The sequence below is a fragment of the Schistocerca serialis genome, chromosome 3 (assembly GCF_023864345.2).
Source record: "Schistocerca serialis cubense isolate TAMUIC-IGC-003099 chromosome 3, iqSchSeri2.2, whole genome shotgun sequence".
NCBI classification, from domain to species: Eukaryota; Metazoa; Arthropoda; class Insecta; order Orthoptera; family Acrididae; genus Schistocerca; species Schistocerca serialis.
This window is the reverse complement of record NC_064640.1, coordinates 687,112,222-687,256,400: the sequence shown is the minus strand read 5'-3', so window position 1 is coordinate 687,256,400 and position 144,179 is coordinate 687,112,222.

Sequence of the window (144,179 nt, the reverse complement as noted above, 5' to 3'; positions counted from 1 at the left end):
ACTCACGAATACCGATGTCAGTGATGTAACAGATTCCAAATCATTCTTATAATTAACGAAGTCAACTAAGGTGTTTCTCATGTCTAGAGAACCAGCAAACGTGTCTTCCACACGTCTTTCACTTGCTAAATGCACATGCCACAATCAACGTCCCCTCAACCAAATAAAGGCACAAAATGTGTATAGGCAGTGAACTGGGCAATTTACATGGAGGGAATAATGGTCCAGTGCAAACACATGTCCATATTGAATCTTCTCAAATTTGAAAGTGATCATGAAAGCAATCCAACACATACTAAGTATTAGTCCACTGTTCGGCTGTCTAGAGGACGCCATGGTTAAGACAGCTATATTTATGCATCCCAAGAGGCCTCTCCATTCGGACAGTTCCTACCATTAGTCGGAAATGTGAATCATTCCCACCACAGGCCACCGCTGCCCCATGCACCAAGCACACACAGACAGAATCGTCCTAGCAAACTCAGCGTATGCATATATGATCGCTATAATTAAAATTAAATATTACGATCGCGGCCTCAATTGGACGACATTTAACAATGAGTGAAGTATCAGAAATACACCCTGCTGACGGCTGTGGCTCTGGAAATAGAAATATCTGTACCATTCGTATGACTTGACATACTCTCCCCTTTGCTGTCACAGTATTCCACGTCAAATCCATATCTTTCTTACGACTGGACATATTTCCTTCGCACACATCAGAACACATACACACACACACACACACACACACACACACACACACACACATACTCTTTATAAACCTAATGCTCAAGGCAAACCTATCACGCATCCCCTACTCATAAGTATAATACTTGGCCTATAACTGATTGCTGGTGATACGAAATAATACTGACAAAAAATATGCAACGGGTGGACGTATCTCATACGTTTTTCTTGTGAGTGATACCACTGTGTCACAGAAAGAGAGGCGTAATCGTCTTACAAACTGCCATACGTAATAAAAAAAAATTACACGATCGCAACGACCATATTACTGTCACAAGAGGTCTTGGTTCTACAGGTACACACAAGTATCCATGTTTAAAGAAAGCTATACCAGCTTTATAAATCGATGTATGGCACTACCTCTGAATGAGGTGCTTTTTCCAGACAAATACCGTGACACTAAATATAGATGGTGATCGCCGGAGTGTATATTATCAGACTAACAGTGCAGTTAGACTTAGTCAACGACGCAACCTCGTGATAAAATCACTGAATTTAGAAGGTGATTCGGCGGCATTTGCATCTCCCTCATGCTGCCGCTAGATCTTTCTCCAGTATTTGTAACACATTCTATCTCAATGCTACATCAGAGGTTCTGCAATATATCCAATGGGTTACAAGTGATGGTTGATTGAGAATGATCACGTACAGTAGATGGTGTGTTGATTGAGGTTGTAAGAAATGTACACTGGCTTTTCAGATCTCTGGTGTTACGCTTTTTGGCAGGAATGTTGTCTGCGATTTGGAATCAAGTCTTTCCATTCAAACACATACATACATACATGTGTCAGCACCAAAAGAAGCCTGCTCCTGCAACACGAGGTAGTATAAAATACAGTATGAACAGTTTCAGTGGTATTTCTCATCAGGAAAATTAGGAAGTCTCAACATCATACAGGCACTGCAGTCCAAAGCAGATTCACGTCCCTCAGGGTCCATTCACATCTTTCACCCAAACATTCTATCATCGTTATTCTGTACCATCCAACACAGAAAGATTCCGAACTTTAAAAGCTTTGCTAACTTCATCCAACAGATTTTTACCGCCTCTCTCTTTTCTGATGTCTCGAATACAAATGCCATCTGTATGCTGGCATCGAGCATATGCGGCAATCCTATTAAATATACAGGTATTGATCCATTCGAGCAGGAAGCCAGTGATTGACGTCACTTGCACAGACCAGTGTAGAATTTTATCGCCTGTACTGTACGAGGACCATCTCCCACAGATCATCAGCTGCAAGGGAGGGTGCCTGTTTTATTGTTTGATACACCGCTTTTTCTGCTGTAACATGCTGTGTACATTGCCATACATTTTGTTTTTTCCGCCATGACTTCGAGGTCTTTATCATTGGCTCTCACAGAAAACTAGACGTCGCACGGTTAAATCATGTTGTTGCTGCTGCTTCCACAAAACTTATACACACACACAGACCCACACACACACACACACACACACACACACACACACACACACAGAATGATTGAAATAAAAGATAGCAACAACGTAAGGAAACTGTAATAAGAGTTTTGAGGCATTGTGGAGCGTTTACGCACTGCTGTCCGAAGGTGACTGACGACCTCTATATTTAAACTCATCATTCACAGTGACGGGATAGCTGATAGTGCTTTGTTCCATTTGACTCATTCCTCATATTTCTGCCATGTACGCGATCACTGTTTTGGTGTTAGCCATCCCCGGAAGGTGTTGCCCCCTCCACCAAAACTCCTTCTCCATCTCAGCAAGTGATGTCAATCGATCACTATGTGGTAATCAACAGCATACCACTGCACAGATGGGATGGAAATGACACCGTCGATATACAGTAATAATAAGTATTGCAGTTGATAGTGCGATTAATTTTAGCAATTTTGTTGTAATTTCAGCACCAACTAATGATGTGGCAGCATCTTCGCAGTTTCTGTATCATCACTAAACAGCCCCTCCACTACTTTGCGAGTACCATGGCGAATTTAAATAGGTGACTGTCCAGTATGTTCATTCATTGTTAATTCTCTTCATATACACCAAAGTATACCAGGCAGCGACCTACATATCTCTAGCACTTCGATCATAGTAAGTAATTTACGATCTTTCTCTATGTGGATGGGGGTCACAGGGTATTGTCGCATTCTTAGGATAAAGTTAGAGCTGAAAGATCACCTCGCATTGTCTTTAACCAACGCTCCCTGCAGCACTGGCACCGATTTAATCTGCACCTGACCAGAAGTATACAGCCACGTTCCACGTCTCGTGAAGGAATAGTGCGAATCGAGGGTGTAACTGCTGCCCCACTCACATCCAAGAGTACGAGAGTTCTCTAGATGTGCGAACGTCGAGGAGGTTAGCATCCCTTATCGATGTATAGTGGGTATGGAACTGTTGTGCCGATATAACAGACGGTTAAGAACAAGAAACTGGTGGTTTTTATGCATGATGGAGCTCCAACACAGCATTTTACGTAAATCAATTCTAAAGAATTGTTTTAGTGTCTAGGGTCATCACCATGAAGTTATTGGTAAGAAAAAAACATAAACACATGCATTCCTAGGCCTACAAGTTTATGAACTTAAAAAACGCTATAATGTTAGATCATTGCGGTTTCCGACCTATTAGTCATATGGAATGCAATGCTGTTACTACCCCAATGTAAGAAATATATTTCCAGCGCATGACATACATTCTCCTTGTAGGTTTCTCTACGATAAACTGTGGTGACAAAGTGTGAAATGAAAAACTACTTCCTTAAAACATGGATTCTTTGCGATACATGTACAATATGGCTTTGCAGAGGTGTATACCCCCACTGTTCACATCCAATCACGGTTCAGAAATTATACTACGCTCACATCAGTCCTATATAAAATGATCTTTAGTAACGGAGAATGCCTCTTACAAAGAAAGAGACAAACGCATAGCAGCGGTGCTTGACATGTGAAATTAAATGCCATGCCCCCACTACCTCCGTAAACAGAACATCTGTCAAGCAGGCGTATACATGGAGATAACTTAGAATCACCGTAGCTATGAAACTGAAGACTTGATTTTAAGCCAAAGATGCTGCAGGGGAATGGAGTACGTGACATAAATCTTCGTTCGTCTGGAGGAATGTGTCGAAACATGATGGAAGTCCACTAATGACCGAGATGTTTGCTGTTAACGATCGCAAGTAGACGGTGCTCGAAGTCACACAGAGAACATACAATTGTATGCGAGTCGAACTCAGGTTATGTCACACAACTGATGCATCCCGACAGAACAACGGGAAGAATGGTCAAATCACCTGTAGCAGCCGGCCGGAGTGGCCGAGCGGTTCTAGGCGCTTCAGTCTGGAACCGCGCGACCGCTACGGTAGCAGGTTCGAATCCCGCCTCGGGCATGGATTTGTGTGATGTCCTTAGGTTAGTTAGGTTTAAGTAGTTCTAAGTTCTAGGGGACTGATGACCTCAGATGTTACGTCCCATGGTGCTCAGAGCCATTTGAACCACCTGCAGCAACGTGTTCCTCTCTCTCTAGAATGCATCATCAGTCTACCATTAAATCCTTCCTCATTACAACTCCATCTCAACCGACCACTCCATTCACTCCCTGTCGTCCTTTAACGAATGTGCAAGTAAGTTTAGAGTCGGTGGTTCTCATTTTTTTCCAAGAAAGCATTGAAGACAGCAGTCAACTCAAGTGTATCACTATTACCTCAATTGACATACAGTAGAATGTTGCCGCGACGAAAAATAAAGGACTGTTTCCCCAGTTCCCGGAGCTTCCATCTCAGCATTTTCTCTTATGCCTCTTGCTGTTGTATACTCGTTCCTATGTACAAGAACTGTTCTGCACCAATCAGAATACGTGCAAATACTCTCTCAATTTCACAAAATTTCGGCGTATTTTCCCTCAATTTATACACATTTCCCGTCATTTTTCCTAGTTTTATCGATTTTATGTCACTTCTATCCATACGATCATGATATCGCTATATGTTCCATGCTTTGTTTTTTACACTGCTTGTGAAGGAACAACACAGGAGCCTTCACGTATGATTAATAATTTGCTGGGTATTGTCTTCCTCCTGTACAGATAACAAAATTTTATGCAGATCTGTGCAAAGGACATCGTTCTCTGGACTCCAGCTCCAATGGAGCGATACGGTATATGTAAATGACAACACGCAGACGTCAACAGTTTTTCGATTTACCGGGGGAGAGATGCGGTAAGGTCTTATACGAAGTACTATTACAAGGAGTGCTGTAACTGGTTAAAGTTTGGAAGCAGATAGTTCTTTCAAAACTACACCGGTTTTGCCCATAAAACTAATAGGAATCGGCTGTCTCTATTGTCGTGGAGTCACGGCTGTTTTTTTGTTGTTACTGTCACGAATGTATGTTTAAATAATAGGTATTATTGCTTACTTCATAACCTCTAATTATAAAGCGGACACCACTTGAACTATAGCTTGATGTGGATCCAGAAATCGAGTTTTTTTTCCGACATTGCATGAAACAGGTTGTAATGATGAAATTGCTTACAAAACTAGAGCGCAAGAACCTGCTGCTGTATGACAGAAACTTTACAGACATTTCGGAAGAGGTGGGTTATGCATCAAAAATGTCAAATGTAAGCATGCAGATGGTAACTGGTTTCGATGCAACAGAAGAGACGTGCAGTAAAATCTTAGAGGAGTTTCTATTACAAGCCAGACTCTCACGATTCGTTTCATTAAAGCCTGTATGATATAGCACCGCAGTGGTAAAACGACACCTGCCATAGTGTACAAAATAGCTACGTCTTCTTGAACTATAGCTTCTTGTTGTCAAACGTAAAATGATTATGTTTTTTGCAACATGTGAGCTACTGGCGTGAAAAATTATATTCTTTTACGTTATTTCACGTGTCTGAAATGTTTGCAATACACACGTGATCATCTGTGATCAGTAGCGGCGCACTTCGCTGGATGACGCAAAACAACGAGATGCGAATTCTATCCTGCAGTTGAACATAAAAACTATACCGATTTTGCTCATAAACCTAACTTATTTCTGTGGAAAGAGGACATTTATTATATCGCTATTGTGTTTCCCTTTTTTAATAGTTGCTTTATTATAGGAGTCTCGTTGATGTTAAACATAAGTGTTAGAGACCAGTGCTCGGAATGGAGTGGTGGCCAAGTTCCCTAAGGAGTCACGGCTGTCCCTTTAGACAAACAACCCACAGTCGCGATAGCCCTCATGTATCACAGTTTTGTTCTGAGGGGTGACAGCACCCCTCGATGTATTACGTGTAGCTGCAGTGTGAGGCTGCGGTCGCTTTTGGCGGTAACGGGCACCACCTCAACGCAGGCAGCATCCCGTGAGTGACCGCGGAGGGTAGCAGAGGGCCTGGTGAGACCAGTGACCACAGAGGGGTGGCAGTGGAGCCGCAGAAAAACAGCGAAGTGCTTTGCGGAGCAGCTAGCCGTTTGAAAAAGCGATCTGGAGCGTTCTCCAGAATTTCGTTGTTGTTCCACAGGGATCCACTCTGTCTGAGAAATACGTTTAACAGATCGCAAGAAAGAGTTATGTTGATGTTAAATAAAAGTGTTCTCTATCGCAGAGTGACATGCGTGTTGGAAGCATTGGGAGCGTGCCTAGTCTCTGCGTGGACTGCCCCGGACTTGGGGGCTGCGTATGGCGGGGCAGGGGGGGGCGGGGGCGAGGGGGGCTGTGTCACTATATTTTAGACGAGCGCTTGGGGCGGCTGTCCCTTTATCTCCTATTATTTAGTTGTCTATACTTGCTTTTGTGTTGGCGAAGGATCGTTGCCGCAAGGCGGTTAGCGACCACGCGAAGCACGGAGGGGCAGACGGCTGTGTGAAAAATCCCCGTAGGTGGGTGGAGGGAGGGAGGGAAGGCATGAGGAAGAGGGCCTCGAATTCCGGTAGTTTGTGGATGCCTATCGATGAGAACGCATGTTCAATCATCATCCCTCTGCAGTCTTTTAGGACAGCGATTTCCCCCAGTACGTGCGTTGCATTATGATCCATTCATTACGAGTGCTGATTTTTTCATGACAATTTCGAAGTGTAATTAGAACTGCAATGAAATTTTTCCATCAGGTGTGGTAGTGTGTATTGGCTTAGGTTACCTGGGCTGTTTTTTGAGCAGACATCTGTTGCGAACTCCGACGCCAAACAACGATAGATACTGTCCTCAGGTAATACAGTTTTTAAACTCCTCTCTGTCCAACATCTCATCACTTGAACGTATTGCCAGCCAAAAAGAATAAAGATATTACCTTACACTCCTGCCTTTTTCCCACGAGCTTGTGGGTGAAAGGTGGAGTTTGAGTGTGTCTGTCACTAGTTTCGAGTGGTTTGGAAAAATTGTTTTCAGCATGATAACACCTGTTGTATGGTATAGTCAGTTTCTGAGCTGTATTGAGATTTTAGGCTGTCCTTGTGTAACGCTACGCATATAGTCGTGTAAATAGGTCTTATCTTTATGATCAATTACGTAATTAGGACCTATCTTTACTTCATTTTCCCGACCAAAATAAATAAAGTACACTAACCTAACCTCCCTCTCCTGCATCTGGACAGTTTCCATGTTTTGATGGGAGCACTTGGGCTTTCCATCCAGTAGAACCAGGGCTTGAGTCCTGGAAAGGGCACCGCCATTTTTAAGTTCCCACCAATTCCTGGGTGGGATGTCAGCACAGTTCTGAGACAAAGAAATTCCCGCCAAAATTCGAAATTCCCGGCGATATGGAAGGTGGGGGGGATGGGGACAGGGGTGGGGAAATGTGGAGAGGGGGTAAGGGGGCTGGGGCCCACGTGCAGGGTGAGAAAAATACTTGACATCATCTGCGGGTAGTGATGGGCATAGTAGAGGACGAGAGACAGCGTGTTCAGTGGCTGGTGGTGTTCTGAATTAATTGATCAATTTAATTAATTTGCATATCAATTTGATATGAAAATTACACCTAGAACGCCATCTTCCTACTACTAGCATCTCACACAAATGTTCTAAGTCATCCCTACGACCTGCATGAATTCCAGACCGTGAAGATGGGTGACATTGAGGGCCTCGACCACACCACACCAGAGGAGGCTACAGGCCATAACTCAGAGTCAAGCGTGGCAGTTACCAGTCCTTGGGAAACATAGACATGATCTAGACGACCCGCCGAATTGCTGGTCCAAATTTTCGGTGAGCTTCAGTTCGTGCAATTGCAGCATGAGTTCCAGGGATGTGGTAAAATGAGGATGTTGGTCCTTTTGAGATAACACATGATTATAGTCATCAGCAAGATTAACATCGTCATAATAGCCTACAAACAAATGTGTGACCTCTTCTGAACAGAATCGCGACCGTTCCCGTCACTTGGCCATGCCCAAGGGAAGGTAAACACTGATGATGATTCAGACACCATGGAAGGTCACAGCAAGACCCCTAGCCAATGGTAGGTAATCGACTTCGTCTGCCCCAATGCCTTCTTTTGTTAGTATAGCTGTCCCACTACCACTGTCAGCACACAGTGTTAGATAAGAAACATAGCTACAGATGGTCGGAAACGACTCTAGGCGATCTTCCAGCAAGAGGGCAACTTCGACGTCTAACGCCCTCAACAGTTTGTGGAGCAATTGTAGCTTGACAGGTATGCCAATGTTGTTAACACTGATTGAACCACTTGTGTAAGCTTGTCGCAGAATTCTGACTACTGGGACACCCATTGAGTCAGGAAGAGCAGCAGCTTACAGGAGTGTCATCCCAGCGAGTGGCACATACCCATCCAGTACCTCTATCGATTAAAAGTAGTGGGTTGGAGCAGCAGCATTCATTTCTGTCACAAGAATGGGTGTTTCGTCCTATACACCATCAGACCACACAGAACTGCATGGACAGTATGTGTCCAATGGAGTGCATATTGATAGTGAAGGCGTTGTTTTGTCTGTGACGGAAGAGTGGCACTGGCTCAACAGCTGTCCAACATCCACAGGCACAGCACCTGGTACATATGAGGGACGTTTTACCTCCAACAGGAGGCACGCTTGTGGTTCCGCCATGGAACCGTCCATCTGAAGGTGTTCTGGGTATGTGTGATCTTTATGGTCTTGAGATTGTGTCCTGCAAGTGTCACACGGCGCGATCCGCCGTGTCTGACGTCTCCTCAGCGACCGTTGCTTGCGCATGCGGTCTTCAGTGTCCAAAGACTCCTGGGGATCCTAATACTCAGGCTGCTCACCACCACATAAGACAAGTGGAGTAGGAAGGGGAAAGGGAGTAGGCTATGTTCCGTCTGCAGCACCCTGAGGTCCTACTAGTTAAAGTGATGGTTAAGTAGTAGAAGTCGTCGGCGCAGACCATCGTCAGAGGTCGTTTTGGAGAATCTCGACATACGTCAGCAGGAGCATCATTGGAGTAGTCATGACCCGCTCGCCTCCAGGGTGGCAACTGTGTCATTGTGCGTAGCATACGGTTGGAATAGAGATGTCCTTCTTAGACACATCCCGAGCACAAATTCGGCTGGCCATCATAAATTATAAAGGCATGGCGTCCGCCAGTATATAAGTAGAACATGCACTTCTGTCGTACACTGTTGAGAACGGGATATGTGGTTAACTGAACCAATTTTCCAGCTGTTTGCCTAATCATCTTCCCATACGGCAGAACGTAGATACCATCACCTCTGAAGGGACCTCAAAATGGAGTGCAAATACACAGATCGTCCGCAATCCTGTTCCACAGTTACCACACCGATGTGTCCATCAGAGTAACGGAATTTAAGACCACTTCTAACTGCACGTATGATTCATGCTTCTTCATTAATCAGTTTATGTACACCACACTGCTCAAATGGTTATTGCTGAGGTGTTATAATACAACATCAAATGCTTGCTGATATTTACGTCACAGTATGGAAACAACAACAACAAAAAAACGGTTCAAATGGCTCTGAGCACTATGGGAATTAACATCCGAGGTCATCAGTCCCCTAGAACTTAGAACTACTTAAACCTAATTAACCTAAGGACATCACATACATCCATGCCCAAGGCAGGATTCGAACCTGCGACCGTAGCAGTCGCTCGGTTCCGGACTGACGCGCTTAGAACCGCTCGGCCACCGCGGCCGGCCCACACCGCTCATTAAACAGGTAGATGCCAATCATTCACTTCATCTCTGATAAACTGTTCGATTTAAAGTGCCTTCGGTAGAGCATATTCAGTCGAAAAGCTGATCTTCAGTGTTGATTTTCTGAGGGCATATACCATTCTCTTTCTAAGGAAACAAAGCGCGCTAAGGCGGCAGAATCGTGTAAATAACCCCTTGCGCGAGCTGCGCGTCGAGGACATAAACAACAGGTCAGTGCCGCTTGTCTGCCGAAGGTGGACTTAACACTTTGGCCATCAGTGTGTGACTCACGGCCAGCCACAAACTTCCATATACCGTTGTTTCTCCACCATAACCAGTACTCTTTATGTGCTTCCCGTAAAGGGGAAAACATATTTTCATTGAAAATTGCTGCCCGGTATCGGCGGGTAAATACGATATTGCAGTGCCTGTGTTGTTAAGACGAACGATGCAATAATCCTTCGGACAAGCACGCATGTCTGAAGGAACAGGAACTGCGGCGATTACAGCCATTACGAAATACATAAAATGTACTCAGTCAGAAGCAACACTGCATCATTCTTCTTAACGACATAGGCACAGCAATATCGTATTTATCCGCCGATCCCGGACACCGACTTTCAATTAAAATGTCCTTCCTTGTACAGGAATTACATAATTTGAGTACGAGTAGAGGCTGTGACGCACGAACGACAACACATGAAAGTTTGGGTCTGGCCATGAGAAGTCCACGGACAGCCAAAACGGTTAAGGCGGCTACTCATGTAAAGCGGGAAATCCGCGTTCCAGTCCCGGTCCGGCACAAATTTTCATTGTCGTCATTCCCTTATACAGCTGATGGTTATCTGTATTGCTATCTGCAAATACACTTAATGCATGTCATAATGGCTGCAATCACTGCAGTGCCTGTTCCTTCGATACGCATGCATGTCCGAAGGAACATAGCATCTTTCTTCTTAAAAACATGGGCAGACCGAACTAAATAGTTGTAATGTGTGATCAAATGACTCGCTGTTATAATTTCAATTTTTACGTAGTCAGCATAGATTATTTGTATGTGTGCAGGATATTTTTTGATAACACGTATGGCGCCATCAGTTGCTTTTAATTTTACACGAGTCTACTTGATCAAGGTGATTTTCAGACAAGCGTACCTCCACTTGTGAGGAAATAATCTCATAAACAAAGCTAGGCACTACAAGCGGGCATACACACTGGAAAAGTTTCAAAAAGATGCGCTTCGTTTAGAGCCCCTTAGACTATTTTCTACCAATATCTGTAACGAACAAGGACAGCAATGTTTAAAACGGAAATTTATCTGCTACTGACTCTACGAATTTAAAGGCGAGGTTTCCTAGAAATTCTGGAGAGTAAACAATAACTATTGCTATTCGTTCTATCACTATTATTTTTTCATAATGGAACGACTGAGAAATATCTTTTCTGAAGACGCAATACCAGAAGCAGTATGTGAACACACTTTGAACAGAATGAGGCATCTTAATAGTTTAGACACTTGCTCAGTTTCCGCACAGATATGGTATTCAAATATCCAACACGATATTCTTTTTCGACATTCTCATGGTTTCCATAAATCACTTGTCGAGAATGTCGATTGGTTCTTGGTAAGAAGTGCACGCCCGAATGCTTTCCCCACCTCTTCCAAAGAGCAATAAATTTCGCTCCAGTGATCCTCTATTTAGAGTTATTAATTACATTTCAAATTACCGTCGGCTGCCGCGAAAATACCATTAAAAAGTTTTATAATATCGTGGCGTTCAGTTAAGGAGGGAGACTCGTTTGGTTTCCAGCTATAATCTCGAAGTAACAAAGAGCAGTCGATATGCAGTATGCTACCCAGAGGACTGCCTCACTTATTTATATCAACAGCACGTGAGGGAAAGTATGTATCCCAACAGATTTATCTGTGGACGGGTAAACTGATTAAGTATTCAGTCTCATAACTGATTTCCTATTATTTATTTGTATTTTCTGCTACCAGTCACTTTTATTTGTTTTATGTTTCATTTAAGATATTGCAAAGCATTTCGAGCATGTTCTGCCCATCTTCAGGCGTTTATGCATGCAGAATATTGCTACTTAAAAATAAATTATCTTAAACTAAATTATAGTAGAACTTTTTGTTTACTGTTCGCTGCTGGATTGGCAGTTGTGGTATTTGGAGGGAGGAAGGGGGGAAGCTGTGGTTGGCCACAAACTCATGTACATTGATGTCTTATTTTGGTGTGGAGCTATGTTTTGTTGTTTATTATGTTTCACACCAGAGCCTTTATGCGATGCACTTAGTTTTGTATCAATTATTATGTTGCAAAAATCGTATGACACACTTTTTTATATGACTTGCAGTTACGATTTTGACGTCCCAAAGCTGCTCTTTCGTTAATACACTATGGCGACCTTGCAGTGTGTGGAGAAGTATCTACTCTTGCATTTCAAAGCGATATTCACGATACTGACGGTTTGGTAGTCATTTGTTTCACGTTGGCACATCGTAAATCTGTTGCATTAGAACTGGTTTCAAACAACTGAAGATGCTTGAGCTTTTGAACTCGGCTCTCTCATTCAATATATTATGGCTGTATTTTGTATTATGAATGGAAATTGCCATTTCTTCCATGATATCGATTTTTTTACTTTTTCGTATTTTGTGCAAAATTTTAAGATTGTCTTCGATTTTCATAGGGTGGCCTGTGTCTGTAATGTGTGTTGTTACTGCTGTTTTGTTACATTTATCCAGTCTGTAGCAAACTATATGATCTTTAAATCGAGTTCTCAAATTTTTTCGGTAATTTTGTAAATGCCATATGAATCAGGACCTGTACCTGGCGGCATTGTATTGTGAATAAGCTTCATACTCGGGTGGTTGTTGATCCGGATAATGATTTTTGCAACTGTGTTTTTTTAATAGCGTTGCTAATTTGTCAGACATTATACTAATTATACCAAGGTATAGTATTTTTACGTATTTAACTGCCGGGGTGCAGTCAGTTGTCAGTGTAGTTTGATGTCGTTTGTTCAGTTTATTTTCTATTTTTTGTGGCATCGTATTAATAAGTGACGGATCATATACACTGTTTATTGCGGCACATCATATTGTTGCTATTTCTTGTTGGATTACTGTAACTTGAAGTGGAAATTAGCACAAACTAACAGCTCTTCTGCAGTAAGAATTAATGATTTGCAGGATTTAGTAACGTTCCAGTGAATAAAATCCACTTATATTATTCATTAAAATATTAATACTCAAATTTTTAGTGAAATGTGTTGGAACGACTATGAGTGATGAAAAAGTGGGGTAGATAAGCATGAATTTTCTTGGTTTTCCTGTAAGTTTGTTGGTGGGGTAGCCAGGAGGGAGACGACTAACAACCGAACGTCGTGCGACAGTCACTTACAGCCAGGCGAGGCAAATCATCGATACTGTCTTCTTTAAAAGGCAAAGGAATGATGGTAAGTAAATATTTATTACAAAATGTATTCCAGTTTACTCATTTTTATCAATAAATGTAGTAAAACACGTACTTATAAAAACCTATCTACTGTTCTTTAGACTGATTACGATTTAGTACCATGCCTGTTACGTTCTATACATATTATTTGTCCTTGGTTCTTCTTTACAAGAAGGTTTACAAAAAACGAGCAGTTTACCCGCCACGTAAACTACCAGTTTACCTGCCAAGGCTTCACCCACGTTACCCAGTAAAAGAAAACTACGCAATGTGAATTTTTGAGGGTATTCTTGCAAAGTGCTGTAACTGGTTTCCAGCCTTCTCCATGCACTTTAAAATACGAAATACATTGTGTTTTCTGGCGGACTATTTTCACTTTCTTAAATTAGTTTCAATAATCAGACTAACCCAGTATATTAAAATTGAGATGTCGTCGTTTATTGCTGTTTCACTCAATCGACTGAGTCAAAAGTTTGCGAGGAAGAAGCTTTTATTTCTGGAAAGACCTTAGGAATATTCTTGTTTCGAAATATTTCACCATTTCATGATAATAGCCGATTCAATCATTTGCACTGTCGTTAACTGTATGTGAGAGTCTGAGCCATTGTTTCCATTGAGAAGAACGCGAAAATATACACTAAAGAGGGAAGATGTAAATATTCCACTCAAGTTGAATCACTGATGACCAGGCCTTCACAAACTCTTCCACAAAATCACAAACAAATTAAAAAATAGAAACGTCACACGGTTAAATTATCGTAGTGTACCTTGAGTAAAGTTGTGAAATGTAAAAAATATTCTTTTTAGCTGCACGAAGAAAGGGTAACCAACTAATAGACCATAACAATACAGAATATTTCCTATCATTTTGAAACATCTTTTTTAAGGGCTACAACAAATTTTTGACTTCATTTAGAATTCTGACACCAGTCCCATAAGCTACGTGTTCATTTTCTGGGAATTCGGAAGAGTATGCTCGTGAACTTTCATCTGAAGGTTCTTCCATTTCCATGTTCATCAACAACAAAGATACCGAACTCGTCGCTGCAGCTGCGAAAGAGTTGGTAACGCCTGACGCTAGCTTTGTATGATGCCCCTCTCCACATCAACTTGCAATCCTACCAGATGGTTTCTTCATGCAACATCTTCCAGTCTGAGTATTTAGCTTCCAGAATAGTCGGTATAAGGGATTTCCTTGACTTCACATAGTTGGACCCACACGAGAAGAGTGGTGCTCGTTCTCAGGCTGTTTTGAGCCACATTCAATTAAAAGCACTTGCTGAGGTGAAACTACCTCAACTGAAATTTGCGCAACGAAAAATGGCTGCAGAATCATTATCATTATTAGTACTTTCAAATATCTTTCGATAGAAGGAATGGCAATTAGAGGGCACAGAAATTTTGAAGAAAACTTAATGGAACTGTTGAAACTCCTCAGTAACAGCAAACCATCTATGAAATTGTAGCTTCAAAGCGAACAAAGTTAAGATACAAAATAAACTAATAGAAATCCTTGTAGAAGAACTTGTTAACAGAATATTTTTTATCACTGAATTCTTCAATTTATTCAGTGATTTTTGGTGTCACAAGGGATATTTCTGGTGATGAACAAATTAGTTCTTCAATAAGATGGTGTGATGACAATTTAGATCCCCACGGAAGTTTTTTGAGGTTCTATAAAACTCGTTGTGTATGTGGAGTAGATATAGCTGCAATCATTCGTGATCTTCCTCTTAGTCTGCATCTACTTAGAAGTAAGTTTTGTAGAGTTGGAAACATGAGTTCGTTTCATAAAGTGATTCAATTATTTATAACTGACAAGCACCCTTCAGCAGAATTTATACACTGGGGCGCTCATTGCTGTAATATGGATATGTAAGAAAGCTGTGAAATTTCAAGAACTATCAAAATCTCCATGGAAAGAGCTCATCAGTTAGGAGTACTATTTTCAAACACAAAAGCAAAACACAAATTTATACGTATTATTGAATAATATGCAGTTAGCATGTTGCCAAGATCAAGTCTTTATGTTCTCGTGGATGGCTTTTCCAGCGGTCACAAATAAATGAAATTTTGAAAAAGTATCCTTTCGTTCACAAGACACTGAATGATCTAAGAGAACAATGATATGAAAGATCCATTGAACTAATTAGTGCTTTTGAGGCTGGCAAAACTTTCCTTAGTTTCATAATAGAGTAATAAGTAATCGAGCTTATAGAAACCTTGAACAAGAGTTTCCAAGTAGAAAACAGAACAGGCTCAGGACTTTATTCATTAGTTGAATTTATAATTGAGGGCCTTAATAAATTCAGGACTAATAAAAGTTTTATTCCTAATACAAAAAATGTACTGTTAAGATATTGGAGCTTATCTTAGAACAGCTGCAACCTCCAAGGAAAAAAGGAGTTCCTAAGCAGTTGTCCAAGGGCATGGATCCACGTCAGTTTCTATCCCTTCAAGAACTTTACAGGCAGGAATATTTTGAAATCATTGATATGGCTCTCCAAGGGCTTAACTATCGAATACTTGACCTGTCTGGCATGAAGAAACAAGTTTCCTCGTAGACAGTGTTGTTGGAGGAGCAAGGACATGATGTGGTAGCTCCATACCCAAAAACCGATGTCCAAACTTTGAAGACAAACTCGACTTCTTTCACCTACGATACAACGTAAAATGCCTGAAAGACAGAAAAGATATTTTGATTTCTACACACATCAAAACATGTTTTGCATCACTTCGGTTCCGAAAGTTCCGGAACCCATACAGAAAAATCGAATAGAGATCAACATAAACATCATTTCCGCCCTTTTTATTGCTCATGAAAACCACACATTGCATGTTGTACCACCATACAGCGAAACTTTCAGAGGTGGTGGTCCAGATTGCTGTAACACCGGTACCCAGTAGCACGTCCTCTTGCGTTCATGCATGCCTGTATTCGTCATGGCATACTGTCAATAAGTTCATCAAGGAACTGTAGGCCCAGATTTTCCCACTCCGAAACAGCGAATCGGCGTAGATCCTTCAGAGTGGTTGGTGGGTCACGTCGTCCATAAACAGCACTTTTCAATCTATCCCAGGCATATTCGATAGGGTTCATGTCTGGAGAACATGCACTCTAGTCGAGCGATGTCGTTATCCTGAAGGAAGTCATTCACAAGATGTGCACGATTGGGGAGTGAATTGTCGTCCATGAAGACGAATGCCTCGCCAATATGCTGCCGATATGGTTTCACTATCGGTCGGAGGCTGGCATTCACATATCGTACAGCTATTACGACACCTTCCATGACCACCAGCGGCGTACGTCGCCCCCACATAATGCCACCCCAAAACAGCAGGGAACCTCCACCTTGCTGCGCTCTCTGGACAGTGTATCAAAGGCGTTCAACCTGACAGGGTTGCCTCCAGACACGTCTCCGACGATTGTCTGGTTGAAGGCATATGTGACACTCATCGGTGAAGAGGACGTGATGCCAATCCTGAAAGGTCCCTTCGATATGTTGTTGGGTCCACCTGTACTGCGCTGCATGGTGTCGTGGTTGCAAAGATGGACCTCGCTATGGACGTCGGGAGTGAAGTTGGCCAACATGCAGCCTACTCCGCACAGTTTGATTCGTAACAAAACGTCCTGTGGCTGCACAAGAAGTATTATTCAACAAAGTGGCGTTGCTGTCAGTGTTCCTCCGAGCCATAATCCGTGGGTAGCGGTCATCCACTGCAGTAGTAGCCCTTGTGCCACCTCAGCGAGGCATGTCATCGACTGTTCCTGTCTCTCTGTATCTTCTCCATATCCGAACAAGATCGCTTTGGTTGACTCCGAGACGCCTGTACACTTCCCTTGTTGAGAGCCCTTCCCTGAACAAAGTGACAATACCGACGCAATCGAATCGCGGTATTGACCGTCTAGGCATTGTTGAACAACAGACAACACGAGCTGTGACCTCCTTCTTGGTCAGATGACTGGAACTGATAAGCTGTCAGACCCCTCTGTCTAATAGGCGCTGCTCATGCATCGTTGTTTACATCTTTGAGCGCGTTTAGTGACATCTCTGAACAGTCAAAGGGATTGTGTCTGTGATACAATATCCACAGTCAACGTCTATTTTCAGGAGTTCTGGGAACTGGGGTGATCCAAAACTTTTTTTGATGTATGTATAAAAAAACAGTCCGAGAATTATTTGCGAATGTTGAAACATTGCCAAGACTTATGCCTGTATGCGGAGCTCAAAGTTGGGAAGTAGAACGCAGTTTTACTGCTCTACGACGACAGAAGAACTATCTGCGTTCAACAATGACACAGCAAAGACTCAGTCGTGTAGCAGCTTGCAGTGTGCAAACTTCCTGTTGTATAAAACAGGGCCATGAAATATTTATATCCAATTCTGTCAAAAATAGAAACGTATCTGGATCGCTACAGGATGAACTTTGTAAGCTTATGTTACCTTGTACTCTTGTCGCCGTATTTAATTGTCGCTTCTGACTTTTTAATTTCTTACTTTCTGAATTCTACTTGTCATAATTCTCCATTTGTGTTTATAAAAATATTTTTAATGTTTGAAAAATAATATTGCAGACTGGAAAAACACTGTGTAAGCAACATCTTCCCAAGGGAAACCCCATTATGTTCTTCTGTAAGAAACACATCTGAAAACATATTTAGTTTGTCCAGATTTCAGAAGACTAATACATTGTAAATAATCAGATAACGACTACAGTTTACATGTCTTCAGGAATATTACTATATCTACTATAAGTACACTCCTGGAAATTGAAATAAGAACACCGTGAATTCATTGTCCCAGGAAGGGGAAACTTTATTGACACATTCCTGGGGTCAGATGCATCACATGATCACACTGACAGAACCACAGGCACATAGACACAGGCAACAGAGCATGCACAATGTCGGCACTAGTACAGTGTATATCCACCTTTCGCAGCAATGCAGGCTGCTATTCTCCCATGGAGACGATCGTAGAGATGCTGGATGTGGTCCTGTGGAACGGCTTGCCATGCCATTTCCACCTGGCGCCTCAGTTGGACCAGCATTCGTGCTGGGCGTGCAGACCGCGTGAGACGACGCTTCATCCAGTCCCAAACATGCTCAATGGGGGACAGATCCGGAGATCTTGCTGGCCAGGGTAGTTGACTTACACCTTCTAGAGCACGTTGGGTGGCACGGGATACAAGCGGACGTGCGTTGTCCTGTTGGAACAGCAAGTTCCCTTGCCGGTCTAGGAATGGTAGAACGATGGGTTCGATGACGGTTTGGATGTACCGTGCACTATTCAGTGTCCCCTCGACGATCACCAGTGGTGTATGGCCAGTGTAGGAGATCGCTCCCCACACCATGATGCCGGGTGTTGGCCCTGTGTGCCTCGGTCGTATGCAGTCCTGATTGTGGCGCTCACCTGCACGGCGCCAAACACGCATACGACCATCATTGGCACCAAGGCAGAAGCGACTCTCATCGCTGAAGACGACACGTCTCCATTCGTCCCTCCATTCACGCCTGTCGTGACACCACTGGAGGCGGGCTGCACGATGTTGGGGCGTGAGAGGAAGACGGCCTAACGGTGTGCGGGACCGTAGCCCAGCTTCATGGAGACGGTTGCGAATGGTCCTCGCCGATACCCCAGGAGCAATAGTGTCCCTAATTTGCTGGGAAGTGGCGGTGCGGTCCCCTACGGCACTGCGTAGGATCCTACGGTCTTGGCGTGCATCCGTGCGTCGCTGCGGTCCGGTCCCAGGTCGATGGGCACGTGCACCTTCCGCCGACCACTGGCGACAACATCGATGAACTGTGGAGACCTCACGCCCCACGTGTTGAGCAATTCGGCGGTACGTCCACCCGGCCTCCCGCATGCCTACTATACGCCCTCGCTCAAAGTCCGTCAACTGCACATACGGTTCACGTCCACGCTGTCGCGGCATGCTACCAGTGTTAAAGACTGCGATGGAGCTCCGTATGCCACGGCAAACTGGCTGACACTGACGGCGGCGGTGCACAAATGCCGCGCAGCTAGCGCCATTCGACGGCCGCGGTTCCTGGTGTGTCCGCTGTGCCGTGCGTGTGATCATTGCTTGTACAGCCCTCTCGCAGTGTCCGGAGCAAGTATGGTGGGTCTGACACACCGGTGTCAATGTGTTCTTTTTTCCATTTCCAGGAGTGTATTTATAAAATTTAATGGCTTTAAGATTAATTATTTTAAAAATATATTTAAATAATTCCGCCTTGTGATTGTCTTTCGCTGGGTATTTTCTGTTTTTGGATGTCTTTAACGCAGCCTTTAGTTCTTGCATTACTATAACATCAACTTGCTCATCACTAACTGCAGTTTTCGCATTTATCTCATTACCTGTCGATACTAAAATCTTAAATATAATAGGCTATTCATTTACGTTTCCAATAAAAATCAAACATAATGTAGTGTGAAAAACTATTCAGTTTGAAATAGTTTCCATAGTTGTGTAGGTCATAATGCGTAATAAACATACATACACTGTTGATAAAATGTTAATATTATATAACTTTTTTGTACTGCGTAATCGCAAAGTGCATTTTAATCCAGGCATAAGTTTGCACGGTTTAGGAATTTTAAATGCCACTGAAATATATGGCCTGAGGCGTCCACAGTGCTCCAAGTAGTGTTCCTAGGTTTTAATTTTTTCAGTTTTTTTCACCGGTGTTTCTTATTCAGACCCCTCTGTCGTCTACACTCTGTCAGTTGAGTTGTCAAATACTGTAGCAGATAGCTTAAACTAATCTTATCTAGCGCCAGGAAAATTTTTAAAAATTACAAATTCTTGAAACTTCTCTGCAATTTAAAACCATGTGGTAGTTCGTCACATAGTTTTAATCTTATGATCATGAGTTTTACTGATAGCATTCCCTACAAACATATATCCCCCAGGGTGAAAACTTTCTAACACTGCACGTGTTATTTATCAATGGCACTCCAGCCTGTTCAGCACAATCAGCGTAAAGGGCAATAACAACAGACAAATCCCAGTCCTATCAACGTTACTGCGAACAAGGTTGCTGATCAGCACCATAAACCAGAGCATTGTCATACTCCTATCTACGTTACTCGAATTCACATCGATCCAAATACCTCTTTTAAGCGGAATAAATACGATGGCTTTCTGGACATAATGCCCAATAGCTCATAAATATTTTTGAAAATACTTCTCATTCAAAACATCACCGAAACAGACAGTAATTTCAAGACAGTTGTCATGCTGCATCAGTCTTCAACTCTCCGAATTATCACAAAGGAATACATTTGCATTAGCAGAAATAAACACAGTAGAACTACACAGATAACGGAGAGTTCAGCTAGAGAAAAGGTGTTATTCTGAGAAAAGTCGGACTATGGAAAATGCAAATGCCATGAAACCTATCCTAAACTACAACAAAAGTAGTTGCATTTCAGCTGGTGGAGTTTCGAATGACATTCCTTTGCAAATATTGAAAAACATGTTTTACTAATAAAATAATCGCTGATGAGTAGGTACCAATAGTTAAGGAGATGTTACTATTACTATTACATATAGACTTCATTTCTTCCTACAACTGTGTCCATAAAGGAAGGTCCTTCGATTTTTTTATTTTCTTTTTTACTAGAGGAAGAAACCAGCATGTGCCCAGGAGGTTGCACTGTGTCGCCCATGTGACATTCCACGTGAGAATTATACCATAACTATGTGTAGGCTGATCTGAAATTATGTATCTGAAACGCAGGAGAACGAAAAAATGTCCCAAGAGTCTTCTTTTTGTGTGACACCACAGCAGCTCTGAATTTCTTAAAGGTAATCATTTTCCTGCATAAGCTGTTCTTTTATTTTGAAACCAACGCTATACTGCATTTTCATAATCATCAAAATTTGCAGGTTTGGTTTGGACATCGTCAGCTGTTCCAATTTCAAGTAGATTGCACAGATCTTCTCATCTCTTCTTAGGACGCCTAATATTTCTTTTGTACTATATGTACTCTAGGTATTCGTTCGTTTGACATCTTCTGAATGTGTTCATGCCATTCCTTTCTGCACTCCTCTATATTCTGAAGTAAGTTTTTAACCACCAGTTCATTTAAAATTTCACTGTTCTTCTTCTTTTCTATGAGTTTATAACCAGATAGTGATCTGAGGAGTCTCATGTCTGCTGATTCAGTCCTCCTCCATTGACTGACGATTACACTCCAAGTCTCTGACTGCTACTTTCATCATGTTATAAAATTTTAGTACTCTCTCATTCGTAGCTTTTTTGAGGAGAGTGCGATTTGCAGTACCTACCAAATGTTGAAATTTTTGCAATTTGATTTCTTGATGATTGGATGTAATATATGAATTCCCATATTCCTGGTATTTAAAATTATTTATTTCTTCAAGCGATTTATCATCATTTATTATTTTTGCTCTTAAGTTGTCCTTACCATGGAACGCCATTATCTTAGCGTAATCGTCAGGTATTGTCGTATTACAATAATTTGCTGCCTTGTGGAAGGACCAAGTTGCTCTCTGTAATTTATTTTCCTCGTTAGTGTTTTTGAGGCCAGCAAAATGTACCTGGGTTTCATAATGGGGTAATAAATTATTGAGCTTATAGAAATCTTGGACAAGAGTTTCCAAGGAGAAAACAGATCAGGCTCAGGACTATTCATCAGCTGAATTTATAATTAAACGCCTTAACAAAACTAGGAATAGTGAAAAATTTTGTTCCGAATACAAAAAATGGGGGTTAAGATATCCAAGCTGGACTTAGAGCAGCCTCAACTTCCAGAGAAAAAAAGGAGTTGCTAAGTGGTTGTCCGAGGGCACGTTGTAAGTAGGCTGTTTAGGTTTTCTTATTGGTAACGCCACGTAGCGCTCTGTATGAAAATCATTGGCTGTGCTGTGTGCAGTCTGTGGCTAGTTTGCATTGTTGTCTGCCATTGTAGTGTTGGGCTGCTGGATGTTGACAGCGCATAGCGTTGCGCAGTTGGTGGTGAGCCGCCAGCAGTGGTGGATGTGGGGAGAGAAATGGCGGAGTTTTGAAAACGGATGATCTGGACGTGTGTCCGTCAGAAACAGTACATTTGTAGGAATGGATGTCATGAACTGCTATATATATTATGACTTTTGAACACTATTAAGGTAAATACATTGTTTGTTCTTTAAAAAAATCTTTCATTTGCTAACTATGCCTATCAGTAGTTAGTGCCTTCAGTAGTTTGAATATTTTATTTAGCTGGCAGTATTGGCGCTCGCTGTATTGCAGTAGTTTGAGGAACGAAGATTTTTGTGAGGTAAGTGATTCATGAAAGGTATAGGTTATTGTTAGTCAGGGGCACTCTTTTGTAGGCATTATTGAAAGCCAGATTGCGTTGCGCTAAAAATATTGTGTGTCAATTTAGTGATGATCAGAATAAGTAAAGTGAGAAATGTCTGAGTACGTTCAGTTCTGCTCAGCTGTTTGAAAATCAAATAATGTAAGAAGTTTATCAGCACAGTAATTCAATAATTTTTCTAAGGGGACGTTACAACGTATCCACGTCAGTTTCTATCCCTTCAAGAACGTCAAAGGCAGGAATATTTTGAGATCATTGATACTGCTGTCCAAGAACTTAGTTGTAGAATACTTGACCAGTCTGGCATGAAGAAACAAGTTCCCTTTAAAAAGTGTTGTTGGAGGAGAAAGGACATGATGTGGTAGCTCCATACCTAAAAAGCGATGTTGAAACTATGAAAACAAAACTTGAATTCTTTCACCTACGATATAACGTAAAATGCCTGGAAGACAAAAAAGATGTTTTGGATTCTATTAAAAAAACAGTTCGCCGATTATTTGCTAATGCTGAAGTACTGACAAGACTTACGCTTGTGTGGCCAGTGTAAACCTGGGAAGAGGAAAACAAAGTTTTAATGCTCTACGATGACAGAACTATCTGTGTTCAACAGTGACACAGCAGAGATTCATTCACTTAGCAGCTTACAGTGTGAAAACTTGCTTTTGGATCAAACACGCTTATAAAATATTTATATCCAATTCTGTCAACAGGAGAAATGTATTAAGATCGCCATAGAGTCAAGTTTGTCAGATTATTTCACCTTATACTCTTGTCACCGTATTTAAACATCTCTTCTGACATTTTAATTGCTACATTTTCATTCCTAGTTTTCATAGTTCTCCATTTCCGTTTTTAAATATATTATTAATGTTTGAAAAATAATTTGGCGGACTGGAAAAATATTGTCCAAGTAAGGTCTTCCCATTAAAAATCCAATGTGTTCTTCTGTAAGGAATGTTTCTGAAAACATTTTTAGTCTATCTTGTATCCAAAGTTCAAAAGACTAATACCTCGATAACTGTTACTGCGGGCAGTCTCCTTTCTTAAATAATTGGATAACAACTGCAGTTTGCCAATCTTCGGGTATGTTACTTCCTTTCCAACAAGTATTTACAGAATTAAATAGCCTTCAGAGTAATTATTTTGAAACATATTTAAATAATTCCGCATTTTGATTTTCTTCCCGTGGCTATTTTCTATTGTTGCATGTCTTTAATGCAGCCTTTAGTTTTTGCGTTGGTACAAGACCACCAGCCTCGTTACCAACTGCAGTTGTCCATAAACTTTGGAAGCAGTCCAGCGACTCGTTTTCTGAAATGGTGTGAACTTGAATCCCATCTCTTATATCCGTATTAAGTGGTTTCAGCATCTTAACTGTTTTAGTTTGTTGCCCATGTGGGCTCATATCATGCTCCAGTTGACCCAGAAAATACGAGATTCTCTGCTTTGTTGTTTTACTTTAGTTCATTATTTAGTGATTAGCTAATGTCGCCTCCTTGAGCATTATAAAGCTACATCACAACAAAACCTGTTATCTGGATTATATGGCTTGTTATAGTCTACACATCAGCATGCGGAAAATAGGTCATCTAGGATGGTTATTAGGAAAGCCATCACATATTGCTTTTCCCGCACGCTAATGGGTGCTGAACGCACAACTGTATTCGTTGTGATGGAGCTTCACAATGCCCAAGGGGGTGAAATCAGCTGATTGCTAAACAATGAAATAAAGTTTTTATTTCCAAATAAATGAGAAGTCTTCGCTGGAAAATTATTTCCTTTAAGAATGAGATAATTTGTTTCTGTAATTTTGGCACCCATAAATTTTTCCTTTTCTTGTCAAAAAACAAAATTGTATAATAATTATAAAGGTAATTTTCCATAACATCACACAGTTATCCGTTTACTTGCTTGTCAATATCGAATGTTACGCTCTGCAGTAGTAATGCAATTTATTATAGACACTGAAAGTTGGTGGAGGAGGGTACGCTGATTCCACCCCGACTCCCACGTCATTGTGGTGCGTCTACTTAAGAGCGACCTTTCCCTGCAGAGAGCTGTGTGTAGACACAAGTGAGTCATGCACGCAGTCAACAACAGCAGATCGAAAGGAGGAGCTGTCGACAGATTCTTATCCGTAATGCGATACGGGAGCTGCGTCAGCTCCTGTCCTGTTCTTCTCTCTCGAAATCCTAACGTCCACATTTACAGATCCAAGTAACGCTGTCCATCTCTTGTTGTATATTTAAGTAAACAAAATTACAACAATTTCATTTTTTATTTCCTTGATTCTGATATACTGTTCAATAACTAAAGAAATCATTATTATTCTTCACTATGTTCTATATATGTGCATGTTTTCTTGAAAGTCCGTAAGGATAAATTATTTTATTGCGATATTACACAGCGAGACAGCTGAAATGAAAATAAGTTGCAATATGTTACGGGGCACAACATACGGCGAACCAGTGGGAGCAACACTGCCGTTGCACGCGATTGCCAATGTCCGTTTAAGTTTATGTTTGGAACTGGCCTGACATTGTCCGTTTTGAGCGGCAAAACTCGTCACCAAATGGGGTATATTCTTCAGTATACAAAAGAATTTAAGTGCTCGCAGGAGTCAGTACAGAGCAGTTTTCTGTGTGTCCCGTGATGAGCTTGGCTTGTCGTATAAAATTGTTTGCCATTTTTCGTGAGTTTGTAGAACAGATTAACGTATATGTAACTCGCATCACTTTAGGCGCTTAATTCATGGACATGTTGTTGCTTTCAAGTGTTTTTACACACGTTAGTGCCAAACAACGTGAGTTGGATCCCCATTATCTATTCAGTAGCTCCGTGACCATAATGGCAACGAAACTGAAATGAAGAGAGAGAAGGCCGAAACATTGAATTTAGTATTCCGAAACTGTTTCACCGCGGAAGACCGTAATACTGTTGCTCTTTTCAGATCATCGCACTAACGCCGGAGTGGCAGGTATTGAGATAAGTAATCCAGCAATAAAAAACACAAAAAAACTAAAACCGCCCAATACTGGGAAGGCTTCTGGACCGGATATCTGTTTGTTCAGGGATTATGTGAAGGAACTTGTTTCCAACAAAGAACTAGCTCCCAGTCTAGCAGTAGCTCATCGTAGTGTACCAAACGCCTGGAGAAAAACACGGGTCATTCTTGTTTTGAAGAAGGGCCCATAACAGATACTTATAAGCCTATATTGCCTTCCAAGTATGAATATGAAGGATGTGAACGAAGGACGGAACGAAGGTTGGGCTTTTACGTCCAATCGACAACTGGGTCATCAGAGACAGAATAAAAGCTCTGACTGTTTCAAAGTTGGTGAAGGAAATCGGCCATGCCCTTCCAAAAGATCCATCCTGGCATTTGCCTGGAGCGCTTTAGGGAAATCACAAAAAAACCTGTCAGACCTAGATCCGGATTTCAACCTTCGTCCTCCAGAATTTGAGTCCTGTATGCTAACCACTACGCCGCCTCGGTCGTTGGGTGTAAACTGTAACTGTTTACAACTTACCACAGTGGCATATAGGAAGTCGAGGTGAACAATTTGATATAGGATACTTGTGGTCTGTCAATCTCGGAAGCAACCTCAAATTGGCCTATTAATGCCACCTAATCAGCAAGTGGTGTTCAATAAGTAATGCTACACATTTTTTTTTCTAAAAACAGGTTGGTTTTATTCAGGATACCAATACACCATATTATTACCCAGACTATTCGCTACAAAACCCCATTTTCCAACATAATCTCTATTCACTGCGATAGCCTTACGCCACCTTACTGGGAAAGCGTGTATGCCCACATGGCACCAGTCTACTGGTCGACGTCAGATCCAACGTCTTGCTGCATCGATAACTTCCGTATCATCCAAGTGCTGTTTCCCATGGAGTGCATTCTCCTTGGCTCAAACACATGGAAGCCGGAAGGCGTGACATCCAGGCTGCAAGGTAGATAAGGAAAAGCAGTCAAACGAAGTTTCGTTAGCTTCCCTTGAGTGTGCAGACTGTTGTGAGTTCTTCCATTGTCATGGAGAAGAAGAAGTTCGTTTGCATTTTTGTGGCGCCAAACTAGCTGAAGTCGTTTCTTCAACTTCCTGAGGGCAGCACAGGACACTTCCGAGTTGATGGTTGCACCATGAGGGAGGTAATCAAACGGAATAACCCTTTTAGAGTTCCAGAAGACCGTCGCCATGATCTCACCAGCTGAGGGTGCAGCTTTGAACTTTACTTTTGGAGAGAGAAGATGCAGCACCACTCCAGGGATTGCCGTTTTGTTTCCGGTTAGAGGTAATGAACCCATGTTTCATAGCCTGTGACGATGTTCGACAAAAAATAGCCCCGATCAACCTCATAACGAGCAAGCAATTCCACGCAAATGCTTCTTCGTTGCTCTTTATGGTAACCTCTCAGGCAGCAAGGAACCCAGTGGGCACACAACTTTGAGTACCTCAATTGGTGGACGAGTGTGTTAGCACTACCAGTAGAGACATCCAGTTGAGAAGTGAGATGTCTGATTGTGCTGAATCAATCACCTTGTATGAGTGGCTGCACGTTCCAGTGCTACAGAAGTCACAGCTTCGTGCTGCAGGCTGGCATGCGGGTGACTGGATAGGTTTCCCCAATCTTCTTATGACGATGAAAGATGCCTCACCCAACAACTCATAGTGGTAGTAGAGCAACGGCGGTTGTACGCCACATTGTTAGTATGGGTTGCTACATTCAGGGCAAACATGATTGATTTAGGACCATCTCCCCCTATCCTTAAACTGTTGTTTTTTAATTGATTTATGACCCACTGCAGGTTGATTTATTACACCTGTGGATAATCTGTCCTTCTGGGAAACACCCCACCCCTCCCTCTCCACCTCCCTACCCCTCTATAGACCAAATCTCCTCCACTCCCCTCAGCAATACAAGCACACTTTCATACCTGAGTTATTCGAACAGATCCTCTTACTCTATCAATTTGGTTGACTAATTATTTAAATCAATAAATGAGTTAACCCCCTCTGGTAAATACCCCAGTCCCCTCCCCTCCCCGACCAGGAAATTGAATGGGAAAAGAATCAGCCTATGCTGAAGAGGAAGAATCTCACGACTAGAAATTCAAATCAGTGTCAATTACATAGCAATGGATATAATGTTTATTTACACAGAGTGGCGCACATAAAACCAGCCCCTGCACTGAAAGGAATATTAATGAAGAAAATCAACAAACATCATCATTTTCTTACATTTTCATTGTACAGTTTAATTGTTAACTATGTAATTAACAGTTTAAGTAACAGATTTACTTTTATTAGTTTAATAAGCATACTTTAGAAAGGAAAATAAAGTCTGCGTTCAAAATGTTCTCTGCCAACATCCAAGCAAAGCTGTATACATCAAAGCATATTGAGGAAAACACTTTTCAGTGCTCTTTGAGGAATGTTAGAAATTTCTTCACGCATGTTGTCTTTTAATGTGTCAAGTGTCCTGGGATTTTTGCAGTAGACTCTAGCCTTTAGAAATCCCCAGAGGTAAAAGTCATTTGGTGACAAGTCGAGATAGTCGGGTGGCCACAACCCCCTTACTAATGGTCCTCTCTTCTGTAAAATCAGTATGTATACGAGCTAAGGACAGATCCGACATATGAGAAGTTGCCCCATCTTGCTGGAAAGATGCACAACATTTTTCCTTTGGAGATAACAGATCTCTCTTTTAACTGGTGGGAAAAACTCATCACTGTCTGCTCTTTTTGGAAGATGCAGCTCTTGTAAAATACATCAAAAAGAAGTAATTAAAAATATCATTGTTTTTTTACATTTGTGTAAGGAAAACCATCATAAAATGTATGTCAGTAGTGGGGCTACACAGGCATGAGGAGGATTAGTTAGTGTGGGTTGCATAAATTCAGGGGCAAACTTCACTGATTTATAACCCCTCCCCTTAATGACCCCTGGGGATAGTACAACATTTTGAGAAATCCCCCACCTTCCCCCTCATCCTATCGATCAAATAACTAAGCGTTCCCCCTCTGGGAAATCCCCAAACTCCTCCCCCCCCTCAACCCCACACACCCTTCTGGAAATTGGGGGTCTGTTCAGGAGAGTGTCCACAGCTCGTGGTCGTGCGGTAGCGTTCTCGCTTCCTGCGCCCGGGTTCCCGGGTTCGATTCCCGGCGGGGTCAGGGATTTTCTCTGCCTCGTGATGACTGGGTGTTGTGTGATGTCCTTAGGTTAGTTAGGTTTAAGTAGTTCTAAGTTTTAGGGGACTGATGACCATAGCTGTTAAGTCCCATAGTGCTCAGAGCCATTTGAGCCATTTTTTCAGGAGAGGAGGGACCTCATGACAGGATATTCAATTACATAGCAAAGGATATCCTGTTCATTTATAAAATTCAGTTTGCAGAGGTTCGATCTGTCTTTCTCATCGTTCTCTGCTGTTTGGAAAGATGAAGGTCTTGTAAATTCCACCAAAAACAAGCAGTTAAATCAGTCACTTTAGTTTATTCCGATCACATAAGGAATATGATTAACATAACTCACCACAAGTAACTACCCTGTTAAAAATCTTTCACACTGTCCAGAGGGCATTGCGCACCAATGCCTCGTCCGTGTTGCCGGGCCAGCCGTTTTGTGCATTCCAGTATGTGCAGGCAGTATCCACAGTCAACGTCTGTCTTATGGAGTTCTGGGAACCGGGGTGATGTAAAACTTTTTTGATGTGTGTAGGTTGGTGTCGTTTGCGCAAAGGACTAACTGCTGAAGCACTTACTCGCCGGATTTCGTGGTTCCGGGGCAGAACATTGCTCGTCTGGAAACGCTATCGCTGGTTCCTGACCATCTTCGGGCATGGGGGTCGGAGTGGGCATTAAATGTAGCATTACATTGTATGTATAGGGGCTTTAATTCACCTGCCGTACTACACACTTGTAGAGGACTGAAACAGTCGGAAAAGCTTGCAAGGATGTTGTAGAGCAGTTTATACTGAGAATAATTGTTAAGAAAAAATTTCATACGTTGCGCCGTTTCCAACCGTTGCATTCGCCGATTCAACTGGTCCGCCAGAGACGGTGTCGTGAAACGCGTTCTTCGTTTGGTGTCCTAAAACCGAACAAGAGAGCGAAGCAAAAGTTGACATTAGACGATAGTAAGGATGGAACCATAGCCAGAGGCTGAGCAGTCTCTTGCGCTATCATCTACGCTATGTGACCGCATCCGGAAGGTGGGAGCAAGGACACACACTAAAAAAGAACCCGGAAGGGATCAAAATACTATTACGTCCGCGTCGTTGTTCCTGGATAAAAATAAAAGTAGTTTTTAAATTATCAGTACACAAATCAATGAATTGTTCCAAATGATTTCTACTTCAGCGACATCTGTGAAAGAAATTACATCATTAACCTGGATAAGATAATTTATTATGTTCCCAGGAATCAAGGTTTCTTGCTGTAAGAAGCCAGTTTCGCAATACAGGTTTCGGAATAACTGTCATTCTAACCTCCTGTGTCCTTAAGACGATTTGTATTTCTTGTGTTATTATCATTTTTCAACGGTTTTAACCCATTTTGATTTTTAGCGGTTACCGCTGCAATTATCACGCAACGAAAAATAGTCAAATAAAAAAGTTACGTATTTTTCCCAGACAATCCGACTCCGCAGTGGGTGTTATGAACGAAAATACAGGCAATACTGATGTAATACTCTACAATATATTTATTTCACAAACCGGTTTTAGACTGTTACGCCATCAACAGGTATAAAGATAAATATGTGGTGCTGTGACATTTTGTTGGATCAAAGATTTGAAACTAGTGCATCTACACAGTATCTCCATTTCCAGAGATATAATGTCAATGTTAGATTTAGGAATTAAACGAAATGAATTATTTCAGTGTAATTGCTATGTAAGATTATTTGACTAAGGTAAAATATCTTACGCATTAACTAATGAACTATATATAAATTGCAACAATTGTTTGTAGAAGAAAATGAATTTAGCAATAAACTTCGGTGACATGTTCCAAGGGTGTGGCTCAGCCAAACAATCTTGTCTTTAAGAGGTCCTAAATTACAAAGAGATAAGATACACAAGTGAGATTAAGCAGATAAGAGAAGCAGCTATAATTGTACAAAGTAATTTTTTAATATAACAAGCAAAATTATAGTACATGAAATAAAGGGAAACTGGGGCTTGTATATAACAGGAAAAATTTATAACCAGGTCTGGATGGGACTACCAGTAGTATCTGCATGGGACTATCAGTAGTATCTGCAGTTAGAAGTGGCGAGTAAAGTAACTGCGCCTGGTCATTCAATACTAACTTTGGGCAGATGGACATATGTTTATTTATTTCCGTTATTTCAAAAAAGTGCACCTTCCCTCCCGTATGGATGTGATTTAATACTTCATGTTGCACCTTGTAATTATGGCCTTCTTTAAGAATGTGTTCTGCAAAACTAGGATCTCCTTTGGGAACTTAGTATTTTCTAAGTTTCCAAACTCTGTGCTGCCCTAAAGTGGGTGCATATTGCCCCGCCAGAGTGTCCTATATAGAATTTGTCATATTTACGAGTAATTTTATATATTCCACTCTTTCCCAAAGCTGGAGAGCTGTTTTTGCCTTTGGGCAAAGAGTATACAACAGGATTGCGCACATAAAACGACGTTTTTAAGTTCCTCGATTTAAGCTTCCTGGCTACATCCATGCAGTAATACGGGTTTCTATTTAAGACTTCAAAGCTGTCCCACCCCTCCCGCCACCTGGGTCGTGTTTGGTGTCATTGACTGTCCCACTTCGAGACGAACAACGTTTATTACGACATTCTTTAATCCCATTTGTAGTTTTCCAGATATTTCCAAAAACAGTTTTAAACGCCTCATCTTAAATAACGGGAGTACTCAAAGTGTTCAAGGCACAGGAAATTTCAGTTAATGGTTGCTGATGTCCGAATCAAAAATCATCAGATTCAAAATCATGATATTAATTTCTGCGCTACTCAGGACTGACGCAGCAGATTGTGCCTATCTACATCCACAGCTATATTCGACAAGTCACGGTACGTCGTTTGGCCGAGTGTACGTACTGCATAATGTGTCCGATATCTGACCTTTCCGTCTATTTACCCGCATTACGCTTCATTTATGGACTTGTTGCCAGCCACATAACTTCCATTCGTGGAAGGTAAACGGAAAGAAAGATTGTCGGTAGCGTTCTGCACTAGCCCGAATTTCTCTAATTTTAGCGCCGTGGTCATTACAAGAGATGTACGAACTGCTTTCAAGAAGTTACGGGAATTTTGTATTTTCGTGTGTTTTATTAGTCCGATTAGAGTGATTTTTTTCTCAATATGGCTACTCTGCAATCCACTCACAAGTGCTTGGCAGAGGGTTCATCGAACTACTTTCATACTATTTCCCGACCGTTTCACTCTCGAACCGCGCTTGGGAAAAACGAACGCTTATATATTTCTGTGGGGGTCCTGATTTCTCTTATTTTATTACGGTGGTCATTCCTCCCATAACGCGCAGCAATATTGTAAAAGAGAACGGAGCAGTTCCAAATTAAGTTGTTCGTCATTGTAGTCCCTAGGTATTTAGTTGAACTGACAACCTTCAAATCTGTGTGATTTATCGTGTAATTGAAATTCCTTGTAGTACTCGTGTGGATGACCTCACACTTTTTTTTGTTTAGAGTCAACTGCCACTTTTTCCACAATATAGATACCTTCTCTAAATCCTTTGCGATTGGTTTTGATCTTCTAATGACTTTACTAGACGGTAAACGACAGCACCATTTGTAAACAATCTAAGAGGCTACTCAGATTGTCTCCTAAATCGTTTATATAGATTAGGAACAGCACAGAACCTGTAACATTTCTGTGGGAAATGACAGGTATCTCTTCCGTTTTACTTCGTGACGTTCCTCATTTCCTACGAACTCTGTTACTTTATGACGTTCCTCATTTCCTACGAACTCTGACCTTCCTGACAGGATATTGCGAGACCAGTTGCACAAGTGCGACGATAATCCATAGACATGCAATTTAGAAGCCGCTTGCGAAGAACGGTACGATAAGCCTTCTGGAAATCTAGAAATATGGAGTCGATTTGAGATCACCTGCCGAAGCACTCATTATTCGTGTGAATAGAGAACCAGCATAAGCCAGCTGTATTTCCAAAGAACGATATTTTCTGAACCCGTGCTATGTGTCAATAGATCGTTTTCTTCCAGATATTTCATGATGTTGGAACACAGTATTTGTTCCAAAATCCTACTGTAAACCAACGTCAGTGACAGGGGTTTGTAATTCAGCTGACTTCTTCTATTTCCTTTCTTGTGGATTGCTGTGTTCTGTGCAGCCTTCCAGTCACTATGTATGGATCTTTCGCCGAGCCAGCGGTTGTATATGACTGCTAAATACGGAGCTATTACATCAACATACTCCGGAAGTAACATAATTGGTAACTGGTATATAATCTGGGCCGGAAGACTTTATTAAATTACTTAAGCTAGCTGGCTGCATCGAGGCTATCTACTTCTGAGTTATTTCTGTTGGCAGCTGTTTTTGATTCGAATACTGGAAGATTTACTACGTCTTCTTTGGTGAAGAGATTTTAGAAAATTGTGTTTAGTAACTCCGATTAAGTGGAACTATTATCGATGCTAAACGTGCCTGAAAAATATCTGTTCAGTGCTGGCCGTACTGAATATTTAGTCTGTTATTAGCTGTGTTTTGTTAGTTCAAATGGTTCAAATGGCTCTGAGCACTATGGGACTTAACAGCTGTGGTCATCAGTCCCCTAGAACTTAGAACTACTTAAACCTAACTAACCTAAGGACATCACACACATCCATGCCCGAGGCAGGATTCGAACCTGCGACCGTAGCAGTCGCACGGTTCCCGACTGCGCGCCTAGAACCGCGAGACCACCGCGGCCGGCCTGTTTTGTTAGTATCGGTGATTATTTACACTGTGTGATCAAAAGTATCCGGACACCCCAAAAATATACGTTTTTCGTATTAGGTGCATTGTGCTGCCACATACTGCCAAGTACTCCATATCAGCGACCTCAGTAGCCATTAGACATCCTGAGAGAGCAGAATCGGACGCCCCGTGAAACTCACGGACTTCGAACGTGATCAGGTGATTGGGTGTAGCTTATGTCATACGTCCGTACGCGAGATTTTCACACTCCTAAACATCCCTAGGTCCACTGTTTCAGATGTGGTAGTGAAGTGGAAACCTGAAGGGACACGTACAGCACAAAAGCGTACAGGCCGACTTCGTTTGTCGACTGACAGAGACCGCCGACAGTTGGAGAGTGTCGCAAAGTGTAATAGGCAGACATCTACCCAGAACATCACACAGAAATTCCAAACTGCGTCAGGATCCAATGCAAGTACTATGACAGTTAGACGCGAGGTGAGAAAACTTGGATTTCACGGCCGAGCGGCTGCTCATAAGCCACACATCACGCCGGTAAATGCCAAAGGACGCCTCGCTTGGTGTAAGGAGCGTAGGCATTGGACGATTGAACAGTGCGAAAACGTTGTGTGGAATGACGAATCACGGAACACAATGTGGCCATCCGATGGCAGGGTTTGGGTATGGCGAATGCCCGGTGTACGTCGTCTGCCAGCGTGTATAGTGCCAACAGTAAAATTCGGACTGGTGGTGTTATAGTATGGTCGTGTTTCTCATGGAGGGGGCTTGCACTCCTTACTGTTTTGCGTGGCACTATCGCAGCACAAGTATACATTGATGTTTTAAGCACCTTCTTGCTCCTCACTGTTGAAGAGCAATTCGGGGGTGTCGATTGCATCTTTCAACACGATGAAGCACCTGTGCATAATGCACGGCCTGTGGCGGAGTGGTTACACGACATCCCTGTAATGGACTGGCCGGCACAGAGTCCTGACCTGAATGCTATAGAACACCTTTGAGATGTTTTGGAACGCCGACTTCGTGTCAGGCCTCACCGACCGACATCGATACCCCTCCCCAGTGCAGCACTCCTGGAAAAATGGGCTGCCATTCCCCAAGAAACCTTCCAGCACCTGATTGAACGTATGCCTGAGGGAGTGGAAGCTGCCATCAAAGGTAAGGGTGGGCCAACACCGTATTGAATTCCAGTATTACCGATGCAGGACGCCACGAACTTTTAAGTCATTTTCAGTCAGGTGGCCGGATACTTTTGATCACATAGTGTATGTGTGCAATTTATAAATCAAATTTGCCAGCCGCTTTTTTTCTGTCTGTCGTGAAGGCTGATCGCAGGAGCTACCGTAGTTATTTTGTTAGTTTTCACTAATAGACAGACTGATTCATGAGGAAATTTTGTCTGTATAATTTATTACTGTAACGCTAGATACGTCGTCCGGCTGTAAATACTTAGTACGACCCGTCCGTCGCTAGTTTTGCATAAAAGAGGTGAGATGACTTATAATTAAATTTTGCTATATGAACGGAATTAAGTATAGCAAAGCTTTAGAAATGTTTGGTGAGTGTGTTGTTAGTAAAAGAAGTGTTGACGAGTTGTGCAATCGTTTCGAAGATTGCCGTGAAGCCGAACGTCTTGGACACCACGGCACATCACCAACACATGAAATCCTGAAAAAGTGAAAGAACTGATTATGAACGATCGCCGAATCAGAATCGGAGAAGTCGATAATTGTGTTGGTATATCGACTGGCTTATGGCATGAAACTTTTTTGACTGTTTTAGGCATGAAACTCATGAGAGCAAAACTTGTTCCAAAATGGAATTTCGAAAAAAAAAAAACAACGCTCAACAGTGCCTAGATCAGTTCAATAACGGTACAGGACTAATGAAACGTGTCGTAACAGGTAATGAAATGTGAGTTTAAGTATATTACAGCGAAACTAAGCCTCAATCGTCCCACTGGAAGTATTCTGGATCGCAAAGACAAAAAAATCTCGACTAGTGCGGTCTAATGTGGTGGTTATGCTCACTGTGTTCTTCGATCTTAACTGCACAGTGCATCATGAATTTTTGTCACAAGGTCGAACGATCAGTAACGAGTAATATATACAAGTTAAACGATGTTTGCTTGTAGCAATCCGAAAAAGATACGCCCGGATTGGTGGCGAAACAATTGATGGTTTTGCATCACGATAACGCATCTGCTCAAACTTCGCTCTTGCTCGTGAATTTTGGACCAAAAACAATAATATGCTTAAAACTCCACATTCACCAAAAATGGCACAATACCTCTTTTTCCTGTTCCACTAAATAAACAAAAACTTAAACTGTCGTCGTTTTACAAGCATAGATGGGATTCAAAAAGCTGCGCACTAAGAGCTTAAAAACTATCCCAAAGATCTAGTTTCAAAAACGTTTCGGGGTTCAGAAAAAGACCTAGTAAAAGTGTTTAATGAAAACAAAAATTTCCTATGGCATTGTTGGCTGGAATATCCCGCGGGGTGGGTTCAGCTGGCAGGCGGAAGGGTGTTCTTTCTCCGCGCATGTTGACCTCTCTCCTTGCGGTTCAAAATGGTTCAAATGGCTCTGAGCACTATGGGACTTAACAGCTGAGGTCACCAGTCTCCTAGAACTTAGAACTACTTAAACCTAACTAACCTAAGGACATCACACACATCCATGCCCGAGGCAGGATTCGAACCTGCGACCGTAGCGGTCGTGCGGTTCCAGACTGAAGCGCCTAGAACCGCTCAGCCACCACGGCCGGCTCTCCTTGCGGATATGTGAGAGTTGTGTAGGATGTGTGTTTGCAGATCGTAGGTGGGTTTAATGGATAATTGTGTACTGTAGTACTATGTTTGTGGTATATGATGACAGTGAAAGAAAGGAGATGGTGAAACCCGGTCCCGGCACATAGCCTACGTTTCTCAAATTGCAACGAGGGGGACGCTGTGCGTTAACGTCCCTATCCTTCACGAGACACCGTGGAAAGGTTTGGAATTTAATGCAGGACAGAGGCTCAAAGATTGGCTGTCAAGAAATTTCGATATTCCCTCACCTCCCCTTGCCGGTAAAATACGGGCAGTGAAAGTTTCATCCACCATCAGGCTTCGAACTGTCTTACCTCCGAGCCGAGCCCCACTGCATAAGTGTAATAGTCCAGTCAAATAGCAGATATACCTTGCCAAAGGTGCGGTAGAAGAGTGTAATTTTTCAACTCGTTCATATGATTGGAAAGATTAGAAAACCGAGTTTTGCCAACAAAATTTCGCTTGGGAAAACTTTCTGCAGTCAAAAAACTTGGAAAATTTCGGACTTTTTTCAGTTTTTTCAAAATATCTCAGTTTTTTGCTCCTATCGCTTCAACGTCTAGTCCAATACCTATGGCGCTACAGCGCCTCAAAAAATACCAATTTTTCAAATTTTGAGCATAGTGGCAAGATACCTTATTTTTTAACACGATTTTTTCAGTTTCTGTTTGTTTAGTATAAATACATTGTACATCATGTTATATGTTGGAATTTACCACCTCACTTTCAGGCATTCAATTTCTCTCTATGCAACATGAGAATTGCTGGGCACCCAACTATTGTGATTCTTACATCACTACCTGAAGTTCACTATGGGCCACCTCAGCCCTGGTATTTGTAAAACTATAAATATTAAAAATACATCATTAAGAGACATACACACACACACACACACACACACACACACACACACACACACACACACACACACACACACACACACATGCACACTCACACATACACAGGCACACAAAATAAATTGTCTCAGGAGACTGAACTATTATTAGCTGCAATAGGCAACCTAATTAGGTAGGTAATTATTCTTGTGTATGAAAGCCACACATTTGACATTAAAAATAAGTAGCTTTATTACAATTAAAATGCATTGTCAGTTACTAAAAAATGTTGATAGTTCTGGGTGTTTAATACTTGTAATATCGCACTTTAGCGCACTTGAGACAGATATGAGCATCACTTCCAACGTTTTGATGGGCCAGGTTCCTCAGTGTCACCAGAAATACCTTGAGGTACGGATTCAGGGTCTGTACATAGAGTTGATCCCAGATTGACCTCTTCTTTAAACAGCGAGTCAGCCTCAGCAAGTTCGTTGATTTCGTCAGCAGTTTCCTCAACATCCTCCATAATATCTTCTTCACTGTCTTCATATAAAAATTTTGGCACGTTTTCACAGTTGACCCCAATACATTTCTTGCAAATTGAATAACATTTCAAACACGCTTTTCTGCAGGAGCGCGCTCCGCCACAGTTCAGCTTGCACGAGCATGAAACAATGTGAAGAAGTGCTTCAGGTGCTGGATCTTGGCTCAACATAACGGGTATTGGACCGTGATCACTGTGATTTCAGCCCCATTTCTCAGGAGGTTTCCAGTTTCCCATCCAACTTTGGACTTGTTGGTAAGTCCGCAACGAATGATGTTGTGCAGTATCTTGTGTAGGTGGCAACCGTGCAAGATTCAGTTTGATTTTTGTGGCAGACTTGGCGAATAGCTGATACCGCATATGGTCTAGTGTGTGGGAACTGCTGACACCTCCATTATACAATATGATAGTAACCTGTTCTCCTGCTGTTGTTATTTCTTCGCGGGTAGCATGTGGTTTACTGAACGTGCAAAGCGCTGAGGTTAGGTGCTCATTTTTCGCAACAATATTTCAGCACTTAATTTTTCCTTGACCAAAAAAAGCGGATGTTGTATCACATCCGCTAAAGGCGTGAGTGAACAGAATATATTCACTGTCAAACTTGTAAGATGCAGTGGAAAACCACTTGTATTATGCATTTCCTCTTCCTGGTTTTAAGAAAAATAAGTTTTCAATGCCTTGCCCCAAACCGGTCATGAGCACAAGCAGGTCAACATCTTCTCCTACAATGACAACACTTCCAAAATCTTTGGTTCTTGAAATGGCAGATGTTACAATCATAACGTCACCAACTTCTTGTGCCTGGTGCACTTCAATGCTACACTCCAGAAATTCCTTTTTAAGAAGTGTGATCAAACGCATCTCGTTTCGTTCGTTGTACAAGAACTTGTCCTGAGGGACTTGGTTCACCATCTCTGATTCAACCACAACGTCAACCGAAGAATGTTTTTTGGACCTACGAATCCTCTCAGCACTCTTTGTGCTACATTTGTCTCCCTCACATGGATACCCATCAAATACAATAGCAAATTCAGATCCAAAATGACGTTGTAGGTAAGAAACATAGCTTTGGGCTATTGACTTGAAGCAAACATTTCGAGTCCAAGTCACTTTGTGGATAAGGTACCCTCCATAAAGGACAAAAAATTTACTCGGTCCACCTGACTTCACATCTTCCACTGGAACGAAGGCATTGTAGAATGAAGATTTTGTTCCTTTTCGCATGCCTTTTTCTGAGAATAGGGACACTGGGTAAGGAGGAAGTTCATATTTCAGAAAGGCTTTTAACTCTTGCAAGTTCATATTTCAGAAAGGCTTTTAACTCTTCTTCATGTTGTTTCATTAAACAAATCCTTTGGAAAAGAGTTAAAGGATCAACAGGAGTAATTTTAGTGCTCCCAGCTTTTACAGAATTGAACGCAGAAAGGAAAGTCACAACTTTATCTTTTCTACGGAACTTTACATCGTGGAAATTGTCACCAACTATTCTTTTCATGCCTTTCCCCCCCTCTTCGTGACACATATGACAATTAACATCCTCCGTTCCGACGACACCACTGCTGATAGACATTATAAAATCACTTTCAGGGAAGAGAGGGTGCACTGAAAACCAATCAATCAGGTTACACAAGTCTATGCCATCTCGTTCGACGCGACAACTTCTTGCACCTACATGCTGTTCTGATGTTACTGCGCTCACTTCGCAATGCGACTCAATTTCTTCACAAATGTTCTGCATGTGAATCATATCCAATGTCCGTCTGGTTAATACACTATCCGTAATTCCTCGGCCAGAAGTAAGTCCTCCAGAACTCTTCATGGTTCTCATCAATGTTTGTTCTATAGTCATGGTAGAAGGAACCCCTGACCAATACTTTTCTGATCGCCGGATTGTAAAATGTCCTTTCGTTGTGAACTTCTCATATTCTGATAAATCCATTTTTCCTCGAGTCTCAACATATCCTGTAAGTAGAGGTGGCCACTTTTAGCGTACATAAAATGTCCAGCTGAATGGAAGTAGGGAAGCATTTTTCGCACGCTCTCAAGATGAAGTTTACAATTGCCTGATCGATCTGCTTCAATACATTGTTTCATGAGAGTGACCATCTTGTAGTACTGAACCCATAATTTTGCTGTTGGTCCCTTACTTTCAATCGTTTTCAGGGCAGTTACAAATTTTTTTATGACTTGTTCCCTGAGAACACTGGTATCCTGGCCACCTGACAGTTCTGACTCACCACAAGGAGAAGACAAGTCATTCAGTGTCCCACGTTCATCTTCTGTTAGCTCAATGTGATCCACACTTGACAGGCCAAAGCAAGGTGACACAATAAATGCGCTCGCACAGCCCTGGAATATGCATGTCCTGACAAAATCTTTCCAACGCTGTTTTCAGCAAATATTACACCATATAAGTCCTTTAATCCACTTCCACCCATGATCATACCGATACATCCCATGAACGACATAAGGAAATGGAAACCACCAAGTCGGACCTCCACATTATGAAATTCAGGAAGGTCAATCTCCACAATATCCCTTGCCTTCCAATACAGAGGCTGATCAAATGTGACAAAGCATGTAGTCTGATTATGTCTTTTACATGCATCTCTAGCTATCATCAGAGCAGTATATATGGTGTCAAAATGGGTTGGTGATGAATTAAGAAATGGAAGACACTTTATTTCAGAACGGTCATATTCTTTGCCTGCCGTCAAGCGTTCCATGTAACCATTCCATCCTGAAACAACTGCATTCTGAGACCATTTACAATATAACCACGTAATTTCCGCTGTTGAGATGACGATCTCACCTTTTGCCGGAGCAATTATGTCCAAATCTTCAATTTTTATAGCCTTCAGCCCTCCAACTTGTGTTCTGTGGAATGTCTGTATGTCATTTTTTCCGGCTTCACTAACAAGTTGAGCTGAGGGACGATGATTCAACTTTTTAATATTTTTCTGAGGAAGCAATGCATCATGAGGAGTAACACACATTATACCTCCCATTGCATGAAAAGTACCAGTTCCATCTAGGGTATTGACATTGAAATCTGCATTATCAAACACAAATTGGCCAAATGCGTCACTTCGTTGTCTTTCGTTGTCAAGCTGAAGGATTGAAGACACTTCCAATAGGGCAGCTTCCGTATAAGATGCTGCAAAGCCAAGGGAAGACAAAACCTGGATGAGATGTTTTGAGCCAAACTTCCGGTACAAGTATGCACTAATAGCAGTCAAAAGTGATGAAATAAATGACCGTGGCGTCGCAGCACTTATGAGTGCATGAGCAAGAGAAACACATACTTTACCCCATTTTCTGGGAGACCGCTTGTGTTTCAAAATTATAGTTTCAAAGAGCAATCTTACAGATTCTGGTATGACAGACTCTACATCACACGAAAAATTATCAGAGGGAGGGTACTGTTTTACATCGTACACTACTGATCTTATGTCGTCTAATATGATACTTGCAGCTGCTTTGACTATTCATAGTCTTTCTTGCTGAGGATCTGAATTTCTTTTGGTGTATCAATTTTCACTGAGTAGTTGGTGCCCAACATTCTTGAAACATGCGACTGCTGGCATTGAAGCTGTTTCAGCTATCACCACATCGTCACCATACTTCTGGAAAAGACGAGCCTTGACAGTTCGAATATCAGGACGAGGTGATGTGGGTATTTGCTCTAACAGATCGTCCATAGAAAACTGACATTCTTCCGTATTGGTTTCCAGGTAGGCAAATATAGCCCTCGTTTCTGTCCAGTAGCTGAAACACGGTGAAAGAACTTTCTGTAGCAAAATCTGTGGTACCACCCATCTGCAGCAAACAAACCATTTACATTTTGAATCCGCTCTATCACTTGTTGACCAAATTCATCATCACGTCGTTTAGCCTGTTCTACTACTGTCGATTGCAATTCCAATTTCATTACTTTGTAAACAAAATTTCGTTTGGCATATGGCAATCTTAACTGCTTGTTTAAAAAGTCATCAGAATTCCCTTTTGCGCATAAGAAGCATTTCTCTTTGAAATTGAACTGACCTTATTCCTGTGACCGACGTAGCACGCCTGTTAGCTCCTGAGGATGTCGGAGGCTAGCTGCTGTCGTTCTCTCATTACTGTACTTATTGTAGCATGCTTCATGCACCATCACTTCACTGAGCGTTTTCAAAAAACGGGTGTGAGCAGACTCCCTGCGTTTAACACTAGAATCGATAAGTGTGCTCAGTCCTTTCTTTTTCACATTGCGTCCACCACTCACCACAGTTTTTTCGCAAATGAAACACAAATTGATGTCAGACATACTCATTTTCAGCACCACAACGTATACTGAATGGAAGCGACTCCAAACAGTAGGACCGTTATTGTTGTGTGCTAATAGCTGTCAACGCGCTGTGAACAATCACCAGAGATAATCTCCTTCCGGCCGCCAAAGAATAAATACGCTTTTGTCCGCTAAAGAACAATTCCTACATACTTTTTCTTATAACTGATCATTAACGTCAATCAACTGTAGAAAATGTACGGCACCTGCATGCAATCGTATCACATATTGTAACACAAATAAACTTCACGCAGTCCGACGTGAATGCGTTCGTAGTTACTGAATATGATGCTGTTTGTCCTGGCCCTGCAGCAGATTGAGATGGTAAATTCCAATGAATAACATGATGAGTAATATGTTTATACTACACAAATAGAAACTGAAATAACAGCGTTCAAAAATTAGGTAATTTGCCACTTTGCCCGAAATTTGAAAAATTGGTATTTTTTGACGCGCTGTAGCGCCTTAGATACTGGGAGTAGAAAAAAATGGTAATAATCAAATTTGTAGAGAATTTTGTGCTCTTTAAAAAAGAAAATAGACGTCAAAGCGATAGGAGCAAATGAAACTGAGATATTTTGAAAAAACTAAAAGAAGTCCGAAATTTTCCAAGTTTTTTGACTGCAGAAAGTTTTCCCAAGAGAAATTTTGTTGGCTAAACTTGGTTTTCTAACCTTTCCAACAATATGAACGAGTTAAAAAAATAAAATCTTCTACCCACCTTTTGCAAGGTACAGGTTTTTTTTCTGACAGTTTCACTGGACTATAAGTTAAGGACCTCGCCAAGAGAGGCGCGTTAGCGTATAATATCTAATAGCGACTATTTTGAAGAGGTTGACAGATATGTAGAAGTATAAATAACGCTATTTCCAAGTAGCAGAAATTCCCGTCATTTTCAACACCCCTCGTACCTTAAAGAAAGTGTATGTTTGTATGTTTCTTGATTCTTTTCAAACGTGGACTCTCGGAATCCATTTGTGTATGGAACGCGTGAAAAATGATTGCTTAAATGTCTCTCCGGAAACTATAATTAATCTTTTCTTCGCGATCCCTGCAACAACTCTACTTATTCCGGGATAGCTTAGCTAATATTGGTACTTGAAACTTCGTGAGTAGTCTGTCGCGAGATAGCTTGCCCCTATCCTCAAGCATCTGCCAGCTCACGTTTTTCTGTAAATTCGTGACGCTCTCCTGCAGATTAAACGAACATGTTCCCGCGCGGTCTAACGCACGGCTTTCGGGATTGGGAAGGAGCGCCTAGTCCCCGCCACGAATCCACCCGGCGGACTTGTGTCGTGGTCCGGTGAGCTGGCCAGTCTGTGGATGGTTTTTAGATGGTTTTTCATCTGCCTCGGCGAATGCGGGCTGGTTCCCCCTATTCCGCCTCAGCTACACTATGTCGACTGTTGCTGCGCAAACAAGTTCTCCACGCACGCGTACACCACCATTACTCTACCACGCAAACATAGGGGTACACTCGTCTGGTGTGAGACGTTCCCCGGGGGTGTCCACCGGGGGCCGAACCGCACAATAACCTTGAAACAGTGGTTCGATGTGGGGCGGCAGAGGGGTGAAGTGGACTGCGGTAGTCGTCGTGGGGTTGTGGATCACTGTGGCTGCGGCGGGGACGGAGCGTCTCCGTCGTTTCTAGGCCCCTGGTTAACATACAATACAAAACAATACAAAAAACATGTGAACACTAGTGATGCCTTTGTCTGTATACATTCAGTATCCCACACACTTGAGCAACATTCTAAAGTGGGCCGCACGAGTGTTTTATAAGCAATCTTCTTTGTGGGCTGACGGAATTTTTCCGGTATTCTACCATGAAATGACCACATCCCGACAGCAATGTTTGTTGTGAGCCTAAGAGACAATTTCAAAAGTGAGACTGCAAGTGCTGATTGTAAGCAGGCGCTTACTCATCAGTTTTTGGACGCTACACTATTTTGGGCTAAGAACATAGAGATCATCACAACTACTTCATGATGGATAGTATTCAGGGTAGTCTCATACTCACGGAATAAGCGTACGAACGCAGTTGCAGGAATCCTGCATCACCGTTCTAGGGAATATTCTAGTGTAGGTCGTTTGCCATTGCCTTCTTCCCACCAGTTACGTGGTGACGTGTGTATCTGTGTCGTGTGCAGGACTTTAATGAATGCCGTGCAGTGCAGTTAGGTTTGTGACGTTATGGATGAAGAGAAGGAAGAGGGTGAAACCCAGTGCTGACACATAGCCCATTCCCCTCGAATAGCGCCCAAGACTCCACCGAGCTTAACGTGCCCACCAAACGGAGAAATCACCATCAACAGTGTCGAATTCCCTCACTTCATGAGACACTTGGAGAGGTTTAGGATTTGATCAAGGACATCGGCACAGAATCTCGTAAAAAGCAGCTTTTCGTCACCACCCCTCCTTCCTTTGCCGGTGAAAATTTCATCCACCACCACAATTCGAACGGGCGTATCACTGAGTCGAACGCCACTGCACAAGTGCGCGTTGGCGACCTCGGCTCCGTAGACGGGTTGGATACAACAATTTTTGGAAATTATTTCCCATTTTTGACCTAATTTATCGTTTTCTGTTTTTCCATAAACACTAGGACAGAAATCTACAAGTGAAAAATGTTCTACATGAAGTACACGTGGATAAAAACTGACGAAATATTACTGCCCAGTGAGTAGGCCTAAAAATCGCTCTTCTACATAAATTGCATTAATAATGTTGCAGCCTGTATTTTTTATGTTTATTACAAACTAGACACAGTCCGATCAGGCCTATGAAGGCCCAATGGTACTGACCGACCACCGTGACATCCTCAACCGATAGGCTCCACTGGATGGGAATATGAAGGGGCATGTCGTCAGCACACCGCTCACACGGCAGTTGGCAGTTTTCGTGACAAAAGCCACTTCTCCTCGGTCAAGAAGCTTCTGAATTGGTCGCGCAAGTGCTGAGTGCACCCCGCTTGCTATTAGCGCTCGGCGGACCAAGACGGTCACCCATCCAAGTGGTAGCCAAGCCTGACAGCACTTAACTGCTGTGATCTGAGGCGAACCGGTGTTACGACTGCAGCAGGGCCAATGGCATGTTTGTATATTACTGGCTCAATAATTTTTAAAATAATCAGAGAAAATGTTTTGCGACATTCTTAATTCTCTGCAAAAGGGCTCCGGACAATTTTTCAGCTGTTTATAAAAGTGGTGAAAGTATCTGCGGTGTGCTGCAACGCACTCTTCCAATAAGTCTGAATATGATATCTACTTCCTCCATGGCGAGATTTAAGTAGGTAGTGGTTCCATTTTTAATCACTCTGGACAGATACTCCTCTAATCTTGAAGGTTGTGATTGATGCCACTGACGAACTGAGTAGCATAGTCAAATGCTACGGGACCTTTTCGTCTATTCATGCGCTTTACATTATATTTGTGGACATGGTACCAACAGTGTGCTCAGTAACTTCCATTAACATAGTTGTTGCGGTATTTGAAGGATTTATTACATAATGTAAAACTGTACAAGTATTTACCATGTTTTTGGAGCTAAAATGGAAAAAAAACCTTCCAAGTGTCATGTTCTCTTTACTTTCAGAAATAAACAGTCAACCAAATCTTGCAAAAAAATTTACCTTCACTCGGTCACATGGATGTGAGTCGACCTCTTCCCAAAACTCAGTAGGTGGCCGTGGCAGTTTCCATTTTTTTGCAATGGTGGGAGAAATAGACTGACTGACAAAAAAAGTGAAGCACAGAAAATAATTGATCGGGTGTCACTGTAACTTCGTAGAAGTGGTAAGGTACACTACTGGCCATTAAAACTGCTACGCCACGAAGATGACGTGCTACAGACGCGAAATTTAACCGATAGGAAGAAGATGCTGTCATATGCAAATGATTAGCTTTTCAGAGCATTCACACAAGATTGGCGCCTGTGGCGACACCTACAACGTGCTGACATTAGGAAAGTTTCCAACCGATTTCTCATACACAAACAGCAGTTGACCACCGTTGCCTGGTGAAACGTTGTTGTGATGCCTCGTATAAGGAGGAGAAATGCGTACCATCCCGTTTCCGACTTTGATAAAGGTCGGATTGTAGCCTATCGCGATTGCGGTTTATCGTATCGCGACATTGCTGCTCGCGTTGGTCGAGATCCAATGACTGTTAGCAGAATATGGAATCGGTGGGTTCAGGAGCGTAATACGGAACGCCCTACTGGATCCCAACGGCCTGGTATCAATAGCAGTAGAGATAACAGGCATCTTATTCGCATAGCTGTAACGGATCGTGCACCCACGTCTCGATCCCTGAGTCAACGGATGAGGACGTTTGCAAGACAACAACCACCTGCACGAACAGTTCGACGACGTTTGCAGCAGCATGGACTATCAGCTCGGAGACCATGGCTGTGGTTATCCTTGACGCTGCATCACAGACAGGAGCGTCTGCGATGGTGTACTCAACGACAAACCTAGATGCACGAATGGCAAAACGTCATTTTTTCGGATGAATCCAGGTTCTGTTTACAGCATCATGACGGTCGCATCCGTGTTTGGCGACATCGCGGTGAACACACATTGGAAGCGTGTATTCGTCATCGTCTTGCTGGCGTATCACCCGGCGTAATGGTATGGGGTGCCATTGGCTACACGTCTCGGTCACCTCTTGTTCGCATTGACGGCACTTTGAACAGTGGATGTTACATTTCAGATGTGTTACGACCCGTGGCTCTACCCTTCATTCGATACCTGCGAAACCCTACATTTCAGCAGGATAATGCACGACCGCATGTTGCACGTCCTGTACGGGCCTTTCTGGATACAGAAAATGTTCGACTGCTGCCCTGGCCAGCACATTCTCCAGATCTCTCACCAGTTGAAAACGTGTGGTCGATGGTGGCCGAGCAACTGGCTCGTCACAATACGCCAGTCACTACTCTTGATGAAATGTGGTATCGTGTTGAAGCTGCATGGGCAGCTGTACGCGTACACGCCATCCAAGCTCTGTTTGACTCAATGCCTAGGCGTAACAAGGCCGTTATTACGGCCAGAGGTGGTTGTTCTGGGCACTGTTTTCTCAGGATTTATGCACCCAAATTGCGTGAAAATGTAGTCACATGTCAGTTCTAGTGTAATATATTTGTCCAATGAATACCCGTTTATCATCTGCATTTCGTCTTGGTGTAGCAATTTTAATGTCCAGTAGTGTATATATAGATCGTGAAAAGTGTTCGATGAGTGATCACTGTGAAGGACACAGAGATGTCATGCAGTCGTGTGAGACAGCATTATCAGCACGTGACCAAGTTAGAAAGGGACATCATTGTGGGTGGTTGACTCATGCAGTACGCAGATTTGTGGGACAATCATATGTTACAGTGGCCTGATGTTGGAGTCCATGGGAACGTGAGGGCAGGCATACTTGTCAAGGTTCCAGTTCACCAAGTCTGACCACAAGGGAGGATCGCTCTAAGCACACTGTAGCCCCTTCAGATCTACACCTGTCATCTGAGAACAAATAAGGGACTCCCTGCGAAATTGTGTGTCATACCGCAGCACTGGTCGGAGACTAGTAGGAGCCAGACATGGGAAGTACCGTCCCATGTGTAGAATGCTGTTAACTCTGCAACAAAAACGGCTGTGTTTGAAGTGATGCAGTGCCAGGAAGCATGAACTGGTGATTAATAGTGTCGCATGGAGTTCAGCGATGAATCGCAGTTCTGCACTACCCTTTATGTCCATCAACGGCGGGTATGGCGACATATGGGGAGAGGTCTCATTCTTACAAAGATTTTGAAAGGTACAGCAGAGTTATTCCTGGTGTCATGGTGTGGGGAGACGTCAGATATGATTTCAGATCATGGCTGGTACTGACTGAGGGAACTCTGACATCCTCATATGTTACATCTCATACAACAGTATCTTGGTGCCATTTTTCACAGGACAATGGTAGTCCACACATTATACGAGTCTCTTTCAGCTGTTTAAGTGATGTGGAGGTACTCCCAGCAATAAAATGATGCGAGATCCCCAGATAAGTCCTTAACAGAAAATGTGTGGGACTAATTCACACATTAACTCCGTCCCTGTACCAGTATATCAAGGACGAGTTACAACAGCTGTGGGCCCATTGTGCCTCAAGATAGGATACAACTACTTTATAATGCTCTTCTCAACCGAATCAGTGCATGCATCCAGGCCAGAGCTCATAAAACTCCGTACTGATAAGTGAGGCCATACTACCAAGTTCTTGGTAAATTTGAGTCGATATTGTAATCACTGCAACAACATCACTTTCCCTCTGAACCCGTGAAGCTTCACTTCGTTTCTTTCTCTACTTCTGGGTGCTTCATTTTTTTGTCCCATAGTGTACATAAGCAGAGTAGAGATGACTGGACAGTCATTCTAGCGATGTTATGGACCGCAAATGGGAAAGTCCAGCGAAGTAAACTACTTCAACATAAGGCAGACTGATATGGCCCGGCGACTGGGAAAGAGCAGCTTATAAACGGCGAAACAGGATGGGTGTTCATGTGCTACTGTCATGAGGATCTATGGAAAGTGGCTGAAGAACAGTGAAACCACGGGTAGGGGGGCCAGGTGTCATCACAGAACGCTCAGATCAGATATGACGACAGAGTAAAATGCCGGTGCAGGCTGAAGTATTTCAAAAATGGTTCAAATGGCTCTGAGCACTATGGGACTTAACATCTGTGGTCATCAGTCCCCTAGAACTTAGAATTACTTAAACCTAACTAACCTAAGGACATCACACACATCCATGCCCGAGACAGGATTCGAACCTGCGACCGTAGCGGTCACGCGGTTCCAGACTGGAGCGCCTAGAACCGCACGGCCACACCGGCCGGCTAAAGTATTTCAGAGCACACGATTATGCACACAGTTATTATAAAATCTATAACAATTTTACTTCCAGGCATATGCCCCCTTTGTGAATGACCACATTACAGAATAGGTATATAAGTCGTCATGGAATATTTCCATTGTGTCACGAAAACAAAGCAAAATAATAAAAATTATAGACCAAGAAGATGCAAAGGCATGATACTCACTACTATAACATAAACGTGTGCCTTACAAATACGTTAACTTCTGATAGTAGCAGACGATGGCACCATTCGCTGATCTTTATCTCTACGCCCACATGAGCCGTTGGCTATGAGGACAGAATTTTGGCACAGACGACGAACTGCATACCAGTGCAGGAAATTGGCAAAAATTACAGGCGGCTGGTTTCTACGACGAGGATATTGGAAAGTTGGCACCACTCTACGACAAATGTTTAAGTCGGAGCGGTGACTATATAGAGCAGTAGCTGGAAAGTGTAGCTAAATGGCGTAAATAAAACTTTATTTTTAAATTTTTACCATAGTTTCCATTTCGTGACCGGTCTGAAATTGAAAAAACAATCCTCATTATAAAGAACCGATCGAGGTGTTTTGTTAGCCAGTTCTTTCGTGGATGAATTACATTCCCTTAAGAATCTTCCTATGAGTCTCAGCCTGGCACCTGTTTTCTTATAATTTTTTTCTGTAGTCACCCACTTTAGGTCGCTCCAGACGGTTACTCCAAGGTTTTTGCGGTTGTTACTGTTCCAGTGACTTTTCACCAATATCGTAATCGAACAGTAATGGATCTCATTTCTTATATACGGCATATTACATTTCTTTATGTTGAGGACTTACAAGGGAACATCCCCATCGCACCCCCTTCAGATTTAGTTATGAGTTGGCACAGTGGATAGGCCTTGAAAAACTGAACACAGATCAATCGAGAAAACAGGAAGAAGTTATGCGGAAGTATGAAAAAAATAAGCAAAATATACAAACTGAGTAGTCCATGCGAAGATAGGCAACATCTCGGAACACATGCGCTCATGAGAGCCGTGGTCCTGTGGTTAGCGTGAGCAACTGCAGTAGGAGAGGTCTTTGGATCAAGTCTTCCCTCGAGTGAAAATTTTAATTTTTTATTTTCAGACAATTATTATCTGTCCGTTCGTTCATTGACGTCTCTGTTCACTGTAATAAGTTTCGTGTCTGTGTTTTGCGACCGCACCGCAAAACCGTGCGGTTAGTAGACGAAAGGACGTGCCTCTCCAATGGGAACCGAAAACGTTTGATAGCAAGGTCATAGGTCAACCGATTCCTCCACAGGAAAACACGTCTGATATATTCTATACTACACTGGTGACGGCATGTGCGACACATGACAGGAATATGTTGTCGACCCACCTAACTTGTACACTTGGCGAATGGGTAAAAAGATTCTTCTACCTTGCCCGATTTAGGTTTTCTTGTGGATGTGATAATCACTCCCAAAAAAGTGATCGCATCGGACGGACGGATAATAATTATCTGAAAATAAAAAATAAAAATTTTCACTCGAGAGGAGATTTGAACCAAGGACCTTTCGTACTACAGCTGCTCACGCTAACAACGGGACCACGGCGCTCGTGAGCTTAAACCGTCCTTGATGTTGCATATCATATGCATAGACTATTCAGTTTGTATATTTTGCTTATTTTTTTTCATACTTCCACAAAACGTCTTCCTGTTTTCTCGATTGATCTGTGTTCAGTTCTTCAAGGCCTATCCACTGTGCCAACTTATAACTAAATCTGAGGAGGGTGCGATGGGGAGGTTCCCTTATTAGCTGCCAGTTCGTGCTCTAATCATTTACCCTCCTCAGGCCTTTCTGATTTCTCTAGTATTCTGGTGTTACAACCTTCCTATTGACAAAACGCCATACAGAGCTTTCGACATCAACTAATGGATCATGTACGTACTGGGTGAACCAGAACTCCACTAACAAACATCCGGAGGTGATGGTATGGACCAAAACAAGAAATAGGTCTGTCAAATATGTGCTCTATAATGCATACATCAAGAGCTATGAGAACTTGTTCAGCCCGAGAGATGTGTTCACAGAAGCGAAGATGAACAATTGGTCATAGTTCTTAACAACATATGCATTGTAGAACCCATGTTTACTAGACGGTTTTTTCTTATTAAGGTCCGTACTACCACCTCGGACAGTTTGACGGTGGATTTCTGGTTCACCCTGTATTATATTACAAACAGTAAGGGCCCCATAACATTCCCTTGGGGTCCTCTGGAAATTACCACTACATCTGTAGCTTTTGTCCCGTTTAGAACAAAATATCGAATCCTGTCTCTTAGGAAGTCCTTAATCAAGTTACAAATCTGATCCGATATTCGGTAAGCTGGTGTTTTGTTCGCTAAATGACAATGCGGAACTGTACTGGGTTTTTCATACGTTTATATCCATTCCTATAACCTTAACGAGCACGGGGTCCCGGGTTCGATTCCCGGCGGGGTCAGCGATTTTCACCTGCCTCGAGATGACTGGGTGCTGTTGTGTCGTCTTCATCATCATCATTCATCCCCATTACGGTCAGAGGAAGGCAATGGCAAACCACCTCCACTAGGACCTTGCCTAGTACAGCGGTGCGCGTCTCCCGCATCGTTCCCCTACGCTCTGTCAAGGAGTATGGGACTTGATGATGATGATGATCATCATCATCATCATAACCTTAAACTCGTAACGCCTCATTTTATTCCGCAGATGTCAACGTGCGAGAACAGGTACCAGGAGGGACAACTGCGACGCGCAAGGTTGGAGCAGCAACGGCAGAGCCTGAAGCAGAGAGCCATCCTCAACAGCGCCATGGAGAAAGCAGCGCAGCGGCAGTGGCCTCAGCCACAGAGAAGCGCCGCCCGCTTGGGCCCCATGGTCGCCGGCTCGGCTCAGCCTGATGACCCAGCAAGCCACTCAGACTGCGAAGAGTAGGGGTTGGTTGGTTGTTTTGGGGAAGGGGACCAGACCGCGAGGTCGTCGGTCTCATCGGATTAGGGAAGGACGGGGAAGGACGTCAGCCGTGCCCTTTGAAAGGAACCATCCCAGCATTTGCCTGGAGCGATTTAGGGAAATCACGGAAAACCTAAATCAGGATGGCCGGACGCGGGATTGAACCGTCGTCGTTCCGAATGCGAGTCCAGTGTCTAACCACTGCGCCACCTTGCTCGGTGAAGAGTAGAGGTTCCAGCTGATGCTCCGGTGCTGACGGGATGCGTGCGACGCCTTCCTGGTCAGGGTGCACGACGACTGAGGATATGCGTCTGAGGAAGAAGACTCCTCGAGCGAATCATCTTCGTGGTCCTCAACCGACGCCAGCACGTCTGACGAGTCGACAAATTAGAAGAGCACTACTCCGGCAGTGGGGCCCTTTATGATGGATCCCTTGCAGCTGGACCGTGAACAGCATTCAGCAAGAAGGTGTGCTACACAGTATAATTCGACAGTAAAAAATCACACATATTCTCCCTATACATCTACATCTATACTTAGATTACCACCTTGCCGTGTGTGGTGGATGGAGTTTCTGGTACAACTCTGTTTCCTTTCTGTTCCATTAGCGAATGGCGTGTGGTAACAATGAGTCTCGGTAATCTTTAGAATTGATTCTAATTTCTTGGATTTTTTTTTCGTTGCTGTCATTCACGAGACATGTGTGGAAGGAAGCAAGAGGGTCTGCTGAAACGTAATGTCTCCGAATTTTTAATGCGAAAGCTCTCGAAATTTTTTATATAAAACAAACTTTATCAGCATTCTACATCTTTATCATGCATGTCTAGATACTTATCCCTCAACGTAGTCATCCTGGCGACGAACACATTCCTCCCAAGGAGAGGCCATTTTATCGATACCTTCAGTGCAGAATGTTTGACTTTGTTGACTGGGCCACAACCTCACCTCTGCTTACATCGATTCACCACTATCAAAGTCGTCGAATGTGTTCTTTAAGTTTTCGCAAACAGATGAAAATTAGTTGGGGCCAAGTCGAGACTATATGAAGGATGATCGATGACAGTGAACACAAAGCGTCGGATTGTTGCAGATGCTGCAACGCTCATGTGCTGTCTAGCACTGTCTTGCTGAAGGAGAGGCCGCTCCAAGTGTCAGCAAAATCCTCAAATGAGTGCTTTCAGTTTTCTGAGGGTCTCTCACGCACCGTCACAGTTACGTTACACATCTCCATGCTACACACTACAATTTGGAGCCCTCTAGGGACAAAAGCCCCCATTCAGATATCCAGGCGGTGACTACTCAGGAGGGCGTCGTTACCAGGAGAAAGAAAACTGACGTTCTACGGATCGGAGCATGGAATGCCTGATCCCTTAATCTGGCAGGTAGGTTACAAAATTTAAAAAGGGAAATCTATAGGATAAAGTTAGATATAGTGGGAATTAGTTAAGTTTGGCGCAGGAGGAACAAGACTTCTGGTCAGATGAGTACTGGGTTATGAATACAAAATCAAATAACGGAAGTGCAGGAGTGGGTTTAATAATGAATAAAAAAACAGGAACGCGGATAAGCTACTACGAACAGCGTAGTGAACGAATTATTGTAGGCAAGATAGACATGAAGCCCTCGTCTACCACAGTAGTATAAGTTTATGTGCCAACTAGCTCCGCAGATGATGAAGAGATTGAAAAAATATATGATGTGATAAAATAAATTATTCAGATAGTTAAAGGAGACGAAAATTAAGTAATCATGCGGGACTGGAATGCGATTGTACAAAAAGGCAGAGAAGGAAGAGCAGTAGGTGAATGTGGAATGGGGGTAAGCAATGAAAGGGGAAGCTGCCCGGTAGAATTTTGCACAGAACATAACAAAATCACAGCTAACACTTGGATTAAGAATCACGAAAGAAGGTTGTCTACATGGAAGAGTCCTCTGACACTGTAAGGTTTCAGATGGATTATATAATGGTAAGAGAGAGATTTAGGAACCTGGTTTTAAATTGTAAGTCATTTCTAGGGGCAGATTTGGACTCTGTCCACAATTTATTGGTTATGAACTGTAGATTAAAACAGGAGAAACTGCAAATAGGTAGGAATTTAAAAAGATGAGACCTAGGAGATGGAACCTGGATAAACTGAAAGAACCAGAGGTTGTAGAGAGTTTCAGAGAGAGTGTTAGGGAACGACTGACTATAACAGGGGAAAGAAATACAGCAGAAGAAGAATGGGTAGCTTTGAGAGATGAAATAGGAAGGCAGCAGAGCATCAAGTAGGTAAAAAGATGACGGCTAAAAGAAATCCTTGGGTAACAGAACAGATATTGAATATAATTTGTGAAAGGAGAAAATACAAAAATGCAGTAAATGAAGCAGGCGAAAAGGAATACAAACGTCTCAAAAATGAGATAGACAGGAAGTGCAAAATGGCTAAGCAGGGATGGCTAGAGGACAAATGTAAGGATGTAGAAGCGCGTATCACTAGGGATAAGGCAGATAGTGCCTACAATAAATTTAAAGATACCGTTGGAGAAAAGAGAACCACCTGTATGAATATCAAGTGCTCAATTGGAAAACCCATCCTAAGCAAAGAAGGGAAAGCAGAAAGGTGGAAGGAGTATATAGAGGGTCTATACAAGGGTGATGTTCTTGAGGACAATATTATGGAAATGGAGGAGGACGCAGATGAATATGAAATGGAAGATGTGATACTGCGTGAAGACTTTGACAGAGCACTGAAAGACCTAAGTCGAAACAAGGCTCCGGGAGTAGACAACATTCCATTACAACTACTGACAGCCGTGGAACAGCCAGCCTTGACATAACTCTTCCATCTGGTGAGCAAGATGTATGAGACAGGAGAAATACCCTCAGATTTCATGAAGAATGTAATATTAGCAATCCCAAAGAAAGCAGGTGTTGATGGGAAAATTACCAAACTATCAGCTTAAGTCACGGCTGCAAAATACTAACACTAATTCTTTACAGACGAATGGAAAAATTTATAGAAGCCGACCTCAGGGAAGATTAGTTTGGATTCCATAGAAATGTTGGACCACTCAAGGCAACAGATTAAGAGAAGCTTTTGGCAATATTGACTGGAATAAGCTCTTCCAAATTCTAAAGGTGGCAGGGGTCAAATACAGGGAGCGATAGGCTATTTAAAATTTGTACAGAAACCAGATGGCAGTTATAAGAGTCGAGAAGCATGAAAGGGAGGAAGTGATTGAGACGGGAATGAGACTGGGTTATAGTCTATCCCAGACGTTATTGAACCTGTATATTGAGTAGGCAGTAAAGGAAACAAAAGAAAAATTTGGAGTAACGCAGCAGTGTATAATTGCTGCCGTCCATGCCAAACCGTTTAACGGTGCACGGTCTCTCTTCTCGATAGCCATACCATTCGCTCACGTTATGTCTAGTCAGATGACAGCTTAGATGCCATATCGTCATAGTGTACGACACCAGACTTGTACCTGGTGCCCAAAACTGTAACTAATTTTTTCTAGCCTAAATCGGTTTCGCATTAATGCATGTACATATCTGCCAAGTTTCACTGCCATTGGATAATTTTGTGTAAGAATTAAAGTTCAGGCAGAAGAAATACAAAGTTTGAGATTTGCTGTTGACATTGTAATTCTGTCAGACAGCAAAAGACTTGTAAGAGCAGCTGAATGGAATGGAGTGTGTCTTGGAAGGAGGATATTAGATGAACATCAACAAAAGCAAAATGAGGATAATGGAATGCAGTCAAATTAAATCAGGTGATCCTGAGGGTTAAATGAATTTTGCTATTTGGGGAGTAAAATAAGTGATGATGGTCGAAGAGGAGAGGATATAAAATGTAGACTGACTGTGGAAAGGAAGGCATTTCTGAAGAAGAGGAATTTGTTAACATTGACTATAGACTTAAGTATTAGGAAGTATTTTCTGAAAGTATTTGTGTGGAGTGTAGCCATGTATAGAAGTGAAATATGCACAATAAACAGTTTAGACAAGAAGAGAATAGAAGCTTCCAAAATGAGGTGCTACAGAAGAATGGTGAAAATTAAATGGGTAGACCACGTAACTAATGAGGAGGTACTGAATAGAATTCCTGCTGTATTTGGGTAGAGAGAGATTGTGGGATATGGAGAGGGAGAGGGAGAGGGTGACCTTGACGGAGGGGTGTCCTTGAGGAGGAGGGGAGAAGGGAAATTCTTTGTTCCGGGACTCTCCTTCAACCACTGTTTCTTCTTCAGTTCTTCCTGCAATGTGCTACCGTCTTCCAGTGTTGCTACCTCCTTGTAGGCAACTGTGTCATTTGCAAAAAAACGCCATGAAGTTTCTGACATTCACTAAATCATTTATTACTACCAGTCACGTCTGGACCACACAATGTACAACATTCGGCGTTTTAAAAGTGTTCTTATAGCTTTCCTTTGTACCTATAATACTTTTCATTCTCAGTAGAGGTGGCTCTCTTCCAATCATCAGACTTAATTATTCCAGTCTCCTTGGGTTTTTCTGCCAGGCCAAGTGTTCAGTTGATGACTTAATGGCTAAAATTTTTTGTGTCTGTTATATCGAGTTGTGTTATTCCTGTTTCCTTCAGATCTACTTACACGTCACAGGTTCATTTTATTGTTTAGGTTTTTGCTTTACTATGAGTTTCACAGGATTCCACAATCTGTGTAGCTAATCAAGTTGGTTCCATTTTTCATTATGTCTGCAGAATTACAGTCTGCATGTTTTCATATCTGAGTACATGTTGGCATGATGTTCAATTTCTTTATTTGCTCTTAGTCTGTAAGTTCCTTCTTCAGTATAAATTGTACCTAAAATTTTTGATTACTTTTCATTCCCTTTTTTTTAGATTTCTTTAATGTCTCTTTATGTCTAAAATCAGTGTTTCAACCCCATAAACATACCTGATTTGATGGCTGTATTTTAGTGTCTTGTCTAGTGTATTTAGAGATGTATTGTTTGTTATAAATGTCTTTTGTAAGCCAAAAAGCTGTCTTCTTTTTTAAACAACGAATTTCGTCACCAACCTTCTCCTCGCCAATTTCCTGAATTGTTTTACGTAAATATTTGAACTGAGGAAGTCTCTCGATTTTCCTACATTTAGAATTTGCCGTTTTGGCGTCAGGTTGTTGTCATACACTCATTTTGTATTTTCAAGTGCTATTTGGCGCCCTACTCTTTCTGCTTTTTCTGTAAGAATTTCTGTTTGTTTTTGTGCCATTTAAGTTTTATGCTATAGAATCTGCAAAAGCTAAGCAGTCTCTCTCTCTGTTGCTGTTTTTTTTCTAATTAGATTATTTAGACAATTTTAACTCTGATTTTAGTTTCTGCATTTTTTGGGTTACTTTTTCTAAGACACAATTGAAAAATAGTGGAGAAAGTCCGCGAGCTTGTCTCACTCCTGTTTTAATTTCAAAATGTTCGGAAATTTCTCCCCTGCATTGTATGCAAAATTTTGTAGTATTTAGTGTTTCACTAAAACTGCAGTGGTTTTGAGGTCCAGACCTTATTTCTGAAGCTGGATGAAAGATTAAGGTCCACTGAGTCTCACGCTTCTTAAACTCCACTGAGGTACAAATTATTTATTATACATTTTAAAGACTAAGAATAAGTTTCGGAATGAAAATTTGTTCTGGACAAACTCTCTTTGGCCTGAAACTTGTTTGATATTTGCCGATTTATCATTAAAGTTGTTGATGTGCTCGGTCCAGGAGGCATTGATACAGAATTTTGCATGGTGTCCAAAGAAGGGGAACCCTCCTATACTTATTAACATCCGCTCTGTCTCCCTTTTTATGTAGTGGGTGTATCAGGGAAGTTTCTCAGTTTACTAAACTTTTTGCATGAGCAACGTTTCTTTTTTTTTCTTTTTTTTTTTTAGGAATTCGAGCCAGCTGATTTCAGAGGTGGTGTAATAATTCCGTCTTCACCAGCTGCTTCGTTACTTTGTAACCTTTTAATTTCTCTAGCAATTTCATTCCATTTGATGCTGGTGAATCTGGATTGATTTTTAGTAGAATTTCTGACGGAGCTTAGGGCAATTTTTATTTTTTTAATATCTGCAACGTTGTATGCAGTTTTCTTAGCTGTTAAGTGTCATTTGTCTATTTTCCTACTTGACACAGAGATTCTGGGGCTGATAACCATTTAGCTTTCTTCTAAAAATTTTCTAAAATTCCTGGTTTTGTTTCTGCAAGTATCATTGTGTTTCGTGGACTTGACTTTTCTCACCTTAGTGTTTGTCTAACTAAGTCTCATTACTAGTTTCCAGGAACATACCGTATGCAGTTTCTGTTTGGTTACTATTCCTTATATTGTGATGGGATTTATTGCCTGTTCACAATCTTTATTCCAAGGTGGCGTTTTTCTCCCACGTTTGTGAAGGAATTTCGTTTCAGGGAGGTTTGATAAGCTTGTGTTTGAGATGTTCCCAATTTTGTGATTGCGTTCTATTCAGATCGTTTAGAAATAGTAGTGGTCGGATTTTACTTCTATCCAATTTAGTAATTACTGGAATCCTTTTGCTGAATTTTTGGAGTTTTAAATTTAGTCTTCTTGTGATGTGGTACACAGTTGCGATACGGTCAATTTCGAATTCACCTGTGTTGTTGTTGCATGATCGCTATGTTTTTTCAATTGTTTTTTAGGAGTGTTTCTTAAGATGAGTTGACACAATTTCGAGACTGAAAATTCTACAGAGTTCTACCAATCTCCTTGTATTTTCACTGGGCCACTGGTGTGCAGGGATCTCACCAATTTTTTTCCCGAATTATCTCTGTGTTCTAACTGTGGATTAAACTCGCCATTACCATGTTTACACGATATTGTGAAATTTTAGATATTGTATTTTCTACCATGACTGATTTCCGTTTTTTTGTTTGATTTGTGTTCTTGGTCCATCAGCATCTGTGCATTAATTATTGTGCACATTTTTATTTTCAATTTCAGGTAAACTCCCACTAATCTGTTTTTCGCGCGCTTTGCTTTGGTTATGCAACTAAGAAAGTATTGTGAAACTGCAAATGCAGCCCTCAGATAAGGCGTATTTTTAAGGATTATTTTCTCTCTTTTACTTTTGAATAGTTTGCAATTTCCAAAATCCATGGTATTGTCATCTGCCATGCAGGTTTGTTTGACGAAGATGCTGAAAGAACTGAACTGGCAGATGCTTGAAGATAAACACAGACTATCACGCGAAAGCCTACTTAGAAAACTGACTCTAGAAATAAATTCCAGCCACCTTCTTATCACTCCTAGAGATATCACGAAGATTAGAGTAGAATAATTACAGTGCACACAGAGATATTTAAGCACCCATTCTTCACGCACTCCATACAGTATGTGAAAGGATTGGGAAAAAGCCCTGATAACTGGTACAACGGGACATACCCTCTGCCATGCACTTCACAGTGGTTTACAGAGCATAGGTGTAGAGATACACTAGTGCGCAAAACTTGAGGACGAAAGTAACTTTCGCTTGATGTGCCACTTCCAACTGACATACCTCGATGAAACTTGGACCATACATAGAAAGAACTGCTACAAAATAGTAAACAAGGTAACTGTAAGAAATACACGTAACGAGACGAACAGAAATTAAACTTTTATTCAAAGACAATAATTACGCTGAAGTCACCTGGCGGCTGGTCCCGGCGGAGGTTCGAATTCTCCCTCGGGCATGGGTGTGTGTGTGTTTGTCCTTAGGATAATTTAGGTTACGTAGTGTGTAAGCTTAGGGACTGATGACCTTAGCAGTTAAGTCCCATAAGATTTCACACACACACACACACACACACACACACACACACACACTTAAAGTCATCTGGACGTAAAAGACGGTGAGACATCGTTCTTAATGGGGTGTGTTGTCACTAAGGACAGCAATGCACGCTCTGCAATGTGCTCCCATGCTGGCGACAAGGTTGATAAGGAGTTCTTGCGGAAGGGAGTTCCGTTTCTCCACCAGTGCGATGCAACTGCTGAAATGGTCGTTGATGCATGTGTACGTGCTGCAATATGCCTCCACACCACAACCTATATGTGATCGATGGGATTTAAGTTAGGAGAACGGGCAGGCCAGTCTATTCGCCGAATACTCTCTCGCTCCAAAAGCTCCTCCACCTGCACTGTTCCATGCGGTCGCGCATTGTCATCCACAAAAATGAAGACAGTGCGGAATGCATCTCTGAAAAGAAGCACAGGGGGAAGGATTTCAGTGTCACAATAGCGTTGACCAGCGAGTGTACCGTGTTCAAAGATGTGGAGGTCAGTACGCATGCGCAACATTATACTCCCCCACACCATTACACCTAGATCACCAAAACGATCATGCTCAACACTGTTTCAGTATGCGTAACGTGTTCGCACCTTTCGTCATACGAAGTAAGTCCAGAATCGCAACTCACACTGGATTTGCTCCCATCCGATAACAGCATGCGACCCCACTCGTCCGTTGGTTCAGTTCTTATGCTCTTGACTCCATCGTTAAAACTGCCGCCGATGTGCAGGTACCAAAGGAACACAACGTACTGATCGCTAGGCAAAGAGACCAACCCCATGCAGTCGCCGTGCCACTGTGGAGTGTGACATATTGTGTGCCGTGCAGTTCTGTTAAATATGGATGCAATTGCATCCGTTTTCTGACGTGGGTCCTTTCTTGTCTGTTGCACAATGCCTACTGCTGTAGTTTACCGTCCTCGACCACCTCCTCTCTTTAGGGTAGCAGTGCCTGTGGTTCACAACATTCCCCATGCACATAAAACAATGCTGCGATAATAACAAACCCCTGGGCTAAACCCGTCACACTTGTTCCTTCGTCCAGTTTCCTGATGATTCTTCCCCGTGTGAAGTCATCCACATGCTGTCTCCAGGCCACGTTGTAGTGAAGAACACCACCAAAGTGCACTGTAACAGCTCGCTGGTTGACACACACTGTCTTTTTCTGTTCCTTCAACTACCTCGTGTTGCGGGACCAACCCCATTTAGCGCTATAGTTATGCTTGACCCCACGCCATTTGACGTCCAGCTTTCTGTGCACGATTAGAGGGCCTTTGGCGACATGCTCCCACACTCGCATTCATTTAAGTTAGTTGTTAATTTGTTGTTTTGCTTTATCTATCTCGACCTTAAGTCTTGCGTGGTAGTGACGATGTACACGAAGGCTTCTCTGGTTGCTCTCCTCACTCTCATCTTTCTTTTCTTCAGATTTTGTTTCTCACCTAGTTTTTGACTTCGCTTAAATCGTTGAGGAAGCTCTTTTTGGTGCCGCAGGAATTTTCTAACAAGGCAACTAAGCCATTGTATTTCCCATCCCTAAAAGTTTTGCTCGGCCTATGTTTGTCAAAGGCATATTGCAAAATGCTTTTGCATTTTATCCATTTGTGCTCCACATCTGCATTCTCAGTGCTGAATATTTGACTTGCTTCTTTGAATCTTCTGAACCTATTCCATTAGTCTAGCTTGCTAAAAGTCATAGACATAGTCGTTGTGGTTTACAGGAGGAAGACTGGTTTGATGCAGGTTTCCACGCTATCTACTTTGTGCAAACTTTTTCAAAAAATGGTTCAAATGGTTCTGAGGACTATGGGACTTAATATCTGAGGTCATCAGTCCCCTGTAACTTAGAACTACTTAAACCTAACTAATCTAAGGACATCACACACATCCATGTCCGAGGCAGTATTCAAACCTGCGACCGTAGCAGTCGCGCGGTTCCGGACTGAAGCGCCTAGAACCGCTCGGCCACGGCGGCCGGCAAACTCTTTCATATCTGCATGATTACTGTACACTATGTCCTTTCGAACAAGTTTACTGTATTCAATCTCTATCTACATTTTTTCCCACACACTTCACTCTTTTACCAAATCAACTATGTCTTAATGCCACAGGATACTTTCTATCAACCTGCGCTTTCTTCCAGTCGAGTTGTGCAATATATTTACTTTCTCTACAATTCGATTCATAAATCGTCATTAGCTGCTCTTCTGTAGCACCATACTTATACACCGTAATTCATAATCTATGAAGCACTTTCCTTTGTATCACGTACGGGTTATTACAAATGATTGAAGCCATTTCACAGCTCTACAATAACTTTATTATTTGAGATATTTTCACAATGCTTTGCACACACATACGAAAACTGAAAAAGTTTTTTAGGCATTCACAAATGTTCGATATGTGCCCCTTTAGTGATTCGGCAGACATCAAGCCGATGATCAAGTTCCTCCCACACTCGGCGCAGCATGTCCCCATCAATGAGTTCGAAAGCATCGTTGATGCGACCTCGCAGTTCTGGCACGTTTCTTGGTAGAGGAGGTTTAAACACTGAATCTTTCACATAACCCCCACAGAAAGAAATCGCATGGGGTTAAGTCGAGAGAGCGTGAAGGCCATGACATGAATTGCTGATCATGATCTCCACCACGACCGATCCATCGGTTTTCCAATCTCCTGTTTAAGAAATGCCGAACATCATGATGGAAGTGCGGTGGAGCACCATCCTGTTGAAAGATGAAGTCGGCGCTGTCCGTCTCCAGTTGTGGCGTGAGCCAATTTTCCAGCATGTCCAGATACACGTGTCCTGTAACGTTTTTTTCACAGGAGGAAAAGGGGCCGTAAACTTTAAACCGTGAGATTGCACAAAACACGTTAACTTTTGGTGAATTGCGATTTACTGCACGAATGCGTGAGGATTCTCTACCGCCCAGATTCGCAAATTGTGTCTGTTCACTTCACCATTAAGAAAAAATGTTGCTTCATCACTGAAAACAAGTTCCGCACTGAACGCATCCTCTTCCATGAGCTGTTGCAACCGCGCCGAAAATTCAAAGCGTTTGACTTTGTCATCGGGTGTCAGGGCTTGTAGCAATTGTAAATGGTAAGGCTTCTGCTTTAGCCTTTTCCGTAAGATTTTCCAAACCGTCGGCTGTGGTACATTTAGCTCCCTGCTTGCTTTATTCGTCGACTTCCGCGGGCTACGCGTGAAACTTGCCCGCACGCGTTCAACCGTTTCTTCGCTCACTGCAGGCCGACCCGTTGATTTCCCCTTACAGAGGCATCCAGAAGCTTTAAACTGCGCATACCATCGCCGAATGGAGTTAGCAGTTGGTGGATCTTTGTTGAACTTCGTCCTGAAGTGTCGTTGCACTGTTATGACTGACTGATGTGAGTGCATTTCAAGCACGACATACACTTTCTCGGCTCCTGTCGCCATTTTGTCTCACTGCGCTCTCGAGCGCTCTGCCGGCAGAAACCTGAAGTGCGGCTTCAGCCGAACAAAACTTTATGAGTTTTTCTACGTATCTGTAGTGAGTCGTGACCATATGTCAATGAATGGAGCTACAGTGAATTTATGAAATCGCTTCAATCATTTGTAATAGCCCTAGATATGATTTTTCCCCGTTAATTGCACGTGTGGAGCGTGGGAAGCATGACTGCTGGAATGACTCTGTGCGCTCAGTAATTAGTCGATCTTGTGTTCACGTTACCTACGTGAGCGATATGTAGGAGGCAGTAGGTTATTCCTACATTACTAATAGTGGTTCTTGAAAGCCGGCCAGAGTGGCCGTGTAGTTCTAGGCGCTACAGTCTGGAACCGAGCGACCGCTACGGTCGCAGGTTCGAATCCTGCCTCGGGCATGGATGTGTGTGATGTCCTTAGGTTAGTTAGGTTTAATTAGTCCAAGTTCTAGGCGACTGATGACCTCAGAAGTTAAGTCGCATAGTGCTCAGAGCCATTTGAACCATTTGGTTCTTGAAACTTCCTAAGTAGGCTTGTGCGATAAATTTGGTGTCTACCTTCAATTTTAGTTTTTCGGCATTTTCGTGGCACTCTCTTGAATCAAACAAACCTGTGGCCACTCTTGCTGCCTTCTTTCTACACGTTTATACACTCTTTTCGACATATTTGGTATAGTTTCCACACACTGCAGCAGTATTGTAGGATGGGTTGCATGAGTTCTGTAGGCAGTCTTTAGACTGACTGCATCTTCCCTGTATCCCACAAATGAAACGAAGCTGACCAACTCATTTACCTATTATTGAGCCTACGCGATCATTCTATTTCTATTCCCATAAATTGTTATACACAGATATTTGTGTGAGTTGCCTGTTTGAAAGGGTGGCTCCTTGGTATTGAAATCATACAGTACGATGATTTTGTGTTTTTTGAAATCTGCAATTTAATATTTCTGTATATTTAAATCAATTTGCCAAACTTTGCACCACATTGAAATCTTATCAAGATCCGAACGAATATTTATGCAGCTTCAGTCAGTCAGTATCTCGATACAAATGATTATATCGTCTGCTAAAGGTCTGAGTTCGCTATTAATATTGAACACTAAGTGATAAATATAAAAGATGAACAGAAGGGCCGCAGCACACTTACCTGGGGCACGCCGGAAGTTAATTCTACACCTGTCGATGATTTTCTGTGCTTTACTTACAGGAAATCCTCAATCATGTCACAAATATCGTCTGATATCCACAAGACCGTACTTTCGTTAACAGACATTAATTCAGTACTGAGTCAAACGGTTTTCTGAAGTCATGAAATACTGCATCTACTTGATGGCCTTCATGTGTGTCTTTGAGAATGTTACATGAGAAAAGCAGGAGTTGGGTTTCTCATGGCATACGTTTTAGCGACGATTGGCATGGAGATCAATCTGCTACAGATAAGTCATCGTTTTTTAGCTCAGAATTTTTTTTAATATTCTACAACAGATGTATGCCATAGATATTGGACGGTAGTTTTGTGGATCATTTCTGCTACCCTCCTGGTAGACAAGTGTGAGGGTTGGGGTTGGGTTGTTTGGGGGAAGAGACCATACAGCGAGGTCAACGGTCTCATCGGATTAGGGAAGGACGGGGAAGGAAGTCGGCCGTGTCCTTTCAAAGGAACCATCCCGGCATTTGCCTGAAACGATTTAGGGAAACCACGGAAAAAACTAAATCAGGATGGCCGGACACGGGATTGAACCGTCGTCCTCCCGAATGCGAGTCCAGTGTGCTAACAACTGCGCCACCTCGCTCGGTGTAGACAAGTGTGACCTGCACTTTCTCCAGCTACTCGAAAAAGTTTCTTTCTTTCTCTCTTTTTTTTAGCATGTACTACAGTTTATTATTGTTAGAAGAGAACGTAACTTAACCGCAAATTGAGTACTTTATCTGATAGGGTGTCCATTGCTTCCTGAAACTTTGTTCTATTTGAGAGATTTTCAGCTGTTTGTCAGTGTCAGTGACACTGATATCTACTTCGCTCTTTTTTGCAGTCGTACAAGACAAACTGGGCAGTACTCCTGCATTTTCCTTTGCAAGGGAACATTATTTTTTAAAACGTTGTAGACTGCATTTTGCTCCTAGGTTCAAATGGCTCTGAGCACTATGAGACTTAACATCTGAGGTCATTAGTCCCCCAGAACTTAATGCCTACTTAAACCTAACTAACCTAAGGACATCACACACATCCATGTTCGAGGCAGGATTCGAACCTGCGACCGTAGCATCGCGCGGTTCCGGACTGAAGCGCCTAGAACCGCTCGTCCACAACGGCCGGCTTTTGCTCGTTGTATTTATCTACTTATCGTATAATTTTTAAGCACAATATTAAATAAAATAGAAACAGTAGCACACGTAATCTACAGACATTCACAATTTTTTTCATTCGTTGTCATCAGGAAATAGTTGATGTTCCACGATATGACCTGTAGGGACATTATGTAACAATGTGGCAAACTGTTTGCCTGGCAGCCCCAGAATCGCATACTGGAGAGTGAGCCTTACCCCTTCTATAAAGACTGCTGCTCTTCTGCCATGATTGGTGCGCTTTCTGTTAATAGTTGTCTATGTCCTGCACGATTTGTCGAAGGTCGGAGGTCGGAGGTTTCTTTCTTACAGAGTAAAAGTTTTGGCAATGCGGGCAGCAAGCCTTTGTATAGACTCTTTCCAATACTTCGGTTAAGTTGAACTGAGATGTGTGGAGTTCCAGGTTTGTTTTCAGGTGTGGTTTTCTCGATACAGGTCGGTTTCTTTCTAAGATAACGGCGTTTTGATGGATAGGGAGATAGGGCTGCCTTGTATGCGCTTAAACTCACTGACAAGAGTTGCTTCTCGTGGAAGGCCAGGAGGCCGATTGTGGCTCAGTATGGGCAGCCATTATGCGAGAGCTGGTCTTAATGTACCACTGATAATTTTCACTGTTTTGTTCAGCTGTGCGTTGAGTACTCATGTGTGCGCGCTATTTAGCCGCACAGGAGAACCATATTCCTTGTGTTTAGTTCCTGATAGGTTAAGAATTTGTAAGTTTCCCTTTCTTTAATTTCAGTTCTGAGAAGTCTTAGCGTCAGTATTGATTCGTGTGTTCCTTCATTTCTTCGGAACTCTAAGTGGTCAGCGTCTACTAGACGTTCTATCTTCCAGTATTGAATTCGCGTTAGTATTTTACAAGCATCACTTATTAAACAAATGGTTCGGTAGTACTAATGACTGTCACCTCTTGCCTTCTTTTGGAGGACTATTGGAATATTTGCAGACAGACGATCAATACCAATGGTTTTTACGCAACCTCCGTAGTAAGTGATTTACGCTTCCTTGGTATTTTGTCAGTAAATATTATCGTGGTATCTGTTTTCCTCACACATTAGTTTCTCATTAAGTCGTATGTGCTTACTCCCTTTAAATACGTAACGGTTCGTCGCCATATTGCAATCAAATAGTATTCCATGTTTTCGTCTATTTGCGGTATTATACATTATGGATGCTGACGGTCATTTGAAAGTCATTTCACCTGATAATGTCTCCCGATAGGTAAGTTGAGAATGTAGCACCTCTGTGAGGCATATGAGAAGGCATTCTGCGGGTGTTATGCTTAGCCATGAAAAAATTTCTTGGTTACATGATAGTCACCTTAAACTGAGACAGTGAAAAAGATTTTGTGGCTTAAAGACTTCCTGTTGACTGGGTAATGTAACAATGACCGAGTAAATTCAACGTACCTGGTTGAAGCAAAGAAGTCCATAGTTACATCGAGCAGTCATACTATCATCTGACGTGCGGTAGTAATCGAAGGCATCATGACAGCAGATATAAGAGAACTTTTTTCATGTATTGACGTATAGGTGATGCGTAGTTGTACTGAATAAATCTCATTTGTAGCAGCATTTGTTGCATTTATCCAAAATAAATGGACTATGAACTTTACTTGCGACCACCTCCGTTCCTTCATGCTTGATGTCTTCTCCGACGGCGATGGCATTTTCCAGAACAGTGATACAATGGTTTCAGGAGGATGCTAGTAAGCTAAAGTTGATGCCTTGGTCACCAGATTCGCCTGCTCTGAGCCTGATGGAACACATCTGGGACGCTACTGAGCGACGCCAGCTCCGCATCTACAGACGACCGGTCCTTAATATGCGATAATTGCCTGACATTAGTAGACAGACGGTCACATGAGTCCGGGAACCTACAAATAACTTGTCAGATACTTTCCACGAAGAATAGATTGTGTTATTGCGTTGCAAAAGTGGACCAATATGCTATTAAGCGAGTGGTCATAATCTTTTGGCTCATCAGTGAATATGTCCAGTGGTTATAATTGAAGTTTCCCTATTTAACGCGTTATAACACGGAAAATAACTACCGTAGGAGTATCAAACCTGGTAGTATTAACGTCCAGGGTATGGGGTGCACGATTTCTGTGTGTCACAGCGCCACCGTCAAGTTCCAACTTTGGCCACCAGGTGCCGTGATCAGTCATTGTGATTCATAGTCTCATACACCTGACCAGTAGCCTTGCACTTGTTGACGCGTCAACATGAGGTTGGACAAAAGGAGCAGGGCATTACTGGTGAAGCTCGATTATCAGAACAACAATGATGCTGCAGCTGCACTTCGAGAATATCGCTGGCAAAAAGAATTATGTAAAGGTCCTCTTTCTGCATCTGCTGTGCGGAGCATGATGAAGAAATTCGAATCAACTCGAGAACTGGGTCTCTCTCCGGGAAGAAGCCGACGACCGGTTGCACCACAGGTGGTTGATGAAATCGCTGTTGCTCTGGCAGACAGCGCCATGCGCAATTCCCGACCGTCGGGCAGTGCGCGTGCTGTGTCACGGCAGTTGAACATCTCGTGGTCCACTGTACAGAAGGTGCTTCGAACCATTCTCAAATGGCGTACGTACAGCAACTTGCACCACATGACGCACAACGACCTGTTGACTTCGGTCTCCACTTTCTCCCAAGGATTGAAGTTGACGAGGGCTGGCCCTGGACCATACTATGGACCGACAAAGCTCATTTTTCTCTGACGTGTGAGGCGAACACACAGAATTGCCGAGTGTGGGGATCTTCACCACCAGACACGTGAATGAAGTTCCTCTGTGTGGTGAATGTGTCTTCATATGGTGTGGCTTCACGGCTACATTCATCATTGGCCCATTCCATTTTGAACTGCTTGTTGCTCAATGACCAAAGACGTTTAGTGTGACTAGCCAGCGTTACTGCGCTATGCTTCGCCAACATGTCATGCACGCCCTACAGGAGAGAGACGCATTGAGCTCAACAGTTTTCATGCAAGACAGGGCCCTACCACACATCGCTCGTCAAGTTCACCTGCCTCTCCGAAACAAATTTGGAAAAGATCGAATTATCAGCCGATCATTTCCAAACGCCTGGCCGTCACGGTCACCTGATCTCACTCGTTGTGATTTCGGTTATGGGGCTACCTGAATGACACGGTTTACCATGGGAACATCCACATATGTGCTGATCTGAAGCGCAGCACATCAAGAGAGCAGCATATCTACGGACATGCGTCGTTCTGCTGTGCAGAATGCATTCCTGCGCTTTCAGACTCTTCTGGACACTGATGGACGCCAAATTAAGTCCCTTTTATAGCAGTAATGATACCAGTATGTAATGGTATGATGTACCGTATCAGCACATTAAAAGTGTTTTAACTGAATTGATTCTGCATTTTTTCTCTTCCCCATATCGTCGAAATTAATGCTACCAAGTTTGGTACTCGTACTGTAGTTAGTTTCCTTGCTGTACCGTGTTAAATAGGGAAAGTTTAATCACTACCACACGGTATGCCTACTACCGTAAAGCAAGTTGTGTATCTGATATTTCTTGTAATTTACTTACATCACTATTTTCTATTCAACTGATGAGAAAACTATATATTTCTAATAATATTTATTGTTCCTTCAGCTAAAAGTTTCTCAGTGACACTAATTTCGGTTATAACGTTAAAGATAATTCCGTTCCCTGTCCCCTCAGTGATCTGTGAGATGAAACCACACAGGTTCTTGATGGTTGGTAGTTGGGGAGATGATAAATTTCTGAGAGAAATACGACTCTTCGCTCTGTGTAGGAGACTGGAAATGATCTACTGTAGAAAATTAACACGAGATATAATTGTCATTTTATATAGAATAGTAATAATTCACTTATTAACTAAAATGTAGGTATTAGGCTGTGCAAAAAAAGAAATACAACTACATATATGAGATCACTTTTTTCATGTATTGACGTATAGGTGATGAGTAGTTGCTCTGAATAAATCTTATTTGTAGCTGTATTTGTTGCATTTATCCAAAATAAATGACGCAGTAGAATCCTATTCCTCCCGTGTTTTACCTTTCATTTGTTGCTCGTGAGAAGAAGAAACTACTTATCTTCCTATGGAGTAATTAGTATTAATTGTACAAGACAGCAGTTATTTCTTTTGGACTGCTAATACGAGCAGTCATCTAGGCTAGTGCTAATGCAATGCAAATAAATTCAAACTATTGTCTTTTGTAGACGATGGTATGTTAAAAGTCTTCAGCTCGAATTTACATATCTAAAATCTAATTATTTGGAAAGTCTTAATTTAGTAGACAGTGAGATTCAGTCTGATCAATTCCATTCTGAAACTGACGTTAGGTTTTGTGTGAGACATTTTCAGGCGTATAATTATGTCGCTGGTGATAGTCCTCCATGGTGAGGTTGCAAGAAGCCGGCGTTCTGCATATAACCATCGGCTCTACGACCACTTTCTGAACTAACAAGGTAACTTGTTCCTTTCCCTGGCACACCAGAACATGAGCTGAAGAGAGCCCCCATGAAACTAGCAATCATCTTGAAGAATTAATTGTGCGCGTGAAGGAAACCCCTTTTATCCTGCTAGATAAAATCGTGGCCGTAATCGCTAGTTTATGGTGAAAGAACCTATTGCAGCCCGTGTAAATAGGTTGCAAGCCGTCGCTTCCTTTGATCATAAATATATCTCCGAGTGATGCTAAATGTTATTGTCTTTACATAAAGGTTCAGTAACCTTCAAATCGTGAGCTACATGCTCAGTTTTTTTAATTATGAAATTACTGTATTTACTCATGGCACTTTTGTTGCTTATGTCTGTGATCACTTTCAGAATTCAAATAAATAATAAAATGTACTAATTTAATCAGATTAAGGTTTGATTTGCTGCTGTACCCATGTATTACCACAAAAAAATGAAAACGATGAATAGTTGAGGGAGTATGAATGAGAACAGTGGCGTATTTAAGTTTACAAAGATATGTCTCGTTATTCTATTCAAATGGAATGAACTACGACCAAGTACAGCACAAACTACAGTTTACTGGAGAGCAGGGAGCAATGAATATTATTAACAACTCTACTCTGGTGCAGAAATGCTTTACCCTTTCACCTTGTTTCAGGCGGCAGCGGAAAACGGCACACTGTGGGCGAGGAGCGGCGCGCTGCGGCAGCTGTAATGTTCTGACGCGTCCATGAAAATTTGCAAACTACGCGGATTGGCATTCTCATCATTAGAACGCGGGAACCTACCCTATCATAACCCTGAAATCCTGGCAGATTTCAGTGTGAGGTGCACCCTTTCGCTGTTGTGACCAAATCAATTTGACTCACAGGCACGACAGTACGTGCTGGAATTGTCAAACGTCAGATGGCCGACTCAGGATGAATAAGTTCACCTTCGTTACACGCGATATGTCCGAGATGATATGCAGTTACACCGTCGGTACAGTTGGAAACTGCCACTCGCTCTTAGTCCACCACAATTTGAAGAGCACAAGTCTCACCCACTACAGAAAAACTAAGTTCTGCACCAGAAGAGGACCAGACGACAAAGAAGCAAAGAATCACAGTCACTTTCCACCAAGCCTCGGTACAGGAGCCAAATTAGCAAATAAAAAAGAAAAAAACGCCTCCACATTGTAGACACGAATCGAACTATCCTCTACTCATTGAATCTCCTCTGTTGACTGTTCTATTGGCCTGTTAGCCAATCAGGACACAGCACCGGGGTTCCCACGCTGAGGGAGCAAGCCTCTGCTTTGCATATCCTGAGAGGAGCTAATCACCGACTAAAAATCGGTCTTGTCTGATTAAGAAGAGAGATCTAATCTTTCCAGGCCGACCATTACCAATTTCTGACAGAAGACTGTTAAGCTTTCCAGACAGCCGTGCCCGTGAAATATATTTTTTAGCCGCTTGCTAAAAGAACCCGGCGACGTTCGGGCGTCAGGGGAGTCACAGTCTTGCCTCCACTAAACATGTGCACCAGCCGCTCTGCTCGTATCGTCCCAGCATTTAACATGACAATGCTTGGAATCTTATGACTGTCCCACGGTTTGCACAAAAGCTCTGATTACTCAGCCTGTCTTAAATGGCTTCCTCCACCCACTTTCCGCCAACTGGCCACCTCCGCGACGTTCTGTCACCTGGCCCAGGTAAAATGTTTTGTGCACCAGCGATCTCCTGCTCCGACCCTAAGTGGGAAGAGGGGAGTGCCATGGCCCAAAGTCCCTCAGCAGGTACAATTCACAGAGCGCTGCTTCCCAGAATCACTCACACATCCAGGTCGCTGTACACCGCATTTACGGCCCTCAATCCATCTTTCGCCATGTTCTCCATCGTCTCCACTATGGCCCCTTGGGTACAAGTTCTCTACAGGCAACACAGGCAGTTACATGAACATTCTGCCCACAATTTCTCCATGTATAAAATCATAAACCATATATGCCAAATGTAGTACTGTGGAACACCAAGATCTTGACCAAAAATATGAGTATTAATCTGACTGACAGTGTTGTTGAAGTGAGAGAGTGGCGTGTCAAATCTTAAGGTTTCCCTTACAACTACTAAATGAAATCCATGGATTTGACAAGACATTATTTATTCAACAAGAAAGTAAGTAAGATTAATGGCTTGATAATGAAACAAAATTCAATTAATGCAGAACAGTGGAAGTCGCTACACAATTAATATCCAAATGGCAGTCATTAAACAAATGGTACGACATTAAAGTTTATAAATTGACAACTGAGTACAAAACAAAAACAGAGGACAAAAACCAGAATCCATCGAATTTTTTAAGCATTTATGTTTCACGACCTCATTAAAACTGGAAAGCATGATTGAATTATTTACATGCGATACAGTTCTACGTTGATTAAAAAATTTGAGGAAAAGATCAAGACGAGGCCGACGCCTCACAAGGTAATATTCCGTGGAACAGTGACAAATTTATTCAAGTTTGAATCATATACTGATGTATACAATGTAGGCAGAACACTATATGAAAATGAAATTGATCTGCTAGTGTGCCTCCAACTGGTAAAACATTTTAAACTGCTGTAGAAACTTGTCTATGTGAATCATATAAATTGGCACATTAATTAAGGGAAATCTACAGAAAACTACATAGCCGGCCGGTGTGGCCGAGCGGTTCTAGGCGCTTCAGTCTGGAACTGCGCGACCGCTACGGTCGCAGGTTCGAATCCTGCCTCGGGCATGGATGTGTGTGATGTTCTTAAAGTTCTAGAGGACTGATGACCTCAGATGTTAAGTCCCATAGTGTTCAGAGCCATTTGAACCAAAACTACATAATCACATGTGTGACAACTGGTACTTTGTATACTATAAACAACGAATGCACAAACGATAGTAAAAGAGCGCTAAAATATTAAACACAGGTAAAAGACAATCTTACTTAAAGGTGCAATCACTCTCTCCCAATCTCACGTTCACCCACCCAGTCACACTATCATACATCCTTTACGATACTCCAAATTTCGTCATGTCTTCTAAAACGTTCTATTAAAATACAGATAATACAAGATAGAGGCTAAAATTACTACACAGAGACATAGACATTGCTGTTCACTTACATAAAACGCGGATGAGTGACCCAGACCCTGATAACACATTAAAAACTCCTCCCTAATAGTATAGGGAGCCAGTTGGAAATTTCACAGAATCTTTAAAGTCTGTACCACATTTCACAAAACCTTTAAAGTCTGTACCACATTCGTCTCATTGTCAGCTAAAATAGAGGGCAAATCTCCAGGCACATCAACTGCTGCCCTCTTGTCTACAATGTGGCATACAGATCTATACTCCACAAGCACTACACATTGGAGGACACTCTCACTAGATCAAGACGCCATGCACCATACGGCTGTGTCTAATACAAAGACGAATGACAAGGATTTTATCTCATCTGTGTTGTTGGAAGGAGGACAGCTGCAGCCACAGCTTGTCTGTAATTTTCACCTATCCTTCCTCCTATTTAGGAACGACTGTAACTCAAGAGCGAGGTGGTAGCATATAGGGGGACAGCACACCAAGCCATCTTAATGCCACTACATGCATCCTTGGTTACTATATCTGCCAGTTATTTTCCCTGTCTACCCACATGCCCTGGTACCCTGCAGAATGACACCTTCTTCCCCAGCCTTTATAGGTAAAGAATGGTATCTTGACTTCTTCAGTAGTGGAGCAAAGTTCGTCCTGGTGCAGTCTGCATTTTTGAGAAATTTATTCAAGATGGCAGCTCTTATTGGGTGGTCCCCCACCACTACTCCCTGGGGAGTGGATGTGGCAATATCACAACTAAGTTGATATGCAAATTAAACTGGTACACAAATTAATCAATTTAATTATACTAATTAAATTAATTATACTAATTAAATTCAAATGCTGGGAAATTCAAAAATTGTGGGAATTTCTAAAAATGGCAGTGAATTAAAAAATTGTGGGAATTTCAAATTTTGGATCCCTGATTGACAATACCACCAACAGAAGATGCTGTTGGGTTCCCCCTCTCCAACTTCCCCTCTCCCCACCAATGCTTCCCCACTTATGAGTTGGTGGATTGGTGCAGAAAATACTCAGTCTGCACTGAGCTGCCGGAAAGGACTGATGTAAGTCTTTATTTTAATGTAGGTGCGATGTGTTCAATGAATGATATGTTGGTGTCAGACACGGACTTTAATAGATATGATAGTTGTTATCATACAGATGAGTACTGTATTCGTAGCTCCCTACATATGGACTGCAAAGCAAAGATAATGGATGAGCATAAGAAGAGCACTTTTCAACAAATAATGGTGATCATTGGGATGGGTTAAAGACATATTTCGCAACCCATGCACATAGATGCTTATGCTGGAGCTGTCTACCTTCTTGAATTGCCCAGTCAGTATATCTAAGAGACGAATGTGTGTTCTTCACCAACAATTCGAGACCACCACTTGACACAGCAACCAAAAGGAGCACAGCATACCCCTCGCAGTGAACTCCAGCGTGTTTAGACCGGCAGCAAGCTCCACTGTGTTCAGACATCGAGTGTGTCCAGACTGGCAACGAAATCCAGCATGTCCACTCTGGCAGCGACCTATGTGTCCGGGGTGGCGGCAACCTCCAGCGCGGCCGGACCGGCGGCAACCTCCAACATGAGTGGACTGGCAGCAACGTCCAAGGTGTCAGAACCTGCAGCGACTTCCTGTTTGTCAGCAGCATTTCAGAAGCAGTGCAGCGAGTTTGTGTTATCCATCCCAATCATCGATTTTAACTCATGCTGTTCCCCAATCCCTGAAGGAGTGTGTTGGTATCCAACACCACATGGTGTAGGTCATACTGGTCTGTGACATATCTGCCATCTCGGAACATTCCAGTGTTACCGCAATGACAGAGTTGGGATGTGGTGGGTGAGAAGCTGTTGGTTCCTACCAGTGCTCTAATGCTATTCAGTTCAAGTCTTAATTTAACAGCTACTGGTTCAAAGCGTTTATATGTCAGTATAAAAGCATCAGTGGACAAAAATGGCATGTTGTATTAGAGACCAAAATGCTCAGTGTTACAGTGAAGTTTATTTTTATTTATTTTTTATTTGTTGATTTATTTAACTTGGCAAGATTAGGGCCATCAGGCCCTCTCTTACATCTAACCAGGCATTCTACTTATTTTACATTAATATCTTTTAGTAGGCATGTTAAACTACATCTAGTACAAAAAGTGAAATAAACAATTACAAAGGCCCACTTGGAAAAATACATACATATAGAGTTTATATTTGTAGATGATAAGTACTGTACATTATGAAAGAGACAGATTTTAGATAGGAGTGCTAGCAGCAGGAAGTATGAGGGAGACTGATGGTGAAGGGAGGAGAAGAATAGAGACATGATGTAACACAATTAAGCTAATATAAAGAAAAAGAAGATTGCGTAGTTAATAGAGATACATGAAGAGGAAGAAGAGAAAGGAGCAAGATAGGAGACACTAGCTTTGCTATTTGACAGAGGAGAGGATTGGCCTTGTACATTAATTTTGTTGAAAACGCTATGAGGATGATAGTAGGAAATGCTTCAACTTTTTCTTAAAAACAGCAGGAGATTGAATTTTGCGCAAGATAAGGGGCAGTTTGTCCCAGAGGCGGACAGCGGCAACTGAGAAGGAGTTCGCAAAAGCTTTAGTTTTGTGAGTGGGCACAGTTAGGATACTAAATAAAAGTGACCTCGTGTTTCGATTATGATAGCATGAAAGGTGTTTAATCTCTGAAGCTAGATACTGGGGTGCTTGCACGACGAGTAGTCGGTGATGTAGACAGATTGTGGTAGTCACGCAATTTGTCCGGCCGCAGCCACCCTAGCTGGGAGTATTAGGCACTAACATGATCATATCGACGAATGTTGCAGTTGTAGCGCACAGAGGCTTTCATAGTTAGTTCTAGCCTTTGGTTGTTTTCACTACTCATGCCCTGCTGAATTACATCACAATAGTGGAGGTTCGGTAGAATGAGTGCTTGCACGAGCTGGGGTTTCAAGTACTGTGGAAATACGTTCCAAAACTTTTTGAGAGCATGGAGACAAGCTGACGTCTTCCGGCACACTGCGACTGTATTCTCCTTCCAGCTGAGATGCTCATCCAAAGTTACACCCAAGTTCTTAACTGTTTTCTGATATGGCATTGGAATACCGTCGAGCAGAGTAGGAGGCAGCCGTTCGCGGAAATCTGAACTTATTAATTTCTGATGTGCTATTAAGATTACTTGTGTCTTTTTTGCATTTATTTAAGCCCCAGGTTTTTCGCCCATGTCACTACTGAAGACAGATCATCATTCATCTGAGCCATTGCAGTGTTTATATCTTCAGGTCTGACGCTTAAGTAGAGCTGGAGGTCGTCGGCATAGAAACGATATTTCAGTGTTGGAATGGGACGAAATGTGTAATGCAGTACCCTATATCAGTCAGCATAATTCAACAGAGTAGAATACATCCTGCTCTCCCTCAGACATTTGCTGTGTAGATCTAATTCTATGTATAACATCACTGTATGATGGCACTGCACTCATGTGATATTGGGTGGTCGGTACACTTATTTAAAGCACTCCCCCGTTACAGTATTGTTCAGTCTATGGATGGAGCTATCCATTATGCTGGAAAGACTGAACATATGATAAACATTGTAAACTATCTCCATACATATAGCGTGCATGCAGATGATTTAGAACAACACATCAACACGATGCCGAAACCGGAAACTAATTGAGTACCCATACAAGCCTTTGTTTCGCGCTGGAGGAAGGCCGTAGAACTGGATGGAGATTACGTGGAAGAACAGGGTGTGGCGATAAAAAATTCTTCCCTATGTGAAATTCTCATTATGTTCAATACAGAATTGTTGAAGAAGAAAATGCGGTGCATTACTTTTCGGCAACTCTCCTACAAATTTCCATCCCATTAAGATAATTAGTTCATGGTGTGTCGTTTCTTTCTTTCCTTTTTTCGTAGAGTACATATTCGTAATGTTTTAGCAAGTAAATAAAAATATTTTACGAAATCTTGCATAAATGCATTGTGTTGTATACGTGCCGTATGTCAGTTTGTGGGGTGGAATTCCATGCCTGTTGCACTTGTTTGATCAATACAGGGATGGGTAAAGCCACTTGTGAGTGATGCTGGAGTTGTCATCGGACGATGTCCCATATGTGATCGACTGGAGACACATCTGGTGATCGAGCAGGCTAAGGCAACATGTCAACACTCTGTAGAGCATGTTGTGTTACCACACTGTTATGTGAGCGAGCGTTATCCTGTTGGAAAACACCTCTTCGTATGCTGTTCATGAATGACAGCACAACAGATGTAACCACCAGACTGATGTATAATTTTTTAATCACAGTGTGTGGGATAGCCATGAGAGTGCTCCTGCTGTCATACAAAATCGCACCCCAGGCCGTAACTCCTTGTGTAGGTGGAGTGTGTCTAGCATGCAGACAGGTTGGTTACAGGCCCTCAACTGGCCTCCTAACCAACACACAGCCACTGGCACTCAGGTAGAAACAGCTTTCATCATAAAACACAACACACCTCCACTCTGCCCTCCAATGAACTCTTTCTTGACATCACAGAAATCACAAATGTGTTTTGGGTCAGTGGAATGCACGCTACAGGGTGTGTGGCTCGGAGTTGTCCTTTAAGTAACCGATTTCTAACAGTTATTTGTGTCACTATGGTGCCAGCTGCTGCTCAAATGGCTGTTGCAGATGCAGTACAATGCGCCAGAGCTATACGCCGAGCACGACGGTCTTCCCTCTTGATAGTACAATGTGGCCGTGCGGGACCGTTCTTCTTGCGATCGTACATTCTCGTGGTCAACGCTTCCAGCACTCATGTACAGTGGCTAAATTTCTGCCAAGTCTTTCTGCAATGTCCCAGAAGGAACATACTGACTCTCATAGCGCTATTGCTTGCACAACCTCGTTCTAACTGTTTGATAATGGCGTCTTTGTCACCTTAAAGGTCATCTTGACTATCAACTCACCACGCCCAATCTCAAAGGTAAGTAACGCTCGCGACAGTTAAAGCGTGTTTTTCAAAAGAAACCTGAGTTGCGCTAATAGCACCACTCTTACGTGTCTGGTGTGATGTATGAATAGGTATCATCTTTCAGAAGTAACAGCATGCCTACCAATTATCGTTTATACGCACAACTCTCTATTGATGTTGCGATTTTGTTTTAGCGTAGTTAGAAGATGAAAGCAAATGGACTAAGTAAAAATCTTCTCACTAATAAGAATGACGAAAGTTTTCGGCGATGTCGTGTTTGTGTAATAAATCTAACGATATATTTCACTGGTATCTGTCTACTGAAATGTTGTAACATACACTAGCATCATCATCCCACACAGGACCGTAGACAATATCATTATCCGCATAGAAACCATTTACATCAGTTCATTTAACAACGCCAACCGTGCAGAATGCATGTAAAATTAAGTATTCCCAACTCCATGCACTGTATTCATGGAATAATTTCCCGTAGCATTTTCTAAAACAAGGAGCAGAATTGTTTCATTGTAGTCCAAGCATATGGCGACCCCAGCACATTTGTAGTTTGCGATGTTGGGGCGTAAGGTAAACAATCTGGTGGAGGCATACTCCAGAGCAAGAAGGTTTTTTGAATGCATTTTTAGGGTAGTGAATAAATTGAGAAAGGAAACAGAAACACCCATCAATGCAGTTACGCGCATTTACCTACTAGGTAACCCTGCCATCCATAGGAAATGTTGAAACTGAGCAATTTTGCAACAAACTTAATACAAACGTTTAACACGACATACGACACGAATTCCACGTTACACTGGAAACAGAATTTCTTTTTTGGAATGTTTTGTCAGAAATGCAACCTGAATATTGTCGATTATCTTTCAAGACAAGCAAGAAATTTGAAAAAAAAGAAGTATTTACTCTACTGATTAGTTCTTTGAAAATAAAAAAATAGAGTATGACTTGTACTGTGAGACACTTTATATATTCATGCTTCCCATCTGAAACTAAGTAACCATAGCAAACCGAGTGGAATGAAAGACAAATGTGCTAATTCTTGATGTCGCATCCATAAACTGTAATTAAGTTATCATAATAAAACAATTTAATTACATGGAAATTTCAGCGCTCCTGCAGTAAGGTAAAAACATAAAGTTCCGCCTTCTGCCCCTAGACGGGTCATTGGGGCTCGGCAGACCGCAACGTCACTCTACCTACGCGTCAATGAATGCGCTATTGAGGGGCATGTGGATAACAGACCGCTCTCTCGGCCGTTGTTTTGTTTCTTGACCTTGTAACACCTGTTAATCGGTTGAGTAGTTCCTCAGCTGCCCTTTAGCAAATAAACTTTGAAAATGTGGCATTCTGAAATTCGAATTTAGAATTTATATTTTTCGATGTGTTTAAGAATTTAAATGACCCTAAATAACACACACACACACACACACACACACACACACACACACACACAATCCATACCTTAAAGTTTTTTTTTCTTTTTTATTATTAGTGTTCCTTTCAACAAAAAAATTGAGGAAATTAATTCTTTCTCTAGCATACGATACTGTTAGTTCTCATTCAAACTGAAGCACAGTATAGGCCTATACACAACTGTTTGTCTTTTGAATGCAATCACTGAAGTTATTTCAATAGTGTCTAGCTTCACTGACCTTCTCCTGTCACAACTAAACTATACATTGAGTATTATCTCTCTGTATCGACATTATTTCCCAAATTGCGGATAAAGCAGATCTTCCAAATTCACTGCATTTGACTTTTCACAGAGTGTGTTATACTATATCAGTCCTCTCATCACGTCTCAAACAGTTAACAAGGTATTGCTGGAATGACGACTACGCTTCCAAGAAACTATCTGATAGAATTCTTTCAAATTACGGAAATTTTTTGCTATGTTAACAACAGTAGATTCGTTCAAATATAGCTTTGCACCACAAACTACAGGGATGAAGAGCTTGCTAATGTTCTTGTTAAAATAATCGCTAGACCGAGTGTTGTGTGGTTACACAGCCTTAATAAACTCTTCAAAGCAGCACATTTGATACAATTTTTTGCAGATGCTTTCTGTGCCTCGTTTTGGAGTGTCAAAACAATTAATAGTGCCTTGTGAAAACAACCTTCACACTTTCTTTTTAACAGTTATTTAATACTCTCAAGTTCCTCCCATAACAAACGTGCAAATGGGTAAGTCGTGCCTTCTAGTGCTGTAATTAAACTTTCAATGCTAGCACATTTGTCACTCACAAATCTGTATTGCAAGAAGACTAAAGCTAATTCAAGTTCATTTTTAAACAAACAAGAATGAGCTCAATGGCAGCATTTTTTCCTCAACGATCTGAAATAAATCTATGATTGCTGGTAAGTGTGTGCCCAAGTACTGCAATGTATGGAACCAAGAAGACCAAGTAGTTTATTTCGTGGTTACTGGAACGATTTCTTTTTTGCAGGTGAGGAAATTTCTCTTGAAGAAACAGAAGGTATGCGCTTTTCATTTTGTGGGAGTGCCTAGTTTTTTTTTTATCAAGATGTCACCAACTAGTTCATTTCAAAGGATGGATGCACAAAATGAATTTAAATGGTCTCCGATCAATATTTTACGTGCGTGAAAACAAGATTCCATGTATGCAGCAGAGTCTGTCACTAAACCCACAACATTTTCGTATTTAATGCTTTTTTTAGGGTTTCTACTATGGCCTGGACTCTAGTACTTCTGTTAGCAACATCTAAAAAGTTACCAGAAACCAGATGCAGTTTCAGTTCTGATGCTACAGATATTGTCTGAAACAAAACTGCAAATACGCACCTTCCATTTGTGCCACAAGTTCCGTCGTCAGTGATCACAACAGGAACGTCCTTCACAGCATCTTTGATTTCGTCTCTCATTTTTCACTGCACTGTCTGATGTATTCTCGGCGTAATCTATCTGAACTGGGTATACAAACAACACTCTGGACACATTTATTTAAAAAAATGATCGAACTTCAGCATTATCTAGTTTAGTCAATGGGATTCTTGCCCTTAAACTCATTTTAACTACGATTTAACTACAATATCGTGGTGCACAGATATTCTCTCTCTGTCTCTCTCTCTCTCTCTCTCTCTCTCTCTCTCTCTCTCTCTAGCAGCCACTTCAGTGTCTTTTTTACCTCGTGACTAGTAGTTTCAATGCTTATTTCTGAACTGTCCTTTTTCTCCCAGTCACGTTTCACATAGCAAAAGAGACACACAAAAGAATTTTTGTCTCAACATAAAACCTTTCTTCTTTCGGAGAGGCACTGCATCGCTCTTGGAAACTGAATTTATGCGTACCCATTTTAACTACAATCACTTCACAACATCCACGAATTAACAAAACACTACACATCAAAAGTTAACTAAGAATGTGCAATTCCAGCTTTACTATGGCTATCTGGCGAAAATATTTACAAAAAAAATCGTTGCTTTACTCATATTTTAGAAAATCTTGTTCAATAACGACGAAAAGTAAAGAGAAAAGAATGAAGCAGATGACATAAAAAAACAGCCATTGCAAAATCGCTTACTGTAACTTTGAATGCCGCTAGCAGGAAATGCGGGGAACAGGGAAAGCGCATAGGATTTGCGGCGGGGAGATGTGGGGTGCGGGAGGGTAATAAGCTCCGTCTTCCAATTACGCAGCACAAGTAACACAAACCTGTGTTTTGAGCTTCCATGAGCTTCTGATAAATGTTTCAATTTTTTGAACTGGAGTAGAAGGTAGACCCGCAGCTGATCAACAACCGCAGCAATACACAGGCAACGACAGCACACCTCAGTGACAAAAGCGGACGACAAGCCAATCTACACCGGCTGACAGTACGCTGCACATTTGGCAACGACCATCTGCAAATCACAGCAGACTCCCGACTTTTTGCAGACTACAGCCAACCACAACTGGGGAGTCCCCATGCCAAGTTTTAGTCCCCACATAGTGTGCGAGCCGCTTTCTTAACAAAGATTTCTGTGTGTAGTGCAAGGATGCTGTATTTTTATCTCGACAGGGATTGAAGAGAAAAAAAGCGAAGCAAAAAATTGGAAAGCATTAATTCAAAAATTCTACGCTACTATTGTCTCATACGCAAGGCAGCATGGCAACTGTTCGAAGTCATCTAACGAAGTTTTGTAAGCTGCAAAGGATGATTTTCTACTTTGTATCTCGACTTTGATACCTGCCTTTTGCCTCACTTTCCTGAGTTCGTTATTCCATTCAGGTATAAATAACATATTTTCGGTTTAGCGTTCACTTTTCTATCACGTAAAATATCACAGAGACATATCTTATTTTATCTGCTCCGTGGTAACTCTGTAGTGCGGAAATGTGTGTGCTTCACAGGTTAGCAGAATGTTATATCTAGCATATATGTATAGTTACGCAATAAGTAATTGTTTACAATAGTAATGTTCATTCTTTCGTCATCTCTTTATGGTGAGTTCGCATATGATCTTCGATATATTATAAACATTACAAGTCTAGTGCCTCTATTTTCAGATATTTTAGCACTTAAGTAATAAATTTCTCTGAAATATACTAATTTTAATACATTTCTCTGAAATACACCGATTTTGCATTTTACCGCACTTGGAAATCGACCGAAACCATGACACTATACCGAGGTAGCGTTGGAATAACCATTTTTTCACTTTCAAAATATTTAGCATTTACAGCATATGCGAATTTCACGTAGCTCTAATCCTGAGGCTATGTGAACCCTGTAGTACACCTCCCACGAAGGAAAAACCCTTGATAGTACCGGGAATCGAAACCGGGTCCTCTGGATAGTTATCAGCCGCCCTGACGACTCACATACGGACACCCACCCACTAATTATCCCTGGCATTAGCATCTTAGTACTGATGGCGTCTAGAGATCTACTAGCTTGGATGTTTTTGTACTAATTCGATGAACTGTGTATCATCCATTTTGAGCTGCGGAACTGCCAGAGAATGACTGGAACGGCGATACCAACGCCTCCGACTGTGCGCGTCTGTTACGATTGCATTGCTCGGAAGACCAGTCGAGTCTCCCGGTTCTAGACGCATCTCTGAGGCTGATTCTGTTGTGTGGCTAGGGAAGGGTTGCGCTCACTGGAATCGCACCTTATAGAGGTGGACTCATGTGCGCAAACCGTCTCTACATCGTATAAATATTGTGAGTTATCGTTTTTAAGCTATTTGTGTACATTTTATGAGGCGGAAACTCTGGACCAGTCCAGAATTTGCCTAAACGAGCGTGTAAAACCCCCTAATAACCGTTATCAGGCTGGCTGGTGTACGTGAGCATCAGCTGTTAATCTTCGTGAACCTTTAATCGAGATGAGACTCACTACCCTGTTACGCAAGGTAGTGCGATGCGGGAGGAGTCCTCTATGGTGTGAGTGAATTTTATAAATGTTTTTGAAGTGGACTGACAAGGCAGCCAGTCCACAGTGACGGGTAGCCGAAAGAAAGGCACGCGTACACACACACGCCGACGGGCGTCAAGTACTGGAACAGGCTACGTAATTAATGCTATGAAGAAAAGTACGTAGCTGGATTAATACTTACCTTTAATCAATCACTGTGGTACATCGCTCTTGACTATACACAGGAGACTTTAATTACAATCACTGTAAGGCTAATGGCGCCTTGCTAGTTCGTAGCCATTAACTTAGCTGAAGGCTATTCTGTCTCTCGGGTAATGAGAGAGAAAGGCTTCGTACATCTAGTCGCTAGTAGGTCGTCCGTACAACTGGGACGAGTGCTTGTTCGTATCACGAGACCTGCCTTGTGGTGGCGCTAGGTCTGTGATCACACAGTGGCGACACGCGGGTCCGACATGTACTAAATGGACCGCGGCCGATTTAAGCTACCACCTAGCAAGCGTGGTGTCTGGCGGTGACACCACATTCCTCCCCCGCAAATCGGCGGACGGTCGTGAGATAAGGCTTCCGCCCGCCGTGGGGAGGACCCCATGTTGACGTATGCGATGAGGTGGGGAGCCTAACAACAGGCGAGGCTGTGCCACCCGCACCCGGCCATTCGGTCCGAGGGGAGCTGGGAAACGCCTGAAAACCTAGTCCAGGGTGCACGTCAACATGCAGTGTATGCGCCCGTAATGAGACAGGAGGGGCCGAAGGGTCGACCTCCATTGCGTCGGGGTACCCGACGCGCGATGACGTCATGTGGTCCGGAGCGGGCCAGAGGTCCATGGCGGAGGACAGCTGGTCACGGGAAGCGATCGGCGGCGCGTGACCCAGGGAGGCGCGTGGCGGTTGCAGCGACGCGTCGAATGCGGGCGGCGCCGGCGGGAGAACAGGCGGCGGCGGCGGCGGCGGCTGCGGCTGCGGCGGCGCGTCGCCATGGGGCAAAATGGAAGGCATCGTCGGTAACACCTGGGGATGAGGCGAGCCAGTAGATGGGTCCCCAGGGCGCTGACCGGACGGCACCGTCGCTGAAAGCAGACGGGGAGCGGCAGAACCCGTGCGACGACAGAGGCGCAGCTGATTGAGATGCCGACGCACCTCACCAGAGGCCCCCAAAACCAAATACATCGCGCGGCCGAGGCAGCGAAGAATGCGCCCTGCGAGCCAACGCCGTGAACCGCGATAGTTGCGATTTAATACAACGTCGCCTGGAGCAAAAGCAGGAGTCTGCCGCTGCACAGGAACCTGATGCGGCGGATGCAGCAAAGACATCAAGGTGCGATGAGGACGACCATGGAGCAACTCAGCCGGCGAGCGACCATCTCGGGGCTGAGAGCGATACGAAGACAAAAAGAGAAACAATGCGTCCTCCCGAGAATGTGACTCTTTCAATTTCAACATCTGTGACTTGAAAGTCCGGACCAATCATTCCGCGGCACCGTTTGACTGAGGCGAAAACGGCGCGGATGTCAGATGTTGAATACCATTGGCCCGGCAGAATGACTGAAATTCTGCGGACATGAATTGTGGGCCATTGTCGGAAACAATAGTCTGCGGAAGACCTTCAATGCAAAAGATAGCAGACAACGCTTGGATGGTGGCGGAGGACGTCGTGGAAGACATCCGGACAACAAAAGGAAAATTACTGAAAGCATCGACCAGAACCAACCATCGAGCATTCCGGAATGGACCAGCAAAATCAATGTGCAAGCGTTGCCAAGGGGAAGTGGCTTTTGGCCATGCAAAGACTTTCCGCGGCGGTGCGGATTGTTGTTCGGCACACGCCATGCAAGAAGAACACATATTCGTAATCGCAGCATCGATTCCGAACCAAGTGCAGTGCTGACGAGAAAGTTGTTTCGTTCGCACTATACCCCAATGTCCGTGGTGAAGAAGCCGTAAGACAGAGGACTGTAACGAACGTGGGACCACGACTCGGGACTGATCATTATCAGAACGCAACAACAAAACACCACGTCGAACAAAAAGTCTCTCCTTGTGAGCAAAAAATTGGCGAACCAACGGATCCTCGATCCGAGACTTTGACAAAGGCCATTGCGTAGCAACAAAACGCAAAACAGTAGCAAAGACAGGGTCAGCAGCTGTGGCTGTAGCTACACGACGAAAATCGATCGGAAACGATTCGACCACTTCATCGGTTTCCGAATCAATGAACATGCAAGCAAGTTCGGAAGAATCGAATGCTTTATCCTCAGCAACAGGCAAACGGGACAACGCATCAGCGTTTCCGTGCTTAGCAGTGGACCGATACAAGATATCGTAGCGGTACTGCGAGAGGAAAATAGACCAGCGAATGAACTTCTGCGCTGTACGTGGAGGTACAGGCTTGTTCGGATGAAAAAACGATGTCAACGGTTTGTGGTCTGTGATGATGGTGAAGTGACGACCATACAAGAAATCATGGAACTTAGTAACACCAAACACGAGAGCCAAAGCTTCTTTTCTATCTGTGAGTAATTTCTTTGCGCAGACGAGAGCAATTTTGACGCAAAGGCAATAGGGCGATCATGGGAGCCAACTTTGTGCGCAAGCACAGCACCGATCCCGAAATCCGATGCATCTACCATCAACAAAAGGGGTTTCCGGGGATCGAAAGGCGTAAGGCAAGTATTAGAAAGCAACGCCGACTTCAACTGGCGAAAGGCGCGTTCGCATTCCGTCGTCCAGACGAACGGAACACCTGTACGGCGTAAGCGATAAAGCGGAGCTGAAAGAGAAGAGGCATTGCGCACATTCACTCAAACCTTGTGATTCTAAATCCTTTAACGGTCGTCCGACCGCATCACGCAATGCGTGGGGAACATTGCGAGCTCGGAAAAATTTCGGTTGCGCATGGACTTTCAGTTCCAATTGTGCTTCATAGTTCTTAGTGCAGCCAAGGCCCGGTGCAAAAATGTCTGCAAATTTTTCACAAACGCTAGAAACACTGTCTGGAGGCAGTCTGATTCACTGATAGGACCTGATTTACTATAGACATGTTAAACAACTGAAATAAATCTAAACCAAACAAGTTCACTGCAGTAGAAGAACGAAGAACGTAAAATGACACAAGTTTTGTTTATCCCTGGTATGTTGCAAGAAGGCTGCACTGTCCTAACACAGGAATTTTCTGTCCGGAATATGTGGTGAGCTTAACATTTGCGAAACGCAACGGAGGTTTGCCCAGTTGTTTGTACGTGTCGTGATTGAGCAATGAAACTGCAGCTCCGGTATCGAACTGGAATGGTATCACTTTGCCTTCAAAGTCTAAGTCCACAAAAAGTTTATTGTTCTGCTGACGACAAGAGCGGCTGTTTTGTGCAACTTGAACAGACACTTGTACAGAATCACTTGCTAATTGACGTGATTTCCGGCGACGTCGACGCACAGTTTTCGTGGGACGAACAGAGTCACTGTTAGAGAAAGTGTCACTGGACGAAGCGGAATTAACGACATGAATGTCCATGGGCGAAGGTCCACGAGCCTGAGTGTCCTTGGTTCGATTCCGGCGCGAAGCAAAGGGCCTGGAATGATTGTGATTGTCTGATCGGAGCTTTTTCTGGCAAACACTTTGAACATGTCCTTTCCTATTGCAGAAAAAGCAAATAGCTTGGCGTGACGGGCAATGTTCACGCGAATGTCTAGTAGTACACAGCGGGCATGATTTCACCGCATTTGTGTGCTGGCGCGGCACACCTGGTTTAGAGCGCGGCGGCAGCTGCGCTTGTTTGCTCGAGGGCAGTTGACCGGGCCGCGCAGCTCGCCCGGCGGGCCGGTTAATGTGACACACTGCTGGCGAAGTTTCAAAAGAGTCCTGAGCACAGTCAAGTGTGTCTTGCCTATCCAATATGTCTATCACTTGTTGAAGGGAGGGATTAACTAGTTTCAAAATTTGCTCCCGTATGCGAACATCAGAAACGTTCTGTGCAATAGCATCACGTACCATTGTATCTGAATAAGAAAGACCACAGTCACAGTCAAAGGCACAGTCCCTAGTAAGTCCTTGCAATGTTACTACCCACTCCCTATTAGTTTGACCGGCCGTACGTTTTGTACGAAAGAACGTATACCGTTTGGCAACCACATTAACTGTTTCTTTGAAATAGGCATCTAAAGCAGCCAAAATTTCCTCGTAGGACAGAGGTGCGACGTCGCGTCGGGGAAACAATTTCACTATCACAAAGTAGGTGGACACACCGACACAAGAAAGCAAAAACGGCTGCCGCTCATTACCTTGAATTCTGTAGGAGGCGAGGTGGAAGGCAAACTGGCCGGACCACTCTTGCCAGGACTCGTGGTTCGGGTCGTAGTGCCTAAAAGGCGGTGCAACGGCAGGTTGTGGCTGCGGTACCGGTGAAGCGGCGGCGGCCGCATCGGTTTGAATGGCACGTTGACCCTGGACGAGCTGTCCAATGGCATCCAATAACGCCTGCGTCTGCTGATTCTGCAAGCGATAAAAGTCGGACAGTACATCTGGCGAAGCCATGACACATGTAAATGTAAGCAATCAGAAAGAATACTTTAACTCGTCGCCAATGAAGTGGACTGACAAGGCAGCCAGTCCACAGTGACGGGTAGCCGAAAGAAAGGCACGCGTACACACACACGCCGACGGGCGTCAAGTACTGGAACAGGCTACGTAATTAATGCTATGAAGAAAAGTACGTAGCTGGATTAATACTTATCTTTAATCAATCATTGTGGTACATCGCTCTTGACTATACACAGGAGACTTTAATTACAATCACTGTAAGGCTAATGGCGCCTTGCTAGTTCGTAGCCATTAACTTAGCTGAAGGCTATTCTGTCTCTCGGCTAATGAGAGAGAAAGGCTTCGTACATCTAGTCGCTAGTAGGTCGTCCGTACAACTGGGACGAGTGCTTGTTCGTATCACGAGACCTGCCTTGTGGTAGCGCTAGGTCTGCGATCACACAGTGGCGACACGCGGGTCCGACATGTACTAAATGGACCGCGGCCGATTTAAGCTACCACCTAGCAAGCATGGTGTCTGGCGGTGACACCACAGTTTTATACTGGACAACAATATGAGATGATAGTTTCTTATATATTAGATTATCACGATTGCTGACTGGGCTGCAATGTTGTTAGTATATAAATATAGATGTGGAAATGGCTTCCGAATGATCAGCAGTTATTTTGATACTGATCGTGATTTGACTTTGCCAGAAAAGGGTAAGAGAAGAACTTCATTTAAAATAGCTATTCACTTCCATGAATTTCCAACAGCTATTCCTAAATTCCTGCTTATAGCAAGTTCGTACCATTCGTTGATTTTACTTTTCAAACTTCTTCAAAACACAAAAGCAAGCAATTCCAGTACTTGTTCGGAATACTTATAACTATCTAGAGGAGTGCTTCCCAGCCCGTCTGAGACCTTCGCCCTTGAGTACAATTAGATATTATATAGTTCTAGCACCTCCCTTCACTACCATCATGAACATTAGCGCTTTAGTGAAAATCAGAAAACTTCTTTGAAAACTTCTTTGAAAACTTCTTTGAAAACTTCTTTGAAAACTTCTTTGAAAACTTTTATTTTAAAAAGCAAGGAAGGTAAATGCTACTTAGTTTTTGTAGGTGTTTGATTGAACTACGAACTAAAATGTTAGTGAGACAATTGGTACTCGTTATTAGTAACAAGCTTTTCTGTATAGAATGACGAAGCAATTTTCAGTGCATAGCGAATGCTACGTACGATTCCTTCTCAGAAATGGAAGCTAACTATCCACATTGGAGGTAGGCGTCACGAAACATGCTACACTATGTGATCAAAGGTATCCGGACATCTGGCTGAAAATTACTTACAAGTTCGTGGTGCCCTCCATCGGTAATGCTGGAATTCAGTATACTGTTGGCCCACCCTTAGCCTTCATGACACCTTCCACTCTCGCAGGCATACGTTCAGTCCATGAAAAACACGACCACGCCATAACACCACCGCCTCCTAATTTTACTGTTGGCACTACACACGCTGGCAGATGCCGTTCACCGGGCGTTCGCCATACCCACACCCTGCCATCGGATCGCCACATTGTGTACCGTGATTCGTCACTCCATACAACGTTTTTCCACTGTTCAGTCGTCCTATGTTTATGCTCCTTACACCAAGCGAGGCGTCGTTTGGCATTTACCGGCGTGATGTGTGGCTTATGGGCAGCCGCTCGACCATTAAATCCAAATTTTCGCAACTCCCGCCTAACTGTCTTAGTGCTTGCACTGGATCCTGATGCAGTTTGGAATTCCTGGATAGATGTCTGCCTATTACACATTACAACCCATTCAACTGTCGGCGGTCTCTGTCAGTCAACAGACGAGGTATGATTTTGTACTGTACGTGGCACTTCACATTTCCTCTTCGCTATCAAATCGGAAGCAGTGGACCTACGGGTTTTTATGAGTGTAGAAATCTCGCGTACAGACGCATGACAAGTGACACCCAATCACCTGACCAGGTTCGAAGTCCGTGGGTTCCGCGGACCGCCCCATTCTGCTCTCTCACGATGTGTAATGAGCACTGAGGTCGGTGACAGAGTAACTGGAAGTAGGTGGCAGCACAATGCACCTAATATGAAAAACCTATGATTTTGGGGGTGTCCGGATACTTTTGATCACATAGTGTACTTACAGATACCTGTTATTACAACCTCTGTTTACCGTCCTGTGGGACTTGGCTACAGTGGTTGTGCTCTAGCAAGATCAGGTAACACCAGGTCTGAAAGGTCGGAAAGGCATCCCGTAGGCTGCAACTGTGGAAACCTCTAAGTGTCCTCGTTCAGCACTGGATCCGGCGCTCATTGCAGTTGCTCTGCTTGTGCTACGACACAGTCTAACGATGTTGGACATTCTGTGAACTCGATCAGCTCCAAGTCATACCGATGGTCGTCTTGTTCCCAGCTGCTGCTGCTGCTGCTGCTGCTGGCGGCAGCACTTCATTCTGACAGCAAATAATGATGCACATGCAATGACTTTATAAAAACATTATCAAACGGCAGGGAGTTGAGGTTGTAGGCCACTGGCTGCAGAATGATGGCAGGGCGGGGGGGGGGGGGGGGGGGGGGGGAAATGTTCAACTGTCTCAGCTGTAATATGGCACCGTAGATACAAGTGCTGAGAGCTGCTGAGTTTTTTTTTATAATGTCCACTGCCCTACCACTTACCATACTCAAACTCTTCGTTCTTACTTCCACAGGGAGTACTTTTTTCACTTTGCCTCATGCAAAAAGGCTCTCCTCGTAACTATGAATTTAGTTTATTTTCCCTTACTTAAGTCGAACCAGGGCACACCATTACATTTTACGTTGATGGTGAACTACTACAGGAGTACCATTTGTGAAGAAATTGAATTTAGAAGGTATACACTTAAAAAAGAATTTCATCTCTTATTTATCTTAATGTTGAACTATTTTTGATAACGAAGAATTAAGTTACGAATCACTCACACTCAAAAATTAAGATGCTGAAATATCTTTATTATTTGAACCACAAAAAACCAACATGTTTGACGCAATAAATAAATGACCATTTCTCAATCTAATCAAAATAAGGTGGACTACTACCAAATAGGACAAAAGAACATGAGGGAAAGTGTAAAGCATGCCCAAAAATTCACGTAAGAAGTGATTTTTTTAGAAAATGTAGGGCCATAACTAAAAATTGCAAATTTTGTATCGATTCAAAAAGTATGCAGTATTGGGTTTTGATCGAAGTCTGTTTGGAAAACAGCCTACTTATCACAGTGAATGTCGACGAATGAGTATCTGTCCCTTCTGAAGTCACAGCATCATGTTCGGATTTCAGTGTCCTTTCAGAACCTAACAAATATCAGGCCTCTGTTCTGTGATCTTGGCCATGTGTGATGGTTCTGTTCCTAGAATCAATGGATTGATTGACAATTTTCGCTTTTGATTCAAAAGACGAATTTTTATCACACGGAAATATTAAGAGAAATCAAGTAGAACTATCTAATCAGAGAAATTTTCAATAATGAACTTGAACAGCTCGTTTCTCATAACATTAAAGGTTTTTTTAGCACCTTGGTCTTAATTGACGAGTCCTTGCTACAGTTCCTTCGAAATGGAACAAAAATGATCAAATCATCCTGTCTACACTTTGCAGATAGTTATGAAATCGAAAGTTGTAAATGATCCGGTCGAGAGAGGCGTCAAGCCCAAGGAGAACAACAATAAACAATTATTCACACACTCACGCAAGAACCCCAGGAGTTCGGCGTACTACATCTGCGATTGCGAAAATCCTAGCAATCAGTTGCATGTAAGTATAGACCGCTGTCTCGGTAACAGGCGCTTCACATGACCCCAGAAGATGCTTTCGAGTTCGTGCCCAGAGAAAGCCTGACCTACCAGAAGGCCACCTTCGACCTGAGGCTTCTTGCCTCGTTCGACTAAATTCCACCCAAAATGATAGGATTTCAGCAGAGCAGGTTGACATATAAAGCAGTACGACAATGGTAATCAACAAGGACTCATTACATCAGGAATTTCCAAGTGAGACACGAGGCTTGATCATAGTAGACACTGTCTGTTGCTGCCTCAAGTTTAGATAATATGGATTCCACCTTTACTATCTTTCCACATGCAGACCTATGCTAACAATGTCAGCACTCGTGAAGAAGCAGCATAGCTGCCGGGAAGCAACAAGGGTGTTTCTGTGGGAGTTCAATAGTTTGAGCAAAAGTGCAATGGAGGTTTCTTGTGTGAACTACGTAAATACACGGTGGCGCACGAAATGTGTTACCATTTTGTTTTTGAATATAAACTTTATTGTCAGTACAGTCTGAAAGGAACATATACTACAATGAAGAGCCGTCCATGGAGATTTGTTCTAACTCAGCACATGCTCAATATGTCCACCATTTCGCTTCCTAACTTCCTTCAAACGAACACTGAAGTTAGTGATTACCCTACGGCACATGTCTTCCATAATTTCACTGCAAGTTTGAAGAATAAGTCTTCTGAGCTCCATTACATCACGTGGACATTTCGGGAAAATTTTTCCTTTAGGTACCCCCAAAGAAAAAAGTCACATGGATTGAGGTCTGGAGTATTGGGGGGCCAATTTTGTCCGTCATTGAAGCGACCTGGAAACCTGAGTAAAATGATTCGCATGTCGAAATGCTCGTGTAAGAACTCCAACACAGTGTTTGCAGTATGTGGCCTTGCTCCATCTTGCATGAACCACTGCGTGTTGAAGGGCAAGGCAGTAGCAAGAAGCTGTGGATCGAAGCTATTGCGAAGCATGCTCAAATAACGCTCGCTGTTCACAGTTTCTTCAAAGAAAAAGGGTCCAATAAGTCCGTGACTGGAAATTGCTGCCCACGCTGTAATCCTCGGAGCATAATGTTGTCGTTCATGAAGCACTTGTGGGTTTTCAGTGGCCCAAAAGCGTACATTTTGATTGTTAACCACACCGTCTAAATGAAAATGCGCTTCGTCTGAAACAGTAGTCTCTGCTGCTTGTGTTCTTCAGTGAACTTCTATGCACAGGTCATCTTGTATGGGTACATATGGAGGTCATGTTTAAGAATGCGTTGAACGGAGCGTCTGGATATTCCCAGTTGCACTGCTGCCTTTCTACACAATTTCCCGGGACTACTCTGTACAGCAACTAGTGCCGCTTCAGTATTCTCTGGGGAACAAACAGGCTTAGGCCGAGGTCGCTTCGCTTCCAATATTGTTCCTTACTGTACAAATTTATCGTACAACCTGTGGATGGTCTTCTTGCAAGGGACCCATCGTATTTTAAACTGTTGTCGAAAACGCCTCTGAGTCACAACAAAGCTTTTCGTTTCATGAAAAAGTAACAATTGCCGATCGTTGCTGTGTCGTCAGTCTTCCATTGTCAGCCACTGCTGCTTACTATAAGTAAGTAGGCTCCTAGCGGCAGTATCGTGAATTACACGTCATTTCGTAACTCATTTGTTTTTCCAAGCTCTGCTGGTACTGCTGTTGAGATCCCAGCGCGATATCTAATGTGCGTCGTAAATTGTGAAAGAAACAATTGGTAACACATTTCGTGCGCCACCCTGTAGTAGACTAATTGGAGTTCAACCACAGTGAGCAATTTGGAGGGCTGTATTCTCCAAAGAAAGGATGAGTAGTGGTGCAGGCCCACGCACTCGCTTGTTGCCATAATCTCACTGGTGCTGTAATCAGCTAGCGGAGCATTCCACCACCACACCCACCTCTGTACACTGGCACACCATCCCAGTCTATTACCAAAATCCGCGATGCATCGGCAACATTGTGGCAAGTGGGGTATGTGACACTCAGGCTGTCTTCTCATCAACAAGCCTGCCCTGAAGCGTATATAAGTGGCCGCGCGGTTCTAGGCGCTGCAGTCTGGAACCGCGAGGCCGCTACGGCCGCAGGTTCGAATCCTGCCTCTGGCAAGGATGTGTGTGATGTCCTTAGGTCAGTTAGGTTTAACTAGTTCTAAGTTATAGGGGACTAATGACCTCAGAAGTTGAGTCCCATAGTGCTCAGAGCCATTTGAACCATTTGGAGCGTATAAATACTGGTCTTCCAGCTGGGAAATGGCATTGAACCAGCTACTGTTGTAGAGAGGGCTACTGCCGTGAGACCATTGTCTTTCACCTGTCATCCCCTTTAGCAGCTGTTTCCAATCGCCATCCTATGGGGCTGCCTACTTGAGAGTCCAGTCACAGCACTGATGGATGAAGGGCGAAACTGAAGCCCTTAGTCATTGATCCTCTGGGTGTCCATCGATACCACACGCTACCAGGCAGACGTGACACTAGGGTTCGTACCCGGATGTAATCATTCCCAACCCTCACCACAGCAGACTGCCAGCCCATCTTTCCTGTAACAGCCGTGCCAGAGCACAGCGTCAATATCTGAGACAAAGCCGCCGTCGCTGCCATCGCCCAGTAATGACAACAATGCAAGGTCGCCTTGCTACTGAGACGTACTGGGTGTAGCGACGGCAGGCGTTTTCACAGTGACACACATCCACCTTGGATCGGGGATTAGTCGCCTACCCACCAGTCGCTGGACGTGGGCGGGAGGCCTCTGTAGCGAACTATTGTAAATAAGTACACGAATCGACTGTCTACAAGCTATACGTGACAGGAACCGGCCGCGCCTTCCCACTGGAGAACCCCAAAACCTTACAATACCTACATTACCTTACTACTATTTTATCCGTTACTTTAAAACTGTCTCAGGTTATTTGAATATCTTATGGTGCAGTGTTATTGAGAGAGAGCGTATTTGTTGCGTGTGTTCCAGTTACGCTCCCTCTGATAAGAAACGAGTCCAAAATTTGGTTGGAAAAAAAATGGTTCAGGACTGTAGGACGGGTGTTAGTGTCTCACAACAGAATAGGCGTAACTTCTGGGTTACTAAATTAGCGATATCGGTTTGTCGCATTCATGAAGCACAGCACCCACTGTCGCGCACCATTCCAACGTTGCTTTTCGACAGACACGCTGCCCTGTACACATTCTTCGTTCTCCGATGGATGTCTGTCAATGTTTGTCATTCGGCGTCCAAGAAAAGAGTAACAAAAAAGTGGTTCAAATGGCTCTGAGCACTATGGGACACTTCTGAGGCCACCAGTCCCCTACAACTTAGAACTACTTAAACCTAACTACCCTAAGGAGATCACACACATCCATGCCCTAGGCAGGATTCGAACCTGCGACCGTAGCGGTTCCAGACTGCAGCGCCTAGAACCGCACGGCCGCTTCGGCCGGCTTTTGTTAGAGAATCTCTGTAGTGGGGAGGAAGGGTGCTTCTGATAGCTGCTAGTACACTGCTCCGTTCGAGTTCGTTTACAGAAGAATAGGTTAATTAGAGCAGACTTTACTTCAACTGTCGTAACAAACTAGATAATTTAGCAAGTTACTTCGCAGTCAGGATCGAAATATTAGTGTTTTGATGTGTGCAAAATCGCGTAAGATACACTTCTGGCTGGATGGTGTACGTCTTTGATCTGCTGCGTGAATTCGATCTGAGTGTGACTCGCCTCCCTGTGTCGAAAATTAAAACAGTGGATATTACACAATACTAACAGATCTACACCTGAGTTGTCTCTACCGCACAGTAGTAACGCAGAGAAATACATACAAAGAAATTTCTTTCATATCACGATGGGTTTTAGTTGTTCTAACAAAAGGATGGTGTACTGGTATCCAAAATCAAAGACAATAAAGTAATGTTAGATTTTCTCTATATTCTAGACTAAAATTCGTCAGCGTTAAGTCCAAAAGTCTCGTAGAATGCTGATAAGAGTATTACATGTATTTAAGAATAAGTAACTAACCAAGGAAATACAGCCCTCTGTTTATAAGATACGGGACCTCAGTGCTTTACACAAACATTAAAACACTTCGCTGTCAGCCGGCCGGAGTGGCCGAGCAGTTCCAGGCGCTACAGTCTGGAACCGCGCGGCCGCTATAGTCGCAGGTTAGAATCCTGCCTCGGGCATGGATGTGTGTGATGTCCTTAGGTTAGTTATGTTTGAAGTTATACGTTCTAGGGGACTAATGACCTCAGAAGTTAAGTCCCATAGTGCTCAGTCATTTTTTGAACTTCGCTCAATAAAAATTTATTTACAGTAATTTCGCAGTGAATCGTCAAACAAATTTTACAAAATAGTAGAACTACTTATTTGAACAACATTACGATAGAGTTGCGCAACAGCTGTTGCATGTCAGTATAGCCATACTGGGACTCCATTTGTTACGCATAATAGAATATCTCTAATAACATGAAAAATTTACTAAAACTGAATTCACAGTACTAACATGAAACTCAAGAGTTATGGCACTTTTCACGGTTTACTTGACGTCTTAAAATAGTGACAAGGAAATAACGTGCACCCACTTCTGGTAAAGGAACTATTGAAATCTGCTTTGAGTCTGTGGCTGTGCTAGCACCTTTCTGTAGAAAGTATTCACCGCCCTTCTCAAGTCAGATTTAGGCTACACATGCCCAGCTCTTTCATACTTTAAAATCAAACGTGGACAGGATGCAGATGTTGTGCATATGAGAAGCAGGACAGGATAGCACAAAAAAGTCGTAACTTTTCATATGGCTAGAAGAAAGATATTGTCTAACACACACATCACTGGGTGCGTGAGCACTGTATTGCACAAATGGTTCACTGTTTTCCTACGTGAGATACCAGATCGCCGAGTCGCGAGATTTCCTGGCTTGCATCTTTAGTGTCTTCCCGGCTCACGGCGGGCTCTTTAGGTGGCGACCAGCTCACTGCAGGCCGTAATACTAACGCTTCTCCAATACTATCTTCATCTGAGGACTGAACTTTCTTGGTTTTCTTCTTGAGCATTCGTTGTACGAACTCTTTGAAGCCTTCGTGGTCCTCGCACCACTTCTCCAACAAGCTGTCGGAATCATGGGTGCTGACAAGTTTCTCGACCCACCGTTTGGCACTGTTGTTGAGAGCACAGCGAAGCAGGCGCTGCCTCTCCGTTTGACAGAACATCCTGCGGGTGCGCTGTCGCTCTGCCGTGCTGGGTATCCTGTCCTGTAAAAACTACATGAGGCACTCAGACGACCACAAAAACATGGTATATGACCATTCACAATCTATACACAGTCTAGAAGAAAACGATAAATGCTAACAATCACCTTCTGTTGTACCAGCAGGGCTCCAGAGTATTCCTGGAGTACGGAAAAAGAAAAATGGCTATCCTGAGCAGTGCAGACGGGCACGGATCCATGACTCAGTCCTTATGAGGTGGTGGGCGAGGAGGCGGGGGTAGGAGATCATAATTTGTTCGTGATTTACAAAAACACTTTATGTTCCGTGTCTCTGTCGGAGGAAGGTTGGTGGAGAAAGGGGGGTCGGGGTTTGAGACTAATTCATACACTCCCCCCCTTTTTTTGCAAGTGTTCAATATGTAGGTTATTTCCCTTTAGATTCTCCATGTCCACAGTTCCTTTCTCCCGGCCGGCCGGAGTGGCCGAGCGGTTCTAGGCGCTTCAGTCTGGAACCGCGCGACCGCTACGGTCACAGGTTCGAGTCCTGCCTCGGGCATGGATGTGTGTGATGTCCATAGGTTAGTTAGGTTTAAGTAGTTCTAAGTTCTAGGGCACTGATGACCCCAGAAGTTAAGTCCCATAGTGCTCAGAGCCATTTTGTCATACGAAACCGCGTCCCATACCACAACTCCAGGTATAGGACCAGTGTATCTACCACGCAGACAGGTTGGTTTCGAACTTCCTGGCAGATTAAAACTGTATGCCGGATCGAGACTCGAACTCAGGACCTTTGCCTTTCGCGGGCAAGTGCTCTATCAACTGAGCTACCCAAAGACGACTCACGCCCCGTCCTCACAGCTTTACTTCTGCCAGTACCTAGTCTCCTACCTTCCAAACTTTACAGAAGCTCTCCTGCGAACGCTGCAGAACTAGCACTCCTGAAAGAAAGGATATTGCTGAGACATGGCTTAGCCACAGCCTTGGGGATATTTCCAGAATGAGGTAAAGGTCCCGAGTTCGAGTCTCGGTCCGGCACACACTTTTTAATCTGCCAGGAAGTTTCATATCAGCGCACACTCCGCTGCAGAGTAAAAATCTCTTTCTAGGTTGGTTTCAGGCCCTTAACCGGCCTCATCCTACCTCACACATAGCCATCACTGGCACCGAGGTCGAACCAGATTTCATTAGGAAACAATAGATCTCTACCATGCCCTCCAAATAGCTCTCGCTTGGCGCCACTGAAGTCGCAAATGGCGGTGGTTTTGGGTCAGTGGAATGCACGCTACAGGGCATTTGGCTTAGAGCTGTCATTTTACTAACCAATTTGTAACAGTTGTGTCACTGTGGTGCCACCAGCTGCTACGATTGCTTTTGGAGATGCAATACGATGTGCCAGAGCTATACGCTCAACACGATCTTTCCTTTCGATAGTGCCACGTGGCCGTCGGGAGCCCGGTCTTCTTGGGACCGTACATTCTCGTGACCACCGCTGCTAGCAATCATTTACAGTGGCTAAATTCCTGCTAATTCTTTCTGCAGTATCGCAGAAGGAACGTACAACTTCTCGCAGTCCTACTGCACGACCTTTTTCTAACTCAGTCTTTGTCACCTTAAAGGCAGTTTTGACTAACGTCAGCTCACCACGTCCAATCTCAAAAGTAACTAACGCTCACGATCGGTACAGCGTGTATTTAAAGCAAACGTGATTTGCTTCCTTATAGTGGCGCTGCTAGCGCCAATCTTAAGCGACTGCCGCGAGATCTCATTTACATCATTTTTCAGATGTAGAAACATGCCTACCAGCTGTCGCTTATGTCACACTACTACTCCTTGGCGTTACGATTTTTTTCCGTCTGTGTGTAACAATTTCGTAAAAAAAATTATAGCACACTTTCCTGATGCGCCACTGCTAAGATTGCGATCACAATTCTGCACGCTTTCTGCAATGAAGTCCTTCCAGCACCTTTACCACAATATGCCGTTTCCCTCATCCCAGTAAAAGTTCAAAACGATGCATTACTGAGCATTGCTTTATTAAAAAAAATATTGAATTTGTTGTTCTCCATTATTTCAGAAAATTATTAATAGTTATTTTATAATACTCCCGTTGTCTTATATGATTATGCTCTTCACTGGTATATGATAGTCTTCACTATACGATATTTCGGCGATCGCTGAGTACACAATCACACCGGAACTAAATTACCATTTTTTTTCTTTATTGAATTTCGATTCCCCCCTAAGGGGGCAGGCTAGCAGCAGCTTAGTACGCTGCCCTGCAGCCTACAGACTTTTTAAAACGTAAGAAGATAAGAAACAATAAAAGCAGTCGATAAAAGGGTGACTTAAATTGTAAACCGGTGACTTAAATTGTAAAACGGCAGGATATTGTGGTAAGTTAAAACATAAAACAAAGAATTGGCAATGCTAATAAAATACACAGGAAGCAGACAGATAAAATAGTAGACAGACAATTAAAAACGTGGCGACAGTCTGGTTTCTGTTCACAAGAGATATAAAAATCACACCCAGCGACAGTATGATTTTCGTTCGCAACACTTCGGAAAAGACACACAACACTGAACACTCACTGTAAACACTGCACTAAAATGTCGGCACAAATATGACACACCATAGCCAAGGGCAGATGAGGGGGGGGTGGACCTTGACAGACGAGGGGGAAAACAAGGAGGGAGGAGAGGAAAAACGAAAGAGGGTGGGGACTGAAGGAGGTAGAGGACTCATAAGGGGGAGGAGGGGCAGGGCAGATGCGAGAGGGAATGGGAAAAGGCAGTGGAGGGAAATGCAAAGGACTTGGGGGAGAGAAGGGGGGAAGAGAGATGGTAGGTGGGGAAATAAGAGGATGGAAGGGGGGGAGAGGGAGCCCAGGAAAAGGACAGAGGATAGGAGGGGGGGTGAGGATCAGAGTTGATAGGAGGGATAAATTGAGGGAGAGAGGGCATCATCCGGGAGGGGGAGTTGATGGAAACCATCTTGGGAAAGGAGATGAAGGGTGTAGAGATGGAGGGTTGGGGGGACACAACAGTGAAGACGTGGCACGGGGCGGGGACGGAAGAGGAGAGGAGCAACCAGGGGGTGAGGAGGATAAAGCGGGCGGGAGGTATAGAGTATGCGAATATGTTCGAGGAATAGGAGCAGATGGGGGAAAGGAATGAGGTCATAGAGGATCCGCGTGGGGGATGGGAGACGTATACGGAAGGCGAGGCGGAGTGCATGACGCTCAAGGATCTGGAGGGACTTATAGAATTTGGGGGGCTGAATTACCATTAGAAACGGCGGCTCCTATATACCCCAGGTCCAGGCCACTGGGCCTGCGCGAGAAGCGGAAGAGCTGCCCCCTGCAAAGCGAAGAAATACAGCGCCGCCAGCGGTAGAAACTGGCGAAAGTGATAAATCGCAAATTAAGACTTAGCGGGTCGAAAACCAGACCGTCGTCGTTTTGTATCAGATAAAACAGGGTTCCATATCTTGCTTAAATGAATACCTTTATCTCTATCACTAATGTCATCAGATAATCGTATTTCGACGGATTCCTTGCGCACACAATCACAGTAACAATAAGCTGGAGCAAAATGGTACCTTGGGACATGGCGTAGACTATAACCCCACACATACGGACCGCTATCTTCATTCTAGGAGGTGCTGTCGTCCACCACACCAGGAGTTCTACGTACATTGGTCAAGAGAGCTTATACCATTTCTGATTCCGAAAATTTGACACAGTAACTGGATCATTTTAAGGCTGACATCAAGCTCAACAGATATACCGATCGTCACATTAATCGTGCTTTTCAGTTTGGACCATCAAGAGAACCAGTGCCAGATACTAGTAAATCGGTTGCTTTCCCAACTTTTTCTGAAAGTATTTCTCCAAAAATTTCTAGAATTCTCAGGAAATATGATATTAAAAGTGTCCTTTTGCCTTTGGCCAAGACTAGAGCCCTGTTTGGATCTGTTAATGATGATTTGGGATTGAGAAAGCTGGAGTTTATAAAATTCCCTGTTATTGTGGAAAAGTCCTATATTGGACAGACTATTCGCACTGTTCATGACCAATGTGTAGACCATCAGCGTCACATACGTTTGTTCCAACCTGAAAAATCTGTCGTCGCCGAACATTCTCAATGAAGGGCATAACACGTCGTTTAAAGACATGCAAATCATTGCTCCGGCTTCTCGTTACTTGGATTGTGTGCTCAAGGAATCAATCGAACTACGATTATCTGATGAAATTATTAATAGAGATAAAAGGTTTCCTTTAAGCAAGATATGGAACCCCGTTTTATCTGATATAAAACAACAACGGCCTGGTATTCCACCCACTACATCTGAATTTGTGATTTATCACTTTCGCCAGTGTCTACCGCCGGCGGCGCTGCAATTCTTCGCTTCGCAGTGACCTGGACCTGAGGTATAAAGAAGCCGTCGCTTCTGATGTTCATTCAGTTCCGACATGATTGTGTACTCAGCGATCGCACCTGAAGATGGCGGCCAGATGATCGCCGAAATATCGTGTAGTGAAGACTATCACATCCGGCAGCATACCCGTGAAGAGCATAAACTTGTTTAATGTTCTTTTACAATAAAAGTCGTTTGGAATGTAGAGAAACTAAAATTGTCATAATCCATGTCTCCCACTTCCTATTACGGCTTTGAAAGAACAAACCAATCAGATGAATCGTGAATGTGTGTGATGAGGTTAAATATGAGTGTATCGAGAAAGAATATCAGCGACATGACGCTTTCATGGAGCACGCGACTGGAAGAAAACTTATAAATATTGGTTTTGAACGTAGTGATCAAGACAGTTATCAGGAACTTAAGACCACCACAGCTAGGGAACTGGACGATAGCTCGACCGAGACCTTCATGAGATGAGAGAAAACTGATACGACTGATGAACCTACAAGATTGATTTCAGATGCTGGTCAATAATGAATTACTGTAATATGTACGTACACACCATTTAATTTTATTTTTAGATTGGTTTAACTTCCTTCAACACACTTTGAAACAAAACCTTAAGTGTTATGCTGTTTTGTACATTGATGAAATGTCTGGTGCCATTAATGGTGCAATATGGAGCGTTCTGTCCCCGCTCGTTCCCTAGCATGCCCACTCATTTCAGTAAACAGACATCAGCGCATTGGCGTGTAAGCCGCAATGATTTATGCAATGGGCAGTATACTACACTACTGACCGTTAAAATTGCTACACCGCGAAGATGACGTGCTACAGACGCGAAACTTAACCGACAGGAAGAAGATGCTGTGATATGCAAATGATTAGCTTTTCAGCGCATTCACACAAGGTTGGCACCGGTAGCGACACCAACAACGTGATGACATCAGGAAAGTTTCCAATCGATTTCTCATACACAAACAGCAGTTGACCGGCGTTGCCTGGTCAAACGTTGTTGTCATGCCTCGTGTAAGGTGGAGAAATGCGTACCAACACGTTTCCGACTTTGATAAAGGTCGGATTGTAGCCTATCGCAATTGCGGTTTATCGTATCGCAACATTACTGCTCGCGTTGTTCGAGATCCAATGACTGTTTGCAGAATATGGAATCAGTGGGTTCAGGAGGGCAATACGGAACGCCGTGCTGGATCCCAAGGGCCTTGTACCACTAGCAGTCAGGACGACAGGCATCTTATCAGCATGACTGTAACGGATCGTGCAGCCACGTCTCGATCCCTGAGTCAACAGATGGGGACGTTTTCAAGACAACAACCGTCCGCACGAACAGTTCGACGACGTTTGCAGTGGAACGGACTATCAGCTCGGAGACCATGGCTGCGTTTACCCTTGACGTTGCATCACAGACAGGAGCGCCTGCGATGGTGTACTCAACGACGAACCTGGGTGCACGAATGGCGAAACGTTATTTTTTCGGATGAATCCAGGTTATGTTTACAGCATCATGATGGTCGCATCCGTGTTTGGCGACGTCGCAGTGAACGCACATTGGAAGCGTGTATTCGTCATCGCCATACTCGCTTATCACCCGGCGTGATGGTATGGGGTGCCATTGGTTACACGTCTCTGTCACCTCTTGATCGCACTGACGGCACTTTGAACAGTGGACATTACATTTCAAATGTGTTACGACCCGTGGCTGTACCCTTCATTCGATCCCTGTGAAACCCTACATTTCAGCAGGATAATGCACGACCGCATGTTGCAGGTCCTGTACGGCAGGGCTTCCCAACCTTTTCAGCTGGTGGACCCCTTCTTCAGTCGAAAATCCATGGCGGACCCCTAGTCTGTTCCAAATTCACATTCTTATCTGCAGCATTCGCTGATAGTAATTGAATGTTTTACAAGTATTGCCGGCCAGGGTGGCCGAGCGGTTCTAGGCGCTACAGTCTGGACCCGCGCGACCGATACGGTCGCAGGTTCGAATCCTACCTCGGGCATGGATGTGTGTGATGTCCTTAGGTTAGTTAGGTTTAAGTAGCTCTAAGTTCTAGGGGAGTGATGACCTCAGATGTTAAGTCCCATAATGCTCAGAGCCATATGAACCATTTTTTTACGAGTATTGATTGAATTAAATGTGCAATAGCAGGTCCTGTTTCCTGGGTACCATCTCTGAATTCCAAAGCCGTTCATTTATTTCCTTATTGAAGTAAATATAACAAGGGATGAATATTGCCTGTTGAACATCATTTGAATCAAGAGTTGCACTTCTCATTTTCCCTCTGCTCCAAAATGGCACTCTTGACGCAATAGGTGCAACTAGAAATAAATTCGTTATGAGTATCACTTGACAGATGCACTTGTATTGTTTCCAGCTTCTTGTCCGTCTCTGACCTGGTAATGTATTTCGGAAGAACTGGATTGTCGAGCCTCTAGAGCTCTAATACTCCAAGGACATTTCCATTATATGGATCTTCAATTTTCTGAGATGAACCTCTGAAAGCCAAACTTCTTTGACGAAAAAATGATGTCACATCAAGTAACGTGAGGATTCCCATGTAAGGTGGCTCTTCTACGAAACTAAATAAGAATATTACCTCATGATTTCCCACCATTAGCATGGCAATGTACCTCATTAAAGTCATTTCGTTTCTTCACTTTTACAACTTCTCCAGGACCATTATATGGAAATGAAGTCCCGTGCTTCTTGGCAGAGCGTAGGGGAACGATGCGGGAGACCCGCACCGCCGTACTAGACGAGGTCTTAATGGAGGTGTTTTGCCGTTGCCTTCCTCCGACCGCAATGGGTATGAATGATGAAGACGACACAAAAATACCCAGTCATCTCCGGGCAGGTGAAAATCCATGACCCTGCCGGGAATCGAACCCGATATAACTCTTGAATGCAAAATATTTTCATCACATTTCGTGTAAAATCACCTTGTTATGGAATCTGAAGTGCCTTATCTCTGAATGTTGTTGGCAGTCCTACCAAATTATGACAAATGTACACGGCAACAGCTATAAGACATTGTTGGGTTGGGTTGCTTTGGAGGAGGAGACCAGACAGCGAGGTCATCGATCTCATCGGATTATGAAAGGACGGGGAAGGAAGTCGGCCCTGCCCTTTCGTAAGAACCATTCCGGCATTTGCCTGGAGTGATTTAGGGAAATCACGGAAAACCTAAATCAGGATGGCTGGACACGGGATTGAACCGTCGTCCTCCCGAATGCGAGTCCAGTGTGCTAGCTGCAAAACGTTATTAGCGAAATATTTCGAAGGTTTTCCAACAACATTTAAAGAAAGTTGCAGTTTATTCTCCATCAGAAGGAAGGTGGTTTAACGCACGATGTCTAAAGAAAAAGTTGTGTATCAAGATCACAGAAGAAATAGAATTGTGTTGAATTGACCTGCAAGAATAATAAAAGCGAAAAGTAAGAAGTAAATTTGCTGTGCTGGTGCTGGGGTAATGTTCTTTTATTTATTATGTGATGAAAAATTTATTTTACCTTAGCAGCCTGGTATTTGCCAACTGAGCAACCTGAGGGATCTCATTCCTTGGAAGACTTGGGCGCCCATGAGGCCTGCGCCATTCCCCCCTCCCCTCGTCTCCCCTCCCCACCCTTCCCTTCCCTTCCCTTTCCTTGAAATGGGCAGGAAAAGGACTCAGTCTGTTAAATCAATGTGAACAACATATTCATGCATATTCTTTATCTAATCAGTTTGCTGGAGACAGGGCACCCCCAGTTGGATAGAGCTGATGTCTGCACCCGCAACCCCCGCTTCCTATGGCGTGATAACTGTAAGCCCCGAGGAATGGAAAGAAGTACGGTATAGTAGCTGCACTTTGGCATCTCCTGCGCGTGTGTCCACCGTCCGGGCGCCACCACAAAGGTCAATTTGGAAATTTGCGGTGATGGTACTACGGGACCGAACTGCTAAGGTCATCGGTCCCTAGGCCTACACACTACTTAATCTAAATTAAACTAACTTCCACGAAGGACAACGCACACATCCATGCCCGAGGGAGGACTTTAACCTCCGACGGGGGGAACCGCGCGATCCGCCACAAGGCGCCTCACAACGCACGGCTACCCCGCGCGGCCCCACAGAGGTCAAAAACCACCCAGTGTCCTAATTACAGATCATAACACTGAATACTACTGACCACTGACTGCACGACGGCCGCCTTTGAACTCGTGACCCCGAACAAACAATCAGGTGGCCGCTACTCTTTGATATTGATACCTGATAAATTCTCTCAAGAAATTACTTCCTGCCCAGCGAGGATCTTTCGTGTTCCATACTAGCCCCACTTTTGTGCTGAACAAAATACTGGATACCTGGTAGATCAACAGCTGTGGATGTCTTTGAAATATTCCTTCACTCTATCAGGTTGATTGACTAGTTAATTAAATCGATACCCTCTGTGTGGGACAATTTTTCCTTGATGCTATTGGTGGATACTAGGACTGGTGTATTTGGCAGGACTATCCCGCAACTGCTTAGTTTCCAAACCCTTCTCGATCTTTTCCCTTGCCTGCTATTGCCCCTATTGATGGATACTGGCACAGTACATTGGAGGTAGCTGAGAGTTTCAAATTTCAGTTAATTGGCATGAGATGTCCTTAAACAATGTACAGAGGGGTTGGATTGATGTGTGTGCTCGCAGTACATCTATCGGAAACAATAAACAGACCAATTAACAATTTGATGTCTTGATTGGAAGCTGTGCTATACAAAATGATAGTTGAAGCTGAAACTTCGGTGTGAATTTTTACTGTCACGGTTGTGGAATTCCTGACCACTAGAGGTTTGCTAAGTGTATTTTATTAAACACTATAGAATTCCTAGGTACGTTCTCTCAGCTACAACAGGACGAAAAAGGAGGATGAAAGGGTCTATCGCGTAATAGGATAGTAACAACAAAAGAAGCCACTACAAGACAGAGTGCACTGTAATGTACTGAGCAGCACTAAATCACTATCCTAGTAGCTGTCACGGCAAGATAGCATCACTGAAAACCCTTGTACACACCGCCCACTCGGCTCCCAGATGTTCAAAAGTGACGCAGCCATCTCCCTGTACACCGCCAGTGCCAACACTCATAAGCTACAGGAAACTGCTGCCATGACTGCAGCTGCAGTTGTGGTTGTGGTTGCTCATGTCTGCCAGAATGCACAACCCCGACCATGGAGGGCTTCCGGGGATGATTGGAGTGGGAGGAATTTCGATGTTGTCAATACATCCAACAACAACACTTGGCAGTGATCGATATTGAATCACTCAATCTTCCACGGAGAATATGTGAGGTAATGGGCGAGTTGTGTGCGCCCTGAAAATATTCTAAGTTCGGAGTTGGCGTGGCCACGCTGGGGCCTCTCGGTTCGTCGGCGGCAGGGTGGTGCCGGGGTCCAGGGAGCGCGTGGCTGGGGTTCCATGGTGACGCTGTGTGGATGAAGGAGACATGCCAGGAGTGCCAAAGATGGCGGACTTTCTGAAACCTTAATGGCAGACGTTTCACAGTTCGTATAGAAATCAATAGTAGCCAGATGAATCATGATACCTCAAAAAGAAACATGTTCATCACCATTATCTGCACTATGATTCTGATGGTGTAATCAGATATTCAATATCTTTATTAGTTTAAAGTTTAGTATCTGACTAAATTATAGAAGTAACACCCAGCAACGAACTTCCAAAATACAAATTGTTCATCCGATTTCGTCGATCGACATGTCTTCAGAAAGCTATTAGTGTAAACCTAAATCTGTATGAATTACAAGCATATAACTTGAACAGTACATGAGTTATTGGAGGTCAAAGTGGCCAATTACTGTTAATCGCGTCAGGCCATATGTGCTCCACAGTTAAACGAAAAACCGGTAGCAGTATGTTTATAAACGTATTTATTCATCGCCGGCCAGAGTGGCCGAGTGGTTCTAGCCGCTACACTCTGGAATCGCGCGACCGCTACGGTCGCAGGTTCGAATCCTGCCTCGGACATGAATGTGTGTGATGTCCTTAGGTTAGTTAGGTTTAAGTAGTTCTACGTTCTAGGGGACTGATGACCTCTGAAGTTAAGTCCCATAGTACTCAGAGCCATTTGAACCATATTTATTCATCTATGTCTTTGTTTATATCCCATCTATACTATTCATGAAGAAACTGGTCAATTATTTACTGTGTTTTAGAAAGCACAGACACATTAGGCTATTGGCTTACTTCTGTTCTATTCCTTTGATATATGTTTACTTCATTTGTTTATGTATTTAATAATGTGTGTTAGAGCGTGTTTATCGTCCAGCTGTAGGAATATTTAATTAATTTCAAGTTATTTAATTGTAAATCCAGTATTTCGAATGTGTTTCATTATGTTTGTCGGTGTGCGTTGGCTTGGAGACAGGGCAGAAGCGTTCTAGCCAATCACAGCGATCGTTCCAAAAGGGACACGTGGAGAGAGTGTATGGAGGTGAGGAAGGAGCATCGTTTCGAGAGAAGCAGGGCAGTTCTGAAAAACGCGGTGGAGGGACTGTACGGGAGAGAGGCCTGGACAGTACGGCACGACGGACGCACGGTCGCGGGAAAGGCTTGGAGAGTGGAGCAGTTTGTGCGTGGTCGCGGGAGACAGAAGTATTTCGTAGTGCCGACTTGTGCACTTGTGAGATTTCCGTGGGTTCTGCAGTGAAGACGTAATACGCGTTTAGAAGTGAAAATCTCGCGAGCTATGTTGTTGTTCATAACTAATTACGTGAAGTAGGAATCTATTGTTTCCCTGTTATTCAACTTATATTTTATTTAATTGCTGGTCCATCGACACTAATAAGTGTTTTACAGTAATAAAGGGCATTCTTGAAAGTACTTATTACCTGCAGAATCTAATTTCAATCTTTAACATGTAAATTTCTATGTAACATTGAAAATTCACAATCGCCACGTGATAGAAGCCTTCGACCATTCGATTCATGTGTATATTCATATTTTATACTGTAGACTCAGCAGTATTTGGCTTGTAATGCGGCAACTGTTCATCCCAGCCCCTAGACAACAAAACCAGCCAAAACTTTTAATATTTCAACTCTGGGTCAGAGGTTACATGGTTGAGGGCCATCACCAAACCCCATTTTTTATTTAAAAGCCCACAAATACATGCAATGCACGTGATCGTGGGGACATCCAAACGCATACTGAGTAATACACTAGTGGCCATTAAAATTGCTACACCAAGAAGAAATGCGGATGATAAACGGGTATTCATTGGACAAATATATTATACAAGAAATGACATGTGATTTCATTTTCACGCGACTTGACTGCATAGATCCTAAGAAATCAGTACCCAGAACAACCACCTCTGGCCGTAATAACGGCCTTGATACGCCTGGGCATTGAGTCAAACAGAGCTTGGATGGCGTGTACAGGTACAGTTGCCCATACAGCTACAACGCGATACTACAGACCATCAAGAATAGTGTTTGGCGTATTGTGACGACCCAGTTGCTCGGCCACCATTGACCAGACGTTTTCAGTTGGTGAGATATCTGGAGAATGTGCTGGCAAGGGCAGCAGTCGAACATTTTCTGTACCCAGAAATGCCCGTACAGAACCTGCAACATGCGGTCGTGCATTATCCTGCTGATATGTAGGGTTTCGCAGGGATCGAATCAAGGGTAGAGCCACGGGTAATAACACATCTGAAATGTAACATCCACTCATCAAAGTGCCTTCAATGCGAACAGTGGCACCCCATACCATCACGCCGGGTGATACACCAGTATGGCGATGACGAATACACGGTTCCAGTGTGCGTTCACCGCGATGTCGCCAAACACGGATAAGACCATCATCATGCTGTAACCAGCCTTGATTCATCCGAAAAAATGACGTTTTGCCATTCGTGCATCTAGGTTCGTCGTTGAGTACACCATCGCAAACGCTCCTGTCTGTGATGCAGCGTCAAGGATAACCACAGCCATGGTCTCCGAGCTGATAGTACATGCTGCTGCAAACGTCGTCGAACTGTTCGTGCAGATGGTTGTTGTCTTTCAAGCAACCCCATCTGTTGACTCAGGGATCGAGACTTGGCTGCACGATTCGCTACAGCCATGCGGATAAGATGCCTGTCATCTCGACTGCTAGTGATACGAGGCAGTTGGGATCCAGCACGGCGTTCCGTATTGCCCTCCTGAACCCACTGATTCCATATTCTGCTAACAGTCATTGGATCTCGACCAACGCGAGCAGCAATGTCGCGATACCATAAACCGCAATCGCCATAGGCTACAAACCGACCTTTATCATAGTCGGAAACGTGATGGTACGCATTTCTCCTCCTTACGCAAGGCATCACAACAACGTTTTACCAGGCAACGCCGGTCAACTGTTGTTTGTGTATGAGAAATCTGTTGGAAACTTTCCTCATGTCAGCACGTTGTAGGTGTCGCCACTGGCGCCAACCTTGTGTGAATGCTCTGAAAAGCTAATCATTTGCATATCACAGCATCTTCTTCCTGTCGGTTAAATTTCGCGTCTGTAGCACGTCATCTTCGTGGTGTAGCAATTTTAATGGCCAGTAGTGTATATTTGCTTGACAAATGTGGTGTATGTGGAGTAGTGTGTGTTCTGTGCACAGAGTTAGTGCAGCATAGCGCGTAATTTCACATATGAAACACCACAGCTATGCGTTTGTTCTACGATCATTTCTCTCTTTCCAGCACCTTCTTGGTAAGGCATCCAGGCACTACAACAGTTCTACGGAATTGATAGCACAAGTGATCTACGTAAAATGTGTAACTCCTTCCGTCAGCGGCTCCATCTTGCATAACTCTTAATCGTCTGGTACATCACCACAACATTCTGAGATGTATCAGGCTCATATCTACGATATACGAGTTAGGGGTGCTAAACCTTTCAGCGTGCAAGAATCTAGAGGGATTGCGTGTAATTGGACTGGTGATATGGGTAAGACTGGTTCAAATGGTTCAAATGGCTCTGAGCACTATGCGACTTAACTTCTGAGGTCATCAGTCGCCTAGAACTTAGAACTAATTAAACCTAACTAACCTAAGGACATCACACACATCCATGCCCGAGGCAGGATTCGAACCTGCGACCGTAGCGGTCGCTCGGTTCCAGACTGTAGCGCTTAGAACCGCACGGCCACTCCGGCCGGCGGTAAGACAGGTACAGAACCACGTTTGAGGAATGTCAGTTACAGTATTCCAATGAGAAAATCGGCCCACATCTCTTTCGCTGGTCAGTATAAGTTTGGAACAGGTGATATACTCTTTGCGAAAGGAAACTATCAGAGTGTATTGATCACGTGGAACTCAACTTGTTCTGTTCCTTCACGAAATGTCGAGTGTAGTGGGTATAGTACCCTCCTACTTCAAATTAAAACAGAGACGGTTTTGCTGGGATGGTTGGTTCGATACAGAGGAAGAGTTACATGGGTTATCCAGAAAGGCCATACAGGGCTTTGCTCAGTGTCCTTAGTCCATAGGTTCAACGAAGGGACAGCTCGTTTCGAAACAAAGGTCTGAGTGCTAGATCTTTGGACCTCCAACTTTATCCGACGAATGTGAGAATACGTTGTGACTCCATCCACAGTGGGGGGGGGGGGGGGGGGGGGGGGGGGCAAATCGTAATAAGATCTTACCGAATTTATTAAGTGTTTCGGCTAACGAACGTTAGCTCTCTGCTGATGGCTATTTCCTACACATGGAAATAGTATTTTTTTTTTTGTGTGATGTAGGTTGTGTAACAGAGTTCGCGATATGTCCAAATTTATGGTATATGGCCTTCGCAAATTAATGAAGGGAGTGGTTTAGTAATAATACAGAAATTGAGAACCATGCTGCCATCTCACTGGCTGAAAGTATCACGTGATCAATGCGGTGATGCGTTTGTTGATGTGACTACTCTTTGACGAAGGAGGAGGAGGTAAGTGTTTCACGTCACGTCGACAACGAGGTCATTAGAGACGGAGCACAAGCTCGGATTAGGGAAGGACGGAGAAAGAAATCGGCCGTGCCCTTTCAAAGGAACCATCCAGGCATTTGCCTGAAGCGATTTAGGGAAATGATGTAAAACCTAAATCAGGATGGCCGGACGCGGGTTTCAACCGTCGTCCTCACGATTCCGAGTCCAGTGTGCTAACCACTGCTCCATCTCGCTCGTTAAAACTCTTCGCTCTTCGAGAGTGGGGGATTTGTACCTTGAGTAACTTAGTAAAATGCGTTGTAATTACAGAAAACTGGTAAAATTACAAAAACTGATGAAAATATATAAAGCTGACGAAAATACATCAAAAAATGTGGAGGAATGAGGATACTTAATGCCGGCCTGAACGTATGAAGCATTCTTTAAGCTCCTTGCACACAGAAAGCGTACAACTTGCTGGGCACTCTTTGGCAAGAGTTGATAGCCCCCCCCCCCCCTCCCCCCACACACACATAAAATACAGGGCTGTCATGTTTGTCGAAAAGCAACGCTCAGCTCACAGCATGTACCTAACTGAATCCTGGCATTCAGCAGAAACATTTTTATGGTTTGCACGCTATGCTCTTCTCAGTGCTCTTTTGCATTCTCACAGCAAGTTAGCCATCCCCAGTTGCAGGAAAGCACTAAATGTCCCGTCACCATACTGAATTAAAGGATCCAGTACTACTTAGATTTGCAATCATTAGTGTTAGATTAATTGTGTGCATACTTCCGTGCAATGTTAACAGTTTAACTTAAAAATCGTTTATTAATAAGGTTATGAAGCAGTTTCGGAAAAACTGTCCTGGAACAACTCGTGTCTTAAGAGGTTCCAATGCAACTACTTGGTTTCCCAGCTGCTACTGCTAAGATGTTTTACAGCTGGGTTGGATAAATGCTACTTCAAATTACTCCATCGACAGTCAGACGCAGAAAAGAACCAAACAGGAAACTTCTTTAATTATATCGAAGAAGTTGATGGCAACGACAAAGTTTGAAGAGTGTGCCCCACGTGGACAAAAATGTTGGATGGTTAAGGTCATTAATTCTTTTTTGATCTCCTGTGCCTTCTCATTCAAGCTCGAACCATAATCATATTCCTGGCCCTGCATATTTTTCAAAATTATCTGCTGTCTTACCATCTCATTCAAGAGAACATCAGTTAGACATTCACCAATAATGCTTGCAACTGGAATATAGCCAGCTAAATGTGATTTGATAATTATTTTTTCAACAGACTCTGTGTGAACAAAGCGAGCGACCATTGACATTCCTTCATTGTAGCTCACGTCAGGAGTAGTGTTACAGTGTAAAATAACTGAGTGGTATATGGTTCTTCTAAGCTCATTTAAAATGTAACACTGAATAAGAATTGGTAAAACAGTGAAGAATACTATTTGATCAAATAATGACTTGCAGAACCACACAGACTGCATACAATTTTGCCATTGAGCGCCTCTGGCATCCATCTCAGTATAACACCACAAGCGGCCTATTGTGATGCTTGGGCCTTAAACCCGACCTGTCTACAGCATGTTAAATGTCTAGTAAGGAACAGCTGAGCAGCACAGTGAGACACTTCTATTATCTCTGCATAGATTAGTTCCAGTACACTGATCCCTTGATGGCAGCAAGAAACATAGCAGTATTGGAACAACACCGATTGTGGAACATAGTACCGTTATCCAAGATGGCGGCGATGACGTCATCCAAGATGTCGAATTTTGGCGGGAAAGTGCCACGCCCCCCTTCCCCCAAAAAATGGTGCCAAGTTGAAATTCCAAGTCCATAGCTCGTGGTCGTGCGGTAGCATTCTCACTTCCCACGCCCGGGTTCCCGGCGGGGTCAGGGATTTTCTCTGCCTCGTGATGACTGGGTGTTGCGTGATGTCCTTAGGTTAGTTAGGTTTAAGTAGTTCTAAGTTCTAGGGGACTGATGACCATAGATGTTAAGTCCCATAGTGCTCAGAGCCATTTGAACCATTTTTTTTTTAAATTCCAACTTGATAATGCGTCACACCTAGGAAAATGGCGGCAAAAAATGACTTCTCTTTATTATTCAACCAATTTCAAGCATGTGTGCTCACCGCTGGGTCTGGACTCCAACTGGCTTAGTTCAAATCGTCGCCACCAGAGAGCGCCACCGTGACATCACATCATGATGCAAGTACCGTTATTCAAGATGGCTGCACCCAGTGTATCCACCATGTGGTGTAAGATTCGACACTTGGCATACCCGCACTAACCTAACCCCCCTCCCCCCAGAAAATGGCGGGAAGTTCCAATTCCAGTACTATAATGGCGGGAAAAACAGACTTGTCTTTATTACTTAACCAATTTCAAACAGATGTGTTCGCCACTGAGTCTGGACTGCAACAGGTTTAGTTCATATCCGTGCCATCAGAGGTCGTCACCGTGATCCGGCGCGAGAGAGAAAGCTGACGATCTTGAGTCATCTCCTGACGTCACAGGCGTGCGAGCGGCCGAGCACTCCCTCCATACACGCTTTGGACATAGTATTTCGTAAATATTCTAACACTCACATCCAGCATCTAACGTATGAATTCGCTACTGCACTAGTCACTTGACTCTACATCATAGAACCTACATAGACCAGACCATAAAACAACTCGCCCTCACTCTGCTCCAGTGCATTTATCCTCGTTAACAAACTTTCGATATGAAGCAATTAGGATCTGCCAGCAGCACCGACAGCGCCAGTGTAAGCAGCAAACGATCCCGCTTAGAGGAAGTTCCATTACCTGGTAAGTACATTTTCAGTGTTCCCATATCTGTACTCTTTAACTCTGTGTGTCAGTGCTACACCTGTATTCGAGTGCTCTCTATAAAGATTGAGCTTACTCGTGTTGTGTGTCTCTATGTTCTATGTTGTATCTGTTTTGGACCGCATTCTATACAGAATGCTGTATCATTTAACAGATTCTATGTTTGTGGTACGTGTTGTACCTGTTTTGGACCGCATTCTATATGGAATGCTGTGTCATTTAACAGATTCTACTAGTATGTTTGTGTTTCTATGTGTTATATCTGTTTTGGACCGCATTCTACCAAGATTGCTGTGTCATTTAACAGATTCTGTGTTACCTGTTATATCCGTTTTCGAGCGCTCTCTATAAAGATTGCTGGGTATTTTAACGGATTGTGTGTTCTGTGTTATATCCGTATCGAGTGCTCTCTATAAAGATTGAGCTTACTTGTGTTGTGTGTCTCTATGTTCAGTGTTATATCTGTTTTGTACCGTATTCTATACGAAATGCTGTGTCAATTAATAGATTCTATACTTGTGGTACATGTTATATCTGTTTTGGACCGCAATACATACAAAATGCTGTGTCATTTAACAGACTGTATGTTTGTGGTACGTGTTACACTTCTTTTGGACCACATTCTATACAGAATGTTGTGTCATTAAACAGATTCTTTGTTTGTGTTTCTCTATCTTATATTTGTTTTGTAGTGCATTCTACCCAGATTGATGTGTCATTTAACAGATTTTATCTTGAATGTTATATTTGTTTTGTAGTGCTCTCTATAAATGTTTAATTTGTTTCGTTTTTTGCCTATATGTTCTGGTCTACTGATTTCTGTATCATTAAAGTCACTGCACATTTTCCTTTCCATACTCGATATTATACTCAGTCTTTTCCATCTTTCTAGATTTCATCCCTCAAATGTTGATTGCTCTAGACCAGCAGCTTGAGATGCGAGGACGCAAGCGCAGCTCGAATGTAAGTACATTTCTAATAAAAACATAGTTCTTAGATCAAAATAATTTCATCTAGTATATATATGTATATATATACCCGTTTTCTGTTTGTATACATTCAGTCTTCATATTCTTGTCTTTCCTTTGTAGATGCTCCTAATTCCGCACATAGGGAGGGGTGTACCGAGCAAAATGAGTATGATAATGCTTGTTTTGCATGGTCAGTCCTAGCTTGTCAGAGAAATTACAAGAACAATCCCTACCATCTGGGCAATTACAAATTCTAAGACATTAAGAGACAGTATAACTTCAATGGAATAGAGGTCCCTGTAAAGATCCAGGAATACATAAGTTTGAGGCTCAGAATACCGGAATATTGGTCCACGTTTATGGCCTGGAGAAGTAGGACAAGTTAGATGAGCAGTACAAGCATACAGTAGTAGGCCCCCTCCATTTCTCAAAATCTGCAGGTGAGCGAGAGTTGCATGTAAACATGCTGCTCTTCTCTGAAGGTGATAATTACCACTACGTCTGGATCAAAGACATGTCCCGACTCCTTTCCTCCCAACTAAATAAATATGGCCATAAACAGCATATTTGTTTAAGGTGTTTGAATTATTTTTCATCTCAAGAGTTATTAGCGACACATCTATTAGATTGTGCTTCCAAGGACCCGGTATGTCTGATTGTGCCCACTGAGGAAAATAACTTTATTAAATTTCAAAATGCTCACCACCAGAAGCATTGTCCTTTTGTTATGTATGCCAATGTTGAATGTTTGCTGGCTCCTATTACTCGCTGTGAAGGGAATCCCCTTGCCTCACACACAAATTTCACACAAAAACACGTACCTTATGCGGCAGTGTTCCAAGTTGTAAGTGGATATGATTCTAAACTTAACCGCTATCAGTCTTATGTAGGGAACGACCCAGCGGTTTGACTTCTCACTGAGCTTGAAAAACTTTCATCGGAAGTTGACATGACAGGCTGTACAGCACCAACATTCCCATGACCAAATCAAAGGAAGATGATGAGATGTATGAAAAGGCAGTTAATTGTCATATTTGTGGGCTCGCCTTAGATAGAAAAGCGGGAACTCCTCGTACAGACCACTGTCATCTTACGGGTAAGGTCCGCGGTGCAGCCCACAATGCATGCAACTTGAAGTATCAGTTACCTACACACATACCTGTCTTTTGTCATAATTTGAGTGAGTATGCCGGCCGAAGTGGCCGTGCGGTTAAAGGCGCTGCAGTCTGGAACCGCAAGACCGCTACGGTCGCAGGTTCGAATCCTGCCTCGGGCATGGATGTTTGTGATGTCCTTAGGTTAGGTAGGTTTAACTAGTTCTAAGTTCTAGGGGACTAATGACCTCAGCAGTTGAGTCCCATAGTGCTCAGAGCCATTTTTTTGAGTGAGTATGACGCTCATTTTCTCGTTGAGCACTTGGCTAAGTTCAGTAAGAAGAATGATCAGGTCAGTTTACTCCCTGAAAGTGTTGAGAAGTACATTTCTTTTTCAAAACGAATGAAGCCAAAAATTACGCTCCGCTTCCTTGACTCTTTACGCTTTATGCAGACTTCACTCCAGAAACTGGTTGAGACTTTACCTCAGAGTGATATGCATATCACTCAATCTGCATTTCCCGATGAGGAAAAGTTCCAATTTGCGACTAGGAAAGGAGTTTTCTCATACGAATATGTTGATAGGATGGCAAAACTCAATGAAACCAGGCTTCTCAACATATCTGCTTTTACCAGTAATCTTACAGGCGATGCCACAACCACCGCAGATTATGAGCATGCCGTGAATGTCTGGTCGGAATTCAACATCCCCAATTTGGGAGAAATTGCAAGGTTATACATGGACACAGACATGCGTTTGCTTGCAGATGTTTCGAAAAGTTCCGGAGTGTGTGTATGACCATGTACTCTCTGGACCCCGCATTTTAGTACATGGCACCTGAGTTGTCCTGGGACACTATGCTCAGAAAACGGGCCGCAGCATTGAACTTTTGACTGATCCTGCAATGCTTATATTTTTTGAGCAAGGGATCTGTGGGGGACTTTGTCAATATGTTCACAGACATGCCAAGGCAAATAACCCACAGATGGGTGTGGAGTTCAATGCATCCCTTAATTCTAGTTACATTTTGTATTTAGATGTTAACAGCTTATACGGGCATGCCATGATGCGACCGCTGCCTGTTGGTGGGTTTAGGTGGCTGTCCAAAGACGAATTGAAGGAATTAGGTGGACAAATAATTCTGATGTAGGGTATGTGTTTAAGACAGACATCTCACATCCTAATAATTTGCATGGAGAGACAAGCGACTTGCTGTTATGTCCAGAGCAACAAATTCCGCGAGGAAGCACCATCCCTAAACTGTTGGCTACTGTTGTGGATAAGCAGGGGTATATCAGTCATTATCTTAACCTCCAGCAGTGCCTCAGATTAGGGATGAAGCTTGTTAGAGTCACCCGGGCAATCTCCTTCAAACAATCCCCATGGTTGAAGGAGTATATTGAACTAAATACCGAAAAGAGGGCGGTCGTGAGTAATGATTTTGAAAAAGACTTTTATAAATTAAAGAATAATTCCAGTTTCTAGAAAACTATGCAGAATGTGCGAAATAAACGCGATATTGTGATTAGAGCCACATGGGAAGGGCGATATGGGTTGAGAAAATGTATTGCCAGGTCAAATTTTAAGTGAGCCACAATCTTCAATGAAAACTTTGTTGCTGTGGAGATGTCGAAGGCTGCAGTAGAGTTTAAAAAGCCCATCTATTTGGGGATGTGCATACTAGATATCTCCAAATTCTACATGTACCGATTCCACTATGAGTTTGCAAAACCTGATTTCGTAGAACCAAAGTTATTTTATATGGATACAGACAGCTTTATCTGCTGGATCAAGAACTGCGATCCATATTAAGTAATTAGGTGCAATGGTAAAGAATCCGACACGTCTTCTTATGGGGCCGCTTTACCAATAGAGTTTGTGGGATTGAGGTCCAAAATGTATGCATATCGTTCAAAGGACGGGGGCACTCAGAGGCGGGCAAAGGGTGTTAGACGCATGGCAACTCGTGTTCTTACGGTTGAGAACTATATGCAATGCCTGTATGGTAGCAGTGTTCAAGGCGCTTGTCCACACGTTGTCCAACAAACTAGCATTCGAACACACGGTCATGAAGTGTACACTGTGCTACAGTCTAAAGTCGGATTGTCTCCTCATGACGATAAAAGAGTCATTTGTGAGGATGGGGTGGAAACCCTCCCATACTCACACTATTTACTTGAAAGTAAAGTACGAGTGGGGGACTCTGGTTGATTGATAGAGTGGGAATGAGCGCGTGAACACGGTGAATGGGGCTAATGCATGGAAATAGTATGGCTCTTTTATCATAGTGTAAATATTGGATGAGAGTGTTGTGTGGTGTGTATCTCTTTGCTTGCTTCCGTGTATGTCTGAGTGTGTGAATGAGTGTGGGAGCCTGTGTTACGTTTATGTGTGTGTAAATATATTAATTATTTTTTGAAAGAAAATGATAAAAATGAAAAATTAAAAAAATTAAAAACTCAAGAAAAAAGAATATTTATGTACATATTTTTTGACCAGTATTAGTATTGTGGCGTCCCCGCACTCCAACTATGTGCTGATATTGTCGACGCCGTAGAGCTGCTACTGCCACAGCTCTCGCAGTGGAGTTGAGACACGATGCGTGATGACTTAGGTCCCCGTTGGTGAACGGGAGACAGAAATGCGAACTCGTACAATGGGTGCTTCTTCTGATTTAAGATTGAATGATTCATTGCCCGGATATTCAGTAGTTGTTAAATTTTATCTCATCCGCATCGCACACACCACCAGTTGCGAGGAAACATTGCAATTATCAGTCTTCTCGTACGTTGCTGGCTCGTTGCTATGGAGTTGTTGAAGCTGTATTATCTTCGTGAAGTCGTGTAATTGTGTCCTACTCGTGACTAATTGAGTGTAGTCCTTTGATATACTATCCACTCTTCTTTTAGTTCCAACTATTTAAAGTCAAGTCCAATATTCACTAGTTTCGTCCATAAAGTTCAATTAACCCGTTATGCACGGTTAAACGCATCTATCAGTTCCTGTCTCTGCTTTGAAAATCAATTTCCGAAGTTCGTGAGTCACGTCACGCAAGAAACACTTCTGAATGCAAAACAAACTCGTCGCGTTCCGTACTCTCAATAACTAAGACAAGAATTGTTCTCACACATATTTACAGGACGAGAGCCAGCAAGCAACCTCTTCTGTGAAAGAGTATTGTAGGCGCATTGAATTTCTTCGTTGCGCCTACAACTCTCTTGCACGTAAAAGTTATCTCTGACTAACATCACCTTGGACCTAGCTTTCAAGATATTAACTGCAATTATCACTTGGACATTTCTCCATTAGTTAAATCTGAGGTTTCTTCCTCCTCTTTTCATAAAAAAAACTCTCAGTGATGTATAATGTTGTTGTTATCAAAACTTCTTGGTGTTAGCTTATCGCCAAAGATGTCGTATTTGCCAAGATAACTCTTCCCTACTTCATATTATGATATCTGTCTTAATTGACTAGAAGGTGGTCGTTGGGGTGCTATAGTATGTAATATATGAACAAAAGATAAATTTTCCCACTTGACCTATACCTTGTATATGGAGAAAAAATAAACTTTTCGCATTTCATATGTGCTTCAGTGTGATTGTTTATAGAGATTAGATTTTAGTTTTTAAGTTTCACCTACCACTAGCCATCCAGTCTGAACTAGTTATAAGTATGTGAGTTCCACCAATTAAATTTTTTGTATATGTTCACTTGCTTGTTGTAGTGGAAAAAATGTTTATAGCCATAGACTTCAATGAAAAATGTATATATGTTCACTTCGTTCTTGTAGTGTAAAATGTTTAGAGCCACTTACTTAAGAGAAATATATTTTCAATTGCTTGTGGTAGTGGAAAGACGTGGATGCAGCCACATTGCACTGCACAGACCTTTAAGGTTTGGTGCTTTAAAAACAAATCGTTTTTGAATGACACATGCTGGACTTCGTTCGGCAGTCACAAACACTCAATGCGCCTCAGCACTCTCTTTCAGCCCCTGGCGCCAGCAGCCACGTGGCTGACATCTGACTCATCGCCACGTAGGTGAGGTGAAAGCTGGTCTATTACTGATTCAGGTAACGTTACTCAGCACATCAAGGCTGAGGTATGTGTCTCAGACAGTTTCATTGGAATTCGCTTCACATACAATATCCCCCAATAAACTTACATTCTACCGACGTTGTGTGTCATAGAAAGAAGGAAAAAGAGTAAATTTTATAAATGATTATTTATTTGTAATCCAACTTAAAAGTAATTTTACATTCTCATATGCAGATACAAAAGCACTTTTTTGGTAAATGTTCTTCAGTCGATAGATAGATGGACATCCGCACAATTGCAGGTCTTGAATAGAAGCAAATTTAAATATTCCACGCAGGCAGGTAATCTTCGCATCACCCTTAATGTAGATGATTGTCTCCTTGTGATCAAATACTCGGAGCACTCGCACCAAATCTTTGTAAGAGATGCCAGGGTCATCCCAGTGAATTCCATCATAGAAGTGTGTTAACCACACTCCACTTCTACATGTTCCTTGAATGATTTTGGCGATGCAGCTCTTGATGCAAATGTTCCTATTTTTCGCTGCAGCCTGGAACCGCAAGACCGCTACGGTCGCAGGTTCGAATCCTGCTTCGGGCATGAATGTTTGTAATGTCCTTAGGTTAGTTAGGTTTAACTAGTTCTAAGTTCTAGGGGACTAATGACCTCAGCAGTTGAGTCCCATAGTGCTCAGAGCCATTTTTTGTTCCTATTTTTCCATCACTTTGTGTGAGTGCTATTAATGTACAGTCTTTAATTATGAATCACCTGCGTTCATCATAGTAAAATTCTTGAATGTCAGCTATGATCCTCCCACCTTGGGGTAACATCGTGATCTGCCTTAGAGCTAGCAGAGCGCCTATTAATTTATACAACTCGTGGCACTACACCAGTGAGCAGGCAGTAGTTAACAACATGATCATGCTGAACTAGAGCATAAGCTGCTGTGTGATCTGGGAAGTTTGTTGAAGATTCAAATTCAATCCGTACATCTACAGGCCCTGTTTCAATTATCTCATTCTGTTTTGAACAGTCAGTCACGATTATTGGTGTTAGCTTCTTGAAACTCTGTGGACTGAGTAGGCATCCTCCATTTTCAACACCCTCGTAGTGAGATGCTCGGAATCTCGCATATATGTCAAATGCCAGACTGTATACATTGCTGTCCCACTGTGGATGTAGATTCTCGTATGTGTAGTATTCGGAATTCAGGTAGACTCTGGCGTTATTTAACTTGCAGTGGTCAAATTCAGTGAGGCCTTTAATACATCCCCACACCTTTGAGTTTGAAATGCAATCATGATGAATCGAGGTGCTTCCAACTGCACTGATGTTTTAATAGTCCAAGTATATGTTGATGCTGTAGGTAAGAATGGGTATTCAAAAAGTTCCCATGATCAGAAGGTTAGTGGTAGATAGGTGTCAGCATTCAGAACTTTTAAGAGCTTCAAGCATTCCTCATCAGCAACAGTGATGTGAGGCGTTTTCCATACTATACTATTAGTCTTGATTTGAACATTCTCTGCAGCTGTTTGGAAGAATGAATTCGCGTCATTTGCACTCTGCACCAAAATAAGCTCCTGTTTAGCGCTCGTAATAATTCTCTGCATGTCCTCAAAATAACCCATAAGCATTTTTAGTGGCACACACGCAGTAAATCGGCTGTATCCCCCCTCACCATCCAGTGCATCTATGAAGGAGGAGGAGGAGGAGGAGACTAGTGTTTAACGTCCCGTCGACAACGAGATCATTAGAGACGGAGCGCAAGCTCGGGTGAGGGAAGGAGGGGGAAGGAAATCGGCCGTGCCCTTTCAAAGGAACCATCCCGGCATTTGCCTGAAGCGATTTAGGGAAATCACGGAAAACCTAAATCAGGATGGCCGGAGACGGGATTGAACCGTCGTCCTCCCGAATGCGAGTCCAGTGTGCTAACCACTGCGCCACCTCGCTCGGTTGTGCATCTATGAACCACCCAGCATTTTACAAGCTGTTTGAATCAGAGCCTGAGTCTGAAACATATGTCTCAAGGGTCGACGTTATGCCGACATTGTGTGTGCGGTCGATTTCGATGCAGTTAAGTTCATAACATATCTCTTGAAACAAGAATATTAGAGCATTTCGCGTGAGCTTCGAGAGCGTTACCATGGTGCCATCAGCTTTCTTAAATGTACAGTCCAGATACAGGAAGCTCTTGCAAGGCAGTGTTACGGCGTCCTGAATCTGGATAACAATCCTAATTTCATCATTTTTGTTAAATGTGCTTGAAGCGTAGGGTTTGTGTGAGTGGTGTTCGTGACGTATAATTCGATCATCAACTCTATTGACTGAGTTACATTGAGCGATATCATTTTGCGGTTTGAAATCTGCTGAAATCAGGAATTCGTAATTAAGGCGTGTTATCACCTTGCGCTTCCGCAATGCACTGACGGGTTGTGAGCTCGGTGTGCTAGCTTTATACCTTACTCCCATCTCGCCTTAGGTGCAAGTGTACAATGATCTCTTCTCCTCAAAAGTTAACAGGATAGGTAATCCAATGTCTGAACTGTCACCGGGAGATATACAGGGTGAGTCACCTAACGTTACCGCTGGATATATTTCGTAAACCACATCAAATACTGACGAATCGATTCCACAGACCGAACGTGAGGAGAGGGGCTAGTGTAATTGGTTAATACAAACCATAAAAAAATGCACGGAAGTATGTTTCTTAACACAAACCTAAGTTTTTTTAAATGGAACCCCGTTAGTTTTGTTAGCACATCTGAACATATAAACAAATACGTGATCAGTGCCGTTTGTTGCACTGTAAAATGTTAATTACATCCGGAGATATTGTAACCTAAAGTTGACGCTTGAGTACCACTCCGCTGTTCGATCGTGTGTATCGGGGAGCACCGAATTACGTAGGGATCAAAAGGGAACGGTGATGGACCTTAGGTACAGAAGAAACTGGAAAAGCACATTATGTCTACATGCTAACACCTTTTTATTGGTCTTTTTCACTGACGCACATGTACATTACCATGAGGGGTGAGGTAAACGTACACATGTAGTTTCCGTTTTCAATTACGAAGTGGAATAGAGTCTGTCCCACTGGAAACGCGTCGACGTATGTGGTTTCAGCATGATGGTGCACCTGCACATTCCGCAATTAACACTAGGCTGACCCTTGACAGGATGTTCGACGGGCGTTTCATAGGACGTGGAGGACGCATAAATTGGCCATCCCGTTCTCCTGATCTTACACCTCTGGACTTCCTTCTGTGGGGTACGTTAAAGGAGAATGTGTATCGTGATGTGCCTACAACCGCAGAGGATATGAAACAACGTATTGTGGCAGCCTGCGGCGATATTACACCAGATGTACTGCGGCGTGTACGACATTCATTACGCCAGAGATTGTAATTGTGTGAAGCAAATGATGGCCACTACACTGAACATCTATTGGCCTGAAATGTCGGGACACACTCTATTCCACTCCGTAATTGAAAACGGAAACCACGTGTGTACGTGTACCTCACTCTTCATGGTAATGTACATGTGCGTCAGTGAAAATGACCAATAAAAAGGTGTTAGCATTTGGACATAATGTGCTGTTCCAGTCTCTTCTGTACCTAAGGTCCATCACCGTTCACTTTGGATCCCTACGTAATTCGGTGCTCCCCGATACACACGATCGAACAGCGGAGGAGTGGTACTCAAGCGTCAACTTTAGGTTACAATATCTCCGGATATAATTAACATTTTACAATGCAACAAACGGCACTCATTACGTATTTGTTTATATGTTCAGATGTGCTAACAAAACTAACGGGGTTCCATTTAAAAAAACTTAGGTTTGTGTTAAAAAAATACTTCCGTGGATTTTTTTATGGCTGTATTCACCAATTACACTAGCCCCTCTCCTCACCTTCGGTCTGTGGAATCGATTCGTCAGTATTTGATGCGGTTTACGAAATATATCCAGCGGTAATGTTAGGTGACTCACCCTGTATAGCGCTTGTGGGGGCTTGAACTATTTTATACCCAGTACCGACTGTAGGGAAGAATCCGTAAATTGAGTGAATCAACGTATCGTTGAGGCATGAGTTTGTGGCAATATTGCACTCATCCTGGATTGTGCTGACTGAAGTATATCTACAGCTTGATCCGATGCGTAAAATTTACTGGCGTCCTTCACCAAACCACGATCCTTTGCAAAACCTAGCAGTGGACCCTCTGAATCTCTCTGTCTGAAGTCGATCGTAGCACTGTCTGTCCGTATTTCAGATTTAAGGGTATTAATGTTTGCCTATAGTTCAATACCTTTCCCCGACTGTTTTAAGACTTCCTTTAAATGATCAATATCGTAGGCACCAGATTGTATTTGTAGAATCTCCTTCAGACGGTCAGTTTCAAGATGCAGTTTATTGTTGCTCTTTGCGATATTTGGAATGCTGTTATACGTCTCCAGACCAATCAGCGCTCTTTTAAAGTCAGAGTGTACGACATTGTATCTAAACCTCAAATGATGGGCGTGCGTTCAATGATGGCTCTATTATATTTGTGGATGTTCGCACATCTGCTCTGACGAGGAGGAGAGGAGAAAGCGCGCATTCCAGACTTCTCACCGCTCAGTCTAAATATAGCGTGCATTCCAGAGGTTTGCTGATGCAGGCGAAGGCTAATTTGCCATGGCTGTGATGAGGAACATAACGCAGAGATGCCCACACAGGTATGTGTTAAAGTCCTGATACCGCTAGAAATTGTAGAAGATACGTCTTTTGCTGGTGAAGTAGCGTTGTAATTCTTCAGGCGGCTGTAAATCCCCAAATGAATCGAAGTATTGTACTGTATTTGCACTTTTCTCTACATACGCCACCCTGGGCCCCAGCGACATCTATATTTACAATTCCGCACTCATTAATCCACCACATGGTCTTAGGTCATGCATCCCGCATAAAGACGCCACGGAATCCTGGAATGTGAAGTTTTTCTTTAACAATATTAACCACATCTTTATTCGTGAGCACTCGATCAGGTAGGATAACTGACGGATTCTTGTTTTATTTATGAAGAGACCTAGTCCTTTCCCGTATGGTTTCCAGTAGAGACCCTTTCCGGCAGCTGCTATTTCCATGCCCTGATTATGTCTTCTGGCTTTCTCTAGTTGCGCCTGTGCATTCTGTACGTTTTTGACCGGTTTGGCTACAGCTGCAGCCCCACCTGTAAGTGAACGTACCACCGACAGAGCTGCAAGTGCTCGAACGAGGAACGGAATAATTCCACCTGATGTCTTTGGTAGTGGTAGGACCCTAGGTGGTTTAACTGCAGTCTTCTTCTTGTTCTTCTTCCCCCCCTTCAACACACGTTTAGCTGCACGCATCGAAGTGAGAATACAATTTTTCAAACAACCGGGTTTCTTCTTCTTCTCCCCCAAAGCTGTTCACGCTGCATTCATAATTCGTCTGAAATTCATCTCCCCCAGGCCCAACTTTTTTTTCCTCACATAGTTTCATCAACTAGGAATGCAGCAATGCGCTGACCTATTCCGAGATCTTTTGTTCGTCTTATTTGCTTGGCTTGATCGGCTAATATTCGGTCGGCAACGTGGCGTGCTGGGAGATTTTTATTTGCAGTGTATGCGAGGTCGTGTTCAAGGCAGGCTTCATCTAGTAGGTTAATACCTTTATCTCCGCGTGCCAGCCGTTTCTGAAGCTTTGGCCCACAGAAGTTATATCCTGGAACGTGCAATTCAACAGGCAATTTGTCGAGAATACCACCTCCACCTCTTATTATGGTGTGCCTCCTATCATGCATGATACGCTACTGATGAGATAGAGGTCTACGTTCCCTGTTATATACTAACTCGTCAGCGTCAATCCAACTGTTTTCTGATGATGTAAATCCTAACCATTTAACTAGCACTCTATTCCCGCGACGTCTTATCACGCGTTCGTTGAGAAATACATCTGGTTCAGAACTCTTCTGCAATTCCTCCGTCTAAAAGCATCCTGCAATTTCTTCACCCTTGCCGTCCTTTAAGATATTTGTCCTATGGTTCGTTGTCTGCACTTTGGGTACTGTGAATATCTCAGCGGACCAGTTTGGTACGTACGATTTCTCGAACGCTGTCTTCTGTTTTGAAATACGTACTAAGTCGCCTACATTGAACCTCTGTTTGCGCGGGTCGAGCATTTTAATGCGGAAATATAGTGTGTCCATGAGTGAATTATCACGAACATCGATCGGTCTCACTTTTATTGTACTATGTTTGGTTCGATTATACCGTCCAATTATCTGTGAGATGATATCTAGCCACTTGTACGAACCGCAAAGATTAAAACGCATTCACATTTGAGCTATGACTGTTCTGTTCAAACGCTCCTTGTTGCTAGCTTTCAGGTGGGTAAACGTGCAATAGTGGTGTATCCCATACCGCTCCACCACTGTCTTGAAATGTTCATTGTAAAACTCACCACCATGATAGGTTTGAAGATTGTCTGGGCATCGATTCGTTCCTTTCCGCAGCAAACGCTCAAACACTACAGCAACATCTCTACCCGGTTTAGTTTTCACAGGTAATGTCCATGCCAATTTAGAGTATGTATCAATAACCATTAAAATGTATTTGAATCCATTATTCTCATGTGAATATTGACTAATATCTACAAGATCGGCTTGCCAAAAGTCATCCAGCCCTTTAATCATAACATGCCTGCGAAGGTATGTTTTGCGTGCTGGCTTGAGCAATTCTCGAACTAACGTCTCCATACTTATTCGATGATACCTCTCTCTCGAAGCTCAGAGATTATCGAAACAACGTCATTCGAATGAGCTGTATTGCCCGCAGCAGCCGAAGCCTTCAACAGTCGAAGTCTGTCTATTAGTTCATATGGCTTATCGTGATATATACACTGCGGGAGTTGATTGCTCAGGCCTTTATGCTGAAAGTCTACACCCTCACTGACACTTTTAGCTTGCTCATTGAGTAAAGGTTTTATAATGGTAGTGTATTTAGAGTTTTCAGGCTTTTTCAGTGCTCCGTCGGGATTTTTGTACAGATCAGTCAAGTTAATTATTTCCCGATAGACTTTGCGATCATCGGCTGAGTATTTTAAGTTTTTTGATGGCCTTAGGAAGATTAGGTTCATTAAGCCAGGTGGTCTTTTAAACTCTGTATCCCCGTTGCGTATTGTGCTATCGGATAAAGTTATAGTTTGAGAGCCCTGCTGACACCAAATGTTCTATCTATCTTAACGGTCGGATACTGGTTGGTGAATTCTGCGATTGGGCCATTATTATGCAAAACTATCTTGGTGATAGATTCGGTAACAGGTTTAAAGGCCTCATTTAGTGTTTGCTCGCGATCTATATGCCCCAACTTCAGCAAACGTAATTTCTCTCGAACTGCTTTGCGCGCCTGAATGACTTTATGCTTTGTCGACATCTCGAAGGATACTAATCAGAGCTCTGAATATCACGTGGTTTTATATATGCTTTGTTGTACTTCTTCTTCTCCTTTTATCCTACGCCACCTTCTTCAATAACAACGGCCTCGGCTTCTATCACGCCCTCAATTGCGCTAATTCTGTCCTCTACCGGTTTTGGTTAATGGCAAGAAGTTTCTGGGTGTCCTTTAATTCCCTTGCAACTTTAACTAGTCTGGACTCAAGATTTTTAAATTTGATATCGGTGTACATTCGGGCACTCTGTCTTTGCACACCTAATCTATCAGCCTGAGCGTCCGCCATGCGTGCGAATTTGTCCATGGTGAAATGTTAACTGATGGGATAAGGTATTTTCGTACGTTTATATATGGAGAAATCCTTGGAAGTTCCGGCTATACCTACCGTCATTTAGTTTACGGGTTTTATCAATAACGAGAAAGCCGTATTGTGAGTGGTTCCAGCAATCAGCACATATCTTTACAAATTCATTGTACGACATGTCGGTCCTACGTGAGCATGGTAAATGTGCTTTAAATTGAGGTTGTCTTGTTTGAATGCTATAATGAGATTTGCGTTGTCCCTCACCAGCTGTTTTGTGATCCTGGAATACGTTTGACTCAGATAAAATACATCAACACCCATATGACGACCAAAGCAGAAATATTTACGAATTTGATCTTGCTTTTCAACAGCGACGTCGTCAAATATGAACGCTGTGTTAGGCTTTACCTCCTCAGGGGGGGGGGGGGGGGGGCGTCGTCGCTTTCACTGAAGGCTCTGTGCGTTACACCGTCTACTCCATTTAATATTTTCTTCAGTAACTGGTACCTGGGCTGAAAGAGTGTTTTGGAGAAGACGAAAAGGTGCTCGAAGCGGACTCCGTCTATGTGCGTTAACAGAGCCATGAGGACATTTGTCTTACCACAGCTGGATGGACCTACAATTATAGCTCGTATGATGTCAGGAAGGAGTGGTCCTTTCTTTTTGGTCTTCTGGTCTTGGTCATCATCACAGGAACATTCACCTACAACAAAGCCCTTGAGGCGAGGGTCTTTCACCCACCCCGCCATGATACCTACAGTGGTAGGTCAAGGTGTGGAATACGCTTTTATATGATTAAAAATATGTGTTTGTGTGTAGTCACTATAGCGCAGTCACCTTACCGACTGATCTACAGCGGCTACACAATAGAATGAACTCGAGGTGGTATATTTAAAGCGAAGGCATTCATATAGATTAACGTAGGTGACTTTTTGTGTTGACAAATAAAAAACAAGCAATGACAAATTTAATATTATAAACTAATATATTTATTTATTAAAATATTTACAAATATGATCACCATGAGAAAAAATCAGTACATTCTTTTTTAAGCGGTGCAGCAGAAGTACAGTATTTGGAAAATAGCTGCTTCTTGTATGCTTGAAATTCAGCACGTATATCTCGTAATGTTATGGGTGAATTACAATAGTCCGGTATTCCATCATTAAATTGCTCATTCAGTAAAGGTTGTATAATGGTTGTGTATTTAGAGTTTTGCGGGTTTCTAAGTGTTCCGTCAGGATTTTTATACAGCTCAGTCATTTGTAGTATTTCACCATTCACTTTGTGATCATTGTAGAGTATTTTAAGTTTTTTAGGGGCCTTAGGAAGATTAGATTCATTAAGCCAGTTGTTCTTTTAAACTCTGTATCCGAGATGCGTATTGTGCTATCGGATAAACTTATAGCTTGAGAGCCTAGCATGTACGGCCTCTCCCTGCTGACACCAAATGTTCTATCTATCTTACACGCCCCATACTGGTTGATGAATTCTACGATTGGATCATTATCACGTGAAACCATCTTACTGATAGATTTGGTAACAGGTTTCAAAGTTTCTCTTAGCGTTTTCACGCGAGTCCATATGCCCCAACGTCAGCAAACGTAAATTCTCTCGAACTGCTTTGCGCGCCTGAATGACTTAATGGTTCGTCGACATCTCGGAGCATACTAATCAGCGCTCTGCATATGACGTAGTTTTATATATGCTTTATTGTTGTTGTTCTTCTTCTTCTTGTTTCCTACACCTCTTTCTTGAATAACAACAACCTCAGCTTCTATCTTCCCCTCAATTGCGCTAATTCTATTCTCTAGCCGATTTTGGTTAAGCACAAGAAGTTTGTGAGTGTCCTTTAATTCCCTTATAACCTTACCTAGTCTTCCCTCAAGATTCTTAAATTTCATATCGGTGTACATGCGAGCATTCTGTCTATACACACCTAACCTCTCAGACTGAGCGTCCGCCACGCGAGCGAATTTGTCCATGGTGTAGTGTCTACTGACGCCCTCAGCTACTTTGTACGTTTGTATATGGAGAAACTCCTGGAAGTTCCGGCTATACCTATCGTCATTCAGTTTCCGGCTTTTATCAATAACGAGTCACCCGTATTGTGAGTGGTTCCAACAATCAGCACATATCTTTACAAATGCTTTGTATGACATGTCGGTCCCTACATGAGCCTGGTAAATGTCTTTTAAATTGAGATTGTTTTCTTTGAAGGCTATAATGAAGTTGGCGTTATCCCTCACCAACTGTTTTGGGATACTGGAATATGTCTGACTCAGATAAAATACGTCAACGCCCATATAACGACCAAAGCAGAAATATCTGCGGATTTGATCCTGCCTTTCAACAGCCACATCATCAAATATGAAGACAGTGTTAGGCTTTACCTCTTCAGGTGGGGGGACGTCGCCGTTTTCAATGAATGCTCTGTACGTTACACCATCTAATATTTTCTGCAGTAACTGGTACTTGGGTTAAAGGAGTGTCTTGGAGAAGACGAAAAGGTGCTCGAAGCAGACTCCGGCTATGTGCGTTAACAGCGTCATGAGGACATTTGTCTTACCACAGTTGGAAGGACCTACAATTATCGCTGGTATGCTGTCAGAAAGGAGTGCTACATTCTTCTTCTTCTTATTGGTCTTCTGGCCTTGGTCATCATCACAGGACCAGTCACGTACAACAAAGTCCTTGCGGCGAGGGTGCTTCACCCAGCCTGCCATGATACCTACTGTGCTAGGTACTGGCGTGCAATAGGCTTTTATACGATAAATAATATTTGTGTGTAGCCAGTATAGCGCAGTCACCTTACCAACTGAGCTAAAACGGCTACACGATAATATTAATTCCAAATGGTATATTTAAAGGGAAGAGTGTCACGTACATTAACGTGCATAAACGTATACTAACGTGCATTAACGTATGTGACATTTTTATCTAGAGAAATAAAAAAGACAAACAGAAATTTAAGATTATAAATATATTTATTTATTCAAGATATACAATTATGATCAGCGTGGAAAACAATAAGTTCATTCTTTTTTAAAGGGTGCAGCAGAAGTACAGTATTTCGAAAATAGCTGCTTCTTGTATCCCTCAGATTCAGCATATATACCTCGTATTGTTATAGGCGCATTGCAACAGCCTATTATTCCATCACTAAATTTGAGTTCAACATTTTCAACACCTATGCGAGGAATAGCACAAGACTTCGGCACTGCAGTTATACATGTACTTAAACAATGATCTATATCTTCTATGTGAATGCTGCATGTGTGAAGCCAGTTAATGATGTCACTATATACAGCTTGAACATATGGGCCCCATCTATTTAGTCTCTCTATTGTACTAGTTACTGCCACGTCTAGATTGAATAAGTTATCAATAGTCGAGCGCTGCATGAAAATACTATGACCCTCAGCACTTTTAATTCTTATTGTAGCATGATCATACATTGATAGAATACTCACAGTTAGACTGCCGCAGTACATGTCCTGGTAGGAGTGGGATGGAGCGTATTCGGTTGTCATATGCTTGTTGATGTATGTTTTTACACGACAGAGTTCATCCCACTCGTAGTCAGAGAACCTAACTTTAATATTTTTGGGCACATTTTCGAGCAGTAACACAGTTGACAGGCTACTGTCTTGTGTAACTTCAAGTCCTACATGAAGACGTTTTGAACCACTAACTGTTAACACATAGCATGAGGCGAACAGTAAAGGCTATGGTGCACTGGAGGTCGGTATCTTCTCATCCACACCAGCGCGGTTAGCCTGCTGTTCTTGCACTGATGGTTGTACGTCTCTTGTGTGAAGCCACCTCAAATGCAGTCTCTGGCACTGACATTAGCACCTCGCTATCCTGCTTCAGCATTCTGAAAAGCTGTACTGCAGGATCCTGTGTGGAAGAGTCCGAGGTCACCACATGTGTGGGCCCCGACAGGTTGGAACATACTGATGCTGACATCACGGGTGACGCTAGCGGACAAAGAACAATATTCATAAGCATAACATGCTGCTGCTACAGAAATAATAATAATAATAATAGTAATATTGCAAAATAGATACTTTTCTGCTGCTTCCTCCCCCTATTCTGCTGCTGCTGCTGCTGTGGTGACTGACACTTCATCTTGACTGACTGACTGACCTGAACAGAGATCGAGCAGTGGCTGAGTCCTTCTTATATACCATCCACCTACGTCATTATGATACCGTGTTCATATTGGCTGAATCGTTTGATCACATGACCTATCGAAGCACCCTCTAGCGCTGAGCTCGTGAACTAGATCAGTTCTTCAGTCTGCTGGATCGGAGACAGTCGTCTCTTGTGGGCTGGGAGCTTATATGGTGCTTTTAGAAAAGATAGACAGTTCCAACAATAACAGATGTTTCCATGAGATGGGTAATGCATCTTTAAAGCATCTTGCTGGAACGCATTTATTTGCCTCGTGATGGCTGGGTGTTGTGTGCTGTCCTTAGGTTAGTTAGGTTTAAGTAGTTCTAAGTTCTAGGGGACTTATGACCACAGCAGTTGAGTCCCGTAGTGCTCAGAGCCATTTGAACCATTTGAACCATTTATTTGCAAGACTGTATTCTTCCTCTGCATATGTTCGAACATTAATGCGCACTTCCATTCCGCACATAGGAGGCTATGGGGGCAGTCCTCGACTGTATGCTTACAAACAACATAGATGTTAAACTCATCCCACTCAAACACCAATAACTCATTGATAGAACACATTTGGCATAGCCACGAGGATGGGGGGGGGGGGGGGGCTGAGCAGCTGATCTTCAATTGTATATACGGAGTATACGAATATGCGTAGACCGAAGCAAATTGACATCAACTGGACGTCTCTTCCGTTTTGGGAGAGTGAATGCTTCATGATGAATATCTCGGCAGTTTGCGCATGTGCATGAGCATGTGCTGGTTACGATATGCATCCTGGTTCCATCCCTCTGCATTGCCGAAATCTGTGGAACAGAATTCTTGTACCTATTCCTCCTACACTCCTCCATTATCATATTCTTCCATACGTGATGTAGTGAACCATGGCTACAGTCGTCTCTCGAATGTCTACATGTAATGCAGCTATTGAAAGCTGCTCTATCCTTCACATTCATCTCCATGATCGAGGACATGACGGTGGTTTGACAACGACAGCTAAGCAAAGGCTGAATGTGCACCACCAATTCTGGTCATCTGAGTGGCGAAAAAAAATAATTGTCGCCGTCTTGGATAACGGTACTCGTGTCATCAGCTGATGTCAAGACAGCATCCTCTGTGTACCAAGCCACGTGGTGGATACACTGGGTGCAGCCATCTTGAATATCAGTACTTGCGTCATGATCTGACGTCACGGTAGCGCTCTCTGGTGATGATGATATGAACTAAGCCAGTTGGAATCCAGACACAGTGGTGAAACTGGTTAAATAATAAAGAGAAGTCCATTTTTCTCGCCATTTTCCTAGGTGTGACGCATTATCACGTTGGAATTTGAACTTCGTGTCATTTTTCGGGCGAAGGGGGGTGTGGCACTTTCCTGCCAAAATTCAAACTTCAAGCCAAAATCCGACGTCTTGGATGACGTCATCGCCACCATCTTGGATAACGATACTTTGTTCCACAATCGGTGTTTTTCCAATACTCATAGCTACCTTGACCTGAGCAGTGTTGTTGCCTTTGAATCAAGTTAGAGCATCTTTTTGAAGACCCGAAAAGTAAATTCTTTGTATCAGAAGTAGGATGTAGTTATTAACTTAAATCAGTTAGAAATCAAGTATATCTGGAATCTACATACTTCTAACTACATATTTTGCGGTTTGATGTTGTGTAACATTTTGTGGTTAGGTGGATAGTATTTTCAAAAATGTAACGCTTCGGACAGAGTGAGACGGAAGTTATGAACACACTGAGGTATTGTCAGTGTGACCCATGAGAGCTTTCCATACTCACACGCCCAGTGTTGCTGCGTAGTTATGTTAGAGAATAAAATCTGAGTTTTTACATATTTTATTATTTTATTGATTAATATTGACTACAAACTGTAAAAGCAAAATATGTATAGCTACTTTCTCTGATTGCGCCATGAGAGAAGAAGATCCTAATGAGTGAGAGGCTTCTTCCACTTGGCCAAACATGCTGTTAATCTCTAGTCTAAATGAGAAAAAAGGAGTTGTGAATATGCATGAGTCTAGAGACTATATCAAAGCGAAAAACAGGCATAAAGTGACACACAACAGCCACCAAGTCCAATCACCGACTCTACAGAGAAAGAGGAACTTGCTGTGAAGGTGAATAATTGGCATGAAGAAAATAAACTAACAGTAACAAAATATATTAAGAGATCATTCGGTATGCTCAGTGGTGAAAGTTCAGAGGAAGAAAAATAAGAGGAAATTACGATATCAAATGACAAAGACTCTTTGGCCTTGTTGCCTGCATTAATTTTTGAAAATCTTGAATGTCAAACAAAAACTGGGGAGTGCATTCTGATGGAGCTTCAAGGAAAGGAGAGAGTCGTTTATATACAGGTTGGTTTCAATTACAATTTTCACTACTTGAGCCAGGGTAGACAGAAACGAATTTAAAGTATGGGTATCCAGTTATTTTTATTTTTTAGTTTACTGGCATTCAGAACGTTACCCATACATCCGTATCAATAGCTTAATGTCAGTTACGACGTTACAAACGTGAAGACAACATAACACCTAATCCCCAAGAGGAGAAAGTCTCCAACCCTACTGGATATCGAACCTGGGCTCCTTTGGTACCGAGCTTAACAGAATGATGTTCAGAATATGCGCTGCAGGATTTGTATTGTTAGTAGTGTTAGTGCCATGGCTTGCTGTAGAGTTGATACACGAGTATCAGTGTGGGTATAGTTGCAGATAGTCAACATGAGTCTGGACAAGGTGAGCAGGACTTTACTTGTAAAGCTGTTTTAACAAAACAACAGCAACAGTGCTGGTCTTCGCGAGCCCTCTTTCTGCACTGGGGTTGAAGAAAATAATTGAGAAGTTCGAATTAATTGGCGATTTGGGAATTGATCGTGCTAGAGGCTGACTGCCAATTACGCCACAATTTGTTGAAGTTACTGTTACCATGACAGAGAATACGGGATGCAATGTGCCATCTCCAAGCAGTACACGAACTGTGTCACGACAGCTGAACATTACACAGTCCATCATTCGAAAAGTGCTGTGAACAATCTCTAGTGTGATTCCAGGCTGTAGACATCACATTGACCAACGTTTCTAACCTGAAACGAAAATTCGGTTTGCAGTTAACAGATATTACCCTCTGATATGGAAGTTAAAATGTGTTCCTTTAAATGGGTTACTCGTTATTTCTCTTCTGCGTGTCCTTACATTTGTTTCCACGAAGTTTCGTTGTCCCATGATGACTCGTTTTTCATGGGGGCCTTCTCACGTAGCGAAAGATTAATTATAAGCACCCTGTAGATGAAATTTTGGCTGAAAAAAGATACTGATTGTGGCTTTGAAGGCCGTTTCATAAGACAGTGGGAAAGGTCACATGACATAAAATCTGTTTTTTCGGATGCAAAATGTGATTCATGCCATCACGTTCCATTAGTTCTCATCACGCTATTGCGCTAATATGCTTCTACATGCATTCTTTAAGAGTGCACGCCTAGCTCCACGTCCTGTACGGTTTGTAGCTCCCAAGAAGTTCACCTTCGATCGTTCGTGATGGTGCGAATCATTGTGATCACTGTGACGCTCCATTTTTCATTCTGTTTTCATGGTGCAAGTTAATGGTTTGTTTTGAACATTTCGTGGGTGTCGATGATGTCTATTCAGTGAAGTAATACAAACATCCCGTACAAGACTGATCTCTACAGCTCCCGAACACTCATTTTCTGCCCCTCCCCCCCCCCCCCCCTCCCCGATGCAAATGGTGAATCATTAGCAGCTAATATTTTTTCTGTCGTAACTGTTAACACAATACTTTAAAATGAGCCTTACTAAGGATTGAACTTGCGACCTCACACTCAAAGGGTTACTTGTCAGCTGCCACCCAGATTACGTTCCGCAGCATAGTGGTTTTTCGCATGAGCCAGAGGATATGTGAACTGACCACACATGAGAAACGTGGACGCCAAGGAGAGACGCCATGCTGTGCTATTAGATGAGGGCATACCCACGTATGTGCTGAAGTTGTTGGAACAGCAAAGAGATTTCCTGAATGTCGTCTATGTTACTACCACCATCTGCACCTCCCCACTTCCTGCCAACACCCCAGTCCCTGTCAACCCACCGAACTTAAACGCCCAGATGGGACAGGCCAACGCCATCCCGACAGTTAGCAGAGCGGTTCTTCCAGTACACACGCCATGGAGGTCAACACATCATAGGCCTCTAAACATACATGCACCATGAAAGAGTTATGCCAGTTTGTAGGAAATTGATATTCATACAGGTATCGTTGGAAGAGCCAAAATTATAAACTTTAGCGGCCTGTGGGTGAATTTGTGATGTTTCAGAGCAATTTCTCTGCTCAGCTGGCAAGGATAGTAAACAGGGGACATGTCTATACTAGAGCATGAAGTATTTGCGATTTTCATTCCGTGCACTCAGTCTTGACAGTAACCGTGCGCCACAGACAGGTGTGTGAACAATATATGCAGATGTCAGCTTTTGAGAGACAAAGTGTAATTTGGTTCAAAGAAGTCGGTTGGTGTAATCGGCGTACCGCTCACTACCGATATTGGCTTGAACGGCTGAATCATGGTCGAACACAAAGTCAAGAAGTAAGCGTTCGACTTAGAGAGACGACAGAATGAGAGGACCGAGCAATGGTCAGAGAAACACTCAGAGCTCGCGATAGTACAATTGTCTTTAGTGATGAGTTCCGCTTCGAACTGAGTTCCAATGACCAGCAAAGACGTGTCCGTTGACCCCCAGACTGGCTGGATACCAACCTGACTATCGTGAATCATACCACCCGACAACAACGGGTGAAGGTCTGTAGTGCCACTTAATTTGATAGCAGGATCCCTGTGCTTGTCATCTGTGGCACCCCTAGAGCACAGTGCTGCATCGACGATATTCTATGCCCGGTTTTGTGGCCCTTCATGGCAAGCCATCGAAGGCTTACATTTCAGCGAGTTAATGCCCGCCCACACACGGGAAGAGATTCTGCTGCTTGTCTTAATGCTTGCCAAATCCCACCTTGGCCAGCAAGGTCCCCAATCTCTCCCCAACTGGGAACATTTGGACCATTGTGCGCAGGGACCTCCAACCAGCTCTGGATTTTGATGATCTAACGTGCCAGTTGCACAGAGTTTGGGACGATATCCCTCTGGAGGACATCCAACAACTCTGTAAAACAATGCCAAGCCATGTAACTGGATGCGTGAGGGCCACAGATGGACCAACGCATTACTGGCTTGCTCATTTTGTGAAGCATTTTTTCTGGATTAAATCATCCAACTTTCGTGAACCTGTAATAATATGTCTATCTCTAAATGTAAGTTGTATATTACATCTACAGACTTCGTCCAGTTCGGATAGTTCCATCATGGTGCGTCTTTTTTTTTTCTCTTTTTATTGTATTCGTATTCCTTCAGTGAAAGACAGTGATGTTAGAATGACTTCCACCCACAAATTTCATTCAGCCAATAGGGATATGTCTGCTTCATAGCTTTCAGAATGTTAACTAAAGAACAAATTAAAATAAAAAAATATAGGTAATAAAGTAGGTACTTACATTTTTGTAATCAGAAACAATTTTTTGTCAGGTCCTGACCAGCCTCCTTGGAAAACACTGATGGATGCATGATGTGCAGTTAACTTACTACTGTCTCAGAATTCACTCTTCCCCTAGCCGAAATCGACAATTTTATAGCAAAAAAAAAAACAGTTTTTTTGTCTCACTGTGGCTCATTCTCCCCCTAAGCCACAATTAGAGAATACACTGAAGGACCATTTAGTTGCCAACTCGTTTGTAGAGCAAATTCACAGGAATGTGTGAAACATGTATTCCATTACAATAAATTTTATCTTAGATCTTTAATAACGCCATAAGTTATGGTGTATGCAGCGTGTTATCGTAGTTAGCGTCACTACATGTCGCCAGTTAAAAACCCGATCATCACCACTCATATGTTACGTAGTGTATATCATTTCTGGATCGTTTTCATGTTTTTAATGCCTGCATATTCTGCAATATTTGATGTTTGTGTAAATAGTTGCCCTCTCCGTCCTGGGGTTCAGTTCTGTTCTAGCTGGACACTGGTATTCGAAATAAACTTGCTTTCAGTGCCAAGTGTTGTATATCAATTGACGACCTGCTTTCGGATTTGGATGTGAAGATGCAACGTTGTTTGGTGGAGATGCTCTGTACTGTAAAGCAGTAACATCACCATGGCTCCAATGAGGCAATGTAAAAGCCTTCGCCTTCATCGACAGGAACCAGAATATAAGAAGCACATCGTTCCTAGGATCTGTGTATTCAGGTGACAGACGCATTCTGACACAGCATTAGATCAGCCGCTCATTATGCATCCATCATTGTTTTCTGGAGATGCTGGTCAGATCTCGACTAAATGACTGAAGCATTGTCGAGTATAGTGGGTGAAATGACATGACATGTTTGGCAAGCATTTACTTTTACTTGGTTGGCAAAACTCAACAGTGGTTTTAAAACAGTGAGGAGAATCTCAACAGCTGAGACATGTTCCAGGTTGAACTGAAGAAAAGTTTGATAAAAATCAACAGCAAGTCCGTTTCGCGGAAGAACAGTTGAAGAGCAAGTCCCAAAATCGTGAGGAAACAACACTGCCCCACATACGGAATGTGTTGGCCCTATGCCACATCATAAATCCAAATATAAGAGAAGCCAACAAAACCTAACACTTGAAAGGAGTCACAGAAGACATGTTTCAAGTTGTACTGGTAAAGGACGACACAACAACAGAGGAATTCATAAAATGGTTCAGCGAAACGAAGAGATCATGAAATGCAACAGAAAAGAGTCGAATGAAATAGGAATGACCAGTTGCCAAATCTGGTCTCTATTGCTGATGACCAGCATGAGCTCCCCTCTCTTATACGTCAGATAGTATAGGAAGAGATACAGCGGTGTGTAGCAGCCAGAAATGTCAGATAGAGTACACAAGAGATAGCAGCCATGAATGTCGACTCATTTTGTCAGGAGGTAATAGAGGATAATGAAGACAAGGTGTATAGGTCCTTAACACCATCTTCGCCACGATCCGAACACACCATGAAGAATGGACTCGGCCAATACAGACTTATGCTGTAACTGTCAAACGACAACCCAGCACCCGACTAACGCAGATGCAACCAATTCCTCCCCCAAGTGCAATGCCCCGCAGAATAAGAGACATTGGGACGGTGGAGAAGAACCCTCCAGTGTGCTTTCACTGTGGATACCTTAGAAACATTCTACGCTACTGCAGCGAGAGAGACCCTATGTTACACAATGATTACATCACCAGACATCATCAGTCACAACAGTTCTATTCAGACCAGTCAGCTACAGACGATTATAGTCGATCTGTGCGGCAAAGCCCATCGGTGTAGCGTGTAGGAGGTCGCTCCCCAACCCACCATCGCTGTCCACCTAGCTGCCGAATTTGGATAAACTGGCAAGGTGACCAGCTGTAGAGGTGAAGTTGCCTCAGATGCTCATCCTCCATGGACGATAACCACCAAGATGTCAGTGAATAACACTAATGTCAATATCAAGGGCCAACCTATCTGGGCACTAGAGACCCAGTGGCTTCCTTTTCTGTAATGTTGGATGATTACCGTCGTCAGATAAAAAGACTATGTTCCATGATACAAAAGTGATAGTGCTGAACATCGTAAATGGCAAATACGTCCAGTCCATGAGAACATATATTGCATGAATAACTATCAGTGGTGGAACACAGCTCTTCGAATTTCTCATTTTAACAGAATGTGGTTACCAGTGATATTCTTAGATGAGACTTCTTGTAGGAGTCAGAAGTAGTCGTATACTGTGGATGATCACAGTATTCCAACAGGGACACGTAACAAAAATTACTCTGAGCAGTGGTTTACAATGGAAGACGTTGGAACACAACAACATATAGTTAGCTATATGTAAGTGGGGACCATCATGTTAGTCCAGGTAGGCAGCTTGGTGTCATCCATGATGAACTATACATGACTACCACTACAAACAATGCAGGGGAGGGACTGTCAATAGGACGTGGCCCAACCAAGGAACAACACTGGCAAGTGACAACCGTTGTGCATCAGTTCTCGGGTACATTGAAATCTGGAGAGAGAAAAGATAGACTGAACGGCCCATGGTAAAACACTGCATCAACTGTGGGAATCATCTACTAACTAGTCAACGCTCATATAGAGTGCCGCAAGGTGTACATCGAATAATCGCCGAGGAAGTGGAGAAGATGCTCCAAGATGACGTCATTCAGCTTTCAGAGAGTCCTTACTCCTTCTCTGTGGTAATTGTGAAGAAGGACGGCACATGACGTTTGTGTCGACCACTAACGACTGAACAAAATCACAAAGAAAGATGTTTATCCATTGCCCTGCAATGATGACACCCTAGACTGCTTGAAAGGAGCAAAGTATCTCTCAGCTGTGGACATTCAGACAGTCTAATCGAGTTTGATTAGGCTGACCAGGAAAAACTGGCCTGATAATACTTGATGGCCACTTTGTTTAACAATCTGCTATTTTGACTGTGTAATGCACCGGACACCTTCTAGCGTGTAATGGAAAACCTTCTTTGACACCTTAAATGGACGGTGTGTCTTTACTACCTGGATGGCTTTGTCGTTTTTTTGACGACATTTAAAGAATATCAAAGATGCGTGACAGCTGTGTTGAAGCGTCTTCGGACTGCAAGTCTCCAGCTGAATCCTCTTTGTCGCCTAAGAATTAGAAATATTTGGGCATCTAGTGGATGGCGATCCAGAGGAAATAAGAATAATCACACGTTTCCCAATTCCTCAGCACATTCGTGATGTAAAAAGACATCTCAGAAAGTGCTCATACTACAGGCAATTTATGAAGGTCTTCTATACCAAGTCATGCGCCTTTCAAGAACTACTGTAGGGAGGTGTCAAATTTTCGAGAAAGTAGATACAAGAATGATCTTTCCTTACCCTTATGGGGGAGCTAACATCTTCTCCAATTCTAGCATTGTATGACGAGAATCCCGAGACCGGACTACACAGTGACACAAGCGGATATGGAATGGAGGAGGTTCTAGTACAAATTCAGAAAGATGCCGAGAAGCTGACAGCTTATCATTCCAGAATACTCTCAAAGGCCTAGGTAAACTGCTCTTCAACCAACAAATAGTGCCCTGCAGTTTTTTAGGCCATCAATAAGTTGTGGCAATATTTATTTGGCAAACGATTCACTGTTGAACCACTGTGTTCTGTGTTGCCTCATTAACTTAAAGGACCCGTCAGGTCTACTGTAATCCAGAACTGCTGAAAACCATAGATGCCTTGAAGGAGGAGAAACTTAACAAAGGAGAATTCCAATTACCAAACAGAGCATTGTGTAAGAGGAACTGTGATTGAGTGGTGCAGAAGTGGTTGCTCATCATTCTATCTCATCTAGGGTTAGTTTTCATGAAGTACTTACATTGTGTTCCCATGTCTGGTCTCCTGAGATTCATGAAGTTTCTGGACAGAATTAGGCGCAGGTATCTCTGGCCAGAACTTCACTGATACATTAATATACTATGTGAGTCACTGTAAGAAATGACAAGAATGGAAGCAAGTGTTGCACTTAGTACGAATCCTATCTGCAGCAGTGTCATTCTATAGAAATGGAATCGATCTTTTGGTGAGGTTCCCAAAGCATACAAATGGAAATCGTTGGATAATAGTCTTCACAGACTGCCTCACCTGCTATGCTGTTAGCAAGGCTGTGGCAACTGCTGAAGGACCAGAAACTGCGAAGTTCCTTGTAGAAGAAACCATTTGCAACACAGAGCACCCTGTATGATTGTCTCTGATCATTCAGTTGAGACGAGTATCAGAGGGAATTTCGCGTTGCGTCATCACCCACACGATGAAAACTGCCTATAATTCACAGACAAGTGGCATCACAGAATGGTTTCTTAAGATATTGGAAGATTTGCACATTGATGTGCACTGATGTTGAACAGAGAGATTGGAATACAATACCACGTGTTGTGGTATTCACATACAATAGAATATGGCAAGATTCTACAGGCTGCACGTTGTTCTTTCTTCTCCACAGTCACAAGGATAAAACAGGAATGGATACACTGTTACCATTTCAACTGGATGACACTAATAATGACTGCGTGAAACACCTCGTACCAACATGTATGAAGCAAGACAACTCACTAGCATATGGGCACTCTACAGCTAGGAGAAAGACAATGAGTGCTATAACTCCAACCACCGGCCAGTGAGATACAGTGAGAGAGACTTGCTATGGATTTTTACATCTGTGGGGAAAGTGAGGCTATCAGAAAAGGTACTAAAGCGCTACTCTGGGCTGTATTGTATCCTTCGTGGCTTGTCAGACACCACAATGAAGTCAAGGAGTATGTATCTTCATTAAGAAGACAAAAGCTCAGAGATGTCCATGTCCACTTCATGGGGCCCTACTACATTCCAAAGGTGCAGATCGACGATGGGATGGCCTTGGAAAGTGAAGACCCATCCAACGATTGTGGAACTTCAATGGGAGGGCTTACCTTTCATGTCATCATAGTGAAGATGATGTAACTTAACAACCCGAACAGAATGTGAGGATCAAACAGTACAGCCATACAGAGGGCCATTGTCCAGATCTATATCCAGGATTCTGTACTCGGCTCGAATGAGAATTTCTGAAACAGAAGGTCACTGTTTCCCTAGAAGAGGGAGCAGTGCAGTGAGATGCGGTTTATGCCATGTCATCATAGTGAAGATGATGTAACATAACCCGAACAGAATGTGAGGATCAAACAGTGCAGCCATGTAGAGGACCATTGTCCAGATCTATATCCAGGGTTCTGTACTCGGCTCGAATGAGAATTTCTGAAACAGCAGGTCACTGTTTCCCTAGAAGAGGGAACAATGCTGTGAGATGCGGTTTATGAATCATGGCGTCGTGGTTAGCATAGCTTAATGTCATACAACTGGTCCCCAGATCAAACCCGACCATAAGCAACTATTTTTTATGTACTATTAACATTTCTGGAAGGTTTTTTAAATATCTAGTGCTTTTAATGTCTTTATATTCTGGAATATCCAGATTCAGTCATAGCTGGACATTCTATCTTCACAGGATGGTCTATAGATTATTCTGCCGTGGGAATCTTCATCCCAACGAGATCTGTCTAGGAGTAAGTTATTGAAGAATCTGTGGAAATACATTTGGTGGAAGGTCTTATTAACCACGACAGTGGCTTTCAACTGGATAAGGTAGCAAACCCAGTAGTTACCGTACCTTAATATGCAACAGAAGAAAACATTTTATGCCCAATGAAACGGCTATTGGCGATTAATTTCATTATCTTGACTCCTGAAATTTAATTCCGTGGGCACGAATTCTGACAGATGGTGTGCATGTAACATCACCATAAGGCATGCCCTGTGACTTGAGATGGAGCGACATTTGAAGAGAGTGATAAACTAGACAGAGGGCGCACATGCAGCGGAAATCTACGCACATGTGCCAATTTCTGATGTAAATATGGCTATGTGCACCAGCCATCTCCAGTGCAAAACACTCATATGAAGATGGCTGAATGGTTGTCATTCGAAACATTTTGGCAAGCTGTCAGCGTCATCTGGCTGCAATCCAAAAACTAGATATCAAAATGGTTCAAATGGCTCTGAGCACTATGGGACTTAACATATGAGGTCACAGTCCCCTAGAACTTAGAACTACTTAAACCTAACTAACCTAACGACATCACACACATCCATGACCGAGGCAGGATTCGAAACTGCGACCGTAGCGGTCGCGCGGTTCCGTTCTGAAGCGCCTGGAACCGTTCGGCCACAACGGCCGGCAAAGTAAATATCATATCGACCTCTAATTTAAACCTC